Source organism: Lytechinus pictus, unplaced genomic scaffold (assembly GCF_037042905.1).
Source record: "Lytechinus pictus isolate F3 Inbred unplaced genomic scaffold, Lp3.0 scaffold_20, whole genome shotgun sequence".
NCBI lineage: Eukaryota > Metazoa > Echinodermata > Echinoidea > Temnopleuroida > Toxopneustidae > Lytechinus > Lytechinus pictus.
This window is the reverse complement of record NW_026974141.1, coordinates 15,300,026-15,442,998: the sequence shown is the minus strand read 5'-3', so window position 1 is coordinate 15,442,998 and position 142,973 is coordinate 15,300,026. Positions and strand designations below refer to the sequence as shown.

Below are 142,973 nucleotides of genomic sequence, written 5' to 3'. Positions count from 1 at the left end.
GCCTCAACTTTTGACGATCCATTTGGCATAATTATGATATGTGAAAGTCAACGTTTTCAAATGTTTCATTTTCAGTTAATCAAATGAAACCTTCAGAAGTTTTTATCAAATGCCATTTTAGCTATAGCATTGAAATTACTATTTTTGTTTATTATTTAATAAAGAGGTAACGTAACATTTTTCCGTATCATACTGAAATAAACACCACTCTAGCTATGTATATCATACTATCAATGTTGTCAGTCTTTGCCTTTTCAAACATTCTCCTCTTCTTATCATGTATATTTTGTATTAAAAAGATAACAATCTCCTAGAGAAAATATCTTTCAAGAAATGATCATCTTATCCCAAAGCCACTCAATAGCAATGTTAGTATTCCTTTTTTAACCAATCCCCCTTTCTCATGTCTCTTTTATCCCATGCAGCCCCAGAATGCAGATATGACGGCCTGCTATCTCTTGACCAACCCCAGAGATGCTTCCATCAATGTATCTGGTCATCCGGTTACCGGTACCAACAACAACATGACAAATAGAACGAACATGAGGAATGTCTCATCGGCAGTGCACGGTCACCATACTAATCCACCAAACGAACTAGAACGTTATGTTCCAGTTCTTACCGTCAAACGACCAGTAACAACGGTCTCTGCACCTGCGCTTCCGATGGACTACGGGTCAGGCCAAGGTGAAGTGAGGGCGCCACAGAGTGCTAAATCTCATGCCTTCGGGAGGCCGGTGCCTCCTGTTGATTGCTTCCAGTCTAGAACACCGATCGCACAGAGAGTCCGGAACTGCAGCAGGTCTTTGGCAGTTGGTACGACACAACGTCCTATAACAGACCTGAGGACTGGATTCATGAGGACAATGTCCAAACCCACACCTGGTGAACTTGATCTGAAACTTCATCAAGAGAAACAGGCAATAGACAAAATTAAAGCCGACCTTAGACGTGAACAGGCATCCTTTGATGATCCCGATAGACTAGATATGAAAGACATTCTGAAGTTTATGAACGAACACCCTGTTGCAAGTAGCACGAGAAGACCAAGGCCAAGGGCAGCCAAGCGTCGAGTTCCACATGCGACTCTTGTGTCTAGTGAGGGAATAGAGTCAAGAACACTAATGGGAGAGGAGCTGACTGAGAAAGAAGCCAAGGCACAAAAGGCCATCAGCGAATACAAGCACAGACTGAATGCCCTCAGCTCTCAAATGCGTTCCACCAAAGAACGATCTCAGAGTGCAGTATCCCGTTACAGTCATAACTCTGGGCAACACGACTTTGATAGACAATCTCTCAGACTTGCCCCAAATAACAACGACCAGCATGTCAGCATACAACTTCTAAATCTTCCAGATTACGGAGGCAGGTCTTCTCCCCAATGTAGTGTGGATTCCATCAGTTCGAGAAGCGTCCCGCTGCAGACCCGTCTTTCACCGAGAAGTTCGGCAATTTCATCGCCAAGGACAGCATCTTCTTCTCCAGGTAGAAGGACACGCCAACCACAGTATCCTGAACCTATATACATTCCGAGCGGAGGGGAGGATTTCAATGAAACTAACGGAGGAGACCAACGGCAATTTGTGAAGCTCTCCATGCGTAGGTCGACGAACGTCACACGCGAAACGTCTCTCATGACAGATATGGACCCGAACAATCCTCCAATCCTGACCGTACAGGTGTCATTCCCAAGACCGACTGCTCCTCCTTCAAATACACCAATCAGCGCATCTGATGAAGAAGGCGATAACGATCTCGATGGTAGTATCTTCGGGGATGATGACAGTCTTGAAACGAACTGGTCGTCAAGGAGCTGCTCTCAGTTAAGTAGTGTTTCAAGTTCAAGGATGACCTGCCGGTCTTGTACGCCAAGTGCAACATCGAATCGTGAAAAGAATAAGACAAACACAACTGCAACAGTTCCAAGTGTGAGTCTTTGACGCGAAAAGCCAGAGAACCAAAACTGTACTACACTAATTTAACTTCTATAAGAGGTTTAAATCTAATGAAACTGGCATGACTAGTTAGCGCATTAACCAATCAGCAATCACTTTATGCCAGAAGCTTGATTATTATGCAGTTCAAAGTAAATATCGTTTGTTGAGTAATCCTCATTGTATACATTGCGTTTCTTTGTTAATTAAGATATTGCGCCAATAACTGGCGATAGATTATTCATAGTCTCTTTGAATACACAAAACAGACTGCTCATTGACTATCATAAAGAGGTTGCATGAATTAATCAGGGAAATCTGCTATCACGATCATGTCAACAATAAGCCACCAAGCGCCACTGGGGTTTGGGGAAGAGGAGGGGGAGGCGGAGCGGGTCTCCAGCCCCCCCCCCCCCAAAAAAAAAAAAAAAACGTTTTGCTGAATCATTGTATTTTATTTCCAGCACCACAGTTTGATTAAATTTCATTTGAACTTTTGTTCCTTGAAACATTTAACCAATGTCACACGCAAAATCTCCATGATCACAATGATTTTCGACAAAATATATTGGTCAATTCGAAAATAAAGTTGTCATGATTTTGATGCACGCCGTCACCTATGGGTTTTACTATATCACTTTTGGTAGCACTCTTTGGTGGAATATTCAATCTCTAGGATACAATTTTAACATCTCAGGTTGTGGGCTTGTGGCCCTCATGGATACCAACGCTGATGCATTTTTTTTGTAATAGGCCTAAAAAAAATCTAATTTGAACCTAATTATGAAAATATCCATGAATGTATGTCAAAGATTGATTAAAGCCATGCGCACACTATGCGATTCGTTACGATCCGATTTTCAAAAGAAATTATAATAACATTTGATATAAACATCCCAAACAAATCGCGATATGAAATAAGAATATTGGTAGGACTACTCAAATAAAGAATATAATTCAAATTCGGTTCCAAATCGCACTGATGTCATCAAAGGCTGCGATTTGAGCCGATTTGGACTTTACTCCGACAACAGGGCTTGCCGCAAAGCAAAATTATGATTTTATTATTCCTAACAGTATATGCCGTACTTTGAATACAATAATTTTACTTCTTTGAACTTTCATATTTAACCCTAATACCGCCGGGGGATCAACCCCCCCCCCCCCCCTCGACATTTTCTGCGACCATTCCACTGCGCGAAATTTTTCGACATCGCCACTCGCTGACTTTTTTTACCTAATTTATGATGCCCAGGTAAAAAAAACAACAACAACGAAACATTACGTAAGTGCATTTTATACCCGGGGCCTGTTGCATAAAACTTTTTACCTGAGAAAACTCTGGTAAAAACTGAAAACTAAGGTTAGTCTGATTTTTGCCATTGACTTTAACACAGGGCAAAAACTAAGGTAAAAACAACCTGAGTTTTCTGAGGTAAAAAGTTTTATGCAACGGGCTCCCGAACTTGCTCCAAACCGTGATTTTGTGTACAAAGTCAATGTAAATTGAGTGTTCTCATTTTTATAATGATATGATTATTTTTACTTTCATCAGATGATATTAATTGATTTTAGCATAATTATGCTTCAAAAAGGTTCTGTTGTTTGTAATTGTTAGCAATGGTATAAAGAATATTTACACCAAAAATTAGAATTCTAGGATATTTTTTTATAGTGAATTAGAGCAAAAACTATGATTTACGCATAAATTAGCATAATTAATTCGTATTTTAAAAATCTTATTATTTCGGAAATTCAACCATACAACCTTGTAGATCATATCCCACACTATTATCATTTCAATTTTCACGGCGTTCGCGCGATCGGCGACCGAGATCTCGGAGGGGGGGGGGTCGATTCACCCCCCCCCCCCCGGTCATAAAACACCCCCCAAAAAGCACGGTATGGAGAGGGTTAATGCAAAATTCAATTTATTTTTAAAATCGCGTCGTATCGGATCGCATATGTGCGATGGGCTTGATAATTCTTCTCCAAGTCAGAGTGAGCATGATTCCACTGAGACGAACACTATGGCCAAATAAACAAACGATATACTTCCATCAATTGTATCTGTCATTACTATCTATTTTTTTTTCATTCATTTATAGTTTAGTGCACATTTCGCATTTAAATAGCCTAACAGAACATGACTACCGTTTTCAAATAGACGTTGTCATCGATCTTTATATTCAAATTAATGTGCCACCTATTTTAAACAATGATGAAAATTGACAGGCTTATGGTGTTATCTCATGTGCTATCTCCCTTATACAGCCAGTCAGTATGACTTTTTTTTCATTTTATCAAAATTACTAAGTAACAATCTTGATATAACGCATTAATTGAGTAATGATAATAAAAATGACTTTATTGCTACATCCATCGCCTGACTAATTTGCAAACACCCGTCGCATGGTACCATGGCCCTGCCTGAGAAGCGGGGCCCGTGTTGAAGCACACCCAAGATATTTGCTGAGGTGCTGCGTATGTTATTTACCATATACTCTTTAAACAAATCAGTCAAATTGACTAGACCAGTAGTCAGCTGGGTGCAACTGATATGACAATCACTGATAGTCACATTTCTGACATACATTCTAGTCAGAAATAACTATGTTCTTTTAAAATACGACAAGAAAATAGTCAAATATGACTAGAATAACAGTTGCAGCCAGCTGACCCTATTAACTCGTCATTTTTACTGATTTTTTTTTTAGAGTGTAGGCAGCACTTTCTGGAAATCAGGTTGGTATGCTAAAATGTCGAGATTTGACCCAAATCTCCGTCATTTGGAAACAATATATATAATTGGAAGCGGTTCGTCAGTTTTTGCATGTCCTGAACAAATTCCCACATTATACATTTCTAGTGATAGCCTTTATTTTTTCTAAACCCAGGCACCCCCTATTAAAAAATCATTCCCAGGGCCATACATGTTACCGCTCGCAAAAGCAGGTCATTAAAAATTAACAAGCGGCAGATGGTCACCCTTGTAAGTTTTATTTCAATTTCTTTCTAAAATATCAGTTGTGGTAATGATTTCGAAATGAGTTCGTATGGAATCCAATGAAATAACCACCCAAGTGTTAGTTTTACATTTATGTATTAATAAAAATATGTGACAGAGGAGTTTTGACCCAAAAAAATGTAATTGCTGAGAAATCAGCAACATGAACATGCTGGACATCGGGTTTTTTTTCCGAGCAATAATTCAATTCATTCAATTCAATTTATTTTCATTCTTCAACATAATTCATATAATAATCCACTGTTCCAAATTTCTGCTGTAGCATGTGGCTATTTACATTACAAATGTTGATATATTATGTTGAAGAGAGTTTGAAAATAAAGTTATTTTATTTTGAAGATAATGTTATTTATGTTTCTGTTTATAATAGTCATGATAGCGGTTGATTTTAATCTATTGCTGTTGCCGTTGAAAAATGAATAAAAGGCAGAGGGAAAGAAAGAGCGAGAAGAGAAAGAGGAGAGAGAAATAGAGAGAGAGATTAAGAAAGGAAGAAAAAAAGAGAGAGGTGAGGTGGGCAGATAGAGAGCGAGAGAAAGGATAGGGGGTAATGTGAAATTTGATTTACATTATTGATGAAAACGATTTGCTGTAATAAAATAAGAGAAAGAGGATAGTGGGGACAACATCATCATCCCATTCAATGAATTTTCATGAAGGCGTGTATAATCAATAATGTTTTCAAGAAATATTGCTAATCTTTCAAATTCAATAATTTCGTAATTTTGTTGTCCTATTTTAATGAAATTTTCAGTGTTCTGCTTTATGAAATTTACTACTCTATTTATCCATATAATTTTTTTTTCAGCATAATAATTCCTCCTTTAATGTCACGTTTTTTATCGATAGATGGCGCCGTATTGCTTACCTTGCACCGTGACATCAACGACCGCACAATGAAAGGATTGAAAAAAAAATCGGTTATTTTCTTCTTCTTCGTCTTCGACCATGATTTCCAAAGTTGAGTAATTTTATATCGCTCACCCCATTATGGTTGCACTGCTTAAATGGAATGGAAGGGGGAACAGGGACGGATCCAGCCTTAGCCAATAGGGGGGGGGCGAAATTTTTTTCACCCACATTTTTCCCGATCGACCGCTTAAAGTTTTTTTTTTTTTTTTTTCTTTGAAGGGGTTGTCCCAGTGGCGTAATGAGCCAAAACAAATTGAGGGGCTTGATATGGCGTATCGCTTAAAATTAATAAGAAGTCACGAGCGAGCAAGAATTTTGATATTTTTATTTCAAAAATCCAAGTTCGTGATAGATTTTGACATAATATTTGGAAAATAATATTATATTTAAACCTTATCCCTTTCCTTTTCTTTTTTTTTTCTCTTGATTTTTTTTTTTTTTGGGGGGGGGGGAAATGCCCATGTCCTAACAGTAAATGTGTAATAATTTCATAAGCCCTATTTAAATAGTGTGAGCGTGAAGTGCGAGCTAAACAATTTTGAAATTTCATGTATTTTGTCCTGGAAATTGAACATTGTGGGTAATGTTTGTGAACGATGCGTATGTAACTAGATAATTACTGCGAGCGCGTAGCGCGAGCAGAAATTTTGATAATGCGTTATGGCCGTGTCGAAAAGGGACCTGTTAAGGACGTTGTGCAGTCAGTCATTAAGACGATACATATTTCAATGATTAAATAATGCGAGCGCGAAGCGCGAGCTTAAAATTTATTTTGACGTTCCGGCCTAAGAAATTAACGTTCTATGCACTTTTTGTAATCATGAACGGTTTAAGTATATAACCAAACAATTAATGCGAGCGCGAAGCGCGAGCAGAAAAAAATTGAGATTTCAAACCTAAAAACGGGACACTCGCTTCATGTTTTGTAAATCATTAAACATTTTGGGTATAATTTGGTATCTTCCTACATTAATAATGCGAGCACAAAGCGTGAGAAGAAAATTTTTGATATTCTGATCAGAAACTGGATATATAGGCTCATAATGATTTAAATAGAGAACAAGCTGCGTAACTGAATAACTATGCGTGCGCGTGTTTCAGATTTTGACCTAGAATCTGGGCATTCTAGATACCTTTTTTTTTATCATGAAAATCAATAAAGCGAGCGCGAAGCGCGAGCTTAAAATATTTGATATTCCGATCTGAAAAAAGGACAATTTAAGCTCTGTATTTCAAGCACTTTGTAGGAAAATTGTGAGGTGGATACGAATCACAGTTAAAAAAGATCTGATATGTTTCATTATTATTACTTTGAGTTTTGACATAGGACAGGGACATTCTAAGAACATTATGTCATCGTATGAAAATGATGACTATCTTCATATTTCTCTTCCTAAGTGGGAGATGAAACTCGTAGATATTCAATTCTTAAAAAGGGTCAATTTTATTATTAAATTAATATCTTATTTATTAATCTAATAAGCCTAATGAGAGCGAGAAATCTGTTAATTTATTATGGCCTGAAAACTGGACATTTAAAGCACTTTTTGTAATTATGAATAAGATGCATGAGTTAATATATTTTTAACAATCAATGCGAGCGCAAATCGCGAGCCGAAATTTTTGATAAACTGTCATGAAATGGGGATATTAAGAAGTTTGTTAAAGAATTAAAATTGAGAAATACATATCAGATCTCCAATCAAAATCTTGCGAGCGTGCAGCGCTAGCTTTTACGTTTTGACAATTTGACCTGAATAGGGATCATTTGAGAATTTTATGGAATACAGGAAAATAATAGGTATCTGACAAATCAAATTTTGCGAGCATGCAGCGCGAGCAGAAAATGTAAATATTTAGAAGATAAAACATAAATTTTTACAGAGCACTTTTTAAAATCAATGTGTAAATCAAACAAAATATTGAAAGTTCGATTTCCGAGCTGAATTATGTTTCTTATATTGACTTCAAAATTTGATATTAAAGCTCCGTATTGAGCAAGATATATAAATCACCTATAAAAGTCAATGCGAGCGCGAAGCGCGAGCGAAAATTTTTAGACTGTATAGTGACATGAAATATTTTTGAAATTATTTTCCAAGTCTTCCCCTCATCTTATTTTATTCACTCGTCTTCTTCCTCTTATGCTTCCCCTTTTTTTCCTCCTCTCTTTTCCCTTCTTTTCCTTTTCTTTCTTTTTTCCCCCTTTTTTTTTTGCTCCGCCAATAGGGGGGGGGGGGGGAACCCGGGCCCCGGGCCCCCCTGTTTCCGCCTATGGGGAAGATGCGATGGCTCAGTAATAAGTCTATCAATTTTTTTTAAAGGGGGAGGTAGGCTCATTAAAAAAGGGTTACACATCCTTTATCATTTAAAGGTCAAATGCACCCTTAGAAATGTAGAAAAAAAATCAAGCAAGCATTACGCTGAAAATTTCATCAAAATTTGAAATAAAATTATTAAAAAGTTACGACATTTAACAGCTTCGCTTATTTCTTTTTTCACAGAACAGTTATATGGCATGCAAATGAGAGAGTCGATGATGTCCCTCACTCCCCATTTCTTTTGTTATTCATTCTTTGAATTATACAATATTTCAATTTTTACTTATTCGACATTGAGGACCAATTTGACTGAACCATAAAATGTTGAAATGAATAAGACTTTGTTTCTGGCACAGGAAAATGAGGAGAAATTTAGAATACTTCATATAGGCCTAAATACAAAAGCTGATATTGAGTGAGTGACGTCATCAGTCCCTACTGTGAACCGAACATAAAATTATAGAGATCATGTGTAAGAGAAGAATATGATTATAGGGTGGAGCACGTACTGAAGCTCGTCAAAGAAAGGGGGGAAAGAAAAAGTTAAAAAAAAAAAAAACGTAGGCCTGTATATTTCAAATTCAAAATCATATCTACAATATCCTTATAGGCTACATAAAGTTTCCAGATATGAGACACTTCTTTAGCTTGAATCTTCAACTTCATGTTGCATTTTTTGTTTAAACAAGTGCACACCTAGTTACCAATAATTCGTATATTATTTCCATTTATTTGAATGCATGATAAAAGAGCATTGTCGATTGCCTTGCTCACGGGCATAGGTGCCTTAGACCCCCCCCCCCCCCCGAGTCGGTCATAGTTTCATGATCGCCAAGGAAACAATGAGGCAGTTGGAAATACCCATTGACCAGTGAAAAAAAAATGCTGAAAAACTTTTATTTTGACCTGTTTTCAAAATATTAACCTCCAAGTCCAATAAAATGAATAAACGGGTACCTAGCCGTCTTACAAAAAAAAAACACCCATGATGGGTCGTTCGTGCACATAGAGATATATATTAGTATACTATGGTCGTTCATAAGATTCGGGGGGGGGGGGCAGGGGTAAAAAAAATACCTCCTCATACGCCACTTTTTACTTCGTCTCTTCTTTATTAGGTGCAGCTCTACGTCACACTCATCAGCAAAACGGGTTCAATTTACTCGTGAGAGAAGTTAGTCATTCTCGTTCAAAATCAAGTCTATTTTCCAGACTAGGTGCCAAACAAACCAAATCTTGTTACCAGATTGTTTATCCCCAGGCAGCGATGCATTGCAAATCGCTTTACCCTCCTAAAATCTGTGCATTGAGGGTCAAATCCCGAACCCAATTCAGTTTGTGTACAAAGAAAGTTTGTGGGTCATTCGTAGGTTACATGGCAGTCAAAAGAAGACCTGCGAGTAACAAAGTTTGACGCGACAAATTCACTCCTGAAAGAGTCGACTCCTCGAGTTCTAGGCTTAGGGGACCATCAAAATGATTCTTCTGGAAGAATTCTACGGAATAATGTAACCTGATGTAAACACTGACGGATCATTTTATTGGAATTACTCGCACTTGATTCTTTTGGTGACACAAGAACGAAGTTTCGGGTATCGGATTACAGCGAGAACATGGTGTTGCTTAGCGGTAGACGGCCCCGTGGCCCAGCGGGCGTTTGCGGAGTGGTCGTGCTGCTGATAATCGTGGAGCTGTCAATCAATGTGGAGAATGCACAAAGCGAATCGATATCTGGATTTGAAGGTAATATCACTCATTTGGCTTTCCATATCGTCAGTTATGAGTTATTTCCTGAAAATTTATGAGCAAGAAGCCAGAAAGTTTTTCTTGGCCTTGGCTTCGCTTTAATCAGTTAAAGGAGAATGAAACCCTTGAAACCAGCTGAATCCATATCAAATTCAAATTCAAAGAGAAATATCAAAGAAACATATTGTTGAAAGTTTGAGGAAGATTGAATGAATAGTAAGAAAGTTATGAGCATTCGAATATTGAGATCACTAGTGCCATGTAGATCCTCCCATCGGCAATGCGACCAAGATCTGTGATATCACACACGTACAACTCCCTCATTACTTTAGTATTTATTTCACTTATATTCTCACTTTTAGAGAGTCTATCACAAGGTGAGGTGTTCTCTTTATGAGATGACAAGTACAGAGGTTTCACAACATTATATCATTGATGAATCGTTTGTCATATGATTATGACCATGCACTAGAAGTGCTCAACCTATCTACTCTTGATAAGCGGAGAGAAGGACTATGTATGAGACTAGCAAAGGGCGTGAGTCTTCATTCCTCCCCCTTTCACGACTGGCTACCTCCAACTCGTGAGGCGGTCCACAAACGTTCACTACGTCACAGCAATATGTACACTGAAATACGCTGTAGAACAGAACGCCGTCGCAAAAGCGCTGTCCCATACATGGTCCGACTACTCAACAATCAATCGAATATGTAATTAATTTCCAAAACTATGATTAATTAAAACATGCCTTTTCAGTTAATACATGATACGACATCTCAACAAGCAACCGATGTGTTAACAATATCCAAATTATGCAAATAGATTTTAAACAAAACGATATTAATATGCTATCGTCTAATATGATAATATTATTATTATTATTATGATGTTTTCGTTTACTTTAAATTCTGGTTACGATTCTTAGTAGCAAAATGATAACGATAATAAAGCTTACATATTTGTGCTCAATATTACTTTTACCACATCTTGCATTGCTTGTTTTCAATGGGCATAGTTGTTTTTTCCCATCTTGGTATAATCGTTTAAGGACGTTCCACAGTTATATTTGTGCGCATTTGATCTGCGCATAGTTTACACTCTGCGCGCTGACGTCACAATGGATGAACAGGTGATTAATTAGCTGCGGGTATGAGCTGATTTTTCTCATCTTCTGCACTTTAACTGCAGATCCGATGCGTTATTACATGAAGCTAAAAATTGAATTATTCCATGGACCATTCAAAAAAATATTCTCTACAATTTCAAAATACTTTACTCTGCAGTGCTGCCAAGAATTACGAATATTACCCCGAGTTTGAATAAATGGTAGAGTGGTTTTGATTTTTTCTTCACATAGATACTAAGCATTCGGCCCATTTTTTGTGTTTTAAAAAGCACATTTGCTCTAATAAAAATGCTGATAGTTTAAAAACAAGCACATGAACACCTATTTTTTAATGTTTGTACCTCTTAGGTATACCTTCCTCTACAACTCTGCAAATTTTGGTGAAAATGACATGGATTTTGAATAAAGTGCAGCATTTATTGTACGTTTGTAGTTTGTTACTGAAATTTTACATTTTTTAGATTGGGATTTTGTTATCTTTTACGCCATTTTTAAGAACTGACAGTGCTGTTAAACTTAAAATTGCAAACAAATAGCACTATTAATAGATTCTCCATTCTAACGATACAATTATTAACTCTCTTGCGAAATTTGATGACTTTTTCATGTATTTTGACTAAGTAATAGAGGTTTAAACTCATTGTAGTAATCTTGGGCGGTCTAAAAATGCCAAATTCTTTTGAATGCGCAATTCTTAAGAACATCAATTTGGGTGAACTTTGAAGCTCTATAGCAAAAAATCAAGCACATGGACCTATGTTAATTTTTGCATATTTCGAATATTAAGGTTCTAAAGTATCTATGTGCAAAGTTTGGTGAAAATGACATGGATTTCACTTTAACTGTGGAACGTCCTTAATATGCTAATTCCATGTTTAAACATGTACAACCAGAAATTATTTAATCAATCATTAGATTTATGATATCTCTTATTTCCTTGTAAGCCAGGTGAAATACACCTATCTCATTGACAAAATCCCTTTAAGCAGTTTTACCAACCTTATCGTCATTTTCCCCCTTATTCCGGCACAGTTATATTTCATCTTCAATTCTTTAAAGAAATGCCATTTGTTTATAATTTCTGTTACTTATTTCATTCATGCAAGCTTATGAATTACTGACTTTATCCCCACAGAATCATACTGTTGTTACAACTATCCAAGATTACTTTTATCCCATGTATAAAATTATTCTACTCTTCTCCTTTCTTAAATTTCAACATATAACATTTATTTTATTACTTTTACATGTCATTTTGTTATAGTCACTGTTATTGTATATATTTTGTATTTTACCTTGTACAGAATTTCGCAATTCAGCCTTCAGCTGCGATGAAGTTTTCTTAATAAACCATTTCAATTTCAATTTCAATGATTAGAATGAGCAAAAAGAGATGTTTTGGGGTATATTTTCAGTGTCCAAATGGGAGAGTTGTACGTGTGTGACATCACAGATCTTGGTCGCATTGCCAATGGGAGGATCTCCATAGCATTAGTGATCTCGACATTGAAATGCTCATAACTCTTTTATTGCTAGTCCTATTTTACTCAAAGTTTTGTTGATCTTATTCTTTGATTTTTCTGCTTTCACAAAAGCTAACTTGCTCCAAGAGTTTCATTCTCCTTTAATATGCCATGACAATTGGGGATTGAAACGAAAGATACTTATTGAAATCGAAAAAAAAAAAAGAATGCAGAATAATGGCTCAGTAGAATGATGGAGAATAAAGGTATATTATTCATGTGATATGATGATTATATTAATGAAAATGATAATGATAGTGATAATGATAATAGATAATATATACAGTAATAGTTATACATGAATAATATTAATAGGAAATTAGGAATAATAATAATAATAATAGTAATAATATGATGATAATAATAATAATAATGATAACGATTGTAATAATAATAACGATAATAATAATAAGGCCCCCATTCCACAGAGGGGAGACCTTTGAAGGACATTTTGAAATTCCAAAAATTGTACGGTCTTGCAATACAGCAGTCTCCAAGATCACTGAAATTTGCCATCTCTGTGGAATGGCTCAGAAAGACTCCTCAAAGTAAAAAAACTTTAAAAGACTGATTAATATTAATTGTCTTACCGGACCTGTCCTATAGATATCTTTCAATGGTCTTTTATGGATCTTGTATGCAACAAGTGATCTTCTTTCCATGGACTTTTCCTGGACTTTCAGTGATCTTTCTAGGATCTCTCATGAGTCTTTCAGCGATCTCCACAAAAATCTTGAGAGACTGTCAAAAGATCATGGAAAGACTAAATAAATAAAAACTTTGAAAGTTCATCGAAAGATGACTGAAGACTAGTAAAAAACCACCAGAAGACCACTTTCCTGAAAGACCGTTGAAAGACTGAATTGACCCATTTCAAAAAAGTTTTGGGACTCACAAAGACCATTGAAAGATCCATGAGGAATCGTGAAAGACCTCTGAGATCTTTTAAAGTTCATTGAAAGACCTTTGTAAGATCAAGCAAGTTTCGTGGTCTTACAGTGGTCTTTCAGAGGTCTTGCTCGATCTGTGGAATGGGAGTTTAATATGAAGAAGGTAAACAGTCAAAAAGATATTCATAATTACTATACCATCCCCCAAAAAATAAAAGAAAAAACAGCTCAGGTTATCTCCCCACCTATAATTGGTGCTGATGCTGGTAACCCTTTACTTTACATACAGTACATGTACAGAAAGCATCATCAATTTTCACCATACGTCCCTGTATGCATGGCAAAGGGGGGTTGGTACACGTAAGTATATTGTCATTTGCACCTTAATATTGTTCTAACATCAGTTACAACAAAAATCAACCTCCGTCAAACATCTCTATTTTGTAAAATGTCAAGTTGGGGATCATCGGAAGTGTTGGAGTTTTGAAAGAAAACATCGCTGTTTTTTGTGTGATGGGGGTGTCAAACCATTGAGTGGAATAAAAATAGACAGGTTGAATGGGTGATTGGCCTTATCAAAAGAATTCAACCCTGATTTGTGATGTCTTTGACAGAATGATGAATCAATTCTTGCACTTTGATTGAGGAAAACGTCAATAAAATTCACTATTCCATGTTTTTATAATAGGGTTGGGGGGCATGACATTTGGGAGCATGGCAAGTTCGCCCAAAATCGCCCTGAAAAAGAATTCAAATTTAGTCACTGGAAATTACCTTAGGGTCCTCCTCCAATGTAAATAATGATACAAATTTTTGCTGGTGAGCTCAAGAGTAGCCCCACATTAAAAAAAATGATTATTTTGATATGTCTTCTTTTATTCCCTATTCCCCCCACAATATTTACTTTTTAATTGTTGGAAGACAGTAAAGAATTATTGATTGATTGTCTCTAAAATTTTAATATGAGAATGTGAGGCAATCAACATCATTTGTTTAATGATCGGTTTATGGTAATAATTTTGACATCTAAACCCTCATATTAGCTTCAACAGCAAATCAAAATCAAGTTTTTCATGAAAGTTCAACCATTCAGTCCTAGACATCTTTGCTGTAGTAGGTCCATGGTTGTAGAACATGAGTGTATAACCCCCTATAATAGGTCAACAGAAAAAAACTTTGCAAGTGGTCATTTTCAAATGTGAGTGACACGACAATCGGAGAGGGTTAAGGGCTCATATCTTTAAACTTAAAGGTTATGAATCAATCATGACTACTATATTATATACAATGTAGGACTGGCATGGGCCACTACCAGTTTGATTTGAATTCTACAATTTGTTTAGTAGATATGATTGAAAAATGATGCGTGAGTGACACGACAAATTTCGGACATGGGTTTCTGACCATTATCACTTATGATTGGATTCGTGCCCAAGTAGCTGTCCAGGAGTACTGTGAGTACCCATACATGTACGTAAATAGTGTACCCATCTAACACATATAGTCAGAATCAATCAAACCTTCTCTATGGAAAATGGTGCCCTCCTATATACCGTGAGTGACACAACATCCAAAACGTGAGTGACACGACAAGTGCAAAAATACAACATTTATCTCAACAACGAAAGTATTTTTGGCATGATGTACAAGAGTGAAATCCCATCAACCAAAAAACAAGCTTAATTACATAACAACTACCTTCTTCAAAGTTGATAATGTGTCATCCTAATGATTTATTCTTGGTTTATGGTCATATTTGCCCATCAACTCACATTCCCTATACCAGGCATACCGCATTATTGTCACACTCGGGCTTCTACCACTCTCCTCTTTGGAGGAGGAGGCACTTGAAGGAGGTGTTATGTGGTCTTGGCATTGACATCAACTCAAACATTCTTTTTGTGGCCTGATTTCATTCAAAACTTTAACTCTTTCTCCCTATCTGTACATGACAGTTTACGGGTTTACAATTTAGCATCCACAACTGATGGAATAACTTTTCCTTGTAAGAAAGGTATTCTCAATAGTCACTCGCATCATCTGGCATGGTCTGGTAGCCAATGATGTCATGTATGACTCCTTTTTCTTTAAATATTGGATTACAATATTATCCTACTTAAATATTTTAGGGATTGTCCAAATAGGACTTGGCAGCTTCAATGTCTTTTTTTGTACACTGTACCAAACCACAGTTACTTGGCTGCACACTTCAGATGGACTATTAGCAAATCCTTGAGAAACTTTGATAGGGATCAAGTTCAACTCATCAAGCATTGGTTTTCTCCTAAACACTGCTTGTAAGTGGACCCCTCCAAAGGCACTGTACCAAAATTCAGAGCTATGATTTTCAGCAGGAATCTTGCAAGCTGCTTTTCATTGCTAATAATCATATTTGATAATAAATCAAACCATGGGTAATACATGGAAAGCCACTAGGTGAAAGACGCATAGTCAGTACCTGATTCTTGCAAAAAGCCACAACACAGTCTGTTGGTATTACCTATAACTACAAGTCTACAAGTCATTAGCCTTTCCTTTGATGAGCCCTTGGATGTTACACTGAAATTCAATTCAGCATCCCCAACCATCAAATACTCCCCCTATACCTCCATATGGCCTAGCTTTTTCCCCACGAGGTCCAGCTCAGTTCTAACCAGGGTACACCCCCAAGAAAAATTGATCTACATGAAAACACGGCAACTCACCAAAGTTGCTCAAATGCAAATTCGGTCTTGGTTGGGACTTGTTGGGACCTACATATACATAATTTACTCTATCAATTTGATGTGTGTAATGCAAATCTGCTCTGAACCCACATCGGCCTGCTCACGGTAGTTTGCTGTGCAGACCATAGTTAATCACTAGTGGTATGAATGGTGGCCTAACAAAGAATGATTTTGAACTATGTAGCTACTTCAAGCAATATCCAAAATGCTCTTTTAAATCTCAGTATATTCTCATCTGAGATGTTCTTGCAAAAAAAAAATTATTTCATGTCCTCAAATACAAGCTTTGTGGCAAAAAAGGCTAATTTAATTAATCAGAAGGGAAAGAGTTTTTTCTGATTTTGAAAGAATGTTTGGTGTTCACGGAGATCTCTTTATACACTTTTCTACCTTTAGAATATCTTATCTACATGTATTTCTGCAAATTTCAAAATAAGATCCCTGACCTTGCTAGCTTTAAACCTTTCTTAATTAGTAAGAAAAAGAAATAACATTCCTAAAAAGATAGGTGAACGTTCTGCTCATTTCCGTAAATGGAGACCGAGAATGTTCAACACGTTCAAGTCATACCTGACTAACTTGAACCATCACGAAATCTTTATGCACTGTATTAAATATGTTAATTACTATGTACATGTATAGTGGTTTTTCTCTTGATATATTCATAATTTTGTGTTGATTCATTTTGATTGATTATGTTATTATATTCTTTTATCTCAGTACATCATTAAAATATGAATTAGGATCTGACACGATTGGAAAGTTGTCAGGATTTTTGAAACTGAGGAAACCATGGAGAGGAAAAAAATAGATGAACTCAACGTCAAATTCAATATTTCTATTGATAGGGGTGAAGTTGGTAAAACAGATAAAAATATTAGCCTTACATAGGCCTAAATGATGTCAGGAACAACATTTTGACACCATCCCTGAATTTATCTCATAAAATGCTTTAAAAATTATTCGATGTCCTTTTTTAAACACAATATGAGACCGTGAGTGACACGACATTTCGTGAGTGACACGACATTGTGAGTGACACGACACAACTTTAACAGTTAATTTTAGCTTAACCTTAACACATTGGACCAAGTTACTTTATATACAATAAGGTATGGGAAAACTGTATTTGCTCCTGTACTGGGATAAATTAATTTTCAGAATACACCGCTCAAGAAAACTTTTTGTCTTTAAAACGTGAGTGACACGACAACCAGTTTTGAAAATTTTAAAGATATACTTTTTTCAGAAATACACTTCAGATAATTTTTTTTTGTTATTTAGGAGTTAGATACAATACAGAGCTTGTATCTTGCCAACAAATATGCTTCTAATACAAATTTTATATTGTGATAGGCAATATGTGAATTTTAATGCCAAAATCAGCATTTTGTAACATTAAATTTCTCTTGCACTAAATTCACTGTATTTCAAGACACAATGAATAATTTTATGTAAATGAAATGGAAAAACATACTTTGAGATGTCTAGTTTAAAAAACCATTGAAGCCTACTGATTTCTAGCAAGTTTTAATTTTCACCCCCATGTCCACTTATGTTTGAAAATGACCAAATGTTTGCAGGTTATCACAATACAACCATCAGAAAGAAAAAAAAAATAACAAACAAGCACCCCCTAAAAAAAATCCTATTCCAATAATATATTCATGTTGCTAGAGTTGTATGGCTATTTACAGAAAGTGTATTATGTAGAGAGACCATGAAGTAAAGTATACATCTGGTTATAAAAATGAAAGGTACAACATATTGCTGCTAAGAGTAGAATTGACATGCAAAAAAAAATCACCACTCTATTAAAGGGGAATCCACTTTGCTATTACATTGAACCATTAGAGAAAAAAAAAGTTTGGAAGAAGCAGTTTAGAGTGTGAAGAAAGTTATGTCTGATCTTAAAGAGAAATTCCAGTAGTTGCAGTAAACACTGATTTCATGAGAAAGTCTGTAAAACCAGGCTTAATTGTCAGTATATCATCGAGGATCTAGATCTGGTACAGTTACATAAACTGAACTTTGTGAAATCTTGAAATCTACGCTGAAAAATGTTCAGACTGAACTTCCCCAACACAGATAAGTGCACGTGGGACAGTGTATAATTATTGCTTTGAGCGTCGGGCCCGACGCTCTACCCGAATCCTGTGCTTATTTGCTGATTTCTCAGCAATTACACAATTTCCTCCAGAATCCTTTGGCACATACGTTTTATTTATACAAACAGACACTTTGGTGGTCATTTCATTGGATTCTGTACGAACTCATTTTGATATCGTTACCAAAACTAGCATTTACCTTTAAGTTAACTTTTTAGTCAGTTTACAATATATTCAATTGTTACTCAAGTGGTTTACATTCCCATTGTTGTACATTAGATGCACAATTTGTGGTTCTGTACTCTAAGCACTTTCCTTTCATAAAGAAATAAATACAGTATCATATAGGTCTCACCATTATGAATTTCATTTTCGTTGAGAAAAACTTTTGAAAGATGATGTTTTTTAGTCAGTTTGTTGAACAAAAAAATTATGACTCTTTAATCATACACTGTACATCATCCTTGAATATGAATTTGTTACTAATTTTGATCACTCTTCGTGTATAGTGTGAAAGTCATGATTTTTAATTCTTTATCTGATTGATTTTGTTCATCTTTCAGCCCTCTGCTTCTCTGGGGTTTTCCCCTGTTTTTCACTACCTTCATAATTGAATTATCAAAGTATATGTTTAAGAGTACTTTTCTGACAAATATGGGAAATCAATGTTCATTGAGTTGTACCTCCTAAATTTGTTCTTATCTCTTTCAACACCAATCATCTGATGAAATGGGTTTATTAATTTTCTTCTTATTCTCATTAGTCTAGTATGGTTACTTTTAAATATCCTTCATACTCATAGCAAAGTCATAAAAATGCAATGCAATAAATTATTTTTTAAAATCATATTAAAAGACCAAATACATGTACTTTAAGTCAATTTATAATCACCCCCCCCCCATCTTTTACAAGAAATGCCTATAAATTTGAATCACCAATTGATTGACTCTTGACTATTCTGGGTTTCAAGTCCCGTGTAAAGTCGATTAAAGTCAATTATCATTTGGATGTTCAGATCAATTGTTAGTGCTTAGTGGGTTTATAATGTTTCTGGTTATATCATAAATATTTGTATGGAGTTGAGTCCTAAAGAGCCTATTGAAATATCACCAAATACATCTACCCCGTAATGGTTTTTAAATCCCTTTTTACCTTTAGTGTTCAATTGTCAAAGTTATTTAGAGATCAGCTGTTCTGAGTCGGTGTTTGTCCGTCGTCCGGTGGAAACAAATTGACAGGAAACTTGGGAAGTGTCTGAGGGATATGAAATGGCAGACAACTTCCAATAATAGGCCAGTGGATATGGAATAGTCATAACAAATTCATTTAGAACATTTGGGTCATGATTACATGTATTTTTGAAGGATTTTTGTAATTTAGTTTGTAGCATGAATTTGAAAAATATCAATCTACTATAAGCCAGGGTTATAATTTTAAAGAGGTAATCAATAGGTTTCTCTAGAATTTTCTTGAACCATCCCAATGAACAGAATTTAGTTTTGAGATAAAATTTGAGGTTTTTGCTTTAATTAATAGGCTATTTTGTAGGGTTAAATAGCCAAATAAAAAAAATGATTTTTTTTTTAATGTTTTTTCTTTGAGAAGGTTCATGTATTGATTTCAGTTTTCATGGGTTGCCATAGAATCACAGGGCTGCATGGCAATATAGAGATGATGAGGTGTAGGAAGGGGGGGGGGCATGAGGATTTTAAAAATAATTCAGAGAAATTTACTTCTTGGTGAAGGAGGGCAGTGATGAGAAGGAAAGGGGGAGGTGATTGAGAGGGGCAGCTGATATTTTAGAGGGGCAAAAAGAAAGAAACTTTTGCAAGAAACTTTACCCTCATAGTATGTAGTTGGTGACTACATTAGATGACTGAGTCAGCTGGGTACAAAAACTTGTTTTACTTTGGTAATTTTGAGTTTTGACCATTTTAATATTCTCTAGGCGCATTTAAATTGAAAGCAAACATTTATAAAAAGGAATGAAATTGTGACTTTTCAATTGTGTTGGGGGGAGAAGAATTTCATTTTCAACTTTTGTCAATTTTAAGAAAGAAGAGCTTGACTGTATTAAATGAAATGTATAAAGGCCCATGAATACATTTCAGAAAAATACTGAAAGTTACCCAATCTGGCACTAAAAGAGACCAATTTCACTGCTTTTAACTTTGCACAAGTTTGTTCATGTAAGGGCGGTAGTTGTTTGTGCCGGTTCAGGATATTAAGAATTTCCCTCCTCTCTCGATCAGCCTCAAGTTCTTGCATACAGAAATAATTTCATTTTGAGGACCAGATGGGAATAAAATGTACGTCTGATATTATTTGAGAAAGATTTGAGCGTTGCATTTGATGATGACATGACATTTATTTTAGAAAGTAATGTTGGAACCCGGGCTAGATAAGGACATGGCATAATTAAAGACAAACTGTGCATACATGTAAATATACTACATGATGCACGCAGGTTGTGTCAGGTTTTGATAGCACAATCATATGCTTTTCACACTGCACTTTTTTCCCTTAACCCCAGGAAATTGGTGGGGCTAAGGGGGGGGGGGGGGGTCTTAGCCCCACCAATTTCCCAGGGTTAAGCTTAGCCCACTTCGTTTTCACACTACGTTTTAGCAAAGTGGGCTAGCACGGTAAATAGTACGGTACTATCTGGCCCTGCAAAAAAGCAGGGTTAGCCGGCTTATTGTGGTGCTACATGTAGCACCACAATTGCGGTGCTAAGAGATGCAGTGTGAAACGAAACAGGGCTAAGCAAAAGTGGGGCTAAGCATTAGCCAATCACAAAAGTTGAAATTGCACGTTAATCGCGCTCTGTATGGTAAAATCATCAATATTTATGAGCTGTGTGATTGGACAGGGTTAAGGCGTTAACCCCGGCTAAGCAATAGTACGGGGTTAAGAAAGACAGTGTGAAAAAAAATAAAGATAGTATAGGGTTAAGGATAGTCCGGGGTTAAGGATAGTATGGGGTTAAGGAAATGCAGTGTGAAAAGCATATTAGTGTGTTGTCACATTTTAAAGTTTAACCATGGTAAAAAAAAACTGAATAAAATTTGTTTCAGATATTAAACTGTTGATGTTATGATGCTACTTTATTCGTTGAAAGGAAAAGGTAAAGATTTTACTATCTGGAATTGGATAGAAATATTGTTACACCTTTTCCAAAATTGTGGGTATTTTAAAATCAATTTTCTATGGAAATAACTAATCTACAATCTAGGCCTATATAGTGGTATAATGATGATGATGATGTGAAACGATTATGATGATGAAGGAGATGATGATGATGATGATGACGATGATGATGATGGTGATGATAATGATGATGATGGTGATGATGATGATGATGATAATGATGCTGACAATAATACAGTGGAAGGAGATTAAGAAAAAGATGCATGCACTTAAAAGTTGAAGAGCATGAATAGCAAAGGATTAGAAAGTAGAAAAAAAAATTAATTTGAGAAATCTGCATTTTGTTGGTAGCAATTGCATTTTGTCTGTTTTCCTTTGGACTGGCAGAACATTTTGTGGTTTTACAATGACAGGAGTCACGTTGAATAATGACATCCCACTGTGAGTTTATTTCTGAGTAATTTTTCCTCACTGTGAAGCCCAATTATGACCAATATTGAGCTTCCTATCAAAGCATACAGCAGCTTACTGTATAAGCCATGCTATTGGTCATCAGTAGACAGCAGGCAGTTTAAAGGGGAAGTTCACTCTGACGAAAAGTTTGTCGTAAAAATACCAGAAAAAACAATAAAAATATTGGTGAAAGTTTAAGGAAAATCCAACGAAGATTGAGCAAATTAATTGAAATTTAAGATTTTGATTTGTGACATCATATACGAGCAGCTGCCCCATACTGTATGTCATGTAATAAAAGAATACATTAAAGGAGAATGAAACTCTTGGAGCAAGTTAGCTTTTGTGAAAGCAGAAAAATCAAAGAATAAGATCAACAAAACTTTGAGTAAAATAGGACTAGCAATAAAAGAGTTATGCCTTATGAGCATTTGAATGTCGAGATCACTAATGCTATGGAGATCCTCCCATTGGCAATGCGACCAAGATCTGTGATGTCACACACGTACAACTCTCCCATTTGGACACTGAAAATATACCCCAAAACATCTCTTTTTGCTCATTCTAATCATATGACAAACGATTCATCAATGATATAATGTTGTGAAACCTCTGTACTTTTCATCTCATACAGAGAACACCTCACCTTGTGATAGACTCTATAAAAGTGAGAATATAAGTGAAATAAGTACTAAAGTAATGAGGGAGTTGTACGTGTGTGATATCACGGATCTTGGTCGCATTGCCGATGGGAGGATCTACATGGCACTAGTGATCTCAATATTCAAATGCTCATAACTTTCTTATTATTCATTTAATCTTCCTCAAACTTTCAACAATATGTTTCTTTGATTTTTCTCTTTGATATGGATTCAGCTGGTTTCAAGGGTTTCATTCTCCTTTAATTCCAAGTTGATCATGACTGAAAATTTTCTTCTTTCCTGAGCAGGTGTGAAATACTTTGTATGTTGATACACTGAAGGTACAATCAAAGCTATTTTGATTTTTTTTTAATGACTGTCCTGAAAACATTCAATTTTTATTTATTTACATTCACAATATATGTCACAACTCACAAATAAAAAGAAAAGTTAAATTCTAAAAACATTCAAATCTTGACTTTGATGGATTTCCTCAAACATTCACCAACATTTCTTAATTGTATTTTTTTCTGGTATTTTCACATTAAACTTTTTGTCAGGGTGAACTTCCCCTTTAATGGCAAATAGCTTTGTGTACACTGCCAGTCCTTGCAGAAAGTTTGACTCATAATATATTTTGTAGCTTCTCCTGTAAACTTAGAAGTGGATGTTAAAATTTTGAAAATGATTGATAATTTTTAAAATGTATCCTAAAACATGTATAAATGTGTATTCCAATATAGTTGTGGGGGGGGGGGGGGTCAAACACAATAGATCATGATTTTGGTTTATGGCACCTGTAGATAAGCATATATTTTTTAATTTGTTAGAATAATTTATCATACACAATTTTCCTAGTACTGCATCACAATTTGCTCCACATGTTTTATGACTGTCAAACAAAGTATCCTTTGCGTAGCCCCCCCCCCTTCTTTTTTTTTACTTATCATGTAGGACTGTTCAGAAAATAGTTGAAAGCTTTTCTCTTACGAAAAAAGTACCAACCAGAAATAAAATTTTAGAAGTGAAAGTATTCTCTGATAGTACACCATACAACTAGTTGAAATAAAAGGTGATAATTTTGCATGCTTTAGTCTAGGCCAGCGATCTCGAGCTTTCACACACCATTATTGGAACAAATAGTGTAGATCAAATGGCGATTTCACCATAAAATTGGGAGTAGACGGATTCGTCCATAGGCTATTAGACTATCAGAGAAGTACATGTAGGCCAAGTTAATATAGGCCCATGCCAACAGATTATTAAAGGTCAAGTCCACCCCAGAAAATTTTGATTGGAATGAATAAAGAAAAATCAAAGTAGCATAATGTAAATTTTTTCATCAAAATTCGGATGTAAAATGAGAAAGTTATGACATTTTAAAGTTTTTTTCACAAAACAGTGATTAGCACAATTCAGTGACATGCAAATGAGACGGTTGATGATGTCCTTCACTCACTGTTTAATTATTTTTTGTTTGAATAATATTTCATTTTTGACAATAAGGACTAACTTGACTGAACCATACAGTATTAAACAATGCTAAGTATTTCCACATGTTCAGGGAGGAATTAATCGTTGTGTAACTTGACAATGAGGAGAAAATTTGAATATTTCATATATAACAGAATACAAAAGAAATAGTGAGTGGATGATGTCATCAGTCCCCTCATTTTCATACTGACCATAATGTGCATAATTATGTTTTGTGAAATTAAAATGTCATATACTTTCTAATTTTACATCCGTTTTTGATGAAATTTTCAGTGTTATGCTCGTTGGATTTTTTCTCTTTTTATTCAAATCAACAGCTTTGATTGGGGTGGACTTTTTATCTTTAACAGAATCATTTTTTTTTGCTTTCCAGGTATTGACTTACTGGAAGTCTTCAAGAGTGGAAACTTCACAAAAGGAATCACCCAAGAACAAGGACCCCTACCTCATTCTAAAATCTGGCGGTTACGCCCCAAAACAAATCTCATCAACATCCCACCGCACCAGATCGCGCCCTTACGGAACCAACTCATGAGGAGCCATGCATTTAGTGTGTACTTCCTCGCACGGCAGTTAGAACAGACCTCAGGAATGTTATTCTCTATCAGCTCATTGGAAGGCAGGGTGCTGTTCACATTGACATCAAGTTCTCGGACCGGTGAAATGCGAATCAGGTACCGAACACGGGAATCTGAGAGTCTCCTTCAGACTGTTCTTCCGACGCCCTTGATTGATTCGGCGCGGTTTGCGCACACGCTTCTCATTGTTGATGGAGATCATTTGACCTTGTTTACTGAGTGCAAGTCCTCTGTAGATGTTACGCTTGAAGGTGTCGTGAACTTTGACCTCAGAGATGATGCAACGGTGACAATTGGTCAAGGTCCTTTAGGACGAAATAAGTTCAATGTAAGTATGATAGTGTTACATTGTGCTGCACTCGACCCAGGTGAGGTAAATGGGTACCCGGCAGGATTAATTCCTTGAATGCTTGAGCGCCTAGGCAGCCCAGCTAAAGCCGGGGTAATAATAGCAGGGCCCGCTGGGAGAACAGTTTTCGGAACTGAAGCGGCTACCCTGGGTAAATATACCGCTATTATTATTATTATTACTCGGTTTGTGTTTTCTAGTGCTCCTTGTTTAAAGTTAGAGTCACATCTTTTTCACTGGAATACTGCAAGTAGCTCTTTATCACATTTCATCACAGATAGAATAATGTCATGTGCGACAAAGTTACTATGAATAGACCCATTCACAGCACAGATATGTGACAAGTTGCCTCATTTGTGCATAATTTGTTATCATAAGATTGACAGCCAACTGATGTATTTCAGAAGTTTTTCTATCTATGGACAAACTAAAATATTTTTTCCAGCTCAAGTCTGTGTTTTACTACTTATTAACCTGAAGCAAACAAACCCTTAAAGAACAAGTCCATCCCAACAAAAAGTTGATTTGAAAAAAAGGAGAAAAGTCCAACAAGCAAAACACTGAAAATTTCATCAAAATCGGGTGTAAAATAAGAAAGTTATGACATTTTAAAGTTTCGCTTAATTTCACAAAACAGTTCTATGCACATCCTGGTCGGTATGCAAATTGGCAGACTGATGACGTCACCCACTCACTATTTTTTTTTGTTTTTTACTATATGAAATATTCTAATATTCTCCTCCTTGTCAAGTGAAAAAAAGTTTTATTTCTCCCTGAACATGTGGAATTACCATTATTTTAACAGTTTATGGTTTACTTAAGTTGGTCCTTTTTGTCAAATCTTGAAAAATTGGAATATTGTATTATAAATTCAAACAATAAAAAACAAAAGAAATAGTGAGTGATGGACATCATCGACTCGCTCATTTGCATATCGCTGAGTTGTGCATTTAACTGTTTTGTGAAAAATAAGCGAGACTTTAAAATGTCATAACTTTCTTATTTTACATCCGATTTCGATGAAATTTGCAGCGTTATGTTTGTTTGATATTTCTCTATCGATTCAAATCAGCAATTTTCTAGGGTGGACTTGACCTTTAAACTGTAGCTGCATATTCTACGATGCTTTTTTCTTCATACTGTATTGAATTTTATTGCCCTGCACTTTTTCCTCAAAAGGGAAGTGTCCAGCGAATATTGTGTCATTCTTTTAATGTGCACATTTGCCAATAAAGTGAAGAATGAAAAAAAAAATCTTAAAACGAGAATTACATGTAGGCCAACATGTAAAAGCTGAAATCTCTCACTTTGTAATGGAAGCCTGTCTATTTTGCATACACAGTTTAATATTACACAATTATTCATTGCAAATGTGCTTAATATTAGATCCTATTGATTAAATTCCTTATTATGAGCTAGGTATTGTTACCCGAGGATGGAAATGTAAATTTGGTAAACTTGTGCCTGCTCATTGAAGAAGGGAACATCCATCCTATTGCCCATGATAAACTTCCAATGCATGATCTCTTCTCCATATTGCTAGATGCTGATTAAGAGGGCAGGGGTAAATGACAACCATCTTTGTTGCCATGGTAATTTGTGATTTTTCCATCTGATTCTTGTTATACTCCCTACAGGGTTGGCTGCAGGAGATGGTGCTCTACCCCTTAGCGTTGACCGACAAACCTTGGACGTGCTCGCAAGATAGTGGTTAGTATTCTTTCTCTTTCTCTCAGAGAGGCCGAAGACGGCAATATAGTGGTTAGTAAGGACTCTGGTTAAGACAAAGTTCATCCAAACATCAAGATGATTGAAAAGACTGAATAAAGTTATAGGGCCTATAAAACTTGGAGGTGCTCGCAAGATATTGATTATTATTCATTATATTTCTCTCCTTAAGTCCAAGTCTTTCCATGCATCAAGTTGATTTGAAAAAAATGATAGAGTCAAGGGTTGCAGATTTAACTCTTTATGTATTTCATTTGTTTGTTTTCATAGATACATTCTCTCTCAGAACCAATTCTAGTATGCTTTTCACACTGCATTTCCTTAACCCCACACTATCCTTAACCCCGGACTATCCTTAACCCCATACTATCTTTTTTTCGATTCACACTGTCTTTCTTAACCCCATACTATCTGCTCTACCGTGGTTAATGCCCTAACCCCGGACTATCCCTAAGCTCATGAATATTGACAATTTTACCATACAGAGCGTGATTAATGTGCAATTCGACTTCTGTGATTGGCTAATGCTTAGCCCCACTTTCCTTAGCCCTGTTTCGTTTTCACACTGCATCTCTTAGCACCGCAATTGTGGTGCTAGCACCACAATAAGCCGGCTAACCCTGCTTTTTTGCAGGGCCAGATAGTACCGTACTATTTACTGTGCTAGCCCACTTTGCTAAAACATAGTGTGAAAACGAAGTGGGCTAAGCTTAACCCCGGGAAATTGGTGGGGCTAAGACCCCCCCTTAGCCCCACCAATTTAGGACAAAAAGTGCAGTGTGAAAAGCATATAGGAGAGTTATTGTACCTTCTTTGTTTATAATAGTAAACAGAAGTCTATGCATCCTACAGCAGACCAAGGAAGTTCATTTAAAAAAAAAGAGAAGAAAATCAATAAAACCCTCCTCACAAACAATACCATGGTCAGTTTCATTGTTATTTGACCAGTCAAGATTTTCACCCTTTTCTTTTCACTATAGTATTTTTTTTGTCAAGATTTTTGCCATATTCTCATGATTTTGATATCAATAGAAAGCCTGTGTAATGAGCCGTCCAGCTGAAAGTTATGCCACTGCAGAAGAACCAAAAAATGAGGTGCTAAAGTTGTGTTAGAAATATAAAAAGAAAGAGCTTCTAGAGAACATCATTAATAGTTTGTTTTAAAGGACAAGTCCACCCAAACAAAAAGTTGATTTGAAAAAAAGGAGAAAAATCCAACAAGCAAAACACTGAAAATTTCATCGAAATCGGATCTAAAATAAGAAAGTTATGACATTTTAAAAGTTTCGCTTAATTTCACAAAACAGGTATATGCACATCCTGGTCGGTATGCAAATTGGCAAACTGATGACGTCACCCACTCACTATTTCTTTTGTATTTTATTATATGAAATATGAAATATTCTAATTTTCTCCTCCTTGTCAAGTAAAACAAAGCTTCATTTCTCCCTGAACATGTGGAATTACCATTGTTTTAACACTTTATGGTTAAGTTAAGTTGGTCCTTCTTGTCAAATCTGTAAAATTGAAATATTGTATTATTCAAACAATAAAAAACAAAAGAAATAGTGAGTGATGGACATCATCGACTCTTTGATTTGCATATCACTGAGTTGTGCATTTAACTGTTTTGTGAAAAATAAGCGAAACTTTAAAATGTCATAACTTTCTTATTTTACATCCGATTTCGATGAAATTTGCAGCGTTATGTTTGTTTGATTTTTCTCTATCGATTCAAATCAACAATTTTCTGGGGTGGACTTGACCTTTAACAATGGTGATCCAATAAATTTATACCTGAGAAGAATGCCCATAAAACACTCTACAAGTTTGCTGAACAACAATTCTTTTTAAAATGTTCTGATAAAAGTTGTAGATCTCTAAATAAGTTTGGACCTACTGGGTCTATCAAGAGTGTTATACCACATAGAAGGGCCCACTGCTAAATAATGCAACAAACACAGGGTTTATGGGTCAACTCACAAAGAGTTAAAGAGAAATTCCAGTAGTTGCAGTAAATACTGATTTCATGAGAAAGTCTGTAAAACCAGGCTTAATTGTCAGTATATCATCGAGGATCTAGATCTGGTACAGTTACATAAACTGAACTTTGTGAAATCTTGAAATCTACGCTGAAAAATGTTCAGACTGAACTTCCCCAACACAGATAAGCGCACGTGGGACTGTGTATAATTATTGCTTTGAGCGTCGGGCCCGACGCTCTACCCGAATCATGTGCTTATTTGCAGATTTCTCAGCAATTACACAATTTCTTCCAGAATCCTTTGGCACATGCGTTTTATTTATACAAACAGACACTTTGGTGGTCATTTCATTGGATTCTGTACGAACTTATTTTGATATCGTTACCAAAACTAACATTTACCTTTAAAGGCCAAGAGTCATTGAGAAGGAGGTGAAATACTAAATTTACATAAATCAGTGTGTGTTTTGTGTCTTTTCCCTAATATTGTATTGACCTATTTTGCATTATAGAATACGTTATTGTGACCTTTTTAAAATTTGAATGATAAAATCTACAACTAAAGTATGTGTAAACTGTGTACCATATTAGTACCAATAAATAATAAAGGCCTATAATTATAGGGACATCACATTTACTATAATAATAGTTCAGTGGCTACCATGTGGTGTACATATGTCAAATTTAATTCACATTCAAATTCAATTTCATTTCCAATTTCAATTCCAAATTTGAATTTTTAAACAAATTCGAATTTGAATATGAATTTTAATTTGCTTTTAAATTTGAATTTGAAATTAAGATTTGAATTCAATTAGAAATAACCCATATTTAACCTCAATCACATAAATACAATATGAAACAAGTTCAAAAGAAAAATCAAATAAAACAAACAGACATGTAATTTGTATTGTCCATTGAGACCTACATTCAAGGGGTCTACTACACAAAGCACATCAAGGATTGAAAACCTTGCTACTAATTGCTTTCACTAGTAATACAATGGAATCAGAAGTAATATAAATCTTTATTGGCATATCTGTGCCTGATTATCAGGTTGAATCTGTTAGGATGTAATTCTACCAATGGTTTAGCTGACAATGATATATCCACCAAAGAAAGAGCCTTGACTTCGAAAGGTGCTATGTCTAGTCTCCATTTTCAGACCCGATTAAAGACTCAATTTTGATTAGATATTTTTCGTTTTTAGTTTCATGTTGTATCTGCACATATATGGCATATCAAGGAAGACTGACAATTATGGTAACTTTGCATTTATATTTACTATGATTTCAACATGGCCCAACAACCAATGAAAATCAAGGTTGTCATGGTTTTTACCTTCGTGGAAAAATTACTACAGTCATAGGCCTTTTTAAGGGGGGGGGGGAGATTTCCTAAATTTATATATAGGCCTTTTTTCAATTAAAAATGAATAAGTGTATACTTTGTTATAATTGTTGCATGACCAAACAATCTCTTTTACACTGTACATGTTTTTCCCCCTTTTTTGTCATTACTTGGAAAATTGCAGGGGGGGGGGGGTGTGTTGGGTAGGATTGTCGGGGGTGATTGCTCCTTGCCTCTCCATAGTCTTGCCCTAATCTCTGAACCAAATGTAAAATGTAATTTGGAAGGAGAATTCTCTTACTTTTTCCCATCTGTCTAAATATTTTCTGGAGCAGAACAGACAATTCTTTGTTCGGTTATGCCAAATGATCTTTATAAGATCATTCCAAGTTCGTGAGCAGTGAGAAACATTAAGTGATTCCATATGGGTAACATGGATCCCACCTGTACATATACTGTGTACTACTACATGTACTTAATAGGTAAATACAGGTATGGTTCAAAACATCACATTTGCACTGAAAATACTCTAAATTCATTGCTTTAATGATCATTTCTTAAAAAAGAAAGTTGTATGAAAAGAACAAAAATCAGTCAGAGTCAATGAAGATTACAAAAGTAATAAGAATAGAGTTGACTAACCAGTATTAATAGGATTGGAAAAATGAATAGAAATGGGATTTGTGCTAAAAAATTCAGCTCAATATTATACAAATAGCGAATAGGCATGAGTGCGATGGTGCGAGATTTCGCATTGTGAGGTGAAAGAAAGATGCTCTGTTCAACGAGGCGTTAGCCGAGTTGAATAGAGCGTTTCTTTCTTTCACCGAATGCGAAATCTCGCACCTTTGCACGAATAAGAATATTCGCTATTTGTGTTGTACAACGCCTCATAATTTAGCGAAAATATGAAAAAAACAAGAGTATATCCCTACGTAATCTATAAAAAGGGGCAAAAATACTGAAAGCGGAAATCAAAATCCCACAAGCGCACATGACCTTGGGCAGCATTGTGCATCTAGTCAGCAGGCTTATACGCGCATTGCACCTTCATTTTTACTGAGCGCAATGAATTAAATCGTATTGTGACGTCACCTCCTAAAGCCGTGCAACGGTACATATTGGATGGTACGTCTTTTGTGCAACGGTACGAATGTTTGACATTCAACCTCCCATTTGCTCGCGTACAACAAGCTAAGTAGGCGTTGTACAAGATCAAATAATTTAGTGTACATTCAATATTTCAGCTAATTATATGTATTATTTTTTAAAGTTGCTGCCAGGGATGGAGACATCTTTTTGAATGACCAGCCTCAACTTGCTGAATTACAAAGCAGAGAAACACTGATTATTGGTGAGTATTGACAATATTGAAAGTATAGTATGTTGTGTTGATCATATTTTGTTACAATGATAATGATGATAATAACTTTATAGGCCATTATAAAGTGATAATTGAAGATTATCATAATGGCCTATTGTCAATCACTCAATTTCAAGTGATATCAAATACTTTCAGATGATGCATTTGTGCAAAATTGCACCCAAAGCACACGAATCCGCTCTGTACTCACCGTGATCTTCAGAATAGTTTTACCCATTTTTATAGATGCATTAAAATAGTATTTATAGTATGTATTTATTGGCAGTTGTGATCAATATATTTCAACTATTTTATACAATGTGAATTTTAAAATTAATCACAAAAGCTCGACTTCTGCATAGCATTTACATTTCAGCAATTATTGTTAGTGCTAAGTTCATGTTGGGCATATTATACAGCTTTAAAACTCAAACTTAAAAAAGGCCAATGTTAAAGGAGAATGAAACTCTTGGAGCAAGTTAGCTTTTGTGAAAGCAAAAAAATCAAAGAATAAGATCAACAAAAGTTTGAGTAAAATAGGACTAGCAATAGAAGAGTTATGAGCATTTGAATGTCGAGATCACTAATGCTATGGAGATCCTCCCATTGGCAATGCGACCAAGATCTATGATGTCACAGATGAACAACTCTCCCCTTTTGGACACTGAAAATATACCCCAAAACATCTATTTTTGCTCATTCTAATCATATGACAAACGATTCATCAATGATATAATGTTGTGAAACCTCTGTACTTGTCCTCTCATAAAGAGAACACCTCACCTTGTGATAGACTCTATAAAAGTGAGAATATAAAGTGAAATAGTACTTAAGTAATGAGGGAGTTGTACGTGTGTGACATCACAGATCTTGGTCGCATTGCCAATGGGAGGATCTACATGGCATTAGTGATCACGACATTCAAATGCTTATAACTTTCTTACTATTCATTCAATCTTCCTCAAACTTTCAACAATATGTTTCTTTGATTTTTCTCTTTGATATGGATTCAGCTGGTTTCAAGGGTTTCATTCTCCTTTAAGTCCAATTAAATTTATTACAGACCAATTCTATTATTTTGTTTCTTTTTAAGTACAAAAGGGAACAAATTTCAAATGATTTATTCTTTTAATTGAGGTAGTCTTATAAAAACTTTGGGTACCACAAAATCTAAAATGGCACAGAAAGGAGCCATTCTCACCCCAACTTTTTGGTACTCTTGAGCGATGTTTTTTTGAAAACTTGCACTACTTTTATTATTTCTGTAAATATTATGTTGCCATGAAAGGTGCACATTTTGACTCTTCACAGAGCATTGCATTGATTGTAGGCGGTGGCCCTTTTGCCCATTTGAAGACTTTTCCATGTTTTTCTTGGGAGCTAATTTGGTGTTTTTATTACTTGATATTAACCTGTTAATAACCAGTATACAAACAGACCCTAAGGTAAGAAGGAGATGTAGAGGGGATAGAAACAGAGGGAGAGTAGAGGGAGGGGAAGGATTTAGGTGGTTTCAGACCGCCTCGAAGTTCGTCAGTTCCAGGTATTTTCTGATTGGGAAATTTACCCCGATCAGAAAATACCAGGTAATTTGGCAATGTGAAAGCAAATTACGTGTAATCTCCCCGAAAGAAAATACCCACTAAATACTTGTCAAAATTACGAGAACTTTCGCAGGGATTTTTCCGAGGTCGCAGGTATTTTGGCAATGTGAAAGCAATTTACATGAACTTTTAGCCCAGTGTGTAGTTTGGCGCGGGCGCCGTGGGTGGCTGCTGAGCTAGCGATTTTGAATCTCGCGCCTCGCTTGCTTATCAGACCATACTGCGCATGCTCGTAACTTCAGGAACTTATCCCGAAGGGTATGTTTCAGGGCGGTGTGTGAATGCAGGAATAATTAATGGGTATTTTTTAGCCTAAAAAAGTTCTCGTAATTTAACGAGAATTCTTATGATCGAAACGGTTTGAAACCACCTTTTGAGAGGTTTAGGGAAAGGGATAGAGGGCAGAGGGGGAGGCAAGGATGGGTGGGAGGAATGAAGAGGGATCCGGGGGAGGAGGGTGAGGGAAGAGATGGAGGGAGGGGAAAGATTGGAGAGGTAGGAAAAGGGATAGAGGGTAGGAAGGGGGGGGGGGGTAAGGTATATGGGAGGAACTGAGGGATCAGGGAGAGGGAGGAGAGAGAGGGAGGGGAAAGATTGCAGAGGTAGGAAAAGGGATAGAGGGTAGAAAGGGGGGGGGGGTAAGGATGGAGGGGAGGAATGAAGAGGGATCTGGGGGAGTGGGAGATGGGTGAGGAGAGAGGGAGGGGAAAGATTGGAGAGGTAGGAAAAGGGATAGAGGGTAGAAAGGGGGGGTAAGGATGGAGGGGAGGAATGGAGAGGGATCCTGGGGAGGAGGGTGAGGGAAGAGATGGAGGGAGGGGAAAGATTGGAGAGGTAGGAAAAGGGATAGAGGGCAGCGAGGGAGGGGGTGGGTAACAGGAGAGAGGAAAAGGGATAGAGGGCAGCGAGGGAGGGGGTGGGTAACAGGAGAGAGAGAGAGAGAAAAGGAGTGTCGAGAATGGATAGGAGAAATAAGGAAAGGGAAGGAGGGGGAGGGAGGAAGGAAAAGAGAGCGAGAGGCAAAGATGCCTTGGAAGAGAATATAAGGAAAGTGGATAGGGATGGAGGGAGCTAGAAAGCTAGAGAGAAAAGGAGAGAGGTAAGGAGGGACTGATGGAAAGGAGGGAGGGGGGAGGAAGAGGGAGGGAGGGTGTAGAAACAGAAGGAGAAGGGGCGGGGGAGGCTGACTCAACACAAATTATTTTGTTGGTGGGCTGCACTGTCCAAATCTGTGGCCTTAAGAATGAATGAGCATTCAATTCATATCAACTCAAATTAATATCATAAAATGAAACTCCTCTATGCGTTTTACGAGCATATGCATTCATCAACCTCAAAAGGTTTATGTTATATGACTGTTTACTTCATTTAGGCCACGTACAGGCCTATGCCCTAATGAAGGATAATCTATTATAACCATGGATTACTTGTCAGATATCAGTGTTGATCATGATGATTATCCACATGGTATAATTCTACTAACCCATGGCATCATCACTTAATGTGAGACTCTGATTATAAATCTTGATAACTTAATTAAACTTTTGCTTGCCCAATTACTCGAAATCCATATTGGATAAAATAGGCCTACAACTAAAGCTTATGATCTGTGCACATTGAATCAAAGCAAATTCATATTGAGAGATGAGTCATATGTTTTAACCGTTTGAGGTAGTGAATTTACTTTACAAGCTTGAAATCACCAGACTGTAATAATAAACCAATTTCAATGTTTGCATGGAGATTATTGATTTTTTACAATTGAAGAATAAATATTTACACATAATTTGACTCACAGCGTGTGAGCACAGATTAGAGAACCAGTCAAACTAATAATCATTGTCAATCTGTCAATAAATAAGATACGCTTATTCTTCCAGTCTTCTCTTCATTCTAGTATTTAATGAGGGAGACATGCTTTAAAGGAAAAATGGTTGTGCCTGATTAAATATTGATTCAGACGTAGGAAATAGAACATTTAGAATATTGTAAATTAAGTTCAGCTGCCGTGATTGAAAAATGCTATAACAGTTTGCAGATCTTTGCAAAACTTACATGTACGTTTATGCAATGTAGGGTATGTCAAATCGTTTCTAAATCCCGTTTCTCGATATTAAGAATAGTCTATAAAGTTGTCAGTGTACTACACAAAATTCCTTCTTATAATTTAAGAATCTAGATTTTTGTATTAATGCAGTTCTTGTAATAATATTAGGAATTGAATTGTTGATATGAAGAATCAGGATTTAAGAAGAAATTACCTGGCCACATGTACAGTACGTCCACATATATGTGCTGGCTAAAATGTCCAGGGGTGCATTTATGAGCCACTTTTTTTACAGAAGTATCATGATTTGACACACTTTTAAAAAAGAGAATCATGATTACGTTAGGTAAAAAGTAATTTAAGTAAAAGTGTTTCAAATCACAAACGTGAAACACAGAAAACAGGGCGTTTGCAACTTTGCAAACACATTTCTGGAGAATCGTGTTTAAAAAAGTCGCATAAATGTAATCAGTGATTTGAATCATGATTCTATGACATTGTTGTGTTGGCCTAATTCCGAGTTATCATGCCATAATGCACACTGCTAGTGATATTCTTCCCTTTTGCTTCACACAGTAGCCATATACAGTATGTATTGGAAATTGACGATGTGTATCCATTTCAAATAAAACAAAATTGATGTTGAGCTATAATACCTTGGTAAAACTGCTCACTATGATGCGATAGGCTTGAGGTGAGGGAAGAGCATTAGAGAGGCCGTTCTCTTTACGCTTTCTAAAACTAGTTTACTGGAAACTGATTCAGGAAACCACTTTGGAAGATCGCTTTGCTAGCGTTCCCACTTGATCACACGAAATTGGTTTTCAAAATCACTTCACGTAAAGCGCTCTTGTTGCTATGGAAACGCTCTCAGTGGGGTGACACGTTTCGCGCGAAATTCGAAACCGCAGCATGGGCATTCTACACCTGTCGTGTGGAGTAGCGCGCTCAAAATGTGCGAAGATCGCTTCCCCAAGAACGGTTGTGTCCCCACTTACGCTAAAACCAGTTTAACGAGGCAAAGCGATCTTGAAAACTACTGTACATCGCGAGGTGGTTTTCCAAACTGGTTTGGAAGATCGCTTCCAAGACCGCTTCGACCGTACTCACTACGCATTAAATTAGTTTCCAGTAAACTAGTTTTAGGAACGTAGTGAGAACAGCCTCAGAGAGGGGGTAGAACATACCCTGTTCCTGCAGTTACGGTGATTTGTTTGTGTTTTGAATGATGATTCATGTTTGTGATTCTAGCAGATGAGGTCGCATAAATGCAGCCCAGCCGCTTTTAGCTGTATGTATTGCAGACTAGTAGTGTTGCATTGGGTTTCTATACTGATCGTGTATAGTGTTGATAAAAGTGTCAATTAGGGTCTCAGCCTGTATAATGATTACATTGATCGGTAGAGTTTGTTGAACTCTGTCAACAAATCATTTCCCTTTTTCTATTTCCTTCTCTTATTGTTCATTTTGAAATATCTTTATTATTTTGATTATTTTTTCAGATTCTTATAACATTTTCCCTCTTTTTCAAAACTAATAAAGGAATGATCTTTGCTTACATGTATCTTTCAGAGCCCAGACAGAATGACGGCCCTGCAGCGGCCGCTGCTCTGACACAAGGAGAATCTGATCGTATCCAACGGCTGGAGACATCAGTCAGGGATTTGACCAATATGGTCAACATGCTAAAAGCACAGGTAATCATTTTTTTTACCCCCATCCCCCTTTTTCTTTCTTTTCTCAAGCCATGTCTGACAAAGATTGCAATCTAGCCAGTGGCATTCATTTTTCAGGGCCAACATGCTACATGTAATTGTATTACTAATTGAAAAAAATGTGATATAGGAGGCTGTGGACCCCTGCCCGATGCCTTCCCATGGCACTACTCCTGGACTGTTAACAAAGCATGGGTGCTTGTAACTTAGCAAGAAGAGGCTAGATTTACGGTAACTTTAAGTTGTAACTGAAAGTTTCCATGGTGAAGGAGAAGAGTATAGTGGATTCACTTAACACCATGTATTCTTTTGAGGGCATTTCTTGGTCCCGCAAAGGACCACCCAAACTCAGCATTTCGACAAGTGTGTTTTTGTGTTCTTTGCTCATTCTCCTGAAGTGGACAAGAACACACTTGTCGAAAGGTCAATTTTATGTGGTCTTTTTCAGAACCAATTTAAAGGAGAATGAAACCCTTGAAACCAGCTGAATCTATATCAAAGAGAAAAATTAAAGAAACATATTGTTGAAAGTTTGAGGAAGATTGAATGAATAATAAGAAAGTTATGAGCATTTGAATATTGAGATCACTAATGCCATGTAGTTCCTTCCATTGGCAATGCGACCAAGATCTGTGATGTCACACACGTACAACTCCCTCATTGCTTTAGTACTTATTTCACTTATATTCTCACTTTTATAGAGTCTATCACAAGGTGAGGTGTTCTCTTTATGAGAGGACAAGTACAGAGGTTTCACAGCATTATATCATTGATGAATCGTTTGTCATATGATTAGAATGATCAAAAAGATATGTTTTGGGGTATATTTTCATTGCCCAAAAGGGGAGAGTTGTTCATCTGTGATATCATAGATCTTGGTCGCATTGCCAATGGGAGGATCTCCATAGCATTAGTGATCTCGACATTCAAATGCTCATAACTCTTCTATTGCTAGTCCTATTTTACTCAAACTTTTGTTGATCTTATTCTTTGATTTTTCTGCTTTCACTAAAGCTAACTTGCTCCAAAAGTTTCATTCTCCTTTAATGCCCATGAAAGAATACATGCTTACTTGCTTTTGCTTCAGGCTACTTCTGCCAGGATGACGCATGGTATATAGGTATGAAACCACTACACTGAACTATAGTGACGTCCATGGCCAACTGTGACTTTTCCCATTCCACTTTTTTTTTTATCATGGAAAAATTAAAGGATTAGAAGTAAAAACACTTAAAGTTGCGAGGAAGCATGACTCAACCTTTTGTTATAAAGTGACCTTATTCCTTTTGAAGGGACTGGATGATGTTTTATTGGGAATTTACTTAGTTACATTAAAAATCTTTATGAAACTCCACCCAGTCAAATGAAGCGTTGTAACATGGCAAAAGACAAGGGGCCTCTTTCATTAAAAAAAAAAATTATAATGAACATTTTCAAGTTTAAAGCTACTGAAATCCTTTGATTTGATTTGCTGATAGTAAACATGTTATAGAAACTGCATTATTTTTTGTTATATAACCAGACTTTATGAAACAGGCCCCAGTGTTTAACTAGATACTGTAATCCTGTATTCCCAATGTCTTGGTCCTATACGTGTACATGTACAGTTGGTAAAATGCATATAAACCAACACTGTATGATTTATAATATGTAGAATGAAGAGTGAGTAAACCCCAAATACAATTAACAACTTCCTATTGTCATAGAAGCCAGTTAAAGACCTTACCAACCTGTTGGCATATATCATCTGGACCTGGTATCATCAAGCTTAGCAATTGATCATGGGCCTGATTTAAAAAAGTGATTGCATTGCCTATTGTGTATAATCAATTACAAAAATAAACCCCATGATCAATCACTGAGTGTTTTGTTGCAAGGCACTGATATCCTGCAATCTTCAGCAACTTGTGAGGGAATTCAAGAATGGTTTTGTGAGCAACAGAATACAGGAAATACCTAGTTGATATCCCATTAAGATTGAAAGAGGGTTGACATTGCTTTGACATTCAGTTAAAAGGTTTTGTTCGGCCTCACCTGTCCTCTATGAATGAATAGATATTCCATGTAAAATTTTGATAACCTGGTGGGTGTTTCATAAAGCTGTTCGTAAGTTAAGAGCGACTTTAAGAACGACTGGTGATCCTTTCTTGTGGTAAATGGTATATTCATTGGCGACGGTTTAGCGCATAAGAAAGGATCACCAGTCGTTCTTAAAGTCGCTCTTATCTTACGAACAGCTTTATGAAACACCCGCCAGGGTTAGTATAACCAATCATTAGTTGGATAAAGTAAAATGTTTAGTTAAGTATTTATTCTGCTGATTTTGAGTTTGTGTTGTACTCTTGGTTAAGATTTTTTCTTGATGACGAAGAAATCTTTACCTATGAACAGGTATACCTGGCTTATGCTTAAAAATATGCATTCCCAAATCTTGAAATTAAACAACATATTCTTCCCTAGTTACCATTACCCCTTTTACGTACATCAGTTCTTTACCACCTTGCTTTCATGAAGGCAACATTGCAGGATCTACTCTGAACTAAGGATTGATTTATGGAACCATGTCAAAAGCCAGAACTGCCTCTTTCCTGCAGGAATCCTGCAAGCGGCCTTTCATTATCAAACCTCACTCTTCATCATAGCCAAAACGATGGGGAGTGCAGGAATGCTGCTATGAGAAGATGCATAGTGGCTTTATAGCAAGATGCCTGCCAAAAGACATAACACAGGCTTTTGACAAGGACCTTAGAATAAAAGCTCTGGGTGCAGGAAGCCAGAAAACCCCTACTGCTGGTGGTTCTTGACCTCCTCACTCGCCAAAGTTACAGGTTCTGATCTTGACAGAGGATGCTTGAGTGGGATGCATGTAGCTGCGAGTGCAAAAATCCTGTCACTGGTTTCTTTACCTCCTTGCATTCATGAACTTAGGTCAAAGTTACAGGTTCTGATCTTGACAGAGGATGCTTGAGTGGGATGCATGTAGCTGCGAGTGCACAAATCCTGTCACTGGTTTCTTTACCTCCTTGCATTCATAAACTTAGGTCAAAGTTACAGGCACTGTTTCTGGACTAATCAATCTAGCAGGAAATGATCATATTATTTATTCAAACCAATACTTCCTTCTGCTTCTCACTCCAGGTGTCAATACTGGACCAGAGGTTGATAGAACGAGAGAGATGTGAATGCAGGAACCCTGACACTGGTAACCTATTACCCTGCTTTCATCAAGGTCAGCAATACAGTGATGGCGATTCTTGGTATCCCGATCCATGCACAGCCTGCCGCTGTCAGGTAAAATTTATTAACCTGTTGATAACTGAATTCTGTACTACCAATAGGCATTGGACCACAAGGACCACCCAGTCTTAGTGTGCAAAAGGGTTAGCCCACAACTTAATGGATTTGAAAGGTGCAAGATCCCTGGCGTTGATGATATTCGTTACGAAGATCATTTTACTATCAGCCAGTCGTGCAGCATGTGCACACATGCACAATACACATACATGATGCTGCACTGCCTTTGGCTGCATCGTCATTGGCCTTAAAATCTGCTGACATCATAGCAGAAGGAGGTGGAGCCAGCCTGCCAAGATCTTCAAACAGCAGCCAAAGCTAAGTGAACTGAGAATCATCAAGAGTTTGGACATTCAGAACATGGCATCTGCTTACTCCCGGTGGTAATGTCCTTTGACAAGGCACTTGTCCACGTTTGTCACTATCCACCCAGGTGTTAAATGGGTGACTAGCAATATGTGAATGACATTGTGATTAGATTGGCATGTGTGCACCGATAAAAACGGTTGCCCAGCCAGGATACTTCCCAGGGAGTGGAGATGGTGCACTTTATATGTGGAACAGTGGTGGATTCTTTGACCGGGATAATTATAATTACAATGAAAAGCACTTAGGAACAAAAATATGAAGTACTGTATGAATGTAACTGTGATAATTTATCTCATCAACCTTGAATTGGTCCACGTAAGTTAAACATATTCTTCTACATGTATATTTCTTCTGCAGAGAGGAGAATCTGTTTGCAGTGTTGATATGGAACGTCAGCAGTGCAGAGAACCATGCGCCATTAATCCTTGCCTTAATGGAGGAACTTGTCAACCCCTTCCCATGGTTGGAACATTCGTCTGCATCTGCCCTCCAACCTGCACTGGCTCTCAGTGTGAGCACAAGATCAATGTGTGTGCCTTGCCGCTTGCATATGGTGATTGTGATGCTGTCGGCATGATCAGATATTTCTACAACTACAACAGTATGCGCTGTGAACCATTTGAGTATACAGGTACTGATCTCATTCATGTACCATTTCATATTGCACATACAAATTTAGGAGAAAGTCTCTCTGATGCATCATACATGTACATTACATGTAGATTAATCCATGGTAACTCTTTCATGAGGACACTAATGAAGTTGGAAGGTTATGAAATGATATGCTGTTGCAAACATTTACATCACTATGTTCAGTCATGAGGAAAATGAAATTATCAGTATAGGATACCTTTTGTACATTTTTGTAATACCTATTTTCTTTCTATTTCCATCATATTCAAGGATGTGGTGGAAATAACAATAATTTCAGATCAGAGAGGGATTGTCAGGAGCAGTGCATGATGGGAGCTTGTTGTCGACGTAATCTTGATTACCAAAGTGGTAGTGCCACAACTCCTGCTGGATTCACTTGTATGGTGAGTAAAGGATCTATAAAGTTATGTTAACCCTAATTCTCCCGGGGGGGGGGGCCATAATGGCCCCCCCCCTCGACAATTTTCGCGATATATCTGCTGCGCGAAATTTTTTGACCTCGCCGCTCACTGACTTTTTACTTTCAAGTCTCGCGCAAATTTTGAGACCAAATTTGTGACGCCCCGGTACGCGGTTACGACATTACACAACATTATGTAAGTGCATGTCAGACCCAAAATTGCTCATAAACGTGATTTCATGTACAAATCCAATGCAAATTGTGTATTTAGCCAAAATTCATTCATGTATCATTATTTCTACTTTTACTGATTAAACTTAATTAATTTTGCCTTGTTTATGATCAGAATTAAGTCTGGAATGATTTCCATTGAAAAAACAATAAAAAACAAAAAGTAAAAAAACAAAGAAATACATAAGAAATTCATAAAACAATAAAATACATAAGAAATTGATTTCCAAACCGAAGATTTTTTAAATTCAGATCGTTAAGAATGCTACAAAGAATATTTTTACAAAAAAATTAGCATTCTAGGAGCTTTATTTAGTGAATTAGAGCAAAAAGTATGATTTATGCATAAATTAGCATAATTAATTCATATAAAATAAAATCTCATTATTTTGGAAAATTTCACCATACAGCCTTGTAGATTACATCGCACACTACCAGTGTGCAAATTTTTACGTCGCTAGCACGATCCGCGGCCGAGATCTTAAGGGGGGGCCATAATGGCCCCCCCCCCCCCCCTGGGAATGACAAGAATCAAAATACCCCGGGAGATTTAGGGTTAAAGACTGATGCTCTCCATAACTTGGCCTCGAGCTATGTCACTTGTCTAATCAGTGTACATCAACTGCGGCTAGGACTTTGTTCTGCTAGACTAATTCTTCAAGTGCCCAATATCCATCTGAAAACTTACAGGGATAGAGCTTTTTTGTCAGTTGCTCCTTGTCTTTGGAATTCTACCAATCCAACTTCATAATTGTAACAACATTGAGACCTTTAAATCTGAACATGAATTATTTTTATAAATGGCCTTATACAAATGCTGTTCATTATCACCGTCATTTTTTTTCCAACTCAATGATTACCCTGTATCTTCTGGTTCCACCAATTTTACCAAATTTTTATACCAAAATATATTGTCATTTTAGTCCACCAATTGGGAAACAGAAAAGTGAGCAACTGTAGACAGGTAGTCTGTATATCCATCAAGGTTCGTAAACACATATTCCTTTTAAATGTGAGGCAAATTTGATGGCCACCAAAGACAGGTTTTTGATATAGACAGGTTGCCGCTAAGACAGGTGTGAATGAAATTTGATTGTTTTGTCTTATTGATTAGATTAGAAAGTGCAGATTCTTAACTCTTCAAATGTTAAAACCTATGGAATGCAAGTAGGGCAGAAATTAGTGTGAAAGATCATTGTGGTATAGAGATTCTCTCTCTTAGCTATCCCTCTGAATAGAGTATGATGTCTGCTTGCATAATTAGTGTGTCTTGGAATGGCTGTAGAGGCCAATCCTCGATTTACATTTTCTCAAGCAGGTGGTGCAGATGAATTCATCTGTCAGGTCATTAGTGTTAACCTGTTGACAGAGTTTTCTAGCTGCCCGCATATCATTACAATGTTTCTTTCAGTGTGTTTCAAACCTTTTTGAACCATGACGTACAGCTGATCTCCATTTCAGTCTATCCTTAGCACAGTCTTCCCATGATTCAGGGTTAATCTGGCACTGCTTCAGGCTTCGTTTGAGATTGTGCTTGAAGCGTTTTCTTTGACCTCCTAGAGAGCGTTTACCATTCTGAAGCTCTGCAAACATTATCTGCTTGGGCAATCTGTTATTTTCCATGCGGAGAACATGACCGGCCCAGCGAAGTCTGTTTTTTATAATGAGGGCTTCAATGCTTGTGCATTCACTTTCTTCCAGCTCACTGTTATTGGTTCGCTTGTCAGTCCATTTGATGTTTTGTATCCGGCGAAGACATCTCTGATGGTAAGTTTTAAGGCTTTTCAGATGCCGGCTGTAGGTTACCCAGGTTTCAGATCCATACAACAACGTAGGTAGGATCACAGCTTTGTAAACCTTCACCTTTGTTCTGTAAACAGATTCTTATTGTCAAAGACTCTAGTCCTTAGACGCCCAAATGCTGAGCTAGATGCACTCAACTGCTGCTGTATTTCATCATCAATATCTACTTTTGATGAGAGACAACTGCCAAGGTATGTGAATCTCTCAACATTGGTCAGTGGCTGTCCATCAACTTTGATGCTAGGTGGGCATTGTTGTTCATGTGTGATTCCAGGCTTTGGTTGGTACAGGATCTGAGTTTTCCTGGTGTTCAGTTTAAGTCCAAATACGGAGTAGGCATAACTGAAAGCATCCATTGCTGCTTGAAGGTCTTCCTCAGAGGAGGCAACTATAGCATTGTCATCTGCATACTGGAGTTCATTCACTGTGACATCTGTGGTCCGAGATATGGCTTTCAGTCGGCGAGGGTTAAATAGTTGACCATCTATGCGATATCTCAAGTTTATTCCTGGTGGTTGTCGTTGTTTAACGATTGAGAATATCATATCAATGGTTCCTCGTCCAGGCCTAAAACCACTTTGCGATGAAGGTAGGACTTCCTCGGCGACAATTGATAGACGTTGTGACAGGATTCTAGCTAGTATTTTCCCTGCAACTGAGAGAAGAGAGATTCCCTGGTAATTGTCACACGAAGATTTATCTCCCTTTTTGAAGTTTGTCACTATTAGAGCATCTCTCAGTTCCGATGGGACGGTTTCCTGTTCCCAGATCAGTTTATAGAGATTATGTAGTTTTCTGCATAGTTCAGATCCAGCTGATTTATAGATTTCAGCTGGGATGCCATCCAGTCCAGCTGCCTTACCATTTTTCATAGCTTTGACAGCACTGGTCACTTCATCAAAGGTTGGTGCATCTGGCAAATTATCTAGAGTCGTTGACTGGGGAAAATTGTCGATTATTTTTGTTTCCACTGAAGAAGGTTGATTGAGGAGGTCAGAAAAGTGTTCTTTCCATCGTTCTCTAATCTTATCCTTGTCCTTGAGGAGCGATCCATCCTTTCCTGATACAGGTCTTACTCCGTTGACAGTTGGACCATACACCTTCCTAGTGGCAGTGAAGAAATCTCTGCTTTTGTTTTCATCAGCAAGTTTTTGAAGTTCTGCTTTCTTCAGCCACCACTGATTTTTAATTCTCTCACTCTACATTGGATCAAGGATCTTAGAGAATGATATGCTGCTCTCTTATTGGCATTTCGTATGTCATTTTGCCAGGTAGTGAAGGCCGATCGTTTGTCTGAAGTGAGTTGAGTAATTTCCTTATCATTCTCATCAAACCAATCTTCATGATACCTTTCTGGCTTTCCTAAAGTTTCCTTGCAAGGCTTTACAATTGCATCTTTTAGGTCATTCAAGCATTTCTCAACATCATCATTGATACTAGGGTTCCTCTCTTGAATGGATTTCTCCATGCTCACTTTGAACGCTGCTTGCACACTGGGTTGTTCAAGTGACCTTAGATTATATCCTGCTCTGTTTTTCTTCTTTGTCTTCCGATGCTTGGGTTGTAAAGAGATTGCCATTACAGATCTTATCAATCTGTGATCGGTCCAGCAAGCATCAGATGCAGTTATTGCTCTTGTGATGTTTACATCTTTCTTGTCATCCTGTCTGACGATAATGTAGTCAATCATATGCCAATGGCCTGATTGAGGGTGACGCCAAGAAGTTTTTTGTCTATTTTTCTGTGATGGTTAGTCTGTTAGTCATTGACATTACCAATGCCTTCTTTACCAAGCACATCATTCCAAATTGTGCTATCATTTCCACTCTGGCATTGAAGTCACCGAGTAGCAGGAGTTTGTGACTGCGTGGGATCTGAGTGAGAAGAGTATCAAGGCTTGAGTAGAAAGACTCCTTTTCTTCTGCTTCAGCCATTAGCGTAGGAGCATAGGCAGATATTAGGGTGGCTTTCCTGCCTTTGCTGAGATTCATTTGAAGAGTCATTAGTCTTTCATTTATGCCTAGTAGCACTTGATCCATGGTTCTCATGATCTCATTCTTGATAGCAAACCCAACACCATGGATTCTGGGTTCTCTCATGCTCTTTCCTTTCCAAAAGAAAGTGTATCCACCTGCTGTCTCTGTTAATTGTCCATCTCCGGCTAATCTTATCTCTTGTAGGGCAGCAATATCAATGTCATGTTGTCTCAGCTCACGCGCCACAAAGGCAGTACGCCTTTCAGGACGGTTGCTGTTTTGTGTGTCCATAAGTGTTCGTACATTCCATGTACCAATTTTCTTTTGATCTTTCTTACCGCTATAATGGTGAACCCACTGGACGCGGCGTTCCAGCCAGGTTAGTAGGAACAGACTATGTATAGGGCACATTTTCTAGCCCCTTCCCAGGATATGGATGAGCAGAGTGGATCCTAAATCGGGCTGCTCAGTCATGAAGGCAACTACCGAACTGCTCTCCTGTCCCTGGTTCCAAGAGCTGAGCGACTGATTTAACCTTCACCGCCTATGTGCTGGTTAGTGACTAAGGGCTCCCAGATATCACGATTCTGTCCTCATCACGCTCCAATCGCCATAGGGCTTTGGTAGGGTTGGTTGTGCTACAAGCAGAAGCTGTGAACGGTTTTTAAAGTGGGTCTCAGTTGCACGGCTGAAATCTACATACTTGGCTGTACCACACCTGAGTCCAATGGCAAGAAAATCTAGACGATCGGAAGATGTACATGTACAGTAGAACAGTTGCAGTGAATGGCTGTTGGTCCCGTATAAGGACTCCTCCACCCTTTGACAGGTCTTGTTTTTAATCCTGCGGGGTGTTCACGCACCCTCCTCACCTGGGTAAAAACCTGAGGTGGGTTTGTCGGTTTAGTCGCCGACGACTCTACCATGAAACAGGTAATACTGGACTACATGTTACCAGTAGCAAACAAATGCCTGACCTGACCAGGGTATAGAGATACACCATAGGGCATTGTTCGTGATTTAAACTCCTCGATGGCTGCACCTCATCGACAGGATTTCCCTGATGTCTGTACCCCGTTTGGCGATAGCAGCGCCCGCAGATTGGTCCGTTGCACAGACCAATAGCAATGGGGCAGTTCTGGCACCAATGGAACGCAGCTTACGCTATAAAAGAGGCCTTCAGTTGTGATTGTCTATTGTAGCCTATTAAGTGACTCAAGAGCCTGAGTTTCTGTCTGATTGCAAAACTGAATATATTACAATGTCTGTATGAGAGATTTAATTCTAAATTTAATACTACATCAAAACTGACTTTAGGATTTTGACAGATGATCTATTGATCCAGTTACCTTCAGAAATATTTCAAGAATTTCTATTATATCCTTCAGGAAACTACACTGAGCAACTGCCGTGACCAGACAACAGCAGCCCAACCTTTGACCTCAAGAGAGCAGAGTTTAGAGGTGACTGCCTTCCATCCAGGTATGTTGTGTGCCAATGTGAGCTGTGATCTTCCAGGGGATAAATGCATGGTTGCAGGAGAGTATGCTGCCTATGCAATGGAGACCTTCCGGAGTGGATGCCAATCCTGTCAGTGTCTTACTGGAGGGCGTGTACAGTGCAGGTAATAACTCCACCATGTACCTTACGGCGAATGACTGAGCGATGTGTTTTAAGCTAAGTATCCTTCGAGATGTTAATCAGGGAACCCAATTAATTAAGAATCTGTGATTATGTTGTATTTCCAACTATGGTAACTACCATTGAAATTATTTTTCATTGGCTGCCAAGCCCCAATACATGTACCTTCAGTTGGTAGTTACCTTGGTGGCAAGGAACCACAATTATTATCCATAATCATAAGTTCTTCATGAAGTAAGACCCCTAGTTTTGCGCTGGTCAAGCATTTGGAGTAGTTACCCCTGAGCCTCAACACCATTGTATGTTCTCATTGACATTGTGTAAATTTTTCCTTCTCATTCAGGTGTGAGAACTTGACAACAAGGAAGGAGGTCCGGGACATGACTCGGTTGGAAATGGATCTGTTCCAGTCGGCTATCCGTCAGCTCCAGTCCTCTGGACCGGAGTCACGTTGGTCTCACATGAGGGATCTCTACATGAAGCATGTGATGGAAGCCCACAGTCAAGCTTCCTTCCTGGTTTGGCACAGGAATTTCCTCAGGGAGGTGGAGCGTATGCTGCAGGTAGGTTAAGCAACAGTTCATCTTGCATCATGATTGGTGTAATCCAAAGCAAAGGTACATGTAGAGGAACTGAATCCATAATTCCCTAACCAAGTGACAGTCCCTCATCTGTATATGGGAGATTGGCACTTGGTTAGAGAATTTGGGAGTCAGGCATTCTATGTTAGCTTTTGAAAAGAAAGCTTCCATACATGTATATCAACATCTGGACTAGGATTAATGATGTTTTGCATGACTCTTTAAAGCAATATACTGATACAATGGCCAAAATTCACAAGGGTGGTTTTGAAAACACACGGTTGAATTCATGGCTTGTGCAGATTTCCCGTATAAATTACGCTGATTTAGCGCGTAACGGGCGCGTGTATAAAAAATGTCCAATGCTGATGCGCGCTTTTGTCACAGTGCGCCAAATTGACGCCTGTTGCTGTGGTTATCCACGCTATCTTATTCATGAGTCCTCTGTTTTGATTCATGAGTCCACTCTTCAAACAGTGGACTTATGAATAAAATAGCGTATCTAAGTAGATAATCTGCCAGTAGATAATGAATAAAGACGTCTTAACACAACCTCCAAGCAAATGTTAAATTTTGTGAAATATTGGTTTGGTTGTTGCTGTATTTGTAAAGATGAAAAAAAATGTTTCATCATGGTGGGGATTTAAATACAATAAAATGAACATGAAGAAATAGATAATGCCTTATTTCAAACAGAAGTAAGATTATTCCTTTATGTTCACACAATTTAAATATAGAATACAAAGTACAAGGAAGATGCCAAGCTACTCTTTTTTTATAGGACATTGACTGCAGGGTTGCTCTTCCCTACTACGACTTTACAACTGATGTGGGCAATCTATCTCATTCTATCGTGTGGCAACCCAATTTCTTTGGTGGTGATGGTGTTGGACCAGGTAGCTGTGTGCCAGATCACCCCTTCCGTTCTGGAGGTCAGTGGGATCCTTGCCTTGCCAGGCAGTTCCAGTCCACAGCTCAACTCCCGTCCAAGATCGATGTAGCCCAGGCGATGTCTAGCACCGACTTTGCCACCTTCGAATCCTGCCTTCAAGCCATCATCGGTCACGTCTACAGCTACATCGGTGGCCACATTGCTTCCTCTGCAGCACCATACGACCCCATCTTCCTTGCGCTTCAATCCTACGTGGACATGCTTTTCTGGCGATGGCAACAGATGAACGGCAATGCCAACAGCTACCCTGTGCAGGCTCGTGAAGTCCCGATGGTTCCCTTTGGTATGAGGCCTATGGATGTCATGAGTTCAGAAGCACAACTCTGTGTGACTTATGCCCTCCAGGGCTTTGGCCATCCTTGTAACAACACTGGCCTGCTCTTTGATGATCAAGGCTACGATGCTGAGGGGTACAATAGGAATGGCTTTGATAGATTTGGTTTTGACAGGTAATATCATCCATAAAGCTATTATCATTTCTAATTGTAACAATAATCATACATGTACATTGTTGTTATATAAAAAAATGTTTGATATACATGTAGTAATCAAGTACCCCCCCCCCCCCCATCAGATGTGTCCAGTGTTTTGAGTCTCATAGCAATGGCACTAGTATTGGCTAAGATTGTTTACCAGGGAGGTGTTTCATAAAGCTGTTCGTAAGATACAAATGACTTTAGGCACGACTGGTGATCCTTTCTTGTGCTATGTGATATCCCTATGTACTTGATTTATGACCTAAGAACATGTTCCAGTCGTGCGTAAAGTCATTCGTAACTTTACGAACAGCTTTATGAAACACCCACCTGGGAGGTTTATAATCACTTGGTCTGTAGGTAGATCATCTCAAACTACATTTGCTAAACCCATCTGCTCTACAATCAATATGGTTCCATTTCCATTTGGTCTATAATGCACTTGGTCAATTCCCACTTTAATAGTCTAATTCTCATTTAATCTTATGCCTTGATGGTCCAATTTCCACTTTGGCTATTGATTATTGAACAGTTCATCTAACCATACAGACTCAGGGGATGTTGCAAGAAAATATGTGCTATCCATTGCAATTTCTAGATGCCAATTTATAAGTGATAGATCAACGTTAACAAGCAAATCATTTAATATCTGTTAAGTCAATAAGCAGACCATCAATCGATTGCAAAATATATATGAAATGGGTGACTTTCAATTGATGTGTGGTACATAAATGATCTTGCTACAATTGCAAGTTTCTTGCAACACCCCATAAGTGGTATTAGACCAAGTGGATACTAGAGGAAATTGGTATAGCCTAACTGGAAATTAGGCAAATGGTAAGTGGACTAAATGACAATTACACTAAATGGTTGGTAGACAAAAAATTTGAGTCATAATCCATTTCGTGTCCTATAATATGATTTTTGTACAAAAGTGTCCACACATATTGATTCTAGCATATTTCTTGCTTTCAATGTTTCTCTTCCTTTCTCTTGTAGATTTGGATATGAAATTGATGGGCAATATTGTTTGGTTGAAATGTCTTAAATGAGTAAACATAGGCTGTTTGAGAACCATACATGTGATTTGATTACCATCACATTGTTCTTCTCTTCCATTCTTTTGTAGATTTGGATATGACATTGGTGGACGTAATCGCTTTGGTCAGGTCGACCCTCGTGAGATCTACATCTACAGTGGCTATGATCTTGAGGGTTATGATAGAAGAGGATATGATCGCAGAGGTTATAACAGATTTGGATTCAATGTAGAAGGTGCATCTTTTTCTTCTGTGATAAGATTCTCATAGCTCTGTTTTCAATGAATGATTGTGCAGGAATTTAGATGCCTAATTGTGATTCCTAACAAAGTTAAAGTTATTTATTGAAAGAAATGTGTCCAAACTCCAAAATAAAGCAGGGACCAGAGCTGGCAATGCTTGATATGGATTGAATTATTAGAAGTAATATCCAAGTTAAGTATTCACAGGTATGAGTCCCAAGAGAAAATGTTCCAGTTGATGGATATTGAAGGAAAGCCACTTAACTCAGTATTTCAGCGCGAGGAATGTTTGCATACGCGTAGGAGCTTTATCAAAATAAACAAGATGAAAGAAACTAGGTTGTCTACTGCCTAAATGCAGTCCAAATAGATATATAAACAGTCTTGTTTTGAAGATAGTTTCATGACAGTTAAAATATAGCAGGTCACTCCAATTGTTTAACAAGTATTCTTAGCCAGGAGCATGATGTCTGGTCAGAATTTAGTGGCAAGCTGCAAAACTTGTTAAAGTTTGTATCTCAATTAAACTCATTCAAAAAGTTAGTGCATATGTTTTTGTCCAGAGTCATACCAACAGGCTCCTTACATCATGATATTGATTATGGCATCGTGAGATCAGTTGGCCTCGTGGCAAAACCTTGTATCTCATAATTCAACAACACCGAGTCAATCTCATAAAAACCTTAAAAGCGTTTCATCAACATTTTTCATCAAACAAGTTGTCAGATCTGCTGACTTTCCTTGATTCTGTTTGGCTTAGAAGCAATTTTACTATGGTCCTGTCAGATAGTGGGCGCGTCGTGGTCTAGTGGTTCTGACTCTCACCTTTCAAATAATAATAATAATAATAATAATAGCCAATTTTTATAAAGCGCTTTTTCCTGAATGGCTCAAAGCGCGTTACAGCATATTATTACCCTGGTCATTGGATTCATTTCAATCCCGCACGAAAAGTGCACAATTTCCACTCCCTGGGGAGCATTCCTTGCATTCATCGCAGCCTCATTATGGCGCTGGCAAAATCAAACATACAATATCTTTCGCATCCTACCGGGTACCCATTTACATGTAGCACCTGGGTCGAGAGTGGCAAAGTGTGGATTAACGCCTTGCCAAAGGACGCTAGACCGCGGTGGGATTCGAACACACGACCCTCTGTTTACAAGGCGAGAGTCAGAACCACTACACCACGGCTCTTCTTATTCAAAGAGAGGGTTGTGGGTTTGAATCCTAGCCATGGTATGTTTTCCTTCAGCAAGAAATTTATCCACACTGTGCTGCACTCGACCCAGGTGAGGTAAATGGGTACCGGCAGGAAGTAATTCCTCAAAAAGCTGTGCGCACCAGAATCGGTAGACTAGCTTAGCCGGGGAAATATAGGAGCGCCTTGAGCACCTAGCGAAATGGATATGTACGCTATACAAATCCTATATTATTATTCTTATTATTATTATTATAAAAATCTGACAAGTCCTTTCATGAAACGCTCCCATGTAATGTAAAAGTATGCATATTTTCTGAAAATTAGTTTTGAAGTCTTTCTTGGCAGCAGCTTATCAAAGTCAGGGTGTCTATGGTGGTCACAATAATGTTTAATTTACCATAACTGTAAGTCTTCATGAAACAGGTTGTGACTCTGTGAATTACATGATTTGTGCCCTGCCACCCTAAAACCAACAATAAGTCAACCAAAATGAATATTGTGATTTTTATTGAGCTTGAAAATTCACTTCCTAAGCTTTAAAATGATTGTGTTAATTAACATTGACCAACAATAACCATTACAAGTACTTGATCGAATGCAAAGGAAATTCAGCAAGAGCTTCAAAAATAAGAAGAAAACAAGGTTTGGAAATTGGGTTCACTCAAGCATGAGAATGCATACTGCGTAATCTCAGTGAAACTTCCAAGCAGTCTGAAAAAGTAGTATCCAAGAAACTCTTGTATCTTTTTGTTTATTCAAATTCATGACTTCAAATTTTCACAGTATGAAGAAGAAGAATTGCTCTTTCCGATAAGCTATTTTTTTATTTTGGGTGTTTGGAGACTAAATTACTACACGTATTTTAGCTATTTAGAGAGAACCTTACCTGGCGACTTATTGGTGGTTTTGGGGTGGTAGGTCACATTTATGCTCCATCAACGATAGTCCATCATCATGACAGTCTGTAGGTCAACAACTACCAACCTATTTTTTATTGGTTTCATATTGTGTTCATTTATTATCTGTGGGCTTTAATTGTGTGGTATAGTATTTAGGAAAAGGTGGTGCCTTTGGGTGTGTTTGGATGAGATGATGGTTAGCAGCTGGGGACAAAAGGTGGATTACCTGCGTGAATAGCAGATGCTGCATAACAATAGACTTGAACATTTAAAGGGTAAGATCCTTGTGGATCAATTAATGACAGGATGGGACTATTGTCTTTGAACAAGACTCATCGACAACTCAACACACTAACCCATGCCATAATCTACATAGTACTACCAAGAGTATAAAGGTTTCATTCTACACCATGTATTCTTTTGTAAGAGAGAATATTATGTAGAGCCTTATTTCCATAGTTCAGAGAACTTTGTATTTTCTTTTAAATCATGAAAAATACTAGTAAACTAAGATGTTTGAGACCTAGCATACACAAATCCTCAACAAGTTCCTGAATAGAAACTGACAGCCATTCCCAAAATATAAAAATAAATGAAAACATAAAAATGCAGTATTCTTTCAGGGATTCATTTCCATGAATTTTATTTTTATATTTTGGGAATGGCTGTCAGTTTCTATTCAGGAACTTGTTGAGGATTTGTGTATGCTAGGTCCAAACATCTTAGTTTACTGGTATTTTTCATGATTTAAAAGAAAATGCGACTTTGCAAAAATATTTGATTTGTGTATTTTCTTTTAAATCATGAAAAATACTAGTAAACTAAGATGTTTGAGACCTAGCATCTACCTCTGGACCACCCAAGTTTGTGTAGTCCTTTTCAGGATCAGCACATGCCCACAAAAGGATAGATACTGTACATGGTGTACAATAGAACCTGTACACAATTTCTTCTCCATCGTGGTAACCTTCGGAAGTTACAGCATTCTCCAACTTATACTGCCATTTCTACACATGAAGAATGGCTGGATCGCAACAAAGCATTGAAGGATTATTTGACATTTAAAGCAATATTTTTTCCATATATAGGAGGACACAAGGCTCATAGATTTTTGAATAACAAAGTGAATACTTTTTTAAATGTGGATAAGGTTAGTAGCATGTGCCGCATGTGAGAATTGCAAAATTAAAGAAATTATTATTTAGCTGACTGATGTTACCCTATTGCAAGGAAGAATAAGGGTTAATAAGTAGAACTATATGAGATCCCGGCAAGAACTAGTGTTTAAATGTGGTCTGTAATAATTGAGGGGGCGTCGTCGTCTAGTGGTTACGACTCGTGTCTTTCAATAAGACGGACATGCGTTTGACTCCCAGCCATGGCGTGTTTTCCTTTTGCAAGAAATTTACCCACATTGTGCTGCACTCAACCCAGGTGAGGTGGATGGGTACCAGGTAGGATAATTCCTTATAAGCATCAAGCGCCTTTAGCAGCTGGAGCTATTGCATGCACCATTGAATAGGCAACGAGATAATTAGCACCTCGTAAATACTATTAATAACTTTGAAAGAGAAACACTGCTTAATGCATGATGTTGACTACACTCTATTTGAGCAATCTCTTGGGATTACCACGAAAGTGTGATGTCACAATAAGGAACATTGTGATGTCACAATAAGGGCTCAACTTGCGATCATGTATGTGACCAGACAACCCAAAACCAACAATTATTTATCAGAGAAGGTTCTCTGTGAATTTCTTAATCAGTAATTTGGTCTCCAAAAAGTAAGATATTTGAAAAGTAGCTTATGTGAAAGAGTTAGTCTTCTTCTCTGTGCTCAGTGTCAAACTTTTAATTTTCAAAGGTAAATAAAAGACAAGACACAGGATTTTTTTTTCTACCCCAGTTTTTCTGGACTGCTTGGAAGACTGACTGAGATTGCACAGTGTGCACATCTCATGGTTGAGTGAACCCCAAAACTTCTAACTTTTTTTTCTTTTTAATTTCTGAAGCTCTCATTTAATTTCTTCTACATTTGACAAACTTCTTGTTAAGGTTTTTGTTGATCAATATTGCTGATTTTTATATCATTTTAAAGCTAAGGATGTGCTTTTAAACAAAATGTTAGTCAGTTACGAATCGTTTTTACTCAAATTGTTGAAAATTGTAGGGTAGAAACTTACAATATTCTGTTGTCACTACGTTTCACTGACCGTTGTTGACCCAATCAGGTGGGTGTTTCATAAAGCTGTTCGTAAGTTAAGAGCGACTTTAAGAACGACTGGTGATCCTTTCTAGTGGTAAATGGTATTCATCATTAATTATTTAGCACGTAAGAAAGGTTCACCAGTCGTTCTTAAAGTCGCTCTTAACTTACGAACAGCTTTATGAAACACCCACCTGGTGAATGAACGTCAGCCATGGCTTTCCAAGTGACCTTGCACAAAAGTCAGTAGACAACAGCGTCACTCAATAAAAACCTCAAAATTGGTGATTCAGTTTGATCCAACATCCTGCTTCTGTTCCTTATGCAGGTATCAATCGAGATGGCTTCGATGTGAACGGCTATGATAGAAGAGGTTTCAATCGTTATGGCTTTGATCGGAATGGGTACGACGAACGTGGCTTTAATCCATTTGGTTACCACCGAAGTGGAGTTTTAGATGCAACAGACTTCTACAATAATCAAGGTAAGACAGTATCCTATAGTGTTTATTTGACAGCTGGTGGTAATAATAGTAATAGAATGCATAATCTAGCAATATCATGCAAACCTAGACTAACACAAATACGAGTTAGAAAGATCTAAAAATGAATTTGAGCTGAATCTAATAGAATGACCACAAAAATGTGTTTTTCAGCTGATGGTAATAGAACACTGAATCTTGCAGTGTCGTGCAATCCTTACATACATTGTAAATGCTAGTTGTCAGAAAAATATAAAAATGTATGATTCTGGTAGAAAATTTGTAATTGCTGAGAATTGGACAAACATAACAAGGCATTCCAGCCAGATGTATGGTCTTTTTCCAACCAATAAAAATAAACTGTCCAATGTGTATATTTTTTGTGTTCACTGTGTGTTTTTTTTTCAGCTTAAATGCTTTGATTTATGGATAAAATGAACCAGATCTAGATTTACGATGATATGGTGACATTTAACCGTGGATTTTAAGACTTTCCCTTGAAATCATTGTTTCCTGCAACTACATGATTGTACATGTAAAGTATTTAGGTCTGAAGAACATTCAAAGTATATTTCTTAAAACTATCTTTATCAGGGTACAATTATCAGTGCTTAGACCGCAGCGGAGTCAACCAGGATGGGTACGACCAATTTGGCTTCAACTCCAACTACCTGGATGCCTCCTACTGTAACTATACTTACGCTGGGCCCCATTCGCTTCGTCTCACCTACCATCTTGATGAGCTCCTCTTCAAACAGAATGTGGAGTTCCTGCGATCGATACCTCGCACCTGTCCGCTTCCTGTGGAGGATCCGGTGCTGTGGTATGAACAGACCTGGCTTATGTCTCCAAAGGATCTTCCTAGTAAGAGTAGTGTCCTGGGTATCAGTCATTTCCCATTATCAACATATTCTAGAAGGTAATGTGCCGATGATGATGGTGATGGTAGAGGTGATGGTGGTGGTGGTGGTGGTGAAAATGGTGGTGATGGTGGTGATCATGATGATGATGATAATGTTGGTGATGATGATGATAATAATGATGATGGTGATGATGATGATTTTGTTGGTAGTGGTGGTGATTGATGATGATAATGATGATGGCAATTATAGTGATAATAATAATGGGAATGATAACGATGGTTATGATACAAAATATTTAAAAAAATTATTGTATTGTTAATGGTAATGATAATGATCATAAAAATTATAAATAATGATAATAGAAATGATAGTGATAACTGGGGATTATGATAACACTTACATTTGAATGTCGAAATGGAAATATTGAAGATGGTATATGAACAAGATTTTTTATCTATTGTACAATGTTGAAGTGTTATTAGGTTACACCTGACTTATTTTTTCTCTCTTTCATAACACTCTTGATTACTTTCCCGTTCTAGATTCTGCCTGGACGTTGAACCTCTAATCTCTAATTGCCCCTGTGATGGTGAACCTGTGGTGTGTGACCTCAATCCCTGCGATGTGGGGTGTGGTGGTTTTGAGAATGCCGTCTGCTTCCTTGATTTCTGCAATGAATGTCAGGCGAGATGGTATCGAGAGGGAAATCCAGTCAACTGTGGATTGGAAGTTAATGGTATGTTCACTTCACATTCCTCAGGGAGATTTTATTTTAATTGATTGACCTTTGACCAGCAAAGAAATTCAAAGTAGGCCTACAGGTACATTTGCACAAGTCAACTTTTCATAAGTCAAATATTTCCCCATCAGTTCCATCAATTTTTTCAACATATTATGCAAAACATGTTTTATACCTCTTATGGGGCGTTGCAAGAAACTTGCGATCAATTGCAAGTCTATCGATTGTAAGTTTTGAAATTAAAAAAAACGAAATTGCGATTTATTTGTAATCTGCTTCTTGAAACAAGGAGTATAAGCTCATTTGCTACAGCTAGAATTGATTTATCAATTGTAAAATTGCAACAGAATATTTGCAATTGATTGCAAACATTTTCTTGCAACACCCCCTAATGTCAAATTACTCCTAAGACAAGAATTTATTTGGTCCCCCAATATTTGACTTGGGTATAAAGCTAGGTTACCTGTTAAAATATGAATTACGCAATTGCAAAATAGACACAAGTTGAAAATTTCAGCCCATGATAATCTATAAATGTAGGGTGCTATGGGTTGTCTCATATTTCTCCTTGACTAAAACACTATCTGCCTTAAATAAGCACTTTTGCAGAGCTGAATTGGTAACTTTCCAAAATAGTTCGACTTTATGATTCCATGTGCTATCTGCATTGTACCATTCAATCTTCTGACTGCATGTGTGTTAAGAAGTGTCTGCCTTTGGGTCCTGCCTGATTTATTGACTACCTTTGGTTTATCTTTTCAGATTGTGTAAATGGTACGGTTGTTCATCAGTCAGGCTCTCTCTGGAAGCCAGATGCATGTACCACATGTACTTGCACAGTAAGTATTGTCCATTCCTTGATAAAAAAGACCAAGGTTAGATCATGCTACATGTAGGACTTACCGCAAAGAGGGGGGGGGGGGGGCTTTGGTTTATAAATTCTTCTGGGGTCCGTTGCAGAAAGAGTTGCGTTTAAATACACGTCAAAGAATCAAACGCAAGTCCCAAATGCGCGCTGTTGATTGGTTGAAAATCAAGTTGCGCATGATTTTTAGAGTTGCGATTGATTGCAACTCTTTCTGCAACGGGCCCCTGGTAAGCAAAAAAAAAGGGTGAAAATTGCCACCTTTTTCTACTTGAATTCGTCCAGTCTGGAGAACTGTGCACAGAAGAGTGTATAGCTGGCTGGTTTGTTACAGGGAGAGGAGGCTGTACTTCTCAGGAATGGCTCTATATTTCATCAGAGTTAGAGCGTTTCACAGGGTGTGAAAGATGATTCTTGACTCCATTCTAGAGTGAGGCATGAGTACATTTACATGTACCAGGAGACATGTAGATGAGTGAGGTCAGCCGAGGTGGAGAGAGGAGCTAAACTTGTGAGGAGGTTGATTACTGCAGAGCTAGTAGTTTTGGGAGGCCAAGAAGGGTCTTAAATACTTGATTCTGGTATTTGTCAAGAGTGACTTTCTCTCCCCCAAGTAAGTTGATGATTTCAACAGCATGCAGGAAACACAGAAAACATCCCACATCACAGCAAGAATTGGTGGGGAGAGACCTCTTCTCTTCAATCCTGAGCCAATCAGGCTGTGTAGAGTCTTGCGTCCAAGCTGCACAATGTTGTTGCACCTGTTATTGATCCGCTCAGATGCCCTTAGGACACCCAGATGAGGATGACTATCCTTCTCAGGTATAGTGTCCTCGTATTTCCAGATGTGTGTTTCCTATGTGGTCTTGCAGTTGTGAACAACGACAACACTCTGATGCATTAATATGAAATAGTGCCACTGGCTGGAATAGGAGTGCACTATCTCTGACATCTCATTGAGCTCTTGGTGAGAGTTTACCAAGAAGAACTACATCATGTGCCATGACCAGAGTGCCCACATAACGACCTAGGGTGCAACATCCAGCTCCATTTCCCCCTGAGTCTTTTAACTCTTAATGTGCCATTCACTGTAATCAGCGAGTGCCATTTTTTTCAGGGAGTCTATATTTAATTAATTTATAAAAAAGGGGAATCACTCCTAAGACAATAATGTTAAACCTCTTTACCATAAGCTGAACTGAACAATGGAATCACTCATGCATGCAATGCACTCCTCAAAATGCAATAGGCATAACAAAAGCTGTATGACAATTGCATGAAAATTTGTTCGTGGCACTCCAGTGGATGAACAGATATGTGTTCATGGTTCTTTAAAGGTTAATAAGTCCATCAATGTAGAAAGGTAGAGGAGGGGAGAAAGAATACCCCCTTGCCTCACTCCTTGCTCAACAGGAAACCACTGGCTGATCTGGTTGCTCCAGTATACAGCACTCTTCAGCCAATATTGTACAGTTTGAAAATGATGTACCAGGTAGTTCCAGTGACACCAAGGTGATAGAGTGTGTGCCATATCGTATCAAATGCTTTGGTTGCATCGAAGAAAACAGCAAAAGTAGGTCTATTGCACTTGGTACGATTTTTTACAATGAAGTTCAGAGATATTGCAGTGAGTGAGCAGGAGCTTTTTCTTGAAATCCATGCGGCAGATCGTCAGGAACATCAAATTCTTCAAGGCATTGCATAAGAGTAGGCCTTAGGAGCACTTCTACCAATTTCCAGAATGCAGTGGAGAGGCTGATTCCTCTGTAGTTTCCAGAATGACATACAGATTTACCTTGGTGAATAGGTCTGATCCCTCTGAGGAATAATTCTGGTGTATGCCCACGAGAGAGTTGAGACCCGAGTAGAAACAAGAGCAACCTTCTAAGATTGTGTCCAGAGAATTTGACATGCTCTGCTGATATGTTGTCAATACCTGGGGAGCGTTTCATCAATATTTTCATCCGACAAGTTGTCAGATCTGACATCTTTCCATGATTTTGATTGGCAGAGAGGCTTGTCGGATAAAGCGTCCGACAAGTCCTTTCATGAAATGCCCCCCTGGAGCCTTGTTTCTCTTGAGCATTTTGATTGCAGTATGCAACTCTTCCTTTGGTAGGGGAGATTGAGTTGGCACTGTCCTCAATGCAATCTATGATACTCTGTTGGTGACATCCTTGGCTGGGTACGCAAGTTCAGAAAAGAACGAATTTAACCCTTGTATTACAGCATTGCCGGCATACATGTACTTCTTGTCTCTATATATGTGGTTGCCAGTTTCTGAAAGTTTCTGACTTCGAGGCTGCTTAACCCTAATTCTCCGGGGGGGGGGGGGGGGGGGGCCATTATGGCCCCCCCCACGACAATTTTCGCGATATATCTGCTGCGCAAATTTTTTTGACCTCGCCGCTCACTGACTTTTTACTTTCAAGTCTCGCGCAAATTTTGAGACCAAATTTGTGACGCCCGGGTACGTGGTTACGACATTACGCAACATTATGTAAGTGCATGTCAGACCCAAAATTGCTCATAAACGTGATTTCATGTACAAATCCAATGCAAATTGTGTATTTGGCCAAAATTCATAAATGTATCATTATTTCTACTTTTAATGATTAAACTTAATTAATTTTGCCTTGTTTATGATCAGAATTAAATCTGGAACTATTTCCATCGAAAAAACAATAAAAAACAAAAAGTAAAAAAACAAAGAAATACATAAGAAATTTAAAAAACAATAAAATACATAAGAAATCGGTCTTTGTACCAGAATTTTTTTCATTCACAATTGTTAGGAATGCTATAAAGAATATTTTCACCAAAAAGTAGCATTCTAGGAGCTTTATTTAGTGAATCAGAGCAAAAAGTATGATTTCATGAATAAATTAGCATAATTAATTCATATAAAATAAAAATATATGAATTCAGTGAAATATACCAATGCAACTGCGTAGATTACGTCATCCTCTACCATCATGCAAATTTTCGTTGTGATCGCGCAATCCACGGCTGAGATCTTAAGGGGGGCCATAATGGCCCCCCCCCCCCCCCCCCCCCCCCGGGAATGACAAGAATCAAAATACCCCGGGAGATTGAGGGTTAATGAGCTTGTAAAACAGCTGTGTATCAAGGTGGCATTTCATAAAAGGACTTGTCAGACATTTTATCCGACAAGTCCCATTTTATTTGACAGTTACCATAGTAACAGCGCCTCTCAGCCAATCAACGTAAGAGAAAGATGTCAGATCTGACAACTTCTGGGTTGAAAATGTTGATGAAACTCTCCCCGTATAAAAGGCATCACCGCCTTGGTCAAATCATGCTTACGAGATGCACACTAGGGCTTATTAATCAATGACATTGCACGTAACAAACCACGTGAGCGTCAACATGTAAGCATGACGTAAGTCTTGGATCTTAAAGGTAAATGCTAGTTTTGGTAACGATATCAAAATGAGTTCGTACAGAATCCAATGAAATGACCACCAAAGTGTCTGTTTGTATAAATAAAACGTATGTGCCAAAGGATTCTGGAAGAAATTGTGTAATTGCTGAGAAATCAGCAAATAAACACGGGATTCGGGTAGAGCGTCGGGCACGACATTCAAAGCAATAATTATACACTGTCCCACGTGCGCTTATCTGTGTTGGGGATCTTCAGTCTGAACATTTTTCAGCGTAGATTTCAAGATTTCACGAAGTTCAGTTTATGTAACTGTACCTGATCTAGATCCTCGATGATATACTGACAATTAAGCCGTGTATTACAGACTTTCTCATGAAATCAGTGTCTACTGCAACTACTGGAATTTCTCTTTAATGCTTTGTGAAACACCTGGAGTGACAATGGTACATGGGGGAGATGTTTATTCCACATTCACGCTAAAAAACCAACTGCAAATCAACAAATGTTTTTTCATTGGTAACATCTTTAACCCTATAGCACCTGAACCGCCCGAGACCGCCCTTCCTATTACACACTGAACCGCCCGTACGTTTTCTTTGCGCTATAGTATCTCTTGTCTATGATTTACCGTGGTAATATTGCGTGTGCATACCGTATAGGTTGGCTGCTATATAGATCTGCATAGAAAAGTGTATGCTCCTATTGAGTATAATAGAGAAAAACCGATTGACATGCATCGGTGTGTAGCAAGTTCCATACTGTTGCGCAGTCGATCTCAGCAAAGATGGCTGCGTCCATGTCTCGGAAAACCACTTACTTCGCCGAAGAAGCTTGGGCGTTGCTATATGTTCATCAAAACATTGGATATCACACAGAGTGACATCTAGATGTGAGTTGGAATTAATTTTTGACATATTTGATCCAAGATTTGGCGAAAACTTTAGTATTCTGTAAGTGATACTTTACATTTTTTTGAAGGCGTGGGACTGGGGCGGCTGAAACCCGAACTTTTGTTTTTTTTCTTTTCGCTCTGCAAACGATTGTCAAAGGTCAGTATTCGTACATCTGATTGAACTTTGCCATGTACCATTCTATTCAACAGGTCCTATGCTACAAAATAAATATAACTTGTAATGAACAAAAGTAAATTTATAAAAAACTATTTCAATTTGTTTGGAACAATGCCTACTTATTACCAGTTTTATTGTTTCCTCCAGTGAGTAATTGCCATTATGCATAGGAATCTGTAGGTGCTATAGGGTTAATCAGTCAGTTTGTTGATGTGAATGATTATACACACCCATTGAATTCTTAGAACTGTGCATAATGCATGAACAATTATGAGCTCATAATGGGATCAAGACAAGACATCAAAAAGAGCAAGATTTTTTTATTATGTCTTGGTCACATAGTCACAAAGAAAGCTTGCTTTCAACAGGTATAATAACAAGACATGAATTAAAAAAACAAAAACAAACAAACAAACAAAATATATAAAGAAACTGAGTAGACATTAATAGTAAATTGACAAAAGTTGTCTTTATTGTCAAGCAAATACACGTACCTTCAAGATTCCCCCTTTCTTTACAATACACAGCATTTATTATGCGCCATCTATCTAGTAAACTATTCGGAGGCGCAGAGGGATGGAGGGATTGCAGGAAAAAAAAAGAAAAAAGGAAGAACTGGTAAAATGCTATTGATTTGTCGTGCTACATGTACATGACTTGTATATATGTCATATATTTTTTTTTGCTGAGGGGAAGGGGGGGTGAATTTGGCCTATTAATTGAGGTAATGTGTTTCTATGTCTTATATCTATGATAGCCATTCTGTCTAACATTTATGATGAAACTAAAAACTTGCCTATATATAATTCTTTTTATCATTGATTTTGAGCATACTATTTCTGTATTCTTTTTTTATACCCCCTCCTTCATCTATGCATCTCTATAGATGTGGATATTACGCCTCATAAGTTGAATGTATTATTATTATTTTATTACTCAGAGAGGAACAGTGGACTGTGAAAGGGATTCATGCCTACCGACGCTTTGTGACTATCCTTCTACACCCTTTGGAGAATGCTGTCCTGTTTGTTATGGTGAGTTCATGGTGGCTGTTCCTGTAAAGCTCAGCACACACTATGCAGTCCAATTGCACTAAGGTCTGATTTCAACAAGTTGTCAATCCCATCTCAGTGCAATCGCATTGCAGGCCAGCGCACACATAACGGAATAATTTTCCTGGTATCGGATCGCAATTTGCTCCACATTTTTGAAAGACTGCTATGCATAAAGGCTTTTTATAGCATATTTTTACATAGGACTGTACATTACTTAGTTGAGAGCTTACCAAAAATGCTTTTCAAATTTGTAAAGCAAAATGATTCCCTGCATTGCAACAGCTCTGCAGCGTCTCCATCTTCTTTTGCGCGTATGTTGTCTGTGCTGCAGAAGCGCAGCAAATTGGTCATGACATCGTCTAGGACAAAATTGATTGGCTAAAATTAGTAAACTCGCAGGAATATTTGATATGTCAAATGTCTGTGATTTAGTCTGCTGCAACAAAAGAGGGGTTGCAGTTGCAGCGCATTGTAGGTTGGCGCACAATATGTAATTTTCTTGCAATCGGATCTAGGTGCAATTGCGTCTCATAGTGTGCGATGGGTTTAAAGGGGAACTGGCTGATAAAATACACTGTTCTCCACTGACCCCAGCTCAATTTATGTGGGCTAAGTCTCCTTATCTTCCTAACATATTCATAACAGTTGATCTATTAATCATAATTGTGGTGTTAGCCCAAGTGGACCTTAGTCAAAATGGGTATAGCCTTACTAGAAATTAGACAAATAGTGTAGTAGGTTTCACGGTACACCATGTATCTTTCTTGGGCATATGTTGGTCCTGAAAAGGACCACCCAATCTCAGAGATTGGGTGGTCCTTTTCAGGACCAACATATGCCGAAGAAAGATACATGGTGTACCGTGAAACCTACTACACTATTCTTCTTCGCCATGGAAACCTTCAGAAGTTAAATTAGACAAAATAAGACAGTAAAATGATAAGCAGATGTATTGGTTGTAGACAGAGTAGGATTAGGCCATGTGGGATGAGATCAAATGGAAAGAAGATGAAGTTGGTGTACAAGATGGTACTTTGGCTAGCTGGCAGTTAGACCAATACCGTGTTTACACTTAATCGGCATTTGGTTCTGAACCAAATGCCGATGCAGAATCGGCATTTGGATTGCGTTTACACGTTGTTACAGCTCGCGGTTCAGAACCGCGAGCCGATGCAAAAACCTAAAATGATATGCATACCTACAATATACGTCATAATAAAGACAACGCTGGATCAGTGCGCTTACAATTACGTCACAATGGTAAAGTAATTGAAATGCGCACAAATTGCCGGTGCAGAATCGGCTTTCTGTTTACACGTACATGTAGCAAAAAAGCCGATTCTGCATCGGCTCGCGGTTCAGAACCTACTACTTTGGTGGTGCAAATTGCCGGTTCTGAACCGCGAGCCGATTCAAGTTACTCGCGTTTACACGCTATGAAAAAGCCGATGCACTTAATCGGCATTTGAATCGGCTCGCGGTTCTGAACTGCGAGCCGATTCAAATGCCGATTAAGTGTAAACACGGTATCTATAATTAGTAGATGTACTGGTTATAGACAAAGTATGGTTAGACCAAGTGGGATAATACCAGATGTAAAGTAGATGAAGCAGATGAATCAGCAATTTACCCTAGATATGTCTACTTGTCTTTATTTGTTTGCTCTGTATTTTTCACCCTAGATTGCCAGTATGGGGGGCAGCTGATTATCAACAGGGAGACTATTGTACCCCTCAACGACAACTGTGCTGTTTGTGAATGTAGGGTGAGTACACATACAAGTATTGAAACTGATACTTGGTTTAATCCGAAAATCACCGCTGCAGAAGAAAAGCATGCTGTATGGAACTTCAAAGTTAAGTGGAATGTTACAAACCCCATTCTCATGCTTCAGGACTCAGTGAATATGTTATGCATAAATTACAAGATTTGCAGCTCTTTCTTAAAAACTTCTTAGTCAGTAGAAGGGAGTAATGATGCAGTTATGAATTTGGTCTAGAAATGGCCCTCTCCTTGGGACTGATAAGGTTACACTTAAAAGGCCTACATGTATGTGTGTGTGTCATTTGTGCAAATAAAAATGTTAGTCATAATTACATGAGACCACAGCATAGTATCTGTATGTTGTAAAATTTTACATAATGAAGTGTTATTTTTCTTTTCTCTCTTATTTTGTTCCTTCCTTCCTTCCTTCCATCCTTTCTTTCCTCTCTCCAACTCTCCTTTTCCTCCTATTCTTGTCTTTTTTATAGCCTATTATTCTTTGCTAATGTCAAATATTGCCATTTATGCTTTGCTTTACTTTGATTGTATTTCTTCTGTGCCTCCCATGAAGGACTGTTTCAAGAAATAAAATCATCATTGTCAATGTCACTCCATTATCTTGTAATTAATGTTTATCTGCAGAATGGTAACGTGAGATGTCAGACAACAGATTGCCCCAGACCACAATGCACTCATCCACTCAAACCAAGAAACGGATGCTGCCCAGAATGCAATGGTAATATATATATAGCAAACCTGCCTTTATTTGTAATATCTGACATTGATTTTCACAGAGGCATTGCTTTTTCTTGTTGTCTCTCTGTCGGTCTGTCTCATTTCAGTTACCATGATAACTAAAGAAAATATTTATCATCTTTAAAGTCAACCTATGTATGCATATACATGAAGGGAATGACAGTGATTTGATTAGTTATGGGGGTTAAGGTGTCAAAAGTCATAGAGTTTATGACCTTTTATCATGATAGACTAAATAGATGAATCAGAATTAAACTTGGCTCATGAATGAATATGGAAGTGGTTATCTGATTAGATAATGGATTCTAGGGACATTTAAGCAATGATATGTGTGTAATATATTTCTGATCTGACAATGGCAGAGGAATAATTTTCATCTAGTTCATGATCAGATTTACTAAAGAAGCTACATGTACGAGAAACCAGACCAACAATTAACTGTCACCACTATTTTGCTGACCAGATATAAAATTGAGTATTAATCCTTCTGTAGCGCAAATAGTCTGATTTTGTTGAAGAATTATTTTTGAATTAGCATAATAAATTATTTCGATAAAAAAAATTGCTATGGACTTTAGTGGCCTAAGCAACTTGCCACTTACAATGCAATTCCAAGTTCAAACGCTGAGAAGGGGGGGGGGGGGAAGGAGAGGGAGATTGGTGGGACGGAGGCCCCAATTCATCTCATCTACCAAATTTGTCCAGTCTAAATAGGGTTAAGGCAAACTATAGCAATTTACTACTACTTGTACACTGTAGTTATGGAAATGATTTTTCCCCTTATAATTCCAGGTTGTGACTACGAGGGCAGAAGGCTATCCAATGGGGAGACCTTCTCTGGTGATGTCTGCACATCTTGTACCTGCACCTATGGCTCTGTCACCTGTGAACCTCTCCAATGTCCATCACTGAGCTGCCTCCAGCAGATGACTCCCACCGGTGAATGCTGCCCTCGTTGTGCCGATGGTTGCGAGTATGAGGGGATGGAGTTCAGTAATGGAGATTTCTTCACGCCTATGTCGAACCCGTGCCTTCGATGTTCTTGTTTAGTGAGTCATGATGTTATTACTAAAGGAGTAGACCCAGTTTGGCCAGAATTTTCTGAGTAGATTAAAAGTTGGGGAGAGGGGGGGGGGTGTTGAACCATTGTATACACACGAGGTTTCACCCTCATAACAGTGTTGTGATTCTTGGTAGACTATACCAGAGATGTATCATTCCAATAAAAAATAATGAATAAATAAGCAAAATATTGACAATTCAATCAGATTTTGATAAAAGTTGGATTCAGGGATTTTGTCCCCTCAAGATTTTGCACACAAAAAATTGCAATGTAAAAATTTTGTGCTTGAATATTGCAAAGTCTTAACACAAAATTTTGAGCCCTAATTTTTTCTTTTTCCAAAATGGGCAACATTATCCAAAATTATTCAAAAACCTGAAAAGGAATCATGGAAATACATAAGATATTAAAAAGATAGAATACATAAGAGAATATTTTGATACTTATTTTTTAATGTACATACAGTAAAAAAAAAAAAAATCTAATGGGAGGTATAATGCCTCCCAGCCCTCCTGGGATGAAAAGACTAAAAATACCCAAAGGCTATTAGGTATTGGTATTGGTATTGATGGTGATTTTTTACCTGATTGCTAAGAAAGCATGAATGCTTGTAAGCAAGCAACCAGAGGACCGACGGCTTAAGGTCCTCTCCGAAGGACCTGGTACTGAGGATTAATGCCTTACCAAAGGGCACTAGCGCACCAAGTGGGAATCGAACCCGGGTCACCGGAATACGAGTCCCCCGTTCTACCGACTGAGCTAACGCGCCTCCATGATAAATCTAATTGTATTTTGCAATGATCACACAATTCCACACTGTTCTAATATCAAGCAACAGAAATAGCATTTGTAGGTTTCACATGTAACTGAAATTGATATAGTGTTTTCTCCATCTGCCTTCAGAATAACATCGTTCGTTGCAATCCTCTTCCTTGTGAAGACGCACCCTGTCCCAACCCTGTGCTTCTCCTGGGTGCCTGCTGTCCCATCTGTACTGATAAGTGTGTCTACAATGGCCGTACCTACAACAACAATGCCCGATGGGTAGCTGATGATCAGTGTCAACAGTGTAGGTGTCAGGACTCAAAGGTGACCTGTACAGATCTTACTGAGTGTCGTGTGGAGTGTCAGCATGGGTAAGTCTAAAGGGGTTATCTTCACTTGGTCTATTATAAAGCAGTTGGTATACTCCTTGGATAGTCTTATACCATATGAGCAAGTCAGTTTTGTAAATAATGTAATAAGAAACCGGTATTAAATTTTGTTGAAGTTTATTGTTGAAAAATAATTGTTAAATTATAGGTATATATGCAAACTGAATCTTAGAATGTATCAAAGGGTTACTTTTGATCATTATTTTGGCAATTGTTCTACTCAATTATATGAGCTACATGTACTTGTCATCATGTATGCTTCATGTTTATGTAAATAACCCTCATTATTTGCCAGAAGTCTGTAATTATAATCTTCAAAATTTGTGTAGCTTCCTGATCATACCATATGTAAGTATTTCCATCATTTGCAGTGGTCAATTAAAAAAAAATTTCAGTAATCTATTAACTGAAAGCTTCTCGTATTTTGTGTCTCCCACTCGCAGACATATAGCAGAAGGCCAGTGTTGTTCAGACTGCACAGACTGTTCTTACGAAGGGCAGTTCAGACGGAATGGCGACGAGTTCAGCAGCGCCAATGAATGCAGCACATGCCGCTGTCACTACGGCACTGTCCGCTGCCAACGCCGCCCTTGCCCAAGCACAGGATGTCGCCAAGAAGAGACCCTTGACGGGGAGTGCTGCCCAGTCTGCCGCGGCTGCCTTGATCGTTCTGGAACACGCCATGACCATGGTGCAAGGTTCATTCCTCCGTACGATGTCTGTTCTGAATGTTCTTGCGAAGAGGGTAGGCTGACGTGTCAAGCTATCCAGTGTACTGATCTTTGCTCACATCCAGTCATTAACGCCAACGAGTGCTGTCCAGTCTGTGACAGCTGTCAGGATGGCTCTACGGTATATGCCAACGGGGATGTCGTCCAGAGTCCGGAGCGATGCCAGACCTGCCGTTGCTCTCAGGGAAGCATCATCTGTGATCCCGTCACCTGTCCGCAGGTGTCGTGCTCGAATCCTGTGAGGATGCCAGGCCAGTGCTGCCCGGAGTGTAGGCAGTGTGTCTTTGAAGGCACAACTTACCAGAATGAAGAAGAGTTCATCTCCCAAAGAGATCCATGCCAGAGATGTAGGTGTGAGGTGAGTCAGTTACCTTTTCAAAAGCCCCTCTAGATATCCAATAATGCACTTCTGATGACAGATGTTCCTATTCTTAACCCGTTGACTACTGGGTTCAGAAATTCTTATGGACTTTATGCACGAATCATCCAGTTTCAGTAGGCAATGGGTTAATTGTCATTGAAGAATTTTACTAAAGTTTTTCATATTCTTCAGTTTTTTTATATCTATGGAGAAAGTGGAGTACCAAAAGAGATTTCCACTACAAACTGTGATGAAAGGTGACAGAAGAAATTTTACTGATTAAAGTGTCACTTGGTGTCTGTGAATGCCTGCGGACTAACTTGTCCTTGCCTTGCACATAAAGAACAATAGACTGTCATCACATATATGTGACCAGCCAACCCAAAACCAACAGTAAGTCACCAGGGAAGATTCTCTGTAGTTAGCCAAAATGGTAAATTGGACTTCAAAAAGTGAAAATTATAAATTTTGCTTATTTGAAAGTTAAATAAAAGACAAGATACTCAAGTTTCCGTGACGCTATTTTTTTATGGACTACTTTGAAGTTTGACTGAGACTGCACAGTGTGCACATCCCATGCTTGGGTGAATCCTGATTTTCATACTCTCTTTTCTCCTTATTCTTTGAAGCCTTTACTGATTTTTTTTTCTAAATTCAATAAAAGTACTTGAATGGGTTGTTTTTGGTCCATTTTGACAAGCTTGATAAAGACATCAAATTTCATTTTCGGTGACTTACTGTTGGTTTGATGTGACAAAATTGTATGAATAACAATAACTGATTATGGATCTGATCTCTTGGCAGGTGGGAGAAGTCCGATGCACTGACCAGCGAACCCAAGGATTGGTATGTGGTCCCCCATGCTCCCATCCAGTCCAGATACCGGGTCAGTGCTGTCCAGAGTGCTCCCAGTGTGAGTACGATGGAAGGATCATCCCGGATGGCATGCAGTTCAGACACTTCACAGATCCTTGTCAAATATGCACTTGCTCTGTAAGTAATTTAATCTGACCCCTGTAACATAAAGCTTAGTGATTGATCATGGGAATGATTTCTATGATGGATTTTTATTATTATTACTTATTATTACTTATTATTTGTACTGCGCTTTTCCCATTAGGCCCAAAGCGCTTACAATGAATTAATTAAATGTAATATTTTAAAAACTACTAAGTACGAAAGAGATGAGTTTTTAATGACTTTTTGAAAATTTCTAATGTTGGAGACTGTCTAATTATTAGTGGCAGGTCGTTCCAGGATTTTGAAGCCGACACCGTAAAAGTTCTGTCACCAGCTAATGTACAAGTTAATGAATATGTGAGGCGAAGGTGATCACTGGCCGACCTAAGTGCTCTAGTTGGTGTATACAGATTCAAGCAGTTACTTAAATATTGTGGAGCCTGTTTATTCAGTGTTTTGTAGACAATCAAGAGTAATTTGAACGTAATTCTCTGTTTAAAAAGGAAGCCAGTGAAGAGAATTAAAGAGTGGTTGGGAAGGATGATCTCTGGAAACCTGTAAAATTAATTGTGCTGCCCAATTTTGTAGTCGTTGAATACGGATTAATTGATTAGAGGGAATTGTAGAAAGGAGCCCATTGCAATAATCGATACGAGACAGAACCAATGAACGAACAGCATTGTGACAGGCAGACTGTCACATTGATTGCATTGCATTGATTGTTGTGTATAATCAACTTTAAAATCAGCACTCGATCAATCATTAAGCATTTAGTCACATGGGGACCCTGGTTATTTATGTGGCACTTGAGAGATACATTCTGCATACATGTATCTAAGCGCATACATGTATATTATTACCTTGGTCATTGAATTCAATCGGTCATTCTTGCACGTAGCATATGCATATTCTCCACTCTCTGGGAAGTATTCCAACCAGTTGCTAATGAGGCGTCTACAATCCGGACAAGCTACAGCGATATTTGCATCCTACCAGGTACCCATGAAGGACCTGGGTTGAGAGTAGTCTGCTGTGCAGACCCTTCACTCATCAAGTTAAGTGGTCTGAATACACAGCCTACAATAAGTAGTGTACAGAAGGCCCTTTTGTTTGGGGCAATTTGAGATTGAAAACTCTTGCTGAAATGATCCCAAAGGAATGGAGATAGAACATACATTGTGTGCAGGCAAGCCATGATCGGACCACTGGAGTAATATTATAGATACATATTTACACTTACCTTCTTCTCTTAGTTTGTTTAATGCTTTATCATATACTTATACAGGTATGTCTTTTGCACATTATCAGTTGTTCCCCATTCTTTTCCTTTTTTCCCCCACTCTTATGCACCAGTTTATTATGCCTTTCTTTGCAACCTGTTTGACCCACCTCTCACTAATTCTCTAGTTATTCATCCCTCTATCACTGTTTTGTTCCAGATCCTGTTTGATGTTGCCTGCCTCATTATCTTAATCCCTCTTGGCCTTACTTACACTAACTTCCCTTTGTGTCTGCCTACTCCTTTTCTTTCATCCCCTTCACTAACCTGATTGGTCTTCTCTACTCACTAATGCCCCTTTTGTCTCCTTGTTTCTAGTGTTGCTGTAGCTTGTTTGTGGTCTATATTATGGTTGTTCCACTTTATATGTTTGTCATTTTGCCTCCGACGAAGATTCTGCTAGGATCGAAAGCTTAGGCCCCTTTTTGACTTTCTAAGCCTAAATAAAAGCGGAATATCATTATTATTATTATTACAGTTACTTTCAGCATTGTAGCTATGTTAGCCAGCCCAATACACCGAAATGGAACATGAAATGACATTGTATACACTGTTTAAGGTAAATTTGATTAAAAGTGTTATGATCAGTATCATTATCCATTCTTTCGAACCTTTACCAATTGAGTCATCATGTAAACCAATTACACAGTCTCCACTAAGTTGTCTGTTCTTGTAACAGAAAAAACACAACTTCAAAAATGGCCTCGAATCAAAATACCATGTTTATTTTCATGATTTTTCTTTGTTCCAGAGGGGATCTGTTGTATGTGAACCTGAAACCTGCCCCCCTGCCCAGTGCAGTAACCCTGTTTACGTCAACCCTGATGACTGCTGCCCTCGTTGTCAGGTGTGTGTAGATGCTGGTAGGGAGTACCATGAGGGCGAGAGATGGGAGTCTAGCAGTGATCCTTGTCTTGAATGCAGCTGTCAGGTTAGTATTATTACAGGTGAGTGTTTCATAAAGCTGTTTGTTAGTTACGAGCGACTTTATGAATGACTGGTGATCATTTCTTGTGGTAAGTGATAAACACCAGATTTCTATTGGTGTTGATGGGAATTCCTAGGAATGGGTCACTATGGCCCGAAGTCACAAAGGTGGTTTTGAAAACCCACGATTGAGTCTATGGTTTATGCAGATTTCCTGTATAAATTACACTTAATTTAGCGCGTATCGGGCGCATGTATAAAACGTGTCCAATGCTGATACGCCCTTTTGTCACAGTGCACCAAATTGATGCCTGTTGCCATGGTTATCCACGCTATTTTAATTTATGAGTCCACTGTTTTTATTCATGAGTCCACTCATGAGTGGACTCATTAATAAAATAGCGTATCTAACCATGGTAACAGGCGTCAATTTGGCGCACTGTGACAAAAGCGCGCATCAGCATAGGACATGTTTTATACACGCGCCCGATACGCGCTAAATTAAGCGTAATTTATACAGGAAATCTGCATAAACCATGGACTCAACCGTGGGTTTTCAAAACCACCTTTGTGAATTCGGGCCTATTTGTTCTTGAAGTCACTTGTAACCTAGGAAGAGCTTTATGAAACACCCACCAGGGTTCAAGGATGAATCATGTAAGCATGTAAAATGTAAGGTCATTTTAACCAAAATCTCAGCCAAGTGAAATGAAATTCTTTGGCCCGAATTCATGAAGGTGGTTTTTATATCTGTGGTTTCAATCCATGATTTATGCAGATTTCTGGAGAGTTGTAGCCCAGTAGATCATGGGTTCGAATCTCAGTCATAGCTTAATTTTTTCTGCAAGAATTTATTCATGAAAAGCATTACATGTGATACAAGTTGGTCGGTGTATCTGTGGAAAACCATTTAATGCAACTTCTCAAAAGTCTGTGGCGCTACAAAGGCATTATGCCTCTTTTAATAGCAGCTTTCCTGCTTGAGGGATTCCTGCAGAAAAGATGGGCTTTATTTTTGACAATTGTAAGAATTCTGTGTCCATAAGTTAAAAGTCAGAATTGGTAAAATTTTTATGGAGAGCTTTTAATATTGTTCATTCAAGTTATTTTTATTACAATTTATTTCTTATGTTACTATAAACCAAAAATATCATTTTTGTCTCACCTGCATAGCAGAGTGAGACTATAGGCGCCGCTTTTCCGACGGCGGCGGCGGCAGCGGCGTCAACACCAAATCTTAACCTGAGGTTAAGTTTTTGAAATGACAGCATAACTTAGAAAGTATATGGACCTAGTTCATGAAACTTGGCCATAAGGTTAATCAAGTATTACTGAACATCTTGCCTGAGTTTCATGTCACATGACCAAGGTCAAAGGTCATTTAGGGTCAATGAACTTAGACCATGTTGGGGGAATCAACATCAAAATCTTAACCTAAGGTTAAGTTTTTGAAATGTCATCATAACTTAGAAAATATATGGACCTAGTTCATGAAACTTATACATAAGGTTAATCAAGTATCACTGAACATCCTGCTTGAGTTTCACATCACATGACCAAGGTCAAAGGTCATTTAGGGTCAATGAACTTTGGCCGAATTGGGGGTATCTGTTGAATTACCATCATAACTTTGAAAGTTTATGGATCTGATTCATGAAACTTGGACATAATAGTAATCAAGTATTACTGAACATCCTGTGCAAGTTTCAGGTCACATGATCAAGGTCAAAGGTCATTTAGGGTCAATGAACTTTGGCCAAATTGGGGTATTTGTTGAATTACAGCCATAAATTTGAAAGTGTGTTGGTCTAGTTCATAAAACTTGGACATAATAGTAATCAAGTATCACTGAACATCCTGTGCGAGTTTCAGGTCACATAATCAAGGTCAAAGGTCATGTTAAGGTCAAAGAACTTTGGCCACGTTGGGGGTATTTGTTGAATTGCCATCATATCTCTATAAGTGTATTGGTCTAGTTCATAAAACGTGGAAATAAGAGTAACCAAGTATCACTGAACATCTTGTGCGAGTTATAGTAGTTTTCAAAATCAGCACTGCTGCTATATTGAATCGCGTGATGCAGGTGAGACGGCCAGAGGCATTCCACTTGTTCTTTTTTGTAATCTGCACTTCATTGTGAGACAGGTTGGAGAAAATGCTCAAATACAGTTATCTGATTTTGTTAAACCTTCTTTTGAAAGAATAAACCATGTGAGCAAATCGTCACCCCTCAATTTTTCGTTAACAGAAAGGTCAGACAAATTGAAAAAGAAGTAAACATTGTCTGTCCTATGAACTCATCATCATGATTGAAGTGGCAATATACACAAACATGACAACATAATAAGGGATGAGCTAGAAGTAAACAGTGATTATTATTTTTATTTCTTTGTAGGACCTTCGTGTTTCATGTGAACCCCGACCTTGTCCTGCAGTACAGTGTACCCACCCTGGAAAAATCCACAGTATGTGCTGTGCGGAGTGTTCAGACTGTGAGTATGATCGTCGCTACATCAGCAACGGACAGGTCTTTGGAAACCCACTCAATCGATGTGAACGATGTACCTGTCTTAATGGGAACATCATCTGTGAGCCACAGGAATGTCCTCTAACCCTCTGTCAGCAGCCGTATACTCCAGAGGGACAGTGCTGTCCTGTTTGCAGGGAGTGCTTCTACAGCGGTGTCGAGTATCAGGAGGGGGAACGGTTCACATCCCAGCAGAACCCTTGTGTGGAATGTATTTGTAGGAGTGGAGAGGTGACCTGTGAACCGAAACCTTGCCCACCAGCTAACTGTCCATATCCTATGCGAGAAACCTGCTGTGCAACTTGTGATGGGTGCTTTTACAACGGCAGGAACCACGATAACGGTGCCTTGTTTTTGGACACTTCCCAGGATTGCCGTGAATGCCAGTGTGTCAGTGGAGACGTCCTATGCACCAGGCCTCTCTGTCCTGAACTTGTAAACTGTGAAATTGAAAGAACTCCACCTGGAGAGTGTTGCCCAATTTGCGAAGTGCAAAAGCAGTTGACGTGTTCTTTTGGAGACCAGAATTACAACGATGGGGATACCTTCTACAATCCGATCAATAACTGCCAGAGATGTGAGTGTAGAAATGGAAAAGTAGAGTGCGCTGATTCCCCATGCCCTGATGTTTCTTGTACTCATCCTTTGAGGTTTGGATGCTGTCCTTCATGCGATGGATGTACATATGGTAATGAAAGTTACGCCAATGGAGTTGTGTTTGCTGAACCAGACAATGCTTGTGGACAATGTGCCTGTGAAGGCGGATCCGTTACGTGTAGTCCACTGTCTTGCCCACCTCTAAACTGTCCACATAAGACAAAGCCTGAAGGAGTTTGTTGTGAGATCTGCATTGACTTGGACTGTGTATTCCTTGGAGAAACCTTCCTACATGGAAAGCGATTCACTCATCCACAAGATGTATGCCAAGAATGTGTCTGTGATGATGGGAACACTGATTGTACCGTTGCACCTTGTCCCACTTTGGACTGCCCGTACCCTAAACGAGGCCCATGCTGCGAGCAGTGCGAGGGTTGTTTGTATAATGGAGATGAATTCAATGATGGCGATGTATTCTTCAATCCCATAGATCACTGCCAGGAATGTGAGTGTCAGTCTGGATTTGTCAATTGCAGACCCAGGACATGTCCAGAGGTCACTTGTGAACACCCAGTTACAATCTCAGGAGACTGCTGTCCTGTGTGTGATGGCTGCTTGTACTTGGGACGTCCGTTTGAAAATGGGGGATCCTTCCGTAACCCACAGGATGTATGCCAGTCTTGCACATGCAGGGATGGCAATGTTATTTGCGAGAGAGCAGAATGTCCCATAGCCAGCTGCCCATTCCCAGGTCAAGATCAGTGTGGCTGTCCAACATGTGCTACTTGCAACTACAACAACATAGAATATACAGATGGTGCAATATTTCCTCATAATAATGACTCATGCAGGGAGTGCATTTGTAGACAGGGTGATGTTGACTGTAGAATACGGGAATGTCCTCAACCTAGGTGCTTTCACCCAATTCAACTTCCAGGGAGATGCTGTCCTTCTTGCGATGGATGCACTTACGATGAAAACAACTATGAAAATGGCCTGGAGTTCACAGATACTGTTGACAGTTGCAGGATTTGCACTTGTCTAAATGGAAATGTTAATTGCGCCACTCGTCCTTGCAATGTTGTATCCTGCACTCATCCTATGCAAGATGCCTGCAATTGCCCCAGTTGCGATGGCTGCATGTATGAAGATGTGATGGCTGTCAGCGGTATGACTTTCATGGATCCAAACAATATGTGTAGGGACTGCTTGTGTCTGCAAGGATCTGTCAGCTGTATTGATCGTCCATGCCCACCAGTAAACTGTACAACCCCGTTGAATGTTCCAGGAGAGTGTTGCCCATCATGCCCTGAGGATGTCTGCGGAGAACTGGAATCACTCAACCCCTGCCAAGAGTGTGAGTGTGTTGAAGGGGCGTGGCGTTGTGTAGACCGACCCTGTGGTCCTGCGCCTTGTCCGAATCCTGGCAGCGATGGTTGCTGTAGGGTATGCGATTCCTGTATGTATGGTGGCAAACCTTGGGCAAATGGTGACAGTTTCCCGGCTCCTGAAGACCAGTGCCGTACATGCCAATGTAATAATGGATTTGTGAGCTGCCAGGATCCAACCTGTCCTTCTATTGCTTGCAGTCACCCTGTTATCCCTGCAGGACAATGCTGTCCTGTATGTACTGGACAGTGCACTGTTGATGGAATAACCTATGATAATGGAGAGAACTTTACACCTGCAACAGATTACTGCCAGCGTTGCAATTGCCGCAATGGTCAGGTGTACTGTGACCGAATCACTTGTTCCCAGCTTTGTGCACATCCTCAAGAAGTACCTGGACAGTGTTGTCCCGTTTGTGAAGGTTGCTTCTTTGAAAACCTGCTTCTTTCAAATGGACAGTCCTTCAGACACCCTTCGGATGTCTGTCAGAGCTGTATGTGCATCAATGGGAATGTTGATTGTCAGACTGTAAACTGCCCAACACTGACCTGCCCAAATCCAGAAAGAGCAGAAGGAGAATGTTGTGGGAGATGTCTTGAGTGTACCTACAATGATCAGCAGTATCAAGATGGAGCAGTATGGTTTCCTGTTGATAGGCAGTGTACACAGTGTGAATGCATAGGTGACCAGGTCACCTGTGGCGCACTTGAGTGCCCCGAGACTCGTTGTACACATGCTGTCAAAGGCACATGTTGCGCTATCTGTGATGGCTGTTTGTTTGAAGAGAGACTGTACAATAGTGGAGAGAACTTCAGGCCTGATGATTGCAGACAGTGCAACTGTGTAAACGGCAATGTTTTATGCATTGAGCAAGAGTGTCCCTTATTGACTTGTGCAAACCGAGTGAGAGACATTGGCCAATGCTGCGAGCGATGTGCAGGGTGTACTTATGAAGGTTTTGAATACTCCAATGGAGAGTCTTGGGTGTCTGCACTTAATCCATGTTTAACTTGTCAGTGTCAAGACGGAATGACCGTGTGTACAGAGATACGTTGCCTGACACCCGATTTCTGCACAACACCTCAGTATGTCCCAGACCAGTGCTGTCCAATTTGTCCCGGTTGCGTTTACAATGGTGTGACTTACAATGATGGCCAGCGTTTCAATCCGTATAATGATCCTTGTGAGTCGTGCCACTGCGAGAGAGGAAGCTTACTGTGCCTACGCGAGAGTTGCCCCACCATGGCAGACTGTCCAGCGGAACAGGTTATTCCACCAGCCATCGGAGAGTGCTGCGCTACATGTACTGCTGAACAACGCACAAGGGAATGCACCTCTCAGAATGTTGGGGAAATTTTCAAACCGTATAGTGATCCATGTTACACTTGTGAATGTAAAAATTCATCTCTTTGGGAGTGCATGAGTGAAATGTGTCCGATGCTGAGTTGTCCTCGTTCTGAACAATTTGTCCCCAGGGGTGAGTGTTGCCCTCGCTGTCAGCGTTGTATCGATGAGGAAACTGGCAACAATTACTTGGATGGGCAATCCTGGAATCGAGGTCTTGACAATTGCATAAGATGCAGCTGCAACGGTGGGGCCATTGAGTGTGAGATCCAACAGTGTGAGTCACTGACATGCCCTGAGGGAGAGGAACTGTACAAGCCTCAAGGATCATGCTGCTTTGCTTGCCGAATGGCTGCCGAACCTTGCACCTACCAGGGAATCATCTACCAATCCGGTGACATGTGGTTGAGAGATGAGTGCACTACCTGCGAATGTGTAGCAGGAGAGGTCCAGTGCAGAACTCAACGCTGCCAGGTCATGAACTGCGCTGCTGATGAGACTCCTGTTGTGAATCCCGGAGAATGCTGTCCTCGATGCATCTTGCGCCCTGCAACCTGTATTGCCTTTGGCGATCCTCATTACCGCACATTTGATGGGAAACTAATCCATTTCCAGGGAGCTTGCCGTTACATTATGACTATGGATTGTGAAAACCAAGACTTTATCGTTGAGGTGACAAATGACGATAGGAACATGGGAGCTGTTTCTTGGACACAGGAAGTTACAGTGATCGTGGATGGAAATGAAGTTAACTTAGGACAAAGTGGCATTGTCCAAGTCAATAATGAAGTAGTTACATTACCATACCTCATGCAGCCATTTATTTATATTGAGAAACGAGCCACAACGTTCTATGTCAATACAAACTCTGGAGTGTCTGTTCTCTGGGATGGAAGCAGCTATGTTGAAGTCAGTGTTCCCGGTACATACGCCAGGAAGACATGTGGCCTTTGTGGAAACTTCAATGGCTACCCACAGGATGACCTGCGCACCCGATCTGGACAGCTTGCTAACTCGGTGGCTGTCTTCGGGAACAGCTGGAAGGTTTCTGACCAAGATGGCTGCGATGTCAAGGACACCGACCCTTGCACAGAGGCAGGATTCCATGCTAGGAAGCTGGCAAACATTAAGTGTGCTGTGCTGAAGTCTCATAGGTTTACAGCCTGTCATTCCAAAGTGCCTCCTGAACAGTACTATGCTGCATGTGTCTATGATCTCTGTGCCTGTGGCTCCAGTGATACCTGTCTTTGTGATGCTGTTGCAGCATATGCTGCAGAATGCAGGCAGGAAGGAATTCATCTCAACTGGAGATCATCTTCACTCTGTGGTAAGAATGATTCTTTTTGTAATAATTTTCTATATTTCTTCTCTTTAATAATAATAATGATAATATAGGGTATTTATATTGTGCACATATCCACCTTGTTAGGTGCTCAAGGCGCTCCTATATTACCCGGCTAAGCTAGGCTTTTATAGCGCACACAGCTTTTTAAGGAATTACTTTTTACCGGTACCCACTTACCTCACCTGGGTTGAGTGCAGCACACTGTGGATCAGTTTCTTGCTGAAGGAAATTACGCCATGGCTGGGATTCGAACCCACGACCCACTGTTTCAAAGTCCGAAGACTAATCCACTGGGCCACAACGCTCCACAATGTGATTTACTGTGCTATTTTCTCATGATTTTATTTTGAAAAAAAACCTATTAAGACCTTTTATTCCCAGACAATAAAGAATAATTACTGTATAGTGCCAAACAAGTGGATAAATTGAACCTGTACTGTTGATAAGTGTTAAAATTGGCTATCCATAGTTAAACTACAAGACCAGACACTAGAATAAACCAGAGTTTGGAATATGTGCCTTACTCATTTACTTATGGGGATCTCAAATTTGCCAAATAAGTGATGTCATTGTCATATAGGGTAGGAGCAACTCATTCATTTCATCCAATATGTAAAATTGACTAAAATTTGATGTTTCAAAAGTTTGACTCAGGATAACATTTTTCTATGAGGAAGATGTTATATTCTTTAATACTGCCCAAAGGGAAATACACTTTAAAAAAAATAAAAAATTAACCCAATGCCTTCTGGAATGGAGTGGTCCATGTACAAAGTCTATGGGATTTAAATAATTCAGTAGTCGGGTAAGGCCAAATCCTTTGTTTCATCCAATAAATATTAATGACTAAAATATCATGTTTTTTTAAAACTCAGGATGATATTTTTCTTCTATTATTATTACTATTATTACTTATGACTTATATTACGCTTTTCCCATGAGGTCCAAAGCACTAACAATGAAATTATCAAAATTATTAAAAAAAAACTACAAAGTACATGTACGAAAGAGATGGATTCTTAACTCTTTGCCCGCCACGTACACTATCCCCCCTGCGCCACATTAATTTTGGGGTGCCACATTCAGAGGGGGTTTGCGTGCACTGTCTTATTCAACTCGCAATAACTTTTTACTGGTTTGTCGTATTGAAAAAAAATGTGTAGCAAAGTTTTAGAGAAATGAATACTCTTGCCAATGGTATCTTTTTTGCTATGTATAAAATCATAGATTTTGAGAATTTTAACTTTACATTCTGTTTCAAATTTTTCATTTAGGAGGGTATTTTATACCTCTAATATTCAATACTTCCTAATGAAGGTTAAATTTCTAAGTTAGTCCATTGAAAAGATGTGTTCTTTAGCTTTCATTACATACCAAATCCATGTCTTTATGGTCATTATGAGCTAAGCAGTTTAGGATTGAAATGGGGCATTCAAAAAGAGTAAACTGACAATGAACTAAACTCTTCTATTGAAATTGTCCTTGGCTACTTCTCAATAGACTTCCCATCCTGGGAGACTTCCCGTCTATTGATACTTTGATCCCCTTATTGTTATAGGGAGGTGGCAATTTGTATCATTCTTTTATTACAAGAAAAGCAGTGCAAGCTATTGAAAGCTCATCGAAATATATCCTAAAGCAGTTCAAAAAACTCAATTTTACGTGAAAAATCTCTATGTAAACAACGTCGGCGAAAGCTAGATTCGTAAACAATGCAATACACGCGTCGCTATTGTATGTGTGTGCACACAATTACAATTAAATGCGTTCCGTATGCATTGTGTGCGAATTACTGTGACTTGAGTCGTCGTTGGCAGTCCGCTGTATGTGCCGCGAGTCGTCCGTGGCGGGCAAAGAGTTAATGCCTCAAATTGCGAGTGATGGAGACTGCATAATTTAAAGTGGCAAATCTTTCGCAGTAAAAGTTTTTATATGAAGAGGGCCACTGGCCAACCTAAGTGCTCTCGTGGTGTATACAGAATCAGACAGTTACTTAAATACTCTGGAGCCTGTTATTTTCCATCACAAAGATGTTATACTCTTTGTTACCACCCCAGGGGAAATAGATACTTATGACAAAAACATTAATTTCTGAGATTTATGTAAGGTAAGGGCAACATTTATATTCCATCCAATAAATGATAATTTTTTTTTTTTTTCAAAACTTTAACTCAGGATGATATTTTTGTATTGGGAGATGTTATATCCAAAGTAGGAGCTTAAAACAAAAAAAAACAACTATAACCTGAGTATACTGATACTCAAGTGTGTGAAAATCTAGTCACAAGCAGAAAAATATGAGCTTTACGTCCTAGAAATCTTAATTTGTAAACAGCCACAATTATTTTGTAAACAAATTTTCGGCATTACTCCTATGTGTTTAAGATCGCATGCTTGATCCTTAATGGAAATCATAAGTCAGAAAAAAAAATTGCTCATAATTTCAGCCTGATAAGGATTGATTCAGGTTTACAAACACCACCATATATAAACATGGTGATGTATAGGCCTACATGTAGATAGTCTGTTCCATGAAAACATTTATTTTCTTCTTTCTTTTTTTTCTGATATCATGCAAATTGTGATGAATAGTCGTTTTGATGAAAATTAGTTCCTTTTCTGCTTTTTCTTTTTCTTTCTTTCTTTCTTTCTTTCTTTCTTACTTTCTTTTTTTTTTTTTTTTTTTTTTTTTTTTTAGTTTCTCTTTTATTTTTTTCTCTTTGATGTATAATGACATCATGTTACAGGCATAAATTTTCATCTTGATGCTACAAAGCCATTAGGGCTGTGTTGCCATTTGTTTTTATACTGATGCATGATAAATATTGTCATTCCTTGACAAAGAGCTACATGTATGCACAAAACATCAGAATATTGTGTATCAAGGTTTTAGTTTTCATAACTGTCTTATTTTTCAACCCTACAGGGCCCAGAGTAACACAGAGTTTCAATACTGATATACCCTGTCAAAAATAAATATTAAGTAAATTAATAATCAAATAATTAAATGAATAGATGGACAAATAAATGCTGATATAAATGAATGAAATTCAGATAAATAAGTAAATAGTCAATTCAATGAAAACATAGATAGATAGATAAATATATAGATAAATAAACAAGTAAATGAATGAATAATGAATAAATTATTTGAAATATAAAAAATAAGATAAGTGAAATAAATAAATAAATTAATTAATTTAATAGATAAATAAATGAGTAAAAAGTCTTCTTTCTTTGTTTCTTCTTTCCAATGCAGCTATCGACTGTCCAGCAGATAGAGGCTTCTTGTTTGATGAGTGTGGCCCTGCCTGCCCAAGGACCTGCGCAAACAAGGATATTCCACCAGAAATCCTTCACGATCAGTGCTTACGCCCGTGCGTTCCTGGATGTAATTGTCCAGCCAGCAAAGTCCTGCACAATAGCAGGTGTATAAGTGAGTCGGAGTGTCCTCAGGACTACAATATCAACTCGACTCTTTTAGAGCCACCAATTTAATCAGTCAACGGAAAACTGTTGAGCCTCTGGATGCATTGGTACTTCACATGTGGGGGAGAGTTAGCATCCCCCAGTTCTCCACGATACGGAGAACGGAAAAAAAAACTCGGAATTCAGGAAGAACATAGAAATCACAGGAAAACACAATTTTTTTTCAGACTACAGGATTAAATGGTGGAAAAATACAGTGATGATTATGAATCCATGAAAAGAAAACCTGTGCATAGTAGACAAAAAAATTATCTTCAATCCTAATTGCAGTGTTAGGCAGGTGTTTTCCAAGCTTTATCTGCATGGAAAGTAAAATTTATGATAATAATTGTTATTATTTACGAGTGCTTCATCATATGTTTTGTACAAGTCACCGAAGAACAACGAAATGAGATGTTGAGGTCTCAGAAGAAGACAGCATTGTCGTTTCAAAAAATGGAAAACTGATGTCCCTTGGGAGCTATAGAGTGAGTGTCTCCGATGATTGCATGTACATGTATATCACCTAGATCGTTGGCTTCAGACTCAAGTCATTGTTGCTACAACAGGTGGTTCCATGGTAACTTTTTCAGTGTGGCTATACCATTGGTCATGTCTTCATTTTGTGATACTGGGTACTAAAACCACCAAACTCCAAGTAATATGTGCCATTTGCATTGCCTACACGGTTGATAAATTGTCTTTGATGTTGTTTTAAAAGTTTATAAACATTTTTAGCTGTATCCTTTATTTTTATTTGCATCGAGAGGCAATGTTATTTTCGGTATGATGACAGACATTGTGACATGGGCCGGTATTCAATTTGTTACTTAGGCCAGAATGTAAGTATTTCACTCAGTATGTTGCTTACACTGTAAGTATTTAATCATGTTTGGTGTTCAATTGCATTTTTTGGCTAAATACTTAAATCTAAGTCAGCCACCTACCAGGCTTACATGTAAGTCTAGTTTGTGGGCAGTTTACAAGCGCAGCCATACATTCTGCGCACTGATGTATACTTATATTGCACATTATTTGGCTCAAACTTTATCATGTCACGATGATGAAGTAAAATGCGTAGATGTGATCTTTTATGCATTTTGCTTTAATAGCCAAGTAAGATACTTACAAAATCAATACTTTCAATTGAATAGCAGCCTTGGTTATCCTCATTATTATAGTAACTGGTGTATTTATGCTTTACATCGCAACTTTGATCATAATAGTAACCAATAAAGAGCTAGGCTTTTGTAAAGTCTTCTACCCACTTTGCGTCTTGTCTGCAGCAATAACACAATTCAATTGCTAATTTTAGTAAATCACCCCATATCTAGAGCATTTATTAAACCATGTGCTATTCAAAATCTTGAATTAAGCCAAAAAATTCTACTCTTGCTTTGCTAAGAAATTTACTTTTTTGTATTTAGTTCAAGTAGTATTCTACTTCAGTCAGTCATAATGTCGTTCGGGTGGGGGGAGGGGGGCAGTCAAATATATTGCTGTACACAGGCGTGACCCCAAAAACGCGTTAAAAGGGGTGTTTTTTCCATTTTGGACGCGGGCCGCGCGTGCACTCGTTAAGGGTATCAAAAACACAGAATTTCAAGAAAAAGGGTGTTTTTGAAAGACTGGTCAATGGTCAATGTTTAGGGTATGTTTCTTCCACAAGCTCTTTTGCCGAGGTCATATTCTGGCAACAACTTGTTTAGGGGCCAAATTGTGTAAATAAAGCCCGCGAAAAAAACTTGTTTAGGGGGTGTTTTTCCACACAGAGAAAAAACTTGTTTAGGGTGTGTTTGGAAATAATTTAGTCACGCATGTGTACAACAAGACATTTGACTGCCCCCCCCCCCCCCCTGGATGTCAGTAAGCCAAAATAATTTACTGGAGAGTATTGTGACATGTTGGCAAATAGAGTACAACAAGCATGGTGCACCAGTTAAGTGTTACTTAATAATTCTGTGCAGCTCAGGATTACTGCATGCAAAAGCTTTAACCTTCCGGTGATATTTCTGAATTTTTTTGCTCATAATTATCCTTGAGAGGTGAGTTGAATGTGAAAAAGAATACTTAGCCAAATTAAAGAATTGAAAAACTAAACTTGGCTAAGTATCTTATCCAAGCAAAATTGTATATAAAATTCAAATTTTTCTGACTTACGTATCAAATTGAATTAAAGCTGTATACTCTTGCAATGTCTACAAGAAGAGGTGATATTTTATACTACCAGCTATTTGTAAATTACATGTGTCTGTACACATAATTGGTAATCGTTTCTTGTGCTAAATGAGATACTCCCATATTGGCTTTTTTAACATTATGGAGTGAAAACTCTTTTTATTCTTCTAATATCTTGACAAATATCAACAATTAATAACGAAATACCGGTTAACAAGAAGAGCTTGTTATCTCCAATGATCTGACATGGTGGTTCAGTGGTAGATTGCCTGCCCCTTGAATGAGAGGTTGTTTGTTTGATTGATCCCTAGCCAAGCCAGTTATTCAGGTGCGGATCCAGGATTTTTCAAAGGGGGGGGGGGGCATTTGGTACATGAAAAATTTGACAACCCCCCCTCAAAAAAAAAAAAATAATAATAAAACTTGACAAGCAAAAAATAAAGGGTAGGGGGCATGGGCTAGATGTGCCCTCCCTCCCCCATCCCAGATTCACCACTGCACTTCTTAAAAAACATGACCTTGGCTAGGAAACCTCATACAGTTCTCATAGCATTCAAGGAATTCTTATTAACATTTTTATTTTTGAAAGATGTCCATTATCTGAACCAAGATATTTTGATGTAATCATGGTGCTTGAAGTACATGCAATGTTGAATGTGAAGAAAAATTTTAGAAACAACAAAATTGAAAATTGTGACCTCAATTTTCAAAATGTAAATAGATAAAGAAAATGAAGTTAGTCTTTTTATACTGTATAATGATTATAACGATAATGATATCAATACATGTACTTGTACATGGAATTATTAAATGCTATCAACAGTGAGAAATTAACATAATATGTCAGGAATTATGCTTATTGTTCTCTGCATACATCAGACAGTTTTTTGTGAATTCCTTAGGATGCTTTTCACAAACTAATTCCTTAATATGCTGCATTGGATAAACTTTAACATTGCAGTGGATGGGGAATTTCAGGGGGCTCTTTCTTTCATTTCCAGCCCCCCCCCCCCCCCCCCCCGTCTTGCAAAGAGTTGCGATTGATCCGATCAATCACAACTATGGACGGCCAGCAGAGTCAACATCTATTATGCATGTTTGTTCAAAATATTTTCTAACTATGATGCATTCATTTTTTCTTGAAAATTCACTGTGCTTGGTTTTTTTTAAAAAGGACATTGTGCAAATTTCCTGTATAATAAATTATGACACTGATGGATTTCCATAGAGTTACGATTGATTGAATCAATCATAACTCTTTGTAAGGCTGGACCCAGGACTGTTTTTGAGCATTTCAGGGGCAAAACCGCCTCAAGCCCCCACATAATTTTTCCCTTTGGCATGCATCATTGCTTTTTTATTTTATAATTCCGAGAGCACTCATAAATCTCGAGATTGAAATACTACCTACATGTATATGTTGACCTGAATTCAACCTGTGAGATACCCTAATTCATCCTACAATGTACAGTACATGTGCATGTACTTCTCATAATAAATTTTAATTTGATGTATCTGCGTCAACGCACTAATATCCCCAATTACAAAAGGCATGAATAATTTTTTTTGTTGACTGATAAGGGATATTTTCTGGATCTAATTGCAAGTTGATCAAAAAAAGAAAGGTATAAAAGTAGGATCTTGGGACTTGTTAAACAGGTAATTTTAAAGGTCAAGTCCACCCCAACAAAATGTTGATTTGAATCAATAGAGAAAAATCAGACAAGCACAATGCTGAAAATTTCATCAAAATCGGATGTAAAATAAGAAAGTTATGACATTTAAAAGTTTCGCTTATTTTTAACAAAATAGTTATATGAACGAGCCAGTTACATCCAACTTAGAGAGTCGATGATGTCACTCACTCACTATTTCTTTTGTTTTTTATTGTTTGAATTATACAATATTTCAATTCTTACGAATTTGATGATTAGGACCGCCTTGCCTGAACCACAAAATGTTAAAATAATGGAATTCCACGTATTCAGGGAGGAATGAAACTTCATTTCACATGACAATGACAAGAAAATCAAAATATTTCATCATTCATATAATAAAATACAAAAGAAATAGTGAGTGAGTGATGTCATCAGTTCCCTCATTTGCATACCGACCGGATGTGCATATAACTCTTTTGTGAAATGAAGCGAAACTTCAAAATGTCATAACTTTCTTATTTTACATCCGATTTTGATGAAATTTTCAGTGTTATGCTTGTTGAATTTTTCTCTTTTTATTTGAGTCAAGTTTTTGTTGGGGTGGACTTGTCCTTTAAGGACAGATAACCTAGCTCTATGTAAACCCAAACCCACATATAGATTATAGCATTTGCAAAGTAAACAAGATAATCGGTAATTGACAGATTGTCAGTATCTGATATTACAATTTAGGCACAATAGATACAGTAAACTTTATTTTCAAGTTTGTGTGAGCAGAGCTTGTCATTTTGTAGATATATTATTCATGGGGTAGTGTTTATAGATCCTTAATCCTATCCATGGACCTATTGCATAAAACATTTGCCATAAAAAACAGCTATCAAATAAACAATATTTGCCAGGGTTTTTCTTTTATTGTTACCGACCCCAGGGAATTGTTTAATCCCTGAAATGTGCATTATGTTGGTGGGAAAGATGATGATATCTTAGAAGAGATGCATCAGGTATTACTACTAATGACTGAGATTTCTTATCACCCTCCGGGAATTGATAGATGAAAAACAAGTCTTTCGAAATTCTTTAAAAAGTCTTAGGGAACCATTTTAAGAAAATCTTTGTAGCATTACACGTACTTTGGAATATTTTAAGGGGAATTATGATGAAAGCCAGAGGAATTGCATTTAACAATAATGGTATCGTGTCTCATATAAGAGATGGTTTGGCTCTTTCTCCTTCTAAATACAATCAATTATTCATGGCACTTAAAAGAAAAATTACTATTCAATGTAGTACATCATGCTGTTCCTGAATATCTTTTTGTAAAGAGGTGGTGCACCCTGACGATAAGTTGCATGTGATGAAAGCAGAAAGAGTTATTTGTGAAGGTTTGATGAAAATCCATAAATGAATAAGGGAGTAAGAATTTTGAACATTGTACAATTTGTTGATGTCATAATGCGAGTAGCTCCTGCATAAGTCTCATAATTTTCATTTTTAAAATGGAAGATGAAAAGTGCAACTATTTTTTTCTCACAGGAGAAGGTATGAAATGATGTATCCGATGATATATATATGTCCTTATATTTTTTTTCTTTTGCTCGTCAAATTTTCCTCAGGGAAAATCCTGAATCCAACCCTGATATATATACTCAACTGACTAAACTTTTATTGTAAAAATAGCAACAAGAATAATAATCACAAAAATATTGGTGAAGGTTTGAGGAAGTTCCATCAAGATTTAAAAAGTTATTACAATTTTAACTTTTTATTTGTGACGTCATGTGCAGCTTCCCAGGTATCATGAATTTTAAAAATCAATGAAATGTCATTTTCTCAAAATATTGAGGATTGGTTTTATTGTACATTCAGTATTTCATCAGACAAATTAATTCATACCCGCTCCTGAAAGATGAAAAGATGAACCATTACAGAATTGAAATTTTTGCATATTATATTACATAATAAATAGGGCACTGATCGTATATGACATCACAAATCAAAAAGTAAAAATTCTGCTAACTTTCTTAATATTTGATGGATTTTCCTCAAACCTTCACCAAAGTTTAATGATATTTTTCTGTAATTTTTATCCAAAAAAATTGTCAGGGTGAACTTTCCCTTTAACACAGTAGTTAGAACACTGCCATACCAGAATGATATAGCAAACCACATGGTCATTATTACTTTTGCTATCAATGATTCACCTTTTTTTTACATTGAGAAATCTTTTTATGGTTGAAAATATAATTTTTCTAATACGTGGCAATTCTTTCTCTGTTGAAAATTAGAATTAAATGATAAACAATTAGCGGCGGGTACTGTGTTGGCATACACTTGCTACATGCTGCTTTTCCAGGTGAATGCCCTTTTTAGACAAGCCTTAAAGGAGAATGAAACCCTTGAAACCAGCTGAATCCATATCAAAGAGAAAAATCAAAGAAACATATTGTTGAAAGTTTGAGGAAGATTGAATGAATAATAAGAAAGTTATGAGCATTTGAATATTAAGATCACTAATGCCATTTAGATCCTCCCATTGGCAATGCGACCAAGATTTGTGATGTCACACACATACAACTCCCTCATTACTTTAGTACTTATTTCACTTATATTCTCACTTTTACAGAGTCTATCCCAAGGTGAGGTGTTCTCTTTATGAGAGAGTACAGAGGTTTCACAAGTACAGAGGTTTCACAACATTATATCATTGATGAATCGTTTGTCATATGATTAGAATGAGCAAAAAGAGATGTTTTGGGGTATATTTTCAGTGTCCAAAAGGGGAGAGTTGTTCATCTGTGACATCATCGATCTTGGTCGCATTGCCAATGGGAGGATCTCCATAGCATTAGTGATTTCGACATTCAAATGCTCATAACTCTTCTATTGCTTGTCCTATTTTACTCAAACTTTTGTTGATCTTATTCTTTGATTTTTCTGCTTTCACAAAAGCTAACTTGCTCCAAGAGTTTCATTCTCCTTAAAGCTCTCCCGAGCATCCTGGGTGAGAAAACACAATTCAATCACTACTTTGACCTTTATAATCATCAATTTTCTCCTAATCTGAAGAATCGGATGAATTTCTTACTAACAATAAATCCAGGGAATTGCCTAAGTTCTTTTAGCTGTGGAATCTGTGAATATGATACTGTGTCATGGAAGTGAGGATGGGCACTCTAAGATTTTATTGGCCAAATTATTAAAGGTTATCCCATGTGATCGCAAAAGAAAATCCTTCTTATTCTGAATGCAATTTAAGGTTGACCCCCTATCACTAGTATCTATGAGAGGCTGTGATAATGATCGAATCCATCTTATCTAAGGTAATTGGGGATGGGAAATTAGTCACTGTAATTTCATGAATGAAAGTAAAGCCATGAGATTACACTATCTTAATTTTGACTCTTAATTAAAGGACAAGTCCATCCCCAACAAAAAGTGATGTGAATAAAAAGATAAACAACCTTCCTCCTGTAGCAAAGGCAACAACCCTTTTGAGCATTTCATGAAACAAGAAGTTGTGTTTCACTGTTTATTTGTCAAAAGTTACTGAAATCCTTGCTTCTGATTTGCTCAGAGCAGAATTGTCAGTGAAAATTGCAGACAAATTGTTTTATGAAATGCATCCAGGTACTGAGTAATATAAGAGTGGTGTAGAGTTGTATAATTTCACAAATATGAATTAACCCCAACCATAATCCCTCCCTTCCTCATGGTGAACAGTTAATAATGCTCAACACGCCAAACTCTATGAATAATGAATATAATTACTGTAGCGGTGCCATTGTCGTATTATGCTATATGTAGGCCTATTGCATTACAGTTTCTTTCAAGTCATCCATCAATTTCCGAAATGGAGTCAAGGCTTTAGATTAAAAAGACAATTACTTTTATATCCGCCTTGACCTTTTATGCTGTATCTTAAGCTGTAAAATAAAAGGGAAAGGATGACAAGCATTGTTTCCAGTAAAATGATATTACCTTATCTGATCATTGTATGCATCAATACTTTATTTCAGTCATATCAGAAAAATGTGTACAAATTGATATGAAATGTAATGTAAAAACAATGCAAAAATACATGCATATAAATTATATTATAGAATGCATATAAGGGGTGTGTCCGGGTGCATAAGATAAAACCTTATCTTTTTCTCTTGATTTTAAAAATCACACTAATTAGTGAACATAATTTTGTAACATGTTGAGCATAGATGTCCATGTATATCAGGTGACTCTTAATATATGTACTAGGCCCATTGGCGGCGGAAGCCAACAATTTTAGGGGGGACCACCACACAATTTTTTGACAAGCAAAAAAAAAAGGTTATCAACCACAAATTATAGGGGGACGCAGGAAAAAAAATTGACAAGCAAAAAAAAAAAAAAAAAGTTACCAACAAAAAATTTAGTGGGGATCGTCCCCCCACCTAAAATTTAGGGGGGACACGTCCTCCCCGCTTCCGCCGCCTATAACTAGGCCCATTGGTGAAGAGGGAGGGGGTTGTGGAACTAACCCCAAAAAGTTTTATAACCAAGGTAAAGGGGAGAACAAGATACAGAAAGGAAAAGGGTGGGAATGATATTATGCAAACATACAAAGTTTGATTTTCATTTTGAAATGGCAAAAACTAATATTGTCTCCCTTAATCACTCACTGATGAAGTGATTCATCTTCGTACTGAATATTGTGCCCCTTAAAGTTATTGGCTTATTATGTCGGTCTCTTTAAATTGCTGTTTTGTCATTATTAATACATACCAATTGGAATACACCATTTCTTTGTACATAAGGCCGGGTAATTACACCAAAACCAAATTCTCCTGAATAAATTCTGCCCAAATATGGCCTGATCGGATGGTTTCGGTGGATTTGAATGTTCCTGAGTTTTCTCGTATTCGTAGAGGGAGATACTCCTGAAACCACCCAATTATGTGTATTCGGGTGAATTAGCATCTGATTCGGTTCCGGTGTAACCCGGCCTTTATATTTACATTTTCTATTACAACAGGACATGAAAATACCTAGAGTTAATGTTCGTTGGCATTTGTTATGTTTTCAACCGAGCTTAATGCAGAATTCCTCAGATTTGGTGCTTAAAATATACATGTAGGCTGATATTATACCAGTATTTTTACAATATGCTGCATTTAACAATTTCAAGTGGTGCTTTATTTCATTTCCTTTTAATCAAACAAGAGTACAAGAGAGACGTCAATTCACGTCATGCGTTTGTATAATGAGATAGATTAGCTGTCTTTTTTAGCATAATTATGAATGGTCCATTTTGTGTTTATTTCAACCCGGCCACACACAAAAAAAGAACACCTTTGCAAAAACAGTAAACAATGTGCATATTTTTATAGGCCACGTCATTAGACCAACTGTACGGGTTGAATTGATCATATCATATTTCAGAGTTGACACGTCTGTTATCTTAATTGTGCTTTGTTTTACTTTAATCAACTAATACATAGAGTCTTGAAAAAGAAGGCAGAAAAAATCTCTGGAAGTGTGTTAATTGTGAAAATGCAATAAATTTCCATTTAGTGATGAATGGTGTCCCCATTTCAATGAGCGATTCTTTTATTCAAAGTTGGACTTTTTGATAGTGTGGTAGTGAATTTATTTTATATAAATAGTGTGTATGATCTTTAACCTTTTTGCTAGATTGCACTTGCTTGTTATAAAGTGAGCCATATCAGCTTGTCACTATAGGTGCATGGTTATGAGCTTACAGCAATTCAACTAGTGGTAATACTGGCGATATTGCTTTCCAAAGTAATAGTGCCAGTTTATTCACTTGTTTATGTCATTATTTTTTTAATAATGCATATCGATGCATCTGTGTATGGGTGTTTTTTCTTTGCATTTGTCATTTGTGATGAATTGAAGTCCATTTCTTTTAGGTGATAATGGGCTCCATATAATTGTCCTAGCACTTGATTTATTTTTCCTTCTTCTTACTTTCTCTTTGAATCTCGTGCGTCAGATGATTTTTAATTCTCTGACTGTTCTTGTTTTTGTCCAGAGATTTTAAATAAAGATGGTGAGATATTAAACCAAGTTCGACTTAGAATTATCATAAAAAGTGAAATGATGGTGGCCTTCGATATGCAATCTTCATGCCTGGTCATTAAAGTGCTGAATATTTCATCAAATTTGGATGTGAAGTTAGATTTTTTTTCTTTTGAATTTGCTTGACTTCAGAAAACTTCATGTGCACAAGACATACAGTATGCAAAGTTTGGAAACAATGATATTACCTACATACTATTTCTTTGCAATTATGTTTATTACACCAAATTTGATTTTTCCCTCTATTTATAATACAAACCATTTGGTTTGATTACTCTGTGAATGTGTGGAATTGCCATATTGTATAGTTGCACTGTTAGAGAATTTATCCTTAAAATAAAAGAAGTTCCTGCAGCAGAGTCTCGAGAACACCTGTAATCTTACCAGATTGCGTAATCTTACAGGAAATTGGTATTTGGTGTATGTAACCTTACAAATTTCCTTAAAGAAAACACCCTTTTCCCCTTTTTAAACAGACCTGTTAAATTGCAGAAAAATTCATGTTATGAATTTACAGCATGATTCTCTTATTGCTTTCTGCAAAATCTTCTTTTTTTCTGTAAAATCTTTTTTTTTTTAACAGTGTGTAACTATTGTGAATCAGTCAAGAACTTCCTTATTATCATACCTTAACTGGGTATTCTTTTTTTGTCCTTTAAGGAAATACAAAAAAAAAATCTTCTCTTTCGTTTGCAAACTGCCCAGGGTAAATAACTTTTTTGTAAAAATAGCCGAAAATGTATAAGTTTATATAGTTTTCGTATTTTACAACCGATTTTGATGGAATTTTTAGTGATATGTTTGATATTTACCTCCTTGTCAAAATTCACTTGTTGTCTTGTATTAGTACATGGGTAAAACCCCTTCCTATTACCTCTGTTTCAAGTAATGCAAAAGTTCAGAGGGTGAAAACGAGGAGTATTATGATATGCTACTTTACGTTGGCTTTGAGATAGGAAAAATTCAAAAGTATATATGTCAATTTTTCAGAAGTGCTCATTTATACATATAAATCATGAATTTGTAACACTGCTTCATGTCATGCACTTATTTGACCACTGATATTGTCATACTGGCATTTAAAGCCTTTAACTAGGAATTTCATCTTTTGTACATAGATTAAAAACATATTTTAGCGCACATATTTCTGGTACATGTATGTATTTTTGTAGTGGAACATCGTATGTATCGGTTTTTTTAACAAAACCGTTCTTGATATTTATTTGTACAATCATTCATCGTTAATGAATGCAATTGCTTTTGATTGAACAATAATGGTATTATTTTGGACTGTAACTTTGGTATATATGTTGTGGTCAATGTGAAACCTGTAAATCATGACGTTATGTTGAATAAATGTCTGTATTTCATGTGAGCCTCGAAAGGTAGATGGTGTTATATATATCCATTATTATTGTAATATTACTATTATTACCAAAATATTCATATAATTGTCATTTTTGTTATTATTAGCTATTTTTATTATTATTACTATATTAAAGTAGTAGTAGTAGTAGTAGTAGTAGTAGTAATAGTAGTAGTAGTAGTAGTAGTAGTAGTAGAAGAAGAAGAAGAAGAAGAAGAAGAAGAAGAAGAAGAAGAAAAAGAAGAAGAAGATATAGTAGCAGTAGCAATAGTAGTAGTAGAAGTAGCAGAATAAGTAGTAATAGAAGTGGTTTATTTAAGAAGGAATTAATGGAGATGAAATTTTTACTGTACCTTAGAAAGAGAGAGGAAAATAAAAGAGAAAGAGATATACTTAGGCGGATCCAGGAAGCAAGCGGCACCATCTCACCCCCTATATTCGCGATGCAAAATAAGAGGGGAAAGAAGGGGGAAAGAAAATAGAAAGGAGATGAGAAAAAAAAGAAAAGGAAAATGAGCAGACAAGTGAGGGAAAGACTTGGAAAATCAGAAGAAAAATCATTTCTCTCTGTAACGATGTTCGCTCGCGCTCCGCGCTCGTATTACATAATGGCTCAAGATGGAGCTTAAATGTCCAGTTTTTACGTCAATATAGCTTGCGTAACGAGCTTTCATCATTATGTTTGATTTGCAAATTTATTTTTCAGAAAGTACTGTGTAAAATGTCCAATCTAAAGTCTGAATATCAAAAATTGTTTATAGCTCGCGCTGCGCAATCATATTACTTGATTTGTGTAGTACCCATATATCCTTTTCGTGTATATCCATAATATTATAAAGTTCTCCAAAATAACCCGTTTTAGTTCTGATTGTCAAAAGTTAGCAGCACGCGCTCGCACTCTGATTAGTAAGATATGTATGCTTCTATTATTCCATATGAATTCTAACAAGCTACTTAAAAATCCTCTTTTCGTATCAGTTTGTAAAGAAATTCAGCTCCCGCTTCGCACTCCCATTATGATTGTTAAATATATATATCAACCCACGCATCCTGTTCACGATAAAAAAAAAGTGCGAAGACTGTCACGTTTTCAAGCCTGCATAAACAATATTTCGGACTTTAATAAGTCCTATTAGATTAATGAGATACGTATCATTTTCTTAAATTCCTACAAATGGGCCTTGTTCCTATTACAGATGAGGATTTCTAATATTTTCAGCTAGCGTTTCGCGCTCGCATCATTTGTTAAATGCGATCCATATCATCTTCACAATTTCCCTACATGTTCAGTGGTGCTTAGAATAGTAATTTTTTTAGATATGAATATCAAAAATGTTCAGCTAGCGCTTTGCTTGCATAATTTATTTAGGAATAATGATAATAATAATGATAATAAACACAGCATTTATTATGCGCCATCTACCTAGTACACTATTCCGAGGCGCTTAGGGATGAAGGTATTACGGGGAAAAAAGAATGTTTGCTTGCTTGCTTAGAATCCCCTTTTCTATGTCTAAATCTAAACAAAACATACAGGTCGCGCTCGCATAGTTAAAGGGGGTACTCTGGGCTGAAATTATTTATATCTAAATAAATATAGATTAAAAATATATAGAGTTAAAAAGCTTAGGGTGAGAAATGATTCCTATCCTTGGATCGACTCTAGTATACGTAAATTAATGTACAAAAGACATATGGTATACAAAACTTGTTTGTTAATGAAGCATTATAGCTCAAATGAACGTGATTATAATGTTCTTTGAACCTCCCATTTTTTTAGGAATGAAGTTAACATTTCTTTGAGAAATAGTAAGAGTTAATATTTAAAGTCACAGATTTAGTCTAACTCGGATGATTACAAATGTATGTGGAAATGTATACGCCATCTGATCCCTAAACTACGTGTTGCACTCCCATGTGCCTTATAGATGTTAATGGTCAAACATTCAAAGATGACGTTAGCATATCGAATGCTTTTATTAATCTAAAAACAAAAGAATAACTATCAAATCCCACAAACATGACAAACGTTGATCTAGGTAACTGTTCTTATCCGATAACCACTTTATTGTCCCTCTAATACCTCTGATTCTGCCTCAGGTGTTTTTGAAATTGACCAGATCGACTGTGATTCTGTTAAAAAGTTAATTCCGATTTTCGATATTTCTAAAGCAAGCGGAGGAGATGAAATAAGTGTAAAATTACTTAAGAGTGCCGGAAATTAAATTATTACGTTCCTCACTGAATAGATATATTCATCATTCAATAGTGGTAACTTTCCTGATGAATGGAAACATGCAAAGAAGGGGCCGCGGAACGGTTTTCAAAGTGGGGGGCTGGGCCAAAAGTGGGTGGGGCTGACCATGCAAAAAATCACAATCATATGGTCATTTTTACGTTTTTGTACACGGTTTTGGAAAAAAAGTGGGGGGCTGAAGCCCCCCCCCCCCCCCGCTTCCGCAGCCCCTGCAAAGGTTCTCCCCTTTTTTAAGAAAGGATATGTCAATTCGATGACCAATTACCGTCTGATATCGACGCTACCCGCTTTAAGTAAGATCAAAGAACGAATACTAGTAGTACACAAACAACAGTGGCTTTTTTTTATATTGCTAATGATGTTTTAACAGAAGTACAGTTCGGGTTCAGACCATGTCACTCGACAACTTCAGCACTAATCGGTGCACTTACTGAGTCATGGCTAAAAGCCATCGGTGAAGGATTAAATGCAGCTAGTTGGTGCGCTTTTTATAGATCTATAATGTTAATAAACTACCGCTAATATAGGATTGTCCCCTTCTTTGTCCTGATTTAATTCATACTTGTCAAATAGAAAACAACATAGTGTAATTAGACAGTCTCATTCTGATCAACTCATTTTGAATCAATGCGCGTCTCAAGGGTCGATACTGGGACCCCTCTTATTTTGAAATACATCAATGACATGGTAAAAGTGGTAAAGAATGAGAGACTTATAATGTACGCCGATGATACTACTTTGTATTGTACAGATTCCTCTCTTAATGAAATAAAATTAATGACAGGAAGGCATTAATCACCCATCAAACATCCGTCATTGGATATAGTAAATAATAAATTGGTCTAAAAAACTTAATTCATCCACATTGGAAATAAACCAAAAATCAATTATTTTTTTAGTTGAATACGTCTCTTTAACCTATGATAGGATTGAGACAGAGCATTGCTCCAGAGTAAAATGTCTCGGAGAAGTTATTGACCAGCACCTTCTGTAGAATGACCATGTTAATTCTGTTTGCAAAAATAATATTTGCGGTTCTGGCAATGTTAGAAAAAATCCGTCCATTTGCAGACACTGACACTTTAAAATTATTATATAATTGTTTAATACAATCGCAAATGGACTATTACTACGAGGTTTGGGTTACCGTTCAAAAACGCAGACCAACACGGGATGCGAGACTTATTCTCAGTTGTAATATGTACACTCCTTCTCAAGATATGTTTACGGAGTTAAAATGGTTACAATTTAATCAACGTGTTACATATTTTAGATGTGTCTTCATGTATATATGTATTCACAATTCATCTGCTGACTATCTTGGCAAATTTTTTTTTTCTACAACTCAGTGAATTTCATCAAATTAACGCCAGACAGTCAGCAAGAGGCGAAATATTTCTCCCTAAACATGCTAAATGTCGTACAGAATACCGTAAAATGCATTTTGCTAGGACGGCCCTTCCTTATATAACAACCTACCAACTGAAATAAGATCTCAAATAAGTATTGCATGCATTTAGCATTAGCTATTCATGGCCCATAAGCGTTCCTCTTTTCAAACTGTACCTCAATCACTTTTATTATTAACATCTCGGCCCTCTATTTTGATATTTTTGTTCGACTCACAACTCCAGCTCACTTTCCTTTTTTTTTACTGATCTCGGCTAGCTTTAATTGCCCAATTGTAATATTACATGTCTTAATAATTTCACATTATTTGCTTTATATATATATATATATATTATTCAATAACACCTTTATTCAAAACAAAGGGAAGTTACAAACAATGAAAACAAGTCCAGGTTACTCGTTTTTTTAGAACGAAGTACAGGACTAATAAAAGAATTACAGATATACCCAATATATAACATATCACAATCAAATTTACATGAAACGATTATACAATGGTGATTGCAGAAAAGAAAATTGATTGATGATGATGATGATGATGGGTTCTTGTATAGCGCCGGTTTCCGCCTCAGCTGGGCGCTCATGGCGCTTGCTCAAAAATAGGAAATATCTCACAAATTTCAATGTCTTCAAACAGTGCTTAGGATCATCATTCAGTTCAAGTACTGTCCTAGTAATGCTAAAATTGAGTTATTCTTGCAATAATGTTGGAGTGGGGAACAGAAAAGTCTTCAGGTAAGACTCAAAAGTTGATTGGGTCTCTGCTCTCCTGATGAATTGGGGAAGGCTATTCCACAGCTTTGGTCCTGAGATGTAGAAGGCTCTGTCACCCCAAGTTGTGTGGCTGAGAGATTCTGTCAGCAATGCTTGATCTGCTGATCTGAGACTGCGTGATGGTCTATGCTGAGATAAGAGCTCTGATATGTAGGGTGGAGATTTATCGTTAAGCGCTTTAAATACGAGGACCCCAAGTTTATAGGCTATTCTCTGGTTGACAGGCAGCCAATGTAGGTCACGCAGAATTGGAGTAATGTGGACTCTCTTTCTTTGAAGGGACACAATACGTGCGGCCATGTTCTGCAGACGCTGAAGTCTGTGCAGTTGATGTTGAGTCAAACCAGTCAAAATTGAGTTGCAAATGTCCAGTCGGGTTGTTACAAAGGCATGAACAAGGAGTTCAGCAACTTTCTTAGTTACATGCTTGCGGATCCTTCCAAGATTACGGATAGAGATACAGGCAGCCTTGGAAGTGCCTGTGACATGCTGCTCCATTGTAAGTGAGGAATCAAACACCACTCCAAGGTTTCTCACTTGATCAGAAGGCTTGATTAAAGAGTTGCCAATTCTTAGATGGTTTATTGTAACTTTGGCTCGTTGTTGACGAGATCCCACAACAAGGAATTCCGTCTTGTCCTTGTTCATCTTAAGATAGTTATTAGACAGCCATTCCTGGAGGTCAGCTACACAGGATTCAATGCGCTGAAGTCCTAAATTGACCTCAGTTTGAGATGAGTTGACGGTACAGTAAATCTGTGTATCATCTGCATATCGGTGATACTGGAGTCCGTGCCTCTTGATGATGTGAGATATGGGCGGAGTGTACATGCTGAACAACTGCGGGCCGAGGACAGAGCCTTGAGGAACGCCATACTTCAGCGTTGATGAGTCGGATCTGGCACCGTCGACGGAAACATAGCTCGTCCTTCCTGTCAGGTACGATCGAAACCACTGTAGTGCGACTCCGCTGATTCCATATAGGTCACTAAGTCGATGGAGAAGAATATCATGGTCGACAGTGTCAAATGCTGCTGAAAGGTCCAGTAGGACTAGAAGCGATATCTTCTTTTGATCCATGCCGGAAAGTAGATCATTCTGGACTCTGAGGAGTGCTGTCTCGACACTATGATTGGCACGATAGGCAGACTGGAATGTATCATGGAGAGAATTATCTGTGATGTAGGAACTCAACTGGTTCATCACGACGCGCTCCAGTGTCTTGCTCAAGAAGCTGAGGTTTGAGATCGGGCGATAGTTGCTCAAGTTCTCTGGATCGAGTTTTGACTTCTTCAGCATTGGATTAACTTGTGCAACTTTCAGAACTTCTGGGACTTCTCCAGATTGTAAAGAGGTATTAATGATTGATGTCACAATAGGGATCACAGTAGAAGAACAGGATTTGAGCAACAGAGTTGGGATAGGATCAAGATCACATGATTTCGGTAGTGAAGATAATACAATGCCTCGTACCTCATTCTCTGTTACCTCTTCGAAAACCGACAAGTTACTAGGTGATGACAGTATTCCAGCAGAAGGAAGGCTTAGGTCATCAGCAATCTGGCATCCTTGGCGGATGTTTGAGATCTTTTCATCAAAGAACTTACAAAATTCTTTGGATAGCTGTTCCTTTGACTGGTGCTGTGGGAGAGGAGACTTGCTCTTGCGATGAAGGACTTTATCAGCAATACTGAAGAGACGTCTCTGGTCTTTTGCATTCTCTGTGAACAGGTCATTGTAGTATGTTGACTTTGATTGACGAATGAGTCGATTGACCTTCTGCTTCTGCGATGTATACATCTGCCGATGAATCTCAAGTCCAGAGTTTCTCCACAAGGTCTCTAGGCGACGTCTTTCCCGCTTTTCAGTATGAAAGCTGCTCTTGAACCATGGAGAATGGGGTCTCAGAACCACTGTACGTGTCTTCATTGGAGCATGACTATCAAAAATATTTCCAAGGATTCTGTTATACTGCTCAGCTTGTGATGACAATGAGTTAAGTTTCAACTCTGTACTGGAAAGCTTGGAAGACTTTATGTCATCACAGAGAGCCTCCTTACTGATGGCTGATACATTCCTTGTTTTTACTTCAACCTTCTGGTTCTGAGGGCGCTCAAGATACAGCTTGATGGTTATTGCTGAATGATCAGCTATCCCGTCGATGACATGCAGATCATCAAAAAAGGTTGGGTCTGATTCCCTGGTGATCAGTAAGTCCAGAGTGTGACCTTTTGTATGCGTAGGACAGGTAACACTTTGTCTAAGGTTGTGGCTATAGAGGATATTCTTGAAGGCACAAGCATTTGCATTTGACGCTGAGTCGACATGAACATTAAAATCACCTGTGATGATAATAGGCATTTGATTCAAACATACATCTTCAATAAGTGACTCAAACTCTGCAGTGAACGCATCAAAGGAAAAACCTGTTGATCTAGTTGGTGGGCGGTACACTACAACAAGTAGGAGTGATAATGTTGAACTGACAATTTCAGCTGAGAAAACCTCAAAAGCCTTGGGGTTAGCAATAAATTCAGGGAAACGCACATTCAGAGTAGATTTGTATAAGAGAGCAAGGCCTCCACCTCGTTTGTTGTTTGTGCGTGGAAAATGCTTGAACGTATAACCCGTTGGCGTGATGTCTCCGATGACAATATCGTCTCCAGTCTTGAGCCAGGTTTCACAAATGGCCACGATATCAAGTTTATTGTCTAACACAAATTCAATAAATTCTGTTGTTTTATTTCGCAGTGACTGAGAATTGATAGAGCAGAACTTTGCTTGAGTTTTAAAAGGATACACTGTTGGGCAGATATTCCTTTGGTTCACAGGTCGAGATGTAGACCTATGTGTTCTTGCTGATACGTGGGGCCTCTCCCGATGATGTTTATGTAAGTGAGATCCAGCCCGTCGACTACGAATATGAAGCAAGTTAAGTTCTTTTAAAGTCTGAAACACATGTGCATCAACATGTTTGGTACCACATGCATGTCTCAGTGAATGAAGCTCAGCACTGCTATATTGAAAGGCTGACCTGGGCATCATTAACACTGTGAAAGTCAAGCACAAGCACAAGATCAAGCACACACCGTTACAACTGAAATGAAGAGAGGATAGAGGGATATAGAAAAAGTGAACTTGATGAAAAGAAATAGGAGAAAAAAGTGTGACGAGCGATAAGAAGGGGGAAAACAGGATTAAAGGAGAAGACAAGAAGGAGAAGGAGAAAGAAGAAAAAGAGGAATAAGAAGAAGTAAGGGAGTGCAATACAAAGTTTTGTGAATGAGATATCGCATTATTGGCATACAATTTACTCCTTTACAAAAATCATCTACCTACTTATACATCCAGAAGAGACAAGATAGCATAGAGTATTCTACATGGATGAGAAGGGGAAAGGTGAAGATAGGGAAATAGTAGAGGGAGAGAAAGAGAGAGAGAAAGAAAAAGATAAAAAGAGGATTGAGAGAAAGAGGGGTGGAAGAGTGGAAAGGTGAGTGAAAGAAGAGAAAAGAGAGAAGAAGCCTTCCCATACATGTCGTGATTTCTCAATCTAAAAGAGTTATATCTGTCCATTGCGGCTCTGCCCTAGCGTTGAAGATGACATATGACCCCACAAGAGCTAGTTTGCTTATCTTACGAATGGTGTCCTTACATATTTAGCGATGATTTATCATAACTTAATCATAAATAAAATAGACAAATGACCTACCAATGTAAAACTTCAAATCTCCTCTTTCATCTGAAATTACTTAGATTATTCCTCATTCACGCATGAGTGAGCAAAAACAATTTGAAGAAAGGAAACCAAAATATCATTTGGCGGGGGTATCTGAATTTAAAAAGGAAAATCACACGCCTAAAAGGTTCAATATCTGCTCTTTCATTTGATACATCAATCCCAAAAATGGTCAATAAGTTTAAAAGTTATGTTCCCTCGAAACAATGCTTGTATTTCCATAATTTCATTAAATAAACTTGTTTTCACCGGTTTCCCACAGAAGCTATCGAACGGTAAACAAAAGACTTAATGCATGGCTGATCGTCAACAAAACGGAGTGTCGAGTGAGTTTGAACGCTAGCCTGTAAAACCTCTTCATTTTATGAAATTATTGAAATTCAAGCCTTATTTCAAATAACCAGAACTTTCTTATTTCTTGACCATTTTCTGTACTTGAGGTATCAAATTAAAGAGCAGATATTGAACTTTTTAAATTTGTGGTTTTCTTTTTGAAACCCAGATACAGCCCTCCAAATGACTTTTTGGTATCCCCTCTTGAAATTATTTTTGCTCACTCATGCGTGAATGAGAAATAATCTAAGTAATTTCAGATGAAAGAGGAAATTCTAAGCTTTACAATGGTAGGTCATTTGTCTATTGTATTTGTGATTAGGCAAAAAGCGCTTTATAAATCCAACTACTATTATTATTAAAAATGTCCACTTTCAGATTGGAATATCAAAAACTTTCGGCTCGCATAATTGTTTTAGGTGATACCCATCATTTTCATGAATACGAAAAGTAATAGAGTGCCCTAATTTAGGTCTAAATCTAAAACATCTTGCATTAATTGTTTAGTTACACACCTATCCTGTTCGTGATTACATTAACAATTTATTAGAATGTCATATAAAGAAATTTTAGCTTGCGCTTAACGCGCTCATTATTTGAATTTTTAGTGAGTGTATCGTCTTCATGTGTAACTGCACAAGTCTGTTTTTAGGGCAGTTTATTATAAATTTCAGCTCGCGCCAACAAAATGATCATGATCACAATCACTGATCAGAATATTCAAATTTCAGTACAAATAAATGAAATTTCAAAAAATTGGAGCTCGCTCTTCACGCTGCCATAACTCGATTAGGGTGTATGAGATACCTATAGCTAAGAAATAACTGTTACTTAAAACTTCGGTCCTTTATACCACTTCAACGAAACCAACAAAAAGGGAACTTTTAGTGGCTGATTGGGGGAAAATGTAGATGGGAATATTTCCGTGCCCCCCTCCCCTATTGGCAAAAGCTGGATCCGCCCCTGATATATAATATATATGGTGAAAGAGAATGACAGAAAGAGGAGGAATAATAGGTTAGAATGAGAAAGGGGGAGGTGGGCAGATGCACTGCGTATCATTAAAAAAATTACACTTTGAAAAGGTTCTGGCAATCTTTAATTTTACAATATGAGGGTAATTTTTCACTATAATTCTTGGGATTGGGTGTCTTCTGTTTTGCGCAAAATGCTGATTTTTCACGCTGGTCAAATAATTTGTCAATTTAACGAAATACTATGCTGTAATTTTGTCATGATTTTTTTCCCCTTTTAGATTAAAAAAAAAATTAAAATGATAAATTCTAACCGTGTTGAACATATTGGCTCCCGAAAATAACGTTAAACATTGGTCATGTTGGCTAACCTAACTTCAGGTTGTTTGTGACACGGCTAGATCTTAGGCCAGGGACATAGCATGAAACAAATCAAAGTAAACAAAAGTATATTTCAAACATTTCCAGTATAACACTTTGTCCTTTGCTCTTCAAGATTTACACCCACTTTCATAATCTTTTCAATTTTGGGGCTAGTCAAAAGTTAAACGTAAGTGGTGCTCACTCACGTGGAAATCTATTGATATTGCTTAAAGAGGCTTATAATAATAATAATAATAATAATAATATTAGTAATAATAATAATAATAGCAAAAACGTTATAATGTTGTTTGTTTACTTTATAGGATTTTTTTGTCAATGTGTATACTTACTCGCTGTATAGTGCGTCCCAGAAAAAAACGAAACCGAGATTTAGCGATGATTTATCATAACTTAATCACAAATACAATAGACAAATGACCTACCATTGTAATACTTAGAATCTCCTCTTTCATCTGAAATTACTTAGATTATGTCACATGTACGCATGAGTGAGCAAAAACAATTTGAAGAGGGGATACCAAAAAGTCATTTGGCGGGCTGTATCTTGGTTTCAAAAAGAAAACCACATTTTTTAAAAGTTCAATATCTGTTCTTTAATTTGATACCTCAATTACAGAAAATGGTCAAGAAATACCAAAGTTCTGGTTATTTGAGAAAAGGCTTGAATTCAAATAATTTCATAAAATGAAGAGGTTTTACAGGCTAGCGTTCAAACTCACTCGACACTCCGTTTTGTTGACGATCAGCCATGCATTAAATCTTTTGTTAACCGTGCGATAGCTTCTGTGGGAAACCGGTGAAAGCACGTTTATTTCATGAAATTATGGAAATACAAGCATTGTTTCGAGGGAACATAACTTTTTTACTTCTTGACCATTTTCTGTGATTAAGGTATCAAATAAAAGAGCAGATATTGAACTTTTTAGGCATGTGATTTTCTCTTTGAAATTCAGACACCCCCCGCCAAATGAGTTTTTGGTATCCTTTCTTCAAATTGTTTTTGCTCACTCATGCGTGAATGAGGAATAATCTAAGTAATATAAGATGAAAGAAGAGATTCTAAGCTTTACATTGGTAGGTCATTTGTCTATTGTATTTGTGATTAAGTTATGATAAATCATCGCTAAATCTCGGTTTCGTTTTTTCTGGGACGCACTGTAAAGACCTATACAATATGTAGGCCTAAAATAGGGGTGGGTACATGCATGTATGGGAGGGTGTATTGATATGTGTATGCATTATGTAATGCGTTGCAAAGGGGAGGGTACCTGGATCCCCCCATGATAGTGATAGAATTCAATTCACACTTTCATCTTTCAGCGTGTAACCTCTTTAGTTGAGAAGTGCTTGAAAACTCAATCTGTTTCTGTTTCTGTTTCTGTTTGTGGTAACTCCCGTAGGAACTCGGCAGGACAGCATTTTTTGCTGGTAAACGCCAAGCCGGTATATAACCAATTACCTTGGAAACATTTTACGTCTAGGTTAATCAGTCATAGGGGCTGACGTAATAGACGACATATATCACACTTGGGCCTTTTTATCAAAGTGGAGACAATGGCAGAGTTGGGATTCGAACTCACGACCTCGCGATTATGAGTCCAATGCTCTAACCACTGGACCACACGACCCGTTAATATATGTTTTATGTAATTGAGAGAGACAATAGTTGGACCCTTTCTTCTTTTTTTTTTATTTTTTTTTTTTATTCATTTATTTTCTTTTCTCGGGGAATTATACCTTCATGCCTTTGAACCCTTACACGTTTACCATACCATCTCAAGACTCCATCACTCTCACATTGTCTGGTTATATCTCATGCACAATTATATATTGTAATAGGCTGATTGAGCGTTGTTTTAGCGCATTGGAATAAATGTAATAAAAATCAAACCCGGTCATGTCATCTTCTGACGCACAAGAATTGAAGTGAAGAAAATAGTTAGGCTACTTTCATCGCTGATATCTCTGTTGTTGACGAGAAAATTTATGACCGCATTTGGAGTTTTACCTTCTCAAATCCGCGCATGAAAACCAAAATAGCAATCTGCATCACTCATTGTGCTTATGATTCAAGAATTGCAAATTTGTAACTATGGAAACTGTCGACTACGATTTAGAATGGCTCAAAACGATGTAACAAGATTCCTTAATTGTTTCATTAAGTTTGGTGAAAATGGCATGGATTTCATTCTAACTCTTTTCCTAGGCCCCATTCTTTTGTTTCCTGTTACCATGGTAACTGTTAATCAATACTCACTGATTCACGTAAATCTAATTTTCTCTGAATTTCATATCCCCGCACGTCTTTCGAGATGGTTCACTATCAAACCAAACATCACATTGATCCTATAGTTCAAAGACACAGGATCAGTTTTATGCTGAAAGAGCCTACTCATTCTCTTTGCCACACCCATCATTCTTCCCCAGATGTTGTCCCCGAAACCTCTGTATATCCGTTGTCTGTCTTTCTTTCCTAAATGATTTTAGGCCATTATACTGTCTCGTTTTTCGCTTCTTTTCCTTGCAACTTTCCTAATGGAACTACCTCGAAGTCGATCTTGAGGTTCAAGATGTAAATAAAACAGCACATAATCCACAGCATTGTTCGTCGTCCTATCCTTTGGGTTTTTTTCTTTTCTTTTTTTCAGGGATGCTGAAAACGATTACAGTCTTTATTGTGCTCAACGGGGCGTCTTTTAAATGCGTAATAGAACTTGAGTATTGCCTCGATGATAAAAATCCATTATTTTTCACAAGATCAACGCCCTTTCATACGGTAAAAAAAATATCGTAATATGAATGATGACTTCAGTGAAAAACTAAGGCTAATAACCGGTAGGAAACAACCGTCATTGTGGTTGGTTTAGCAAGTGTGCGCCTAGCAGGCTGCTCAAAGTGCTATGAATCCAGTGACCGGGTAATAATAATTGTGAAGCGCTTTGAACAGTCGTAGATTGATAAAGCGCTATATAAATGCCAATTATTATTATTATTATGACGAATATTTAGAGCGTGTGAAACCAACCAGAACATGATTAAAATCACGAACGCTAATCACAGTCCCGATTACAATAGAAATCATCATTACAATGATGATTCAATATTCATGTGTGAATAGGCCCTAAGTTTCTATCCGCCCATTCACACGGTTTGAAAAATCGTAATTTGAACGATGATTCCAGTGAAAAATAAGGCTAATGACGAATATTTAATTTAGCACGTGTGAAACCAAACTAGAACATAATTAGAATCACGAACGCTAATCACGTACAGTCACGATTACAATAGCAATCATCATTGCAATAACGATTCAAGATTCACGTGTGAAAAGGCCTAGAGTTGAATCTCTAAAGCTTCTTAATTTCACAGTGCAAATGCAAAGAAACAGTTTTCTTATTTCCTGTCGATTTTCCACGGTGTCGGTTGTAAAAAAAGTGTTTCCTGCAAACATAGAGAATAACACACGCTGCATTCCCGCTTCCCAGGGCCATATGTCTCTCAAAATATTAAGATGTGGCTTAGAAGTGAGTAAAAATATGCAAATTTTCAAATTGTTATCATTTTTCTAACATTTACTCAAGATCAGAGGCCCGTATTCTGAAGTCAGGTTTAACTTAGACCACGGTCTAACTCTGCTAAAATTACTGGAGCCAAAAATTCAAAAATTCTGTTTTTATCGTATATTTCTTATGTTTACTATTTGGTTTCATTTTGCTTTCATAACGAAAAAAAATACTTCAGTTATCATTCCCAGAAAATTATGAACAATTTGGGTGTCATATGAGTTAATAAATTAAATGTGTACTGTTAGGGATTCGTGCCCCAATTGGCTCTCCATAGTTAAACCACAACTTTAAACCAGGGTTTAATTAAGACCTGAGTTCAGAATACGGGCCATAATGTCTACTGTAGTGTCTTTGCAATATTATGCATCTGCCGTGGAGACCTGATTTTGTACTCTAATCATGCAATAATTACTTATAAATTTTGTGATTTTTCATGATTGTTTTTCAATAAAAACAAAAACTTCATAACAATTTTTTTATTAAACCTTTGAAGATTATTCCTTTGAATACATTGAGCATTGTATGATGAAAAGGGAGCTCTAGCTAAATCCGGGATAATAATATTTACGCTTTGTATTCTCTGGAAAAAGCGCCACATAAATCCAGTTATTATCATTATGAGATGGATATGAATAATGTACCCTGGATCGCTGCCCTGTACATAACACACTAGCCTATACAGTATTATAAAGAATACACTCTAAAAAAGGGGGGTTTACCCAATAATGGGTAAAATGGAAACGTGCTTGTTGGTTGGATTAAAAGATACCAAATATTTTGTAAATTCTACGCGATGTTGCGTTGAAATAGCCCAATATGGAGTTTTAAAAAATACCCAGTAAACATGCATGTTCCTTTTTACACAATTTTGGGTACAATTTTACTCAGTGTTTTTAGAATGTAGCAGCAAATCAGTCCCAAACGATCCTCAGTTTTATCTAACAGCGTATGCGCACGTCGGCTTACATATGCCCTATATAATTTATATACTCGTATTGAATGGGAATTTGAAACATTTTAAAGATTACATACACAAATATGAATAGTTAAAGCTTTCATTTTGGAGCACTTGATGGCACGACTTGGATACTGCACTATATTCAACATATTTTTACTATGTGATCGATTTGTTTTTCTGGGGGGGGGGGGGGCTCGAGCATGTTGAGCAAATTCTTTATTATTATCGTTTATTTATGTATTCATTCATTGTTCATCTACTCATTTATTTATTTATTTCGTTATTAATTCATTCTTTCTTTCATTTATTCATTTATTATTATAATTTTAAGGGGCCTAATTGATTTTTCAAATTCACTTTAAACTTATCATTAGTAATTTATTGGTACTGGTAATATTATTTTGGGATGCATAAAGCCTCCCTCCCACTGAGAATGTCAAAGGAGATTTTTTTTCAGCTTGGCTCGTGTTGACAGAGACGATGTATATGGCTTAAAAGGAAAAAAAAGCGAATTGCTTAGATTTCGCATGTAGTATATCTCATATATATTTAGGGGTGATGGAGCATAACCGTTTTCGCTCAGATTTCCATAAACTGATCCGGGAATAGGAGGTATATTGATGGTTGATCGTCAGTCAACTTTTCCTTCTTCTTTCTTTTAGCTTAATGTCATATTCTCCTTTTCATAAAATTAATTTGCTTGTAAAATGATATTTCTGTTTGTGCATTACTTATGTTTGGGTTATTTTTTTGCTATACATTTCTATCAAAAATTTTCTGTTTGATATAGTAGCTTTTTAACCTTCATGGGTTTATCCTGTTAAGCTGGCCTTTGTTTCACTATAACCTATGGAAGTTATGTATTTGCTTATAGATTTAAAAAATAAGTAACAACAGCAACAAAAAAAGCTCCGTGATACGTAACGTCCAAAATGATGTTTGTGTTTGCGGTTTTTTGTGTGGGTGGGGGTGTTGTTTGTTTATAGATATAGGTCGTACTTTATGTTTCGTTCTGTGTTTGTGTGCATGGAATTTAAACTTCCCTCTTTAATATTCATGTATCCTCGAGGGTGATTTTTCTTGACTTTATGGCTATGTCTCTCACAAATTCCAGGTTATCAGGAGCAACATTTGTTAAAGAGAAGAACTTATAATTTGAATACATAATCTTCTGAGAAGTCTTGTAAGTAGTGAGTTGATGTTCATCTACTCATCACTGATATGACTTCTCAATATCCATCATACTCTTTTTCCAATCTACGCCACCGGGATTTCTAATTTGATCTCATCTCATCATCCATCATCAGGGCTCCATAACACAAAGGGTTGCGATGAATTGCAACATCAAAGAACCGCACTGATTGGTTCCCGGTCAATATTTAAACAGAGTGCGAATGCAACGATGATCTTGATTGGTCACTGGTATTTAGCGATTGCTTACAAACCTTTGTGTTACGGAGCCCCGGATCATCAATCCCATCTAGTTTACACTCCTATACACATTTTTCACGAAAATAGTTCTTACTATATGCATGGCCATACGCAGACTTTTTTTTGGGGGGGGGCCGGGGGGGGGGGGCAGCCAGGATGTGTAAAAAAAAATCGATGACTGAAACTCGAAAGAGACGGAGCAAAACAACCGAACTTCTCATTTGGGGTGTTTTCGCATTTTCTAATGTGAAATTGAAAGATTTCGTGAACTCTTTTTGTGAACTTTGTGAAATTTTCAGTAAAACAAGTAAGTTTTCACAATTTCTGGCAATAGCCCCCCCCCCCCCTTGCGTGTGCTCGTGCTACCGTGTTCGCCTATAATCCTCAAGCTATCAATTCATCACCTCATCTGGAAGGATCAGGTCCAATCTGCTTTCGTTTGAATAAGTTCTGCGCTAATCTATAACCAGCTGGCCAGATAGTAAAACGCATCCTCAATAGGGAACAGAACCAGAACAATTCAGTGGAAGTCCCCTTTAAACCTGCCATCCCTTATAAAAAAAATTGAATGGTATACCATTGACTACCATTTACCATACACCATTGATATACCATTGGAATACCATTCGCACAGCACCCACCATACACCAATGGTATACCATTCAAGCCCCAATGGTATACCATTCAAACTAATTTAAATAATTGGGACGTTACTATTACCATATTCATGAGCACCATTTACCATTCATATACCATTGATCAAACACCATTCACCATTGATCTACCATATGGCCACTATAAACAGGTTTACCATTGACCACCATTCACCATTCAGCCACCATTCACTGGCCTACCATTTACCATTCAGCCACCGTTCACTGGACACCATTGGCCTACCATTCACCTTACACCATTCACCGTACCCCATTCGCCTACCATTCACCATACACCATTGACCTACCATTCACCATACACCATTCGCGTACCATTCACCATACACCATTCACCGCACACCATTCGCGTACCATTCACCGTACACCATTCGCGTACCATTCACCGTACACCATTCGCGTACCATTCACCGTACACCATTCGCGTACCATTCACCGTACACCATTCGCGTACCATTCACCGTACACCATTCGCGTACCATTCACCATACACCATTCGCGTACCATTCACCTACCATTCGTCATACACCGTACACCATTGACCTACCATTTACCATACACCATTGGCCTACCATACACCGTACACCATTGACCTACCATTTACCGTACACCATTGGCCTACCCTTTCACTGTACACCATTGTACACCATTGTCATACCATACACTCTTTACTATTGGTCAACCATTCAATTTACAGTTACACCATTGGCCATACACTATAGACCACATGTGTACAGTGAATGGTAGACCAATGGTTTACAATGAATGATAGACAGTAGATCAAAGGTGTACAATGTATAGTAGGCCAACAAAGTACAGTGAATGGTAGACCAATGGTGAACAGCATATATCTGGGGTTAATGGTAGGTTTAATAATGGATTAAGTATGCACAAGAAAAAAAAATGATGAAAACAGTTATTTCAAGAACGTCAATAAAATGTTTTTACTATAAGAAGTTTAAGTAGCATAAATAGCAGAGTATTCACAAGTATAGACTTTATAATTAAAGCAAATAAGTTATGTAATGAATATATATGACTTTGCTACTCGTTGACATCTATATTCTATCAATCTTGGTATCTAAAAATAAACATGCATCAAGACAGAGTTTGATTGAAAAACACAACAAATGAAGACTAACATTTCCAAGAATAAACCTGTTCTCTCTGATTGCTTTTTACATGGATTGAGTACCTGGCAAAACCACTGTTCTGCATACATTAAGAAAAAAAAAATTTTTACTAATAAGTTTAAGTACAAAAGAGTATTGACAAGTATGGCATAAAAGCACCAGTATTATGAATACATGTGACTGTGCGACTCTACAAGAGATCAATGATTGCACTCCACATAGATATTATGTTAATCTTTCTATAAACAAATTTACATGAAAGACAGAGTTTGGACAACAAACTAATGAACACCAAATTTCGAAGATTAAACTCAAAATGTGTGATAGCCTTCACATGGCCAAATGAATAAAGGGTACCAAACCTAGAAGAAATGAAATATCCCCAAAAGGGGGAAAATAGTACCCCCCCCCCAAAAAAAAAAATAGAACCCCAAAATTGTTCTCTATTTTCTTTTCACCTAAAAAGATTATCAAACGGCGTGTTTCTACATAGAATCGTTAAAAGGTATTACGCGTAAGTATCCAGAATCCCGGAAAACTTTCCTGTAAAAAACAGACGCGATGCGGTTTATTGATAAACGGCATCGCGCAAAATACGGTTTGTCATAACCATCTCTGAGAGGTGGTTATTGCCATGTTGATCCGTTTAACTTTTCTGTAAAAACACGGGGCAAAATAGCGTATTGTGTCTGGCGGAAGTGCTTGAACCCGGAAGTGCAATTTCGCAGTATGCATATATTCTGGCCTTTTCGATCTCGCCAGCTGATCGCGCAATGTGCATACCTGCTACATTGAGTGAGATCTACCATAAATTTTGAAAATTTCCCTAGCAAGATGCAATGTGAGGTTATAGGTTGAATTTTCCGATTTCCGCCGTATTTGTGACGCGAAATGCGAGTTAATCAGATTATTCGGTCAGTAGAAACAGGTTGGTTTAAGGGCGATAAGGTATGGTAAAGATAAACCGTTTTTTAATGATTTCTGTAGAAACACGCCAAAAGTTTATCATAAATACAATAAAGATATATAAAGAAATAAATGATATATCACAAATAGAATGAAAATATAATGAAAATAGGAAAAAGAAATAAGTTAATTTGGAACACTGAAAAAACAGAAGAAAAATAGGGACCTCTTTTTCTAACATTTTGCAAAATATATAGAAAATAATATATACAAGATACCCACTTATTTCTTTTTTGTCTATTTTTGTTGTGTTGAATCAGATGAATTACTTAACTATGTGTGAGAAAAAATAAGATTGTCTTACACAGTAAATCAGTAGTCAATCGTAAATTCTTACAACCTAGCTGACAAAATTTGAATTCATATAATAAAAAAAAATATATAAATTGGGATCTTGTATATTAAAGGTCAAGTCCACCCCAGGAAAATGCTGACTTGAATAAATAGAGAAAAATCAAAATTGGATGTAAAATAAGAAAGTTATGACATTTTAAAGTTTCGCTTATTTTTCACAAAACAGTGATATGCACAACTCAAATGAGAAAGTTGATGATGTCCCTCACTCACTATTTCTTTTGTTTTTTATTGTTTGAATTATACAATATTTCATTTTTTATAGATTTGACAATAAGGACCAACTTGACTGAACCATATAGTATTAAACAATGCTAATTCCACATGTTCAGGGAGGAATTAATCGTTGTATCACTTGACAATGAGGAGAAAATTAGAAAATTTCATATTTCCTATAATAAAATACAAAAGAAATAGTGAGTGGATGACATCATCAGTCTCTTCATTTGCATACAGACCAGGATGTGCATATAACTGTTCTGTGAAATTAAGCGAAACTTTAAAATATCATAACTTTCTTATTTTTTATCCGATTTTGATGAAATTTTCAGTGTTATGCTTGTTGGATTTTTCTCTTTTTATTCAAATCAATTTTTTGTTGGGGTGGACTTGTCCTTTAATGAGGACATGCAGAGAACAGTTTTACCAAAAAAATAACAACATTAATTCGTCATAACTTCGTTAATACTCATTCAATTTCGATGAAATTTTCAGTGTTTTTTGTTTGTCTGATGTACACTTTGTGTTTGAATCACATAACTTTTAAATGTGAGTACCTAGAGTAGAGTACCTAACCCTTCAATCAAATGGGTTAGACGACCGGTTACATTTTACCTATAACATAGTGATAAGGAGAATGAAGGGGACCATAGAAAGAAAGCATGAGAAAAGGGGAGATTTAGGTAGGAAAAGAATGAATCAGAAAAGCATAATGTTGACAATTTCATTAAAATCTGATAACGAAGTCTTTAATTTGAAAGTTTAGCAACATTTTGGGAAATATTACTGGAATGTGCACATGATCGTCAGGAATATTTGTTAGGCTTATGTAATAAAATGAAACCATAATTATTTCATATTTTCATACACGTGTGTATGATTTGTCCCACATATCATGAAGTGATTTCCAGCAATGCATATGTTCACATTAAATACATTTTCACTCCACTATTTAGTTCTTGGAGGTCAAAATGTGAATAAACAGGACTTCTTGTTATAAAATACTAAAGAACAAGTGGGGATATGACATCAGCTTGTAAATTGTGGGTGCGTCGTGGTCAAGTGGTTCTGTCTCTCACCTTTCAAACAGAGGGTCGTGGGTTCAAATCCTAGCAATGGTATTTTCCTTCAGCAACACATTTATCCACACTGTGCTGCACTCGAGCAAGGTGAAGTGAATGGGTACCCAGCAGGATTAATTCCTTGAAGCTGTAATAAGGAATATAGGTTGAAAACAATGCAAAGGACAGTATGTCAGCTACAGGTTCAAAACATCAAACATCAATCAATCAATGTGTGCAAGCTTTCTTGAGAAATTCATATATTTTTTTCTAAAATATCGAGAAATTTGCATTATACACCACCCTTCAATTGAATAGTACCAATTAACAAATATCAATCAAACATTTTGTACAATGTGATAAAGAGATTCATGTTTAACCATAGATGAGCAGAAAATAACCCATTATATTAAATGGGAAGTTGCCCAAATGATGACAAATACCATACCACATGCATACCTGGGGCCAAAGTGTCCATCCCCCCCCCCCCCCCAGCCAGCATATTGATTTTTTCCGGGGGGGGGGGGGGTGTTAGAAAGGACGTGTACTCCTATAAATGGGGATGACAGTTGGCCTTTTTCAGGATTTTTACCATTCCTCACAAGTTGTTTTTCAGCTATGCCACTGCAGGAGTACAATCTGTTTTATCTAATGAAGCTTTGCAATTTTTCTAATGAAGTGGATTCTCACACAATTACCTTTCACAAACTCCAGTTGTTTTCTTGTAAACGGTTTTCTGTGTTCAGCACCTGTAGTATCCTTCCCTGATAATCCTGGACCATCTACATTATCATCCAGTGTATCCGTCGTCCAATCTTAAATGAAATAAAATCAATTTGGGCATTGGAAAATATGCATGTGCAGATACAAACAAAAATATAATTTACTAATATAGTAAAACTTCCTTTAAGCTCAAAAATTCAATGATTCACTCATATACAGCATAATTATCAATTTTATTTCAACATATGCAGCAAATTCACTTGGGAATACGTTTGACATTGATGTCACAGAAATAAAATTCCCCCACCCAAGATTTTCTGTGTGTGCATGCTGGAAATATCTAGATCAATATAACACAGTTACTCTGCTGCATAACGTGTTTGGATCATCAATCATGTAGATAAGCAAGAGAAAATTATCTAATAGAAAAAGAATGATCTAAAATCATATTTCCAGAGCAGCAGTTTTCAAAAGGTAATCAATTAATTGATAACATTCAATATGATTTTCTTGGTATTGACAATCACAGTAGCAGATCCAAATGGGCACAATTGACCTGTTCCCCCCCCCCCCCCTTGAGACCAATAGTCAATGGCCCGAATTCGAAAAGGTGGTTTTTAAAACCCCGGTTGAGTCCATGGTTCATGGAGATTTCCTGTATAAATTATGCTTATTTTACCGCGTATATCAAAATATGTCCAATGCTGATGAGCGCTTTTGTCACAGTGCGCCAAATTGATGCATGTTGCTGTGGTTATCCACGCTATTTTATTCACGAGTCCACTATTCAAACAGTGGACTCATGAATAAAATAGCGTGTCTAACCATGGTAACAGGCGTCAATTTAGCGCACTGCGACAAAAGCGCGCATCAGAATTGGACATTTGTTATACACGCGCCAGATACGTGCTAAATTAAGCGTAATTTATACAGGAAATCTGCATAAACCATGCACTCAACCGTGGGTTTTCAAAACCACCTTTGTGAATTTGGGCCAATGTGTTTAATGTAAATATGGCGTCTTTACACAAGAGTGTCCCTCCTTTTGAAAGTTACAACAAATATTTCCAATGGAAATATATACCGTGTTTACTCTTAATTGGCTTTTGCATCAGCTCGCGGTTCTGAACCGCGAGCCGATGCAGCATCGGATTTTTCATAGCATGTAAACACGATTAACTTGCATCCGCTCACGGTTCAGAATCGGCAATTTGCACCACCAAAGTAGTAGGTTCTGAACCGCGAGCCGATGCAGAATTGGCCTTTTTACTACGTGTAAACAGAAAACTTATTCTGCATTGCCAATGGGTGCGCATTTCATTTACTTTACCATTGTGACGTAATTGTAAGCGCACGGATCCAGCGTTGTCTTTATTATGACGTATATTGTTAGTGTGCGATCAATTCAAGTTTTTGACATGCGAGCCGATTCTGCACTGCTAGCTGTAACAGCGTGTAAACGCAGTGCAAGATAAACCAAAAGCCGATTCTGCATCGGCTTTTGGTTCTGAACCAAAAGCAGATCAAGTGTAAACACGGTAACTGCCTCATACACAAGTAAAGATCTCTTTTTTGTGTGCTTGTTAAAGTTTCCTTGGGAAAATGAGCCCCCCCCCCCCCTTGAAAAATCCAGGATCCATCCCTGGGCAATCATATGCCAGTGGGTGAATTCTAGACATTATTTTGGGCAAGTTTTGATCAGTAAATAAATAAACGCAGTTAAAAAGTAATCACAGGAAAAACTTAATTTAAAAAAATATAATTAGCTTTAAAAATGGATATGCCTAGCCCTATGAAAGGATCTCAGATTATCCTCCCGCACTAATGCAGTTTCACGCCAGCCAACTTCGAGCAAAATTTTCCACCAGAAATTGTCGACCCACATTTTGAGTTCAATACACAGTGTGCCCACCACTTTTCCAAACATCACGATCGGGAACGGCGGTATTTTTGCTCCATTCCCGACGTTATCGTAATGGTGGGATCCATGCCGGGGTGGAATTCGGAGACCAGCGAGTTGGGGGGATTTTCCCCATGCCTAGCCGGTCTGGGTTGAGAGCTTAAACAGCGAAGATCAGAAGCTGTTATGTCCCCGAAAAAATACCAAATAAACACCGAGATAATGTGACCATTTACCACTATTCATGAACCAAGCTCATCTATTTTCTCAAATAATCTAACTTAATTGATCCTTTACATGAATTTCAGCCACTTTGAGCAGTGGAAACAGCATTATTTTAGCTTTGATTTGACGTCTTAGTTAAAATTCTTAGTCAGATTTTGCCAAACGAACGCAGAGGGCAGCAACACTGTTGACTTCGTGTTTGCGCGTTGTAATCGCTAACTTCAGCAAATATCCAAATAAATACGGTGGAGTGAGACCCTAAATCTGATAATTCGAATGATGAAATCATGGTGGAAGCCGGAATAAAGATGTTCCTGATGCTCAGTGAATTGATTCGGACAAATATTAAGGTTAAATTAGTTCGCTAACATCGCAGGGTACGAAAGTGCATTCGGGATTAGCGGGGCCAGGTTTTTCCTAGGGCTGCAGCAACAGTGTTGAGCGGTGGCTCCGAGTTCCGGGCCCTGGATTTTTTTTGCTAAACTTTCCGGGCCCCAACATTAAACATTGGGTGATTTCAAGTACGGTGTTCGGTGTTGAGAGCGTGAAAAGGCTGCTGAACCGAGCCCCAACACCGAGCTGAGTTCAGAGCAGCAATACCGATCGCGTTATCGATATCCTATGACGTCACGCCTCTGCGCTGCGCTGCTGATCATCTCAACTTTACGCGAGAAATTCTCGACAACGAAAGTGAAATCGGGAAGAAATTGCAGTAAAATCTTATCGTACAGAATGCACAGGTTAAAATCACTGCAATAATCAGAAAGCATAAATATAATTTTTCATTAAAATGTGTAAAACTCTAATGAATTGCGCTCATCTTAACTGTAATAGATAATTTGACATGAACTGTTCATGAACTACAGTACATCAACACCAACACCAAACTTGAAATCACGTTTTTCCCAATCCCTGGGGGTTGGTGTTGGTGAATAGGGAAATTGCACGTAGATCGTCAACACCAGCTGTAATGCTCGGTTCAGCAGACGACATTCAACACCAGAGCTCAACACAAACTGCCGGAAATACGTCATATTTTCCGAGGTCAATCCCAACACCAGCGTGATTTCAAGTACGGTGTTGTAGCTGGTGTTGTCCCAACACCAGATTTCAACACCGTACTTGAAATCACCCATTATGTTATCGTTCAAATTCTCAGTCAGACATCACTTGGCTTGGCTTCACCGTAGTTTATAAGGACTGAAGTTAGCGACCAAAAGATTTGTCTGCGGCAGTTTGCATGATTTCGTTACGAACTTCAGTCCATATCAAAATTACGGCAAAGCAACGCATGAGGATTCAAACAATGATGTAGAGATCGAAGACAATATACAGCTGTTCCCAATATTCGGAAAAGCAGTGGGCATATGGACACTCAAATGCAATTCAGACTTGCTATGACATTTGAGAACAATATTTGGTGGGGAATTTTGCTCGAAGTTGGTCGGTGCGAAATTAGCGACCAATCCCATGGAAAAATCCCAAGGAAAAAATTCAGGAATTGTGATTTTAGTCAGCTGGCCTCAATTTCTAAAATATGTTAATTCCAAACAGTTGTAGGATTTCTCTGAATAACTATTGTAGCCTCTCTAGAAAAATTTAATAGCAATCGTTTGTCACTCTCTCCAGTCACAGTTCCGCACACAAAGTGCACATTTTACCATTGAAATTGCATGCGCAATAAGTGGTGCGAGCTTTTTAGGGCCTGCGTAGCTTTACTTTATCATGTTTTAAAATTTAGGACACCTTAGTCCTTACCATGTTTCACCTGAATACTACCATGTCCATGTCATCTTAAATTTACCAATATTATCTACCAACAACAACAAATTATAGGCCTCATTCCAGAGCATTATTTTTCGGCAAGGTTTCCATTTCAGTGAAAAAACGTTGTGCAGTAACCAATGGCAATGCCATGGCCTAATTGACACTTTGACAGTCAATGTCATGACAGTATGGTTGGAACTACCCCTTATCGACCACCTAATCTTCTAAGCATCGTATCTGCGAAAATATTCATCAATTTTACCCAGTTTTCGTCTCATTTGTGCAGAAAATTGAGCAGATCAGATTTCCATGTTTCGCTCGGCGACTCCGATTCAATCCGCGTATATATCGACGAACGACGAATACGACGATTTTACATTTGCTCATTTGCACCCGTCTTTTGAAACCGACCACCCGCGATACACTAAGTTTACGGTCGATTCTTGTCGCGGTGGCGAAATATTTTTACTCTTCCAAATCAGTTCTATGATGTCAACATGCTAAATGATCATCTCACTACTTCCACTGCGAGCTCCGGCACATGATTCGACGATTGACGACGGATATTTGTTCTAAAGCCGTTTCCTATCGGATTTCTTGGTTTTTCAGCGGGGTTTGGGTCTGGTCAATACAATTTTGATTAATTCTACTAAATTTTTACTTTTCGTTGATTCTTTTTTTCTCATAAAATCGATTCTTACCGTTTCTATGGAGACTGCGCCTACTCTCCCGCGCGTATCGTTTGTAATACGCAATAATTTTAACGCGCGCAAGATGGTCGGTTTCAAAAGAGGTGGTCGATATGTGGTAGTCTCACCATACTGCACTGTACAGCATTAATTTAAGTTTTAACAGTCATTCATTCATGAATTCATACCGGTATTCAGAGGTGGTTTTGTAAAACATTGACAATAAATATCAAGCCATACGAGCGAATTACTGTCTCAATGCTTGGCTCAGCTCACCTCAGCCAAATGGCAATACAAAGCATATTACGCACCCCATAATCCATATCGCCATAACCAGGCGTGTCCCGGCCTCCCGGCCCGGCCGCGCCAACGGGGCAGTGACCGTACGGTGGCAGTGGTCGTGGCAGTGAATCCCCGTACCCGTAGCAGCATTCTAACAGTAACTACAGTAACATTCTAAGAAAATCAGGCCGAGCCACTAACTACGAAAAAATATCAAAGAAAATTGTTATCTAACTTACTGTTTAGCCTATTCTGCGAATGACTTTGAAGTCGTTGTCCGAATCTGACCTGTGTTCCTTTAGTTTATGATGAATTATCGACGGACTTATCAACAGCAAAACAGTGGTTGATCGGAGTTTTTTTTTCAAATATTGCAATTGGCGGTTACATGCGTACGTGCGCGCGCGCGTGCGAACACTTACATACGTACATATAGAGCGAGCTAGCTAGCAGCGCATCCAACACATCCCGATATGGGGGGGGGGGGGGGTAAATTGAGACCAAATCAGGGGGAGGGGGCTTCTTCGCCAAGATACATCCCGATATGGGGGGAGGAGTGAATTGCATGTAAGACCAAATCAGTCTTTTTCTTGATTGGTTCTGGGTTGGCAACCATGCAGTCAATTTTTGCCACTGCTTAAATTATCCTTTGAAAGGATCTATGAAAAAATCATTTTTCTCAAATTTTTTTTCTGTTCTATATACATGTAATTCCATGTCTTTCTTTTTTTTTCTTTCCGTTTTTTCTTTTTCCTTCTTTTTTCTCTTTTTTTCTGTTCAATCTTTCTTCTTTACTTTGTCTTTTTTTTGTCTTTTTTTTAATTTATTTATTTGTCTGTTTTTCGATATATTTTTTTACTTATTTCTTTTTGTTTCCTTTTCTTTCTTTGTTTAATTTCGCTTTTGTTTTGATTGCAATTGAGAATTTCGTTCAGTAGATTTTTTCTGTTACATTGTATGGCGGCAGGGAATTTTGTTGGGGGGGGGCAAGACAATGTAACAGACAAATCATTTCAGTTAAGCAAGTAATGACCGGCCTAGAATAGCTCTCCTCTTTATAAACACCGTCCATAAGGGAGAAAAAAATAATTAAAATATAATTTGTAAAGAAAAAAAAAAGAGGAACGTTTCATGATCGAAAGCAGTAGTAGCGATATATAAATTGGCCGGGAGGGGGCTTTGGTCGTTGCAGACCAAAATCAGGGTTTGCCGATGGGAATTTCGATAGGGGTTGGGGGAGGAAGACAACCAACAGTGAATTCATTTTAAGAAAAATAATGACCTATGGGACATTGTAAGAAACTTGCAATTGAACGCAAGCCAATTTCAAACTCCAAAAGCAGTTAAAAGTCATACTTTTCATTGCAAACTTGCAACTGATTTATTGTTTCTTCCATCAATAAATCTATGAATTGGTTTACTTTAGATGAAATTAGTCTATCACTTATAAATTTGCAACTGACTTTTGGGATTGACTGCAAATATTTTCTTGCAACATCCCATAGCTCTCTTTATAAAAAGTGGCCATAATTAAATAAGAAAATTAATTTAAAAATAGAATAAAACTTTGAAAAAAAAGTGTATACCGTACAAATAGGGGAGGTGGTGTGCCGTTCAAATTATACCAAGAAACAAAAAGAGAAAAGAAAAGATGGTGAAATGTACAATTTTCTATTTAGTACGATACGCATCTTGTTTATGCTCCCAAAAACTTGCATGTATAAATTTCGAAATTTTAATTGAAAATGATGACTATATTCTTCCCTTTCAGGAGCGGCTGTGAAATAATTTGTATGTTGATATTAAGGTACAATAAAAACCCTTTTTATCAAATAAGATTTCATTGATTGATTGCTTTTTTGCACTCAGTGCATCAAATATAAATTTACAAAGTAATATGTACAATTGTAAAATATAACAAATTAATATCATTGTAGCATAAGCACTGAATCTTATCTAAACGATTACAGGCATTTCACTTAGTAGACAAAGGCAATTTAAAAGAATGCAAGAGACCATGTTTACCATCGTGAGCGATTAGGCTTGATTTGGGGAAGCTGTTCACATAAAAGTCACAAATCAAAAATTATAATAACTCTAATTACTTTTTAATCGTTGATGGATTTTCTTTAAATCTTCGGAATTGTGTTATTGGGTAATGCAATTGGGCATACCATTCACCGTTGACATATAAATACAACCCATTAGGCACACACCACTATTAAAGCCATCATTAAGTTACAATTTATCTTTTGGTATTCAATTCACCTTTAAAACACCTATCCATTAAGGCACATACTACTGAGACACATTTACTATACCAATCATATATATGCACACACCATACCATTGGATACCACTGAGACACCATTTGGTATGGTAAAACCGTTCACCATTCCACCATACCATTGGAGACACATACCACTAAGACACCATTCGATACCACTGAGACACCATTGGGTATGGTATACCATTCACCATACAAATCATACCATTAGACACATACAAATGAAACACCATTGTATACCATTGAAACACCATTTGGTATATGGTGTACCATTCACCATACAACCATACCATTGAAGACACATAATAATAAGACACCATTCGATACCACTGAGACACCATTGGGTATATGGTATACCATTCACCATACAAATCATACCATTAGACACATACAAATGAGATACCATTGTATACCATTGAAACACCATTTGGTATATGGTATACCATTCACCATACAACCATACCATTGAAGACACATAACACTAAGATACCATTCGATACCACTGAGACACCATTGGGTATATGGTATACCATTCACCATACAAATCATACCATTAGACACATACAAATGAGATACCATTGTATACCATTGAAACACCATTTGGTATATGGTATACCATTCATCATACCAATCATACCATTAGGAACATACCACTGAGACACCATTGGGTATATGGTATACCATTTACCATTAAACAGACTACCACTTACCATTAAACATGTACCATTGAAACACCATTTAAATACCATTCACGTACCATTTACCATTCAATTCACCATTCAACTACCATTCGCCACCATTCAAATACCATTGGCGATTTTTATAAGGGATGGTTATCAGAATGTTCGTTTTCAGGCAGTTGTCATGTGTCCTTTCTAATGACACCTAATTAATGGCCAAATATGTAATGCGAGTCATGAGCGAACAAAAACTTTTGTTATTTTCAACTGCAAAACACACAAACACACAAAAAAACATTTATAAGCAAAATACCTTATATCGAACATTGTAATTAAATAATTGATTAATAATGACATGAAATGATAATGTGCACTAATTGTTAAAACATATATTTAATTTCTATAAGAATTTTCCTTTGATCGACTCATATTGAGTTCAGTGTCCTATATTAACACAAATCATTTATGAGCTTTATTGCAATTAAACCCTGTATTTTTTATACTAACTAGTGCTAGGCCTCCTCATACGAAACTTAAAAATGACAAGATATTATTGATGTATGCATGATCATTATAGTATGCATCAACGATATCTTGTTATTGTTAGCATGGTTAGTCATGTTAGTTTCGTATCCCTGAATAAGACATGGTGTTATCAGCGTCGAAAATTCGGATGGAATAAACTTTTTGTCGGAACTTAATTAATTTCGCAAAGATGTACTCTTTGTTTCTCTTGACTATACACCTCACACACACACCTATATATGGTGTGGGGGGGGGCAATAGGACAGTAGGTGTGTGTGTGTGAGGGTGTGGGTGTGTTTGTGAGGGTGTGTGGAGGATGCCATCTCTTAGGAAAATACGAAGAGCGTGGTGAAGTGGTTCTGACGTTCACCTTGTGCACAGTGAAAACGTTGTTTACTAAATGAGCTTTACATAAGTTGTTTAAACGGTGATAAACATTGTGTTGAAAATCTTAAATAATGTCAATATTTCAATTCTAAATGAATTAAGCATGGTTGTTTAAACTGTTGAACAGCAAACCTGAAAGAGACCTTTCAAAAATATCATACTATTCTCTCTCGCCTTCATTTTGGGCGTAACCCTGACTGGTGACAATATTGTGGGCAATGCCTATATTTATTTACAGATTCAATAAGTCCTCATTTTGGATGCCCCCATAAATTTCGAATCATCCGAACCTCCCCATATAAAATTTTATCTTTTTTCTTTACAAAACAAAACGGACATACATGTATTTGATTGGTATATGCGAGATCATTTCACGGGAAAAGACTCTTTAACAGTTTATTTCTCTATTTCTTTTCCGAGTTTCAAGACTATAGAGTATCCCAAAGGGAGCCCCCTGTCTACACCGGAGAGACAGGACGATGTCGTAAGAAGGGACGGGATCATGCGGTAACCTGTAAGATACGATAGTCTTTATAATAATAATGATAATAATTAGAAGAAAAAAAAACAAAGAAAGAAGGAGAGGAACGATTTAAAGGACACGTCGAAGAAAAGAAAGAAAATAATAGTTGGCCTAACGAGTTGGCGGTAATAGCCAAATATGACTGGTCGCCATTAATTTCCAACAAACAACAACAGTACAGCATGATAACGTCTTTCTCCTTACTCCCTGACATACATGTTAAAGGTCAAGTCCACCCCAGAAAAATATTGATTTGAATAAATAGAGAAAAATCAAACTAGCAAAACGCTGAAAATTTCATCAAAATCGGATATAAAATAAGAAAGTTATGACATTTTAAAGTTTTGCTTTTTTTCACAAAACAGTGATATGCACAATTCAAATGAGACATTCGATGATGTCCCTCACTCACTATTTCTTTTGTTTTTATTGTTTGAATTATGCAATATTTCATTTTTTTTAGATTTGACAATAAGGACCAACTTGACTTAATCATATAATGTTAAACAATGCTCATTCCACATGTTCAGGGAGGATTTAATCGTTGTTTCACTTGACAATGAGGAGAAAAATAGAATATTCCCGATTTCATATAATAAAATACAAAAGAAATAGTGAGTGGATGACGTCATCAGTCTCCTCATTTGCATAACCACCAGGATGTGCACATAACTGTTTTGTGAAATTAAGCGAAACTTGAAAATGTCATAACTTTCTTATTTTACATCCGATTTTGATGAAATTTTCAGTGTTATGCTTGTTGGATTTTTATCTTTTTATTCAAATCAACTTCTTGTTGGGGTGGACTTGTCCTTTAAGATAGATACCGTGTCATTAAAAAAAAAATCTATATTTTACAGTTCGAAATAGACATGAAATGAAATACTCCTAAAATTTGCTTTGCCTAGTTGATCGTGGGCCGGCAGCCGCTGTGCAGCGCCAGATCGACGAGGCTCTACCGGTATCCCTTTCATCGTTGAAAGCCAAACAGGCCTGTAGCAGCAACTCCCATCTTTTAGCGTCTTTTGGTCTGACGCGTCCGGGGTTTTTACCAACTCCCGACCTCCCGGTTGTGAGACGGACGCTCTACCAACTGAGCCAACACACACGGATCTTATGTGTACCCGCGACCAGAAAAGAGCGTCGGAAAGAGGGCTCTTTTCCGTCACATGGCGTCGTCGACGTCCCTTTTCTACTATTTCGGCGGCAATCGCCTGCATGTTAACGGAGCATCTTTAATCTGCAAGCACATACTCAATTTATTTATTTATTTATTTATTGATATATTCATATTCCACAATCATCAATGTACATTTATAATAAATCATTTTTACAATGAAAACATGCATAACACATGCAGGATTGAAACGTAGCAATGAAATGAAAAAAGTGGAGGGGCCTACTAAAAAGCAAAGCTTGTAAAATATAGACCCCCTATCAAAATTTTATACAAGGGTAATATGATATAAGTAGAGTAAAATAATCAGCAAAATTCTATAAAATTATATATTTGACATTTTAATCATTCAAAATTATGTCTAGAGTAAAGACTAGACTTTCTGTCTGAGAAAGCAGACACAGTACATCATGATGGTACACAGTGAATCTAGTCTCATTACTTCAGACTCTGCATTGTACATTATACAAATTGCGAAAACCAAGGGTCTATGCCTGCAGACTAGATTCTTTTTTGTTCTTTTAGTCTTGATCGCCACTCCTTAAAGAGATGCTCCGGGCTGAAAATATTGATATCTTTAAATAAATAGAGTAAAATTTACAGAGCAAAAATGTAGAAAATTTCATCAAAATCTTGTGACAAATAGCAAAGTTATTGAATTCTAAAGTTTAGTAATATATTTTGAAAACCGTTACATGTATATGCACGTGTCATGAATATTCATTAGATGGGCTGATGATGTCACATCCCCATTTTCCTTTTTCTGATGTTATTACATGAAATCATGGTTGTTTCATTTTCTCATACATGTGTAAATGATTTATCTCCCTTGTAATGATGTAAGTTGCAGAAAACACCCTAACCCTAACCCTTATGCACTTGATATTTTGTCATTCATAATAATAATGATAAAAATAATCCACTTTTATATTGCGCTTAATACATCGGAATGACGTCTCTAAGCGCTTTATAGATAATTATATTATTACTCCGGTCATTGGATCCTTGCATGCCCGCATACAATGTACTCACCTTCTCCACTCACTGGGGAGCATTCCAACAAGAGTCCCAAGACTCAATTGTTAGGCATACTACATAGGCTTTCGCATCCTACCGGGTACCCATTTAATACCTGGGTGGAGAGTGGCAAATTGTGGATTGACGCCTTGCCAAAGGCCGCTATGCCATTGTGGGATTTGAACACACGACCCTCTGACTACAAGGCGAGAGTCAGAACCGCTACACCACGACGCATCTTAAAGGAAACAATTTTAATAAACCTAATTTCATATAATAAAATACAAAAGAACAAGAGGGGGCATGACATCATCAGTTTGCTCATTGAATATTCATGAAGATATGCCTGTAAGAACTGTTTCACCGGAATAATGCAAATCGTTAAAATGCCATAACTTCGCTATTTGTCAACAGATTTTGATGAAAATTTCAGCCTTTTAGCTCTGTTTCTAAATATTTAGATGCAAATATTTTCCAGCCCGGAGCATCTCTTTAATAACGCTGTTGTGCAAACCTTTTACTCGAGTTATGCATGCACAGCCGACAATGACTTCTGAATGCACACTAATGATACTTCCTATAGTCCTTCTTGGGACCTTAAATAGTGAAGCATTTAGAGAGGTATCCAGGCTGAAGATGATATGATTTAAATAAAGGAAAACTGGAGAAATAAACCGCGAAAAATTATATCAAAATTAGACAAGGAGCAACACAGTTGTGTTATTTTTAAGCTTTGTATTATCATACTAATATCCTAATATTCTGCGTAACCAAGCTGAGGGATGCTCAATTTCATCAAATTTTCTACGTAGGATGCAAATAAAAACCTTTCGAAAGAGAGGATGGCGCCAGCCGTAAATGATTGGGTTTATACAGCAATTAGCACTTAGAATGATCAAAACGTAAGCCTCACTAATTGTACAACCTACATTGCTAAATGAGTGGACAACACAAAGAAAAATGACTGTGGGGCTAAGGCAAGTAAGAAATGCCACCACAACCAAGAACATGTTAATTGTAATCTTTGACTCCACATCACTTTTGCCGAAACGCAAGAAGTTGTAATTTCGTGTTTCTCTCGCTTTGGGGCGAGTTTTCATTATTCTACCAGACGGGGTGACCGGTGAAGGAGGAGTACTTTGTAATGTACCTGTTGTTGACCTGGGTTTGTAGTACACTTCGATTTCAGGAGATTCCCCTTGCCATTGTCTGTTTAGGTGCTGTCCTTGATCGTTGCTTTCATTGGGAGTTTTATCACTTGACCTCGAGAACCGGGCAATCGGTGCATGGCAGCATCCGTCGTGTTTTAGCCATGTATGTCGGCGTTCCTGATATTCAATTTTTCCTACAAGGGCGGTAGGATTAAGAGAGGAGGTAGAAGGGGCATCCAAATGGTCACCCATTGATGTTCCTGTGCTTTCATTTTGGGGTTCAAGGAATATTTGGGTAGCTATCACCCTTTGTCGGATACGTTTGGCTGAGGATGGGTGCAAGGTATTCCGGGACATTATCTTTGGCAGTTCTAAGTTACCACCCTGAGAAACTTCATCGGACAACTCACTACATGATTCTGATATGGCGGGGCGTGGCGCCGATATGCTACCTCTGTAGATCACGCTGATGTCGTCCTCGCACGAAATCTTGACAGCGACCGAACGAAAGTGATTCTTAACGTGAACGTAGATCAGGATATAGAATACTAAGGTGATTGTCACGAAAAAAACGATAATGGATGCGATCGCGTAATCGAATGTCCGTCCAGAGACTGTGCAAGTATTGACCCTTGACTGTTTGGTTGGGCATATCCCACTCTTGGCGCCATCGAAGGCATGCCCAAGGCCTATGATGGAAAATGGTGAGACGAAAGAGATAATTATCATTAGCATTACTCGCTTCTTCTGAAAATGCTTCCTATAGACGTGGCTATGTTTGGTGATGTGGATGTATCGATTGAACGCAATAGCTGCCAGAATGTGGACGTTAGATCCTATGAAAATGTAAAAGGAAGCTGCAGCGATGGAGCAAAAGAAGAAGAACATACTCGACCACATTCCCATCAACGCAGCACTCTGAATAGGTAAGGTTAAGCTAGTGATGAAGTCACTTACACTCAAGGCAGCGACGAAGGCGTTGGCTCTAGTTTGCAGGCGCCTTGACATACTAACTGCCAAGAGAACCATTGAATTCCCTACTGTCCCAATAACAGCAATAACCATGTAAAGAATAGCTGCAATTATATTCTCTATATCTGGATAGGAAGTAGATTCCCCACGTCCATATGGTGGCAAGGTGTCCACGTTGAGCAGAGTTCCATTGTCATCATGCCAGTTTGCCCCCAATGCTGCCTTTTCTTCCATTTCTCCTTCTACGATGTAAGCTTTACCAACAGTCAACACCTACACAAATGATTTTATTACAACTCCGTCCTGATCTTTATAATGCGCTGCTCCTCCGTGTTGTAATTAATGTCAACCCGCCTCATCGAGAGCGTTTGGAAGTCACGCGTCTTTTGGGGGTAGCAACTTGAGTTATTCCTGAATTCTCAATACGCTTTCTAATCCAAGCACACTCTGAAGTTATTCATTGCATTGCTTTAATTATCACTGCCTTGTCAATATGGTTATGAAGGTAATACAAGACATGCAAGATAAGCTCAAGAAGAGCTTACAGTGCACTATTTTAAGAGGGAGCCTTGGGTTTCATGCGCGTATTCTGGGGGGTGCTTTCGGGTCCGGCCCCCGGGTAGGCGAAAAGGGGGGGCGCCAAAAAGAAGAAGAAAGGAGAGGATAGAAAATTGGGAGAAAAAGGGAAGGGAAGAAGAAGAAAAAGTCGAGAAAAAAAGAGAGAGAAGAATAAAGAGGAAAGGGAAGGGGGTGCCGAATTATTGATCGAACTAGGGGGAGGGAAGAGCGCCGAATTGATGTTCGACATAGGGGGCACCGAATTGATGTTTTACTTAGGGGCGCCGAATTGATGTTCTACCTAGGGGCGCCGAATTGATGTTCGACATAGGAGCACTAATTTGATGTTTGTCCTGAGGCGCCAAATTCATGTTCAACCTAGGGGGGGGGGCGCAAAATTCACATTTGATCTTTGGGGCGCCAATTAGATGTTTGACCAGTGGGCGCCAAATTCACGTTTCACATGAGTTTGGCGCTCGTGCTCGCATCAAATGCATAGTTAGATACCCATCCTCTTCATGATTACCAAAAGTGCTTAGAAAGTCTTAATTTAGGTCAGAACATCAACAATTTTCATCTCGCTCTTTGCGTTCGTATCAATAATTGTTTAGTAAGGTGACGATCGAACTTTTCATGGTTAGATAAGTGCTTAGAATGTCCAACTTTGGGTCGAAATATCGCTTCGCGCTCGCATAAAATGTTTTGTTAGATACTCATCCTGTTTATGATTACCAAAAATGGTTACTCGAATGTCCAAATTTAGGTCAGAATAACACTTTTTTTTTCAGCTCGCGCTTTGCGCTCGCACAATTTTTTAGATAGATACCCATCATGTTCATGGTTACAAAATGTGCTTAGAACGTCCAGTTTTAGGTCGGAATAAAATTTTCAACTCGCGCATTGCGCTTGCATAAAATGTTGAGATAGATACCCATCCAGTTCTTGATTACAAAAAGTGCTTATACAGACTTTCCAAATTTGAGGTCAGAAGACCAAAAACTTCAGTTGGCGTTTCGCACTTGCATCAATTGTTTATATATAAGTATACCCATCATGTTCACGGTTTAAAAGAGTGCTTACTATACAGTGCGTCCCACAAAAAACGAAACCGAGATTTATCGATGATTTATCATAACTTAATCGCAAATACAATAGACAAATGACCTACCATTTTAAAGCTTAGAATCTACTCTTTCATCTGAAATTACTTAGATTATTTCTCATTCACGCATGAGTGAGTAAAAATAATTTGAAAAGGGGATACCAAAAGTCACTTGGCGGGCCGTATCTGGGTTTTAAAAAGAAAACCACATTTTCAAAAAGTTTAATATCTGCTCTTTAATTTGATACCTCAATTACAGAAAATGGTCAAGAAATAACAAAGTTCTGGTTATTTGAAATAAGGCTTCAATCTCAAGATTTCATAAAATGAAGAGGTGTTACAGGCTAGCGTTCAAACTCACTCGACACTCCGTTTTGTTGACGATCAGCCATGCATTAAGTCTTTTGTTACCGTGCGATAGCTTCTGTGCGAAACCGGTGAAAACATGTTTATTTAATGAAATTATGGAAATACAAGCATTGTTTCGAGGGATCATTACCTTTTTACTACTTTACCATTTTCTGTGATTTAGGTATCAAAGAAAAGAGAAGATATTGTACTTTTTAGTCATGTGATTTTCTTTTTGAAATTCAGATACCCCCCGCCAAATTAGTTTTTGGCATCCTTTCTTCGAATTGTTTTTGCTCAATCATGCGTCAATGAGGAATAATCTAAGTAATACCAGATGAAAGAGGAGATTCTAAGCTTTACATTGGTAGGTCATTTGTCTATTTTATTTGATTAAGTTATGATAAATCATCGCTAAATCTCGGTTTCATTTTTTCTGGGACGCACTGTATATAGAATATTGCATATTTTGGCGGCCATATTCGATTTTGCCAATTAGCTGAAAATGCTCAAGGTTACACGGGTGACATCATTCAGATTTGGAATCAGCACCCTCGAATTGACAAGAAACCATCTAAAATATATTGTATACAGTAGGCCTATATGAAAAAAAGGTCATGCCTCCTCTAGCCTGGACTGCATCATGACAGCGATGTCTAACGTCAGCGGCGCCGTCAACCTCGCCGACTCCCACCGAGACCGCCATTCAAAGAACCACAAATTATAATGGGACTTTATTGTATACAGTATATGAAAAAACAAGGGTTTGTCCATTTTCTATGGGGGCTAGCCTGGACTATAGGGCCTACCGCAGTCAATACCACGAAATGTTGTCTAATATTCTACACAAAGGTTTGCCCAAGAAATAACTTCTAACTTTTAAGCAAAATAGGCCTACCAGATGTAGGTAGGGGCACATCTGGCCCGTGCTGCCCCCCCCCCCCCCTTGAGAGGCAAAAAAAATAAGGGATGTTTGATGCATAGGTAAGTGAGCTGTTTTTTTTTTTTTTTTTGGTTGTCAAATTCTTCCTGGAACAAAATGAGCTCGTAATGGTAATAAAAACCCATTTTTCGTTGTAAAAATTTACCTGCAATAAAATGACCAAAATTTCTTTTTTGGGGGGGCTTGTCTAACTTTCCTGTTTAAAAATGCTTCCACTTTTGGAAAAATCCTGGATCCACCCCTGATAAGTGCAGATACCAAGACAAACCACATTCATCTTGGGCACGTTCAAGCACCCTTTCGTAAATAATGATCCTCTGCAGTCAAAACGTGTATTTTTAACATGAAATGAACAAAACGTTGAGTGTACTTTTTTTTTTTTTCTCCTACCCCAAAACAGACATCTATTATGACGTCGTAGAATCATGATTGTGTTCTCGATTGCCATTTTTTCATTTAATCGATTTTAAGCGATCGGGTTCTGGCGAATCACGCTTTAAATCTCACCTTTTCAGAATCTTAATTGTGATTGCAATATGAATGAAGTTCATGAAAAATGGAAGACGGAAACTCTCTTGAACGCTACGACATGACGGAAAAATAAGGATAATATTTCAGAAATGAAATGCCCCAGACGGTTTGTTTCTTAATCACCAATGCAATGAACAAAATGAGTTAAGGTTTCTTTCTTTTCATTCTTTCTTTATATCTCAAACTCAAGGGTTGGAATAACGTTTCGAGGAGCTTGTATCATTGATCGATCCCTTTCTCTTGTATTGCCCGGTATTCATTTGCTGTATATCTTTAGCCTAGGTCACACAACGATCACAACTATGAATTGCTACGATTGTTATTTTTAAAGGAATTTCCTAAAACAGCACCCGGTGAGACGCCAGAATTTTTTTTTTACGGGGGAGACAAGATAGCATAAATGTGACGTCATATTTTTCGCAGGTAAGTAATATAGTTACACGACACAGACAAATTATTTTCATATTATTCTTCTTTCTTCCATTCTCTCCCTCAATATTCCCGCTTGCCCCATAGCCCTCCCCCCCCCCCCCCCAACTTAAAACAAATGATTGTTTTGCGGCGCCGTCGCCTCTAAGCCCTAAGTAACGTAATATCATGAAGGGAACTGCCAGTGATCTTAATTGACAACTTACTGTTATAAGCTCTCTCACACTGTAATTTCGTCAATGAAAATCATTCAAAGAGTCTTAGTTGGTGAAACGTCCCCGGAGACCCATTTTGCAATAACTATGGTAAGTTTGCCATTATCGGAATTACCATGGTAACAGGGCCCGGAAGACATTCAGAATAGTTACAACAGGGTCGTTTGTGTAGCAGCATGTAACGAGCTCTATCAATTTGTTGATATCGATGGTCACAAAGGTTCTTTTGAAGTTCAGAAGAAAAAAAAATAGGCGAGTGATGGCGCCACATATAGTCTACATGAGGTGAGTTCAAATTTGCAACAGAGTCAACGGATGCAAATGAAATAATCACTACACTTTGGCAAGATTTCCAAAATTTAATTCACATTTTGATATTGCACGCTTAAAGGTCAAGTCCACCCCAGAAAATTTTTGATTTGAATAAATAGAGAAAAATCAAACTAGCATAACGCTGAAAATTTCATCAAAATCGGACGTAAAATAAGAAAGTTATGGCATTTTAAAGTTTCGCTTATTTTTCACAAAACAGTGATATGCACAAGTCAGTGACATGCAAATGAGTCACTCGATGATGTCCATCACTCACTCTTTCTTTTGTTTTTTATTGTTTGAATTATACAATATTTCATTGTTTACAGATTTGACAATAAGGACCAACTTGACTGAACCATATAGTATTAAACAATACTAATTCCACATGTTCAGGGAGTAATTTATCGTAGTTTCATTTGACAATGAGGAGAAAATTAGAATATTTCATATAATAAAATACAAAATAAATGGTGAGTGGATGATGTCATCAGTCTCCTCATTTGCATACCGAACAGGATGTGCATATAACTGTTTTGTGAAATTAAGCAAAATTTTAAAATGTCATAACTTTCTTATTTTACATCCGATTTTGATGACATTTTCAATGTTACGCTTGTTGGAATTTTCTCTTTTTATTCGAATCAACTTGTTGTTGGGGTGGACTTGTGCTTTAAGGCTTCTTGGGTGGCCAAGTAAATGTCCAAAATGTAGATAAACATTTTAGAAGGTTTAATACATACATGACTTCTATAAGAGGATTTTGTTTTTGTCTTTTTAAGTTTGCTTTTTTCTTTTTGTTGTTTGATACGGCAGCATATTTTTAGTAATCTTTCACTGATATATCGTTTTCATCTTTTATCTTGTATAAAAATTTGAATGATAAAAAACTCGTGCATTCCAAATATATTTCCACTGCTGATATCAACAAGAAAAGGAGTTACGATAATAAATTACATTTCAAAACAAAAAATTACAACCAATCCCCTCCCAGATTCATTAAGGTAGAAGTATATGCAAATGCCCCATCACTTCCCATTATTAAAAAAAACTGATCGTTTTCGCATCGCGGCGCCGAACGCTTTCAAGAACATAGAAAGTGTATTTTCAAAAGCCCTTCACGGCAAAGAGCAACCAAGAAGTCTTTGTCGGAAATTGGTGAATCAAAATCGGCGTTTTCGTCCTGGACTCTGGACAAGAAACACATTTGTTTCATTTGCAATAATATTTCGTCAGCTCCGGACTTTAGGACAGAACAGCTGTTCCGGTTCACCAATTTTCGACAAAGGCCTCCCAGCTATTAATTGTGATTGGACGGGAATTTCATATATTCCGTATTCTTGAATTCGTCCTGCGTATAGCGATGCGGAAACATATGAAGAGCTCACTTGCAAAAGTGGTTAGGTCCATTTTTTATCTAATTTGATTTTTTTTTTGCTCTCAATGTATAGATTTCTAGTAGCTCTATAAGATGATATAAAAGAACAATTGAAATTCTTATTAAAAAGTGAACTAAAGTGGCGAAGAATTTTTTTTTTTTCAAAAGGGGTTAGGTCCATTACAGTTTGGTTGCAAAATGGGTTAGGTCCACACAGAATTCTTTTGGAAAAGAATATTTGTTAAAATATGAAGGCAGGTAGATTTCTTTTTAAACCCAATTTTATGTTCTCATGGTAGGGTATCATGATTCGCATAAGAATATTGCAATATGGGAGAAAAAATATTTTCTGGGAGTGGACCTTACCACTTTTGCAACTAAACTCTTCTGAAGAGCTCATTTGTCAAAGGGGTTGGGTCCATTTTTCTTAAATTTTATTGTTTTCTGTCTCAAAACCTCTAAATTTTTAGTCGCTCTGATGATACCAAAGACAATTTGAAATTCACATGAAAACGTGAATAAAATTGGCAAAGAAAAATTACTCTTTTAATCAAGAGATTCATTTCAGTTTGCTTGCAAAAGGGGTTAGGTCCACAATGATGATTTTTTTTTTTAGATTTCTTTAATACCCGATTTTACGTTCACATGATAGAGAAGTACATCCTGACGATTTAGTTTCTCATAAGAATATTGCAATAAGTGAGAATAAAAAACGTATTTTTTCTCGGAATGGTCCAAAGTGGACCTAACCCTCTTTGCAACCGAACTCTTCATATAGAGACCTTTTATCATACACATGAATTGTGAATTTTTAGGTGTGTTAAAGTTATTGCAGACATTTATTGATAATTCGATTTGTTTACTTGTTTACACAGTATGTACAATTTTCAATATTGTTATGACATGCTGTATTTTTCATCATTGTGTTTACTTATTGTTAAAGTAATTGGAAAACAAATTTCTTTGTATGCATACATTGACCAATAAAGCATCTTGAATCTTGAAATATCCGAGAAGACTCGCACATCGATCGATACATGCCCTTTGTCTCCGAACAAGATCCTCCATTTAGACACGGTATGAACGTAACGATTAGGCCCCAGGGGCGGTGACGGGGAAGACAGAAGGGAAGGGCCGCAGGGGGGCAACCTTCCTCTATGATTTATCATGTTGTTGGACAAAAGAGGAGAAAATGAAATAAGAAAAAAAAAAGAGAACAGGAGAAAATATAACATTTTAGGCCTATTTGAAATGAAAAGAGCAATCGTCTTGCACCCCTTTCAAAATATACTTGCGCCGCCGTGTATAAATCGCACATTGAGATTCAATAGTTTATTTTTTGTTTTCAAGTAATGGGGATAAAAGAACAACAACAAAAAACAGAGGAGGAAAATTCGAAGTAAAGAAGTGAGAAAAGGGGGAGAGGACATTATGTATCTTCAAAATGAGAAGTATAACGGTAGTTCGTCTAATGTCTGTATTCCTAATTCAGATGAGAGAAAAAAATATGTCTTGCCCCCTTTCCTATCAAAATCTAATGCCGCTTTCTCATAGCATTTTTTTTTGCTGTTTTTATGTCATTGGGGAAACAAAGAAAAACGAGGATTGTGAAATAGAGAAGAAATGAATGATAAACACTCATTTACCCAGGGTAGCCACACTTCAGTTAGGAGACTGCACTGTGAAATAGAGAAGAAATAAATGATAAACACTCATTTACCCAGGGTAGCCACACTTCAGTTAGGAGACTGCACTGTGAAATAGAGAAGAAATAAATGATAAACACTCATTTACCCAGGGTAGCCACACTTCAGTAAGGAGACTGCACTGTGAAATAGAGAAGAAATAAATGATAAACACTCATTTACCCAGGGTAGCCACGTCTTCAGCATGTTCAGTTAGGAGACTGCACTACCAGTGGGCCCTGCATAACATAATATGTTGTCATTAATCTTCTCCAATCTAAATGCTAAGCAAGGAACAAGACGGCAGAAGGTCCCATTTTTTATAAGTCATTAGTGTGACTCGGCCAGAGATCGAACCCAGGACCTATTAGGCGGGTGCTCTACCACTGAGCTACCATGCCCAGTGATACAGGTCGTAATTCAGTTGAGGAAGAGATAGGTCGTCTTGCCTCCTCCGTCTATTAAAGTAACTTGGCACCACCCCTGAAATAGTACAACATTTTTTTTAATTATTAATGGAAAGATCTCTTCCGTGTTCTTTCATGAATTAGACGATGTGAGGGAACACACGCCATGACAGACATAGTTTTAAGATTATAGGGTGTCTCGTTAATTTTGGCCTAAATATAACGTGCTAGATAAAATCTTTGGATATATTTTTTTATATTTCTAGACCCGAAAATTGAGTATTCTCAGCAGTTTTAGTATCCATGAAAAAAATCATGAGAGCGTCAAGCGCGAGATCAAATCTGCAAAATTACCTGCTAAGGCCTGATGCAGTGATCCATTAACAGAATACAAATCTCGATCACGAATCAAATAATGCGGGTGCGAAGCGCGAGCTACGGATCTATTTTCCCACCTGAAAAATCGTCATTCTAAGCACTTCTTACAATGGATGCTTATCTAACTAAATAATTCATGGGAGTGTGAAGCGCGAGCTGAAAATGTTAGAAGGCCTGTTACGACTGTATAGTGACTCATCAATAGAATATACTATACGTCACCAATCATAACGCGAGCCCGAATCTCGAGCTGCAAATTTGGATTTTCCGACAAGAAAACTGGACATTCTAAGCACCTTTTGCAATCATGAACAGGATGGGCATATCATCTAACAATAATGCGAGCACTAAAGCGTGAGCTGAAATTTTGATATTCTATGTACCTGAAAAGGACATTCTCAGATTTTGTAAGTTTGTAAGTTTTTGTAATCATGATCAGGATATCAAACTAAACAGTTTCAAAGTTTTTTTTTAGATTAAGAACTAACACCTGGATGTTTTAAGCAATGTATCTATGAACAGGATACATGGGATGGGTATACTAACAATGGATGCGAGCGCAAAGCGCGAGATGACTTATTTACAAGAAAAACGGGACAAAGCAATAATCATGAACAGGGTGAGTATTTAATCAAACAAGTAATGCGAGCTAATTTTTTTTTTATTCTACCCCCAAAAGGGACCAAATGAGGAATGTTTACATTGACACATAAAGAGGGTACATATCTCACCAATGATACGCGAGCGTGAAGCACGAGGTCATTTTGATATTCAGACCTGACAACTCGACATATAAACATGTTTTCAAAGAACAAGATCTCACTAAATAATAATTGCGAGCGCGAAGAGCGAGCGGAGTATTTAGATAAAAAACGGGACGTTCTATGTCCCTTCTTATATCATGAAGATTATCATGTTCAGTGATTGATGCAAGGGCGAAGCACAGGCTGAAATCTATATCGACTTGAAAACTAGACATTATAAGTGAAAACTGAATTATCGGTATGGTAATAGACTTCTGTATAAAATGCTTCGATCTCAAAATTCATATTGGGCAGTGCTCAGCATAGTGAACAAATATTTTTGAGGTGGTACGTCAGCCATGGCGTATGAGGCTCTCCCCCCCCCCCCAAAAAAAAAAAAATAATAATGATAATAATAATAAAATAAACAATAAAGTCTGAACAGCGGCGATCAGGGGCTTAGACCCACCCGCGGGTGACGATATGTACGTCAGTGATATTTAGTTAAATTCACAGAAATGTCATTCACTTTCTGTAATATATTACGAAAGACAAAATAGATAGGCTTTTCAAAGCTCATTTTGATATTTCTGCATGGCCCTGATGGAAAGCGGGGTTGCTGAAGAACCCCCAAGGTTTTCCTCGGGGTGGTGCGTGTGTTGTTCTCCACAGGCAGCATCCCCTGGTGGGAAAATGGAGAAATGTAACCAAAATAACGTACATTTTGTAGTCCTGTTTTGTATATTTTTTTTGCTTGTCAATTTCTCGGCACCCAAATGACCTTCGTTTTGTACTGAACCCCCCCCCCCCCTGTTTGCTTGTCAATGATCTACATTTTGTAGTGAGACCCTTTTTTTTTGTTGGCTTGTCAAATGTCTCGGGGCCTAAATGACCTTCATTTTGTATAGTGACCCCCCCCCCTTGTGCTTGTCAAATTTCTTGGAACCCAAATGACCTTCATTTGTAATGAGACTCCTCCCCTTTTTTATTGCTTACCTGTAACCTAAATTTTGTATAGTAAAATCTTTTTTTTGTTTTAAATCATAATAATAATGATCCGCTTTAATATCGCATAATACATCGGAACGACGTGTCTAAGCGCCTTACTTATATATTTTTACACCTGTCATCGGATTAAATCAGTTATTCCCGCACACAATGTATTATCATTATTATTATCATAAAGTCTTATTTATCATCAGTGACGTACACTGTTCTCTCAGAGGGCCCTGCTACATTTAAACACATACAAAAGAAAAAAACAAAGGACAACAAATTAGAACGATACAAACAGTATAAAGTTTAGCAAATTGTGTCTTAAAACCTGGAATAAGATCTTCGGTTTCTCCAATAAGATGAAATAAATGATTTCAAAGATGCAGCCCTTCTCACTGTAGATAGAATATTATTCCACAGAATTGAACCGTGTACTGAAATCCTTTTCTTTCCCTTCTCTGTTTTACACTTTTGTATTATGATCCCATTACTAACAGCATTTCTGGTACGGTATGAATCGGTGTTTGATAATTGGATAAACAAATCTGAAATATATTGTGGGCAACTACCATTTAGGGCATTGTAAACAAGTTTGATTATTTGGAATTTCCATCTCTCCTCTATTGAAACCCATCCTAACTTCTGCAGCACTTCTACAGTTGGGGTCCTAGTATCAACTTGTAAGATAATTCAAGCCATTCTTTTTTGTTGTTTGACAATTGTGTCTTTTACATTCAAATTACAATTGGACCAAGTCAGACTACAGTAGTCAAAATGTGGCATAATAAGTGCATTGGTAAGTACTTTAGAGCATGTTTGAGTAAGGAAACGCCGAAGCCTACTGAGAAGTGATATTTTAGATCCTATCTTCTGGTTAATGTAATCTAAATGATTATTCCATACGAGGAATACACCAAGATATTTATAGGAGGTTACTCTTTCCAGTATAGTGTTTTCTACACTAAGTTCAAAAGATTCGTGAACATTACCCAACTTCTGAGGTGTTCCCATTATCATATATTTAGTTTTAGTTGTGTTCAAAACAAGTCTATTCTCTTTCAACCAGAGATTAACGTGATACAAGTCTTCATTGAGGCATGCTTGGATTTCCGTTGCTGATGAATCACTGTAAAGAATCATTGTATCATCAGCATACATCATTACTTTCCCATTCTTTATCGAACTTGGTAAGGTATTCACATAGAGTGAGAACAATTGGGGCCCAAGGATTGATCCCTGTTGTATTCCTAATCGTATATTCTTGGCTTTGACAATGCATCTCCCAGAGTCGCGTGCATTGACTACGATATTGTAGGTAATCAATGAACCATTCCCTTTCAATATCTCTGATTCCATAGCTGGACAGTTTATCTACCAATAAGCCAGTTCACGGTTAGCTCATGATCAACTTTTCTCAAATGACCTTTGTGATTTTTCATTAGGATAAGCACTATCATTTTCAAATGTAGATGTTGCGTAAGCTTTACCGGTAGAGTATTAAAATTCTAAGAACAAAAGGCATTGTATAGACCAGGTGACTAGAATAGAACATCAGGGATAAAGTTTGGAAATCTGTTTTATTGTCTGCCTTTGGCACATTTGACTATTGTTTAGGCTACTGTCAAATACCAGTGATTATGAAGGCTCTATTTATTACTCTTCAGCTTGGTTGTGACAAATATTTTGAAAGGAATCATCAAATCACAAATGCCTATGTCAGTGAATTTGAAAGCCACCTTCATAGTTGTCTCCAATGACCCTTTTCTGCTCGTGCGCAGTTTACAACCGTGAACAGGCTACGGTATCAAAAGCTTTCTTTAGATCAAGAAAGACCACTCCAGTCAAATTTCCATTATCCATTTCTTTGTATATGAGATCACTGATGTAACATAATACAGAGTTTGTTGAATGTGCTTTTCGAAAACCTGATTGTTCTTTAGTGAGAATGTCATTATCCGCCGTGAGATATTCAAGTAGTTGACTTTTCACTGCTTTTTCAAGCATTTTCATTATTATTGGAGTAGGCCTAATTGAAATTGGTCTATAATTGGACATGTCATCCTTTTCTCCCCCTCCTTTGTATACCCTTGAACGTTTCCATTCCACAGGTATTTTGCCAGAATCTATAGAAAGATTTAATAAGTGCATGAGATGAGAGCATATGATTGAGGATGCTATTTTCAGGATGTGTATGCACATCCTCCACTCCTTGGGGAGTATTCCAGTCAGTCGCCAGTGAGGTGCACACAGCATTGGACAAGCTACAATGACTTTCACATCCTACCGGGTACCCATTTAGCACCTGGGTCGAGAGTGGCAAAATGTGGATTAACGCCTTGCCAGAGGACGCCAGACCGCGGTGAAATTCGAACACACGACCCTCTGTTTACAAGGCGAGAATCAGAACCACTACACCACGGCTCCTCCACGAGGAGGAGCCGTGAAAAGCTTTTGCCTGTCAATAATATTACATCAGCATCCCCTGTAAAAAAAATCGTTGCCAGGGCACTGTATCTCTATGTTTTATTATTAGCTTTTGGTCTAATCACAAATCTTTATCACCAAAAAATAACACTGGTCCTTTATACTCCAGCTAACAGGCGCGGTTCTAGATTAAACGGGTTTTTTTTTGGGGGGGGGGCTTCTGGGGGTTTGAAAAAATTCGACGTTGGTTTTTCAATACAATGGAAATGGCCTAATGTGGATAGCCTTTTTATATACACACCAAACAGTTAGTCCCCCTCCTATAAAAAAAATATTTCTAATATCGTGTGAGGGAGCGTAGCGACCGAGCGAAACAAAAATCACATTTTCAAAATGCTTGAGAATTGTTCATCTATAGTATGCATCAGGGCCTGATGATAAGGGGGGAGGGGGTAGGACTGGTTATCAGGAAATGGGTTTGTGTTACTCTCTCCTGATGCGTTTCTTATATAAGACTTTGAACGTAAAAGGTATAATAGAACATGGCAGGAGATGGGGTTTTAATATCAATGAAAACCCTTAAAATATTACGAGGGAATGTGGTGCACCATGCAGGGAGAAAAAGTTTTAAGTGAAACCTTACATTTATTTGGAGCACTTTATGAATCTTTACAAATAAAATTTATGTATAGGTCTACACCTGCAACATCGTTAAATTACTGAATGGGATATTCATTCAACATTTATAAAGGCTGCAAAAACTGCCCAATGATCACTGCCCTGTAAAACACAAAGGTATACTACTAGTATTGTAAAGAGTACAGTCAAATCATTCTACATCTTGCTTTTATCATGGGATATAGGCAGTGGCGTACCTGGGATTTTTCACAGGGGGGGGGGGCAAAACCGTCCGCCAAAAAATTGGACAAGCAAAAAAAAAAAAAAAAAAAAAAGGGTCTTCAAGCTCGTCAGGGGGGCAGGGATACGTCCTTTGCATGGGTTGTGGTTCGTCAGGGGGGGGCACACTGCCCCCTCTGCCCCCCCCGTAGGTACGCTAGTGGTCATATAGGGGGCGATCGCCATGAAAATATTGGGGATGCGGCAAACATATCGATTTGCCCTGCCCAATCATTTTGACAGATTGAAAAATTTAAGAATCCATTATGCAAAAATGTGTTTGACAAACATCTGAAACCGCTGTGAATCCATTCAATTTGACATGAAAATACTATTAAACATATAAAACTGTAAACTTTTCGGTGAGCTTCAAGTGCAAAATTCTGCATTATAATTTGGCGCGCAAAGCGCGCCGACATATTTTGGACATTGTCTTTCTTTACCCCCTCTCGCCGTCCAAAACATGGATCAGCACTACTGACTCTAAAGTATATGTTCTCAACAAGTTTAGCCTCTATCAGGGAGTATATAATAGCGACAGAGACATTTTTTAAAGAAAAATATCCTAAAGAATGACAAATATTCGGAGCGCCTTTGACAAAAACACGACAGGTTTAGAGTATAAACTTCAATTTTATGGCATTTTGTGGTGGGTGAAGTCATGGACCTATTCGTAATAGGTCCATGGTGATGCAGTATACGTAAGGAGGTTAATTTGGGAAAAAAGATAGGCAGTATACTATAGCCTATATGAGATTATTGATTTCCTATACTCACACTTTATAAGAGAGCATTAATGTATTCTTTATTCAGAAGATATTTTGCTAGGGAGCGTTTAGCGGCCGAGCGGGAAAATGTTAGAATTTGAATATCAAAAACTTTGATTTTATTTAGAGCACTTATGACGACATGAATGGAATACTGTATTA

General features: G+C 37.6%; 2 protein-coding genes and 1 long non-coding RNA gene across 4 annotated transcripts in view; 2 read left to right on the top strand and 1 right to left on the bottom strand.

Annotated features, from left to right (window-relative positions):
- The window catches only part of LOC135153054 (uncharacterized), a 26,604-nt gene extending 24,082 nt beyond the window's left edge, over positions 1 to 2,522 (top strand). For both annotated transcript variants that reach the window (XM_064115030.1, XM_064115031.1), the window contains exon 2: positions 426 to 2,522. In XM_064115030.1, coding sequence (XP_063971100.1) covers positions 426 to 1,940 — 1,515 coding nt within the window. In that variant the 3' untranslated portion in view covers positions 1,941 to 2,522. The remainder of the gene's footprint in view (positions 1 to 425) is intronic.
- A 19,348-nt stretch (positions 2,523 to 21,870) lies between these two features.
- LOC129282962 (kielin/chordin-like protein) lies at positions 21,871 to 91,931 on the top strand. Its single transcript, XM_064114760.1, has 26 exons — positions 21,871 to 21,905; positions 24,370 to 24,958; positions 26,617 to 26,689; positions 31,315 to 31,395; positions 36,628 to 36,752; positions 39,909 to 40,061; positions 40,791 to 41,064; positions 41,337 to 41,470; positions 46,886 to 47,121; positions 47,482 to 47,701; positions 48,501 to 49,120; positions 50,277 to 50,422; positions 55,068 to 55,223; positions 55,815 to 56,139; positions 56,626 to 56,819; positions 57,585 to 57,661; positions 63,104 to 63,197; positions 64,901 to 64,983; positions 65,625 to 65,718; positions 66,531 to 66,787; positions 67,705 to 67,937; positions 68,399 to 69,044; positions 69,852 to 70,040; positions 72,038 to 72,217; positions 74,609 to 79,397; positions 82,675 to 91,931. Exons 1-26 carry the CDS (start codon positions 21,871 to 21,873, stop codon positions 82,911 to 82,913), a joined length of 10,242 nt encoding a protein of 3,413 aa, XP_063970830.1. The 3' UTR covers positions 82,914 to 91,931.
- A 20,545-nt stretch (positions 91,932 to 112,476) lies between these two features.
- LOC129280761 (uncharacterized) lies at positions 112,477 to 120,369 on the bottom strand. The gene is made up of 3 exons (XR_010296801.1): positions 120,219 to 120,369; positions 115,092 to 115,208; positions 112,477 to 114,541 (listed from the first exon to the last, which is right to left on the bottom strand). It is a non-coding gene; the product is annotated as an uncharacterized LOC129280761 (long non-coding RNA).
- Between the last annotated feature and the right edge of the window lie 22,604 nt (positions 120,370 to 142,973).

Bases quoted from the DNA above. Each gene is read 5' to 3' on its own strand.
- LOC129282962 (XM_064114760.1), top strand. From the start codon at position 21,871: ATGACAGGAGTCACGTTGAATAATGACATCCCACT. The intron at 24,959-26,616 runs GTAAGTATGATA...TACTCCCTACAG, and splicing joins TAGGACGAAATAAGTTCAAT to GGTTGGCTGCAGGAGATGGT. The intron at 72,218-74,608 runs GTTAGTATTATT...ATTTCTTTGTAG, and splicing joins GTCTTGAATGCAGCTGTCAG to GACCTTCGTGTTTCATGTGA.